Source organism: Capricornis sumatraensis, chromosome 4, assembly GCF_032405125.1.
Source record: "Capricornis sumatraensis isolate serow.1 chromosome 4, serow.2, whole genome shotgun sequence".
In the NCBI taxonomy this organism is placed as follows: Eukaryota; Metazoa; Chordata; class Mammalia; order Artiodactyla; family Bovidae; genus Capricornis; species Capricornis sumatraensis.
In genome coordinates this window covers 150,229,262-150,351,157 of record NC_091072.1, presented here as the reverse complement: position 1 = coordinate 150,351,157, position 121,896 = coordinate 150,229,262, and the positions used below count along the sequence as shown (strand labels likewise).

General features: G+C 50.3%; 1 protein-coding gene across 1 annotated transcript; it reads right to left on the bottom strand.

Moving 5' to 3' along the window:
- Positions 1-6,650: 6,650 nt before the first annotated feature.
- On the bottom strand, positions 6,651-78,350 carry CRACR2A (calcium release activated channel regulator 2A). Its single transcript, XM_068972137.1, has 17 exons — positions 78,135-78,350; positions 69,778-69,889; positions 67,383-67,566; positions 63,048-63,194; positions 51,441-51,531; positions 50,293-50,388; positions 47,527-47,714; positions 42,742-42,813; positions 41,247-41,292; positions 35,723-35,829; positions 31,951-32,269; positions 26,962-27,094; positions 20,836-20,917; positions 20,611-20,725; positions 11,142-11,243; positions 8,455-8,531; positions 6,651-6,735 (listed from the first exon to the last, which is right to left on the bottom strand). The coding sequence occupies exons 1-17, from the start codon at positions 78,348-78,350 to the stop codon at positions 6,651-6,653; spliced, it is 2,172 nt and encodes a 723-aa protein (XP_068828238.1).
- Positions 78,351-121,896: the final 43,546 nt, after the last annotated feature.

Below are 121,896 nucleotides of genomic sequence, written 5' to 3'. Positions count from 1 at the left end.
TCCACACAAGGAAAGAAGAGGGCCAGCAGGGAAGCATCTTTTAATGCTCAGAGGCACGAAGCCCAAGTCAAATTGAGCTGTCGAGCTGCCTGTGGGTCATGGATGACTGCCAGCGGGAGCCGGGGCAGCTCAGGGCAATGAGAGGGACGCTCTGATGGGCCGCACAGAGTCTGAAAGGCAATCATACCTCGGCAGCTGGAACGTTCCTGGACACTTTGTTTTAAAGCTGGAAGCAGCTCCTCATTGGAACCAGCAGGCACACCCTATGGGTCTACCAGGCCACAAGGGTCCAGGCGGCCAGCTGAGTGACCCACCAGGTGCTCGTGATGCTCTGCTCTCAGCTGGGTCTTTAGGCAAACGCTGCTGGCCAGTGTACCCAACATGAGGCCACAGAGATGGATGTTTGTGCCCTCACTCTATAAATAAGCACCACTCAGTAATTTTACAGAGCAGCCTGGCAACCCTCAACCAAATGTCACACCAGCACCCCCATCTTCTGCCCTTGACCTCATGCTACATGTACCCTGTTCCACGGTCACATGATCCAAACTCATTATGAGTCCCCTTGAGTACCACGTTTTAATTCTTTTCGAGTCAAAAGAGATTCCATTCTCTCTGTCCATGTTCTCTGGGCATTTGTGATCAGCAGCGCAGTGTTTTTATGTGTATTATTTACCGTTATAGGTCAGATGGATCCAGTCATAATTCATTATAACAGCACAGGCCTCACTGGCCCTAGGAGTCCTTATACTTTGGGCAGTGGACTTTCCTGGTGTTGTGACAAGAACCTGCAAGGACCACTTCTGAATCAGAGCCAAAGCCCTGATGAAGTCCAGTCCCCTGAGGGGGCCAGTCCTTGACCCTGACGCAGTCCTGCCCAGGGATGATAAGCAGCCCAGCCTATTCTAATGCTGCTCACTTTCCACATTGACTTTAGGTCCTCGGCCGAGCACCATATGGCTTCCCAAACCCCATCACTTCCCGGAGGTTCTTCCTATGTGGGGCACTTAGATTAAGTGGCTGCCCTACATTGTGTGAAGTGTGGAGTTATGATGTTCTTTGTTATTGCCACGGCTGAGGATCAGTATATATATTAATGGAAACATTAATAGGAAGTGGGGAGGTTTAGAAAGCTCCCATATCCTACCAACATCACCATTTCCTCCCCACCGACACATACCCCAGGATGAGGAGGAAGGGAATAGCTCATAACTATGGATTTTGGCTGAGTTGGTTGGAATTTGAAGAGCCACCTTCTGTTCCCCAGACTATGAGACGGCAAGATGGCAGGACACCTGGGGACTGTCAGCAACAGGCCACTTACGTCTTGGGTTTTGTATGCTTATGTACTATGATTTCACGATTTTGAAGTAATTAAACTACTTTTAAAATAAGCTTCTGATGTGCAGTCTTCCCACCCCTGTCCCTTGTGAGTGAAGCTTTGTGGAACGTCTGGATTCCTGGCAGGAAGGGGACAACTATCTGAGAATCCCTGGTCTCTCTTCACTTCCCCAAGGAACTGGACACGTCCTTGAGCAGCTCATGTCCAGCAGGGTAGCCAGAAGCTCCAGGTGGAGGGGAGGGCTTCTCAGATCCAAACAACTTCTGATGTTAAGGTCCTCCTCCAATCCAGAAGAGAAGAAAGACCCTGTGCAGGAGGCTCCGGGTGGGGCTAAGGAATGAGACCAGAGTCCTGGTTATGTTGGGCGAAGTGCAAGGAAGGCAGCAGGAGATGGCAAGCAGAGCTCGATCTGTGCACAGGGCAGATGGCTACCACCGTGAGGTCTTTGAAACTGTAAATCAGCTATCTAAAATATGTTCAAAGACCTACAGGAAACCATGTCTAAATAACTAAAGGGAAGCATGAGAATAATATCTCACCAAATAGAGAGTATCAAGAAAGAGACATAAATTATAAAAGAAGAAGCAAACAGAAATTGTGGAGTTGATGAGGACAATACAAAAAAAATTCACTAAAAGTACAGTGAAAAATTCACTAGAGGGTCCTGATAGCATATCTGAGCAGGCAGAAGAAAGAATTAGTGGGCTTGAAGAAAAGGCAATTGAGATTATCCAGTCCTAGGAACACAACTTTAAAAAAATAAAGAAAAATGAACAGAGCCTCAGAAACCAGTGAGATACCATTAAGCATGCCAATATATGTATAACAGGTCCTAGAAGGAAGGCAGAGGGGTAGAGGGGCAGAAAGACTATTTAAAGAAATAATAACCCCAAACTCCCCAAATTTGCTGAAAGCCATTGATTTCTCCATTCAAGAAACTCAGCCCAACTGCAAGTAGGATAGACTCAAAGGGGTCTATTGCTAGACCCATAAGAATCAAACTATTGAAAGACAAAGAGCTTTGAAAGCAGCAAGGAAGAAGCAACTCATCGCATGCAAATGATCCTTAATAAGATGAACAGCTGGCTTCTCATCAGAAACATGGTGGCCAGGGACAGCGGGATGGTACTGTCAAAGCTCTAGCGGGGAAGAAACCCCACCAGCCGAGCAAAGGTTCTATATCTGGCCAAACCATCTTTTAAAAGTGAAGGATAACTCAGACATTTCTGGATAAACAAAATTGAGAGTGTGTCTCTAGCACACTTGCCCTTTAAGAACTACTACAGAAACAAAGGGCACCAAATAGCAACTTCAATCAACATGAAGAAATAACAAGCCCTGGTGAAGGGAATGACACCGACAAGGATGATATAAACACACTTTTCATTTGCAACTCCTTTTTCCTGACTTAAAAGACAACTGCATGAAACAATAAATAAAAATCCATGTTGATGGGCATACAATGTATAAAGATGTAGTTTATAATAATAACAACAAAAAGGAGGGTGGAATGGAATTATATAGGAATAAATGTTTTATACTATTGGGATTAAGTCATTATTAATCCAAACTGTAACAAACTGAGATATTAATGGTGACCCTCGGGGCAACCACCAAGAAAACAAATGAATTACACAGTGTCAATAAAATTACGAGAGAATTACAGTTGTACACTAGAAAATAACTGACACAAAAGAAGGCATATAGGAACGAAAAAGACACCTGAAATACAGAAACAGCAAAGCGGCTGACGTAAATCATACTTTACCCATCACATTAAATATAAACAGATTAAACACTCCAATTAAAAGGCAGAGATTGGAAGAAGAGAAAACAGGACTCGATCTACATGCTGTCTACGAGAGGCCCACTTTAGATTCAAGGACACAAATAGGTTGAAGGTAAAAGGACAGAGAAGATATGCCATTCAGAAGATGTATCAACCAAAAGGGCCGGAGTGGCCATACTAACATCAGACAAAACAGCCTCTAAGGCAAAAACTGTGACCAAAGACAAAGAAGCACGTTTTATGATGACAGAGGGACAAACCATCAGGAAGACAAAACAACTATAAGCATACAGGAACTTAGAGCCCCAAAGTACCTGAAGCAAACTGTGATCTTTAGGAGGAGTATAGGAGAAGCAGCTCTGTCTTAAATATTTGACCCCATAACCCATTATGGGGCTTAATAGTCTACCACTAGGGATTTACTCCTTTGGGTTAAAGTATGCCTTTCTTAGAGTTCCTTTGTTAAAATACAAATATGGCCCTGAACACCACTGGCATGAACACCTTAGCTGAAACTGGTTTAAGATCCTTTGGAGTAGGGCCTGCTAGTGACAGAAACAAAGGGTTGAGCTGTCTATGATGGAGGTGTGGCCCAGAGCAGACCTGGGCGAGGGGAGGCTGGAGGGGCGTCCAAGATCGGGCAGAGGTATGAACACTGGGGAAAGAGAGTACAGGGCAGAGGAGAGGTGGGAGAGAGCCAGGAGGAACTGAAAAGACCCCAAAGGGGGAATGAGCGCTGGACAAGGAGCAAAGCCACCAGGGTGTTGGTTTGGTGCCAGAGTTCGTGGCCAGAGGCAGCAGCAGACCCGGGAGAGGCCCAAGCAGTCAGAATGGGAGCGGCCAGCATGGGGCCAGGGATGGTGACAAGCACAGGGCATCCCTGGGTAAGCACTGGGAGCACCGTGGCAGGGAGGGAAGGTGGCAGGATGCGGTTTGAGTGGAAAACCAGGAAGCCCACAGGACAAAGATGGGCAGGGCCAGGAGGTCACACCAGACACAAGCTCAGAGTCGAGCAAAGAGCCGGACAAGCAGAAACAAAAGCAAGGTGGTGTCTGGGAGGCGCCCAGTGACGGGAAGACGCTTAGTGTTGGCTGGTGCTGAATCTGAAACTGAAGCGAGGCAAGTGTTCTGGGCAGAAGCTCGACCCTGACAATGGCAATAGCCCCTACTTGTCAGCACCTAAGTGTTCCCGGCACTTCACATGCACTGCCTCCCATGGTACCCAAAGCGTTCCCAGAGGTCCACGTGGAAACCTCCCGTCCACAGACACATAGGAAACCTGCTTAAGTGACTTGCTCAGAGCTATTCCTGCCGCAAGGGGCTAGAGCTGGGAGGCTTTGCTGACGCCCTGTGCTAGGCTCTGGGCCGGGCTGGTGTCTAACAGTGTGGCTTTAAAGGAATAGCAGGGAAGGGGCAACTGAGATCTGGGGGCACGGATATTCTCAGAGTCTCTACAAAGTCCCCGTACATCATGTTTTCTCAGGTGGGCGTGGAGAAGGGAGCTGCAGAGGCCTGACTACCTTCCTGCCCCTCTCTCTGCCTGGATCCTTGAGGACTGGTGAGGATTCACCCCACGGGCTGAAAGGCCAGGCACTAGGGTTGAAACCCGAGCTAGGGACGAGGGGCTGTGGATAAAGGCACATACACAGACACACAGACACACGCACATGCAGACACTGCTGGTGATATCTCACTAGTGAGACACTGGCAGCCCCCTCTGTAAGGCAAGGACCTCCTGTGAGTCCCTCCACACTGGGGCTGGGGCCCAGAGCCCATCAAATGATCAACACAAGCCCTCTGAGCAGGAAGAGGCCCCCCAATCCCTTACATTACTGACGCCACGGGGGCCCAGGAGGGAGCTGGACTGCTCAAGATCCTGGGTGCCTCCTGGCACTCAGTGCTGGCTCTTGTCACCCACCCTCCGCAGGCTCCCAGGTGCCTACAAAGGTGGACGAGGGAGAAAGCCTGGACAAAGGAAGCTGCGCTTGCCTGTGGCCTGTGGTCTCTGACCCTCTGGCCGATCTGGGCAGGAGGCCATAGGCACACCCTTGGGAGCTCTTGGCCGGTGACTGCCCCCTACCCTGCCCAGCTGGCTGTGTGCAGCTTTCTTGAATCGTCTTCTTGGTGGCTTGCAGACTCTCTCTGTCCCCTCCCTTCCTGCATGCCCCAACGGCATGTGGACATCACCCACTTTCCTACGTGGGGCCGGGGTCTAGCCCTAGAACGGTCAGCAGCAGTGATGTTCATGATCTTTGCCTCCAAGCTTCCAGTCAGGGTGAGAGTGCCCTTGCCAGCCTCAGATGCTAGTCAGTGATGCTGGAGCACTGCCAAGGGCTGGGACCTCAGAACCCAGAGGACCGGACCACACGCCAGCCCAGATCAGTGTCCTTCATCCAAGTGCCCTGTCCAGGGGCTGTCACAGGGGTGCCGAAGCTGGCAGCTACCCTTTGCTCACTGCTCAGAACCCCCCAAATGTGAACATCACAGCCACACTTGAAAAAATATAGCTTTCTAGAAAAGTAAAATAAAATGAAGTCAGTAACTACAGACCCGAGTTGGGTCTCCCTGCCTGCCTGTCAATCTACCCCAATAATCGTCAGGTACAATTCATGAAGAGCTATTTTGAGAAACACTCAGAAACTGGCTTTACACGGCTCTATGTACCTTACTGATACCCTCGGACATGGTCGCTCTGTTTAGCAGCAGCTGGTCTTGTTGCCCGGGTTTTCTTTTCATCTCCTCGCCAAAGTTGAGCAGTCGGTCAGCCCACTCCCTGACCCCAGCGTACATTTATCACCCACAGTCCACCCTGTGGAGTCGGGGGAGCAGGTGGGCGGTAGGGAGGAAGGCTGTGGCTTTTGTAAGGCGCAGCTCCAAAGATCCCACAGGGATAAACACAGAGGCCAGGCGGCTGCTGAGAAAGGAGGGGCCCTGAAGCTGGGGAAGGAGCAGGTCCCCTCGGGGTGAGGGTGGAACAGGAAGCAGGTATCTCAGTTTGATGGACTGAGCACCCACGGGCACCTCAAGACCAATGAAGCACATGCCGAGGGTGTCCACTGGCATCCAGAGAACAGGCTCCGAGGCTGGACTGATCGCCCAGCATTGCCCAGTCCCGTATCTTTGACCTACAGGAAGCTGCCAGTCTGCCTGCACAGTTGCCATGGCAACCTCAGTGCCAGGCTCCTAAGGGCAGGGTGGGGAGAAGGGTGGTGGAGAAGGCACGGGGTGGCTTTTCTGGAAGAGCCCATCTGTCCGTTTCCTCAGGAGACCAAGCTGGGGGAGAAAGAAGAATGGAAGCGACACCTGGGTCCTGACAGAGAAGAGAGGGAAAGACCCCGAGTCGTCCAGAGAGCAGCTTTCCTCGGGGTTGCGCTTTCCTTCCACAGTGGTGGGGGGCCCATTGCCGATGGAGACTAAGGTCCAGTGGGTCCTGGTGGGGCATCCGCGCAGGAGCCCCTGTGCAGGAGGCAGGGCGGCCCCGTGGCCTCAGGTCCCGGCGGGAGTCCTGGGAGGCCCGTATCAGCCACAGCAGGCTTTCTTCTTGGCAGGGCGGTCAACCTGAATGGTGTCTTCCCTCACGGTGTCTTCTTGCTCCTTGAGGATCCTGGGGGAGGGGAAGGTGGAGGATCAGCAGCAGAGGAGCTGCTGGGATGGACCCAGCCTCCCAAGAGCATCAGAGACAGTGTTCCAAGTCTCCCCTGGGCCAGGCACAGGTGCACAACTGTGATTTGAAAAGCTAGAGTTGTAATCAGTATGGATCCTTCACAACACCTCCTCCAGGCAGCCTCCCCTGATGCTCTGGGTAATGTAAGTGCCCCTGGTAGCATTTGGGTCCTTCCTCTGTTCCAGTCCCATCACTGCTTCTCAGCAGAGAGTGAGACACTGATGACAGAGATGTATCCTTTGTCTCTGTCTCTGAAGCTTATCATAGTATCCAGCACCCAGCAGAGGCTCAAACATTATATTTATTGGTTATTAACTTTATGGAGGGGCTTCTCATGTGGCCAGCTCCAGATTAACTATAAGAGGTGAAGGATCAAAAACAGTGTCAGGGATCTTATCCTTGCTTTATATTCTCCAAGAACTTTCACCAGAAGCATCTCTACCGATTTTCACATAAGAGCAGAGAAGGTAGGATGGATGTTCCCATGTTGGAGGCAAAACCCTGGGAGGCAGGGCAACTTGCCCTGGGAATCAGTGGCAGAGAAAAGCTAGAGTTTTCCGCATAAACCCCTAGGTCTTCCATAACTCTACAATGCTTCCAGTGCACCGAGTAAGTTGTTCTGTGTTCTCAATTATTTTGGGGTTGGTGCATGGGGATGACCCACTGAGACATTATGGGGAGGGAGGTGGGAGGGGGGTTCATGTTTGGGAACACATGTAAGAACTAAAGATTTTAAAATTAAAAAAAAATAAAATTTAAAAAAAATTAAAAAAAAAATCTTTTAGATGCTGCAGAATGAATGCTCAGCATGACATAAGCACTAATCAGTATCTGCTGGGTGGGTTGATGGATGGGGATGGGTAGATGGACAAATGGATGGATGGAGGGAGGGAGGGAGGGATGGATGGATGGACGGATGGATGGGGGTGGATGGACAAATGGGTGGGTGGATGGAGGGAGGGAGGGAGGGGTGGACGGAGGGAGGGAGGGAGGGAGGGAGGGATGGATGGGTGGGTGGGTAGGTGGATGGATGGATGGATGGACGGGGGGTGGATGGACAGATGGATGGATGGAGGGAGGGATGGAATGAGGGATGAAGGGATGGACAGAGCCATGGATGGATGCCTAGAGAGATGAACGAGTGAATGCCCAAGGATTGAGACTGGGGCCTGTGTGGTCCTTTTCCTTAGCCTTGGTGTAGGTAGAGGCTTCCACCACCAGTCCTTTGAGCGCTCTCTTCTAGGGTACCTCTGTGTCCCGCATCGCAGCCCCTCTCCTTGGCTCCCCTCCCCCTCCAACAGGAGTCCACAGTATAAGCCAGCTGGCCGCCAACTAATCCTTGATAAAACATTAGGCAGCATTGAGGGGCCTCTGATCTGACCTTTCCCAAAGCATTTGCATTTAAAAAGAGGATCTCTGGGAAACGGCAGGCAGCCTTAAGACTCTGAAGACAAAGACTGCAGTGGGGGGGCAGGGGGCGGTGGGGACGGGTGACAGGCAAGGAGGCTCTCTTTTTGTCGCTGTGTTTCAGAGGTCTGTTCCTGACCCTGGGGTCCCACACAAAGGCCTACTAGGGCTCCAGCCCCTCTACCTAGATGGCTCAGACAGACAGAGGGGGTTTAGGCAGACAGAGACACCAGCTGAGTAGCATCTCATTACCTGGCCAGATGGAGCACAGACTCTTCCGTGTTGTGACCAGAATAGGCGCTGCATTCGTAGAAGGTCAGGTTGTGTTCCTGGAATCAGAGGACAGAGGGCGTGAAGGAGAATTGTCGGGGAGGGGGGACGGAGGGAGCCTTGGGTGGGGGGAGAATGCCCGTCTACGCCTGCCACACCGTCACTTCCCCACGTGCCCTCCCTACTCTGTACCAGGCTGAGTTCTGTCCCTCGGGCTCCCTGACGGATGCAGGTTCCGGAACCATCTCCCAGGGGAGCCATAAGAACTATAAAACAACACAACCTACGCTGCTGCCTTAGTGCTTCACGCTTTCTGGAATTGCTGTCTGGGGTGTACGGGCTCCTTTTTCTTCTCACACCAGCCTGCAATGCAGGCCAAGACTCAGACAGAGGCCAGGGTGGGCGACATCCTTCCTGCTTTACAGGCAGGGAAACTGAGGCTCGAGAGGGTACAAATGGTGGGTGAGCCTGTTCAGGTCTCCACTGGGCTCCCAGCAACTCGCTTTCCCACACGGGCACAGTTATTAATAATTCATACACCAGTTAACGAACACTCTGGCTGCCCATGCTATGGGCCCTGGGGTACAGGACTCTGGGGCCACAAGGACAAGTGTCCATCGCCTCACCAGGCAGAGGGTGGACTGTAAGTGCGGCGACAGGGGGCTGGGCCAAGGCTCATCCTATCCCGTTTATCACTCCCATTAACAGGCTTCCTGCTTTGTTCCTGACAACACTAGTGGCATCTGGCAGGAACCCTGGAGGCTGACACCCTGGGGGACAGGCAGCTGGGTGCAGATGCATCCATAGCCATAGGTCAGGAGGCCCCAAGAATGCTGGCCCAGCTCCGTCCTCTGCCTTCGCCTGGTCTGGTCCCTGCACACCTCTGTCCTGACTCCCTTTCAGTCCATGGAAGGATGAAGGCTCCCTGGTGGGGTGGGGGGCACATAGACCTGGAACTGGAGACATGATTTGCCCCTTAGCTTCAAGCCCCGACCCCACCACTGAGGACGGGTGATGACTGAACAGATCACTTAACTTCTCCCAGCCTTCTCTTTTTTGCACTTACAGAAAGAAAGACAGAAAAATAAAGTGGAATATAAAGATACAGATCTGCAGTTCCTTAATCAAAATCCTTGGATCCAGGTGTATTTTGGAACCCAGAATTCTTAAGTTTTAGAAAGATAATAGTGTTAGTTGCTCAGTCGTGTCCGACTGTTTGCGACCCCATGGACGGTAACCTCTGTCCATGGCATTCTCCAGGCAAGAATACTGCAGTGAGTTGCCATTCCTTTCTCCAGGAGATCTTCCAGACCCAGGAATGAAACCTGGGTCTCCCACATTGCAGGCAGATTCTTTACCATCTGAGCCACCAGGAAAGCCCAGAAATAAGGACAAGACAGATAATACTTGTCCATAATATATATTATATAATAGCCTCTGTGGATATACAACAGTACCCTATAATCAAATATATTAATACTTCTTCAGTGAAGCATTTGAGTATTCATTCAAAATGAAGTAAACAAAAACCATAAAAAGCCCCAATTGCAGTCCTGGTCAGGTTCTTCTGACAAATGAAATGCAAAAAAGCCTTTGTGTTCGGAGCTCTTTGGACCTGGAATTGCGGACGTGGCCCAGGGACACGCAGCTGCCCGCTGACCACACAGCTGCCGGACCTTCCTCCTCCTCCTCCCGTGGATCTCACCCCTGTGCCTGCCTGCCCAGCCCCAGAGGCCATAAGTCCCTGTCTCGAGCAAGCACACCAAGACTCATGGAACCCTGGTGCTGCAGAGCGCCAGCTCCACAGACACACGCTTCCTAGAATCTGCTCCGAGGGAAGGCAGGCTGCCAAGAGCCAGCGTGGTTTGTGTTGCTGTCCGATTTCCTTCAAGCCACAGTGGTTCTCTGCTTGGGCGAGGGGGCTGGTGCTTATTTTAATGGTTGGCTTTGCAGGGCCTGCCCGGAGTCTGTCTCAAGCCTGCAGCTTGGAGACTCAGTCTTGGTGGGAAGGAGAAACGCTCTAACAGAAAGAACACACTCCAAGGAAGAGCACACAGCCTGGCAGGGAGTGAGCATGCCATCTGTGAAGGTGACCAAGTCAAGAAACACGGATGGATGGGACTCAAGGATCAGCTGGGAGACTGAAATAAGGAACCTCCTCCTAGTGGAGGGTTTGGGCTTCCCCGATGGCTTGGTAGGTAAAGAATCTGCCTGTGTCTCCCGCATCGCAGGCGGATTCGGAGACGCAGGCAGACTGGGGTTCGATCCCTGGGTCGGGAAGATCCCCTGGAGGAGGAAATGGCAGCTCATTCCAGTGTTCTTGCCTGGAGAATCCCATGGACAGAGAAGCCTGGTGGCTACATGAGAGTCGGACAGGACTGAGTGTGTGCGCAGCCGCAGCCTCTGAGGATTCATAATTCTGAGTTCCACGGAAGAGGATTTGGGAAATTCCCCACACCCAAGGCGAGTCTGTCTTGCAAACTTGGTTCTCTGCAGAAAGTTCCACGTGCACAGCAGCTGGACTGCCCCCTGATGCCAGGACACCATCCGGGCTGCTTGCTTCCTTCCCAGGGGCTTCCCCAAGAAGGATCCCAGCCCAGCTCTGGGCACATGCCCAAGCCCCCTCAGGGTTCCTCCAAGTCCAGAGAGACGGGATGCTCGCCCCTCACCTTGGCCAGCTGCTCTCCCAGGCCCCGCGGCACTTCCCGCTCTTTCTCATTGTCAATTTTGTTGCCCAGCAGAAGAACAGGAATGCGGTCTCCCACAGCTTCCTGTGGAAAAGATAATCCCCAACTGAGAGATACATCTTTAAGGAGAACCTGGAAAGGCAGGAGAAAACACTGGCTGCAAAGACTCAAACTGGCTTGTAAATTCTCTGCTGCCACAGAGGTTGGGTGATAAGACAGTCAGCCCAGAGCAGAGAGGGGACCTCAGTCTCCTAGAGCCTTAGTTTGCTGGGCTTCTGTGAGTGCCTGAGAATGCCTCTGGTGCCTCCCAGTCCTCTGTGCAGGGAACCTCCTTCCAGCCTGCTCCTCAGGTCCTGGCTGGAGAAGGACGAGGGCACAGCTGATGCTGTTAAATAAGGGTCTGTACACAGTCTCCCCGGGCATTCCCAAGTGACCAGATTTGGTCGACATGACCAAATGAACAAGGAGTTACTGTGATGGGCTTAGGAGGTGGTCCAGGGGCTATGCCGCCAGCAGTGGCACCTCTGGGGACTTTGAACTTGGCACAATGCTGCTGAAAGGATGGGTCCAGGTCCGATTCATGGTCCTAAGCCCACAGTGCCCAATACAGGGCTGTCGTGTGCTTCGCTGGAGGTCACCCCACGGGGATCCCTGTCCTGGGTACCCTGGCTCTGAAGAAGTCCCAATCAGGAAGAATGGGGGCCGGAGCACCCACAGTTCATGAGCCAGAAGAACAGGTTAATCCGAGGGCTCAACCCTACTCACTCCTCCAGCAGCTGTGATATATCAACTGGGGACTTGCACCCCAGGATCCCTGCACTCCAGGGTCCCTACACACTGGGGTCCCTGTACTCCAGGGTCCCTGCACCCTGGGGTCCCTGCACCCCTGGTCCCTGCACCCTGGGATCCTTGCACTCCAGGGTCCTTGCTCCCCAGGGCTCTTACACTGCAGGTTCCCTGCAGCCGAGAGTTCCTGCACCCCAAGACACACAGAAACTGAATCAATACGGTAATGTTCACATTCGCTCAGGTTGCTATTTTTGTTTTGTGAGATATTTAATTAGGGGCTTTTAATCATAATTTGGTAACAACTAGTTGTTCACTGCAGCTCTGTGTTTCACCAAGTAGAGAGAGCCGTGGGATGGCAGAAGCCAGCCAGTGGCTACAGTGTCACCAGCAGTTCAGCTGCCTTACCCTAGACCTGGTCAAGCAAACGTCCCTGGTCCCTCCAACAGGACGCCTACAGAGGTTTAAATGTCATCACATTTGAAATGAAGCCTCCCTGATTCCTCAGTCTACACATTCCATTTTATTGCAGTTCAGTAGTGAAAAAAATTCTCATTGATTAAACGAGAACATTAGAGCTCAGAGAATCCAAAATAACTGCTAGTAAAGTCAGTGTTATGAAGACCCATCCTTTAGTATATGGATCACTTTTCTCAAATCCTTGGCTCTAAGTTCTTATTTCCAATGACCCCTGCTACTTTGTTGCTGCTGCTGCTGCTACTGCTAAGTCGTGTCAGTCATGTCCAACTCTGTGTGACTGCATAGACGGCAGCCCACCAGGCTCTGCCATCCCTGGGATTCTCCAGGCAAGAACACTGGAGTGGGTTGCCATTTCCTTCTCCAATGCATGAAAGTGAAAAGTGAAAGTGAAGTCACTCAGTCGTGTCCGACTCTTGGCAACCCCATGGACTGCAGCCCACCAGGCTCCTCTGTCCATGGGATTTTCCAGGCAAGGGTACTGGAGTGGGATGCCATTGCCTTCTCCTATTCAGGAGCAAAGTTGTATCCCACTCTTTGTGACCCCATGGACTGCAGCCTGCCAGGCTCCTCTGTCCATGGGGTTCTCCAAGCAAGAATACTGGAGTGGGTTGCCATTTCTTTCTCCAGGGGAGCTTCCCAACCCAGGGACCAAACCTGGGTCTCCTGCATTGGCAGGCGGGTTCTTTACCGCTGAGCCACCCGAGAAGCCCCTCTGCGATCTACTGTCTCATTAACCAGAACTCTCTAAAGGCAGTATTTCTGTATGTCCATGGTGAGACGAATGGTGACTCAAGGCACTCCCGGATCTTACAGTGTCCTCTGAGACATGGGAAGTAGGTTGACTTGTGCACGTGTTGGGGGATGTGCTGGCTGGGCTCCGCCATATTCCAGGTATCTGTGTGTAGGAAATACTCATGGCTGCATGCACGGTCCACCAGACTCCCTCTTAGCCAGACTTCGAGGACCAGGGATGCCCCACAGTCTCACCTGTTTTGTGCTACAGAAACTCTTGCAAACAGTTTTTCACAGAAAAGGAACAAAAGAGGAAGAAGTAGGAAAATGAGCCAAAAGCCTTGCTGTTTGGAGCACACGCGAGAGATATTTGTAGATGGATGTGTGAGAAATGACTTAAGGCTGGTGGGATTTCTTGATGTGGAAACTCTGTGAAAATAAGAGCATCAGACTTGAAATCAGGGTCTGATATTGTTACTGGAAATGGCTAGTTTTTCTCCCTGGGTCCTGAATGACCAGGGATGAGGTAGAAGCAGGCAGCCTGGCACCTGTATCACGAGCAGCAGAGCTGCCCCTGAAAAAGGAGAGGCGGCCTTCTTTCCTAAAACGATTTCTGGCTAAAAAATAAAAATAAAGATGAAAGAGTTTAGAAGGAGCAGAAAAAAAAAAAAAAAAAGTCCAAGCCCCAGCTGGAGTGGTGGTGTCTGCTCTTTGCAGTGTTCTCCTACACAAACTCTCTGGCCTCTCACTTCTCTTCCGTGGGCCCTGTGATTTAGGAGAACTAGGCCTATCTCCAAAGATGTGGGGAAAAAAAAAAAAAGTCAGAACATACGTAAGGCCACGGCACGTGCTACCCATCACGGGCAGCCAGGTGTCCTCACCCCGCCCTAGATCTGTCTCCAACATGGGAGCAGCCGGGGCTGGGCTGGGGTCTCATGGCCCTCTCTGACTTGAACCTCAACACTTGAGCCCTCTGCCTACACTTTACGTCATTCACCTACCTAACTAGCTATTGGCCTGTCCGTCCACTGCTTGAACAAAGATGCTCTTAATGACCCACCAGATGAAGTGACACCTCCTTTTGAAAGTCCGAGGAGCACCTCCTTCGGTGCCCAAGTCTGCAGCCACTCAATGTCTGTGGACGGCTCTATAGATGTTGGTAAGGTCACATGGGGCTTCCCTAGCAGCTCAGACGGTAAAGAATCTGCCTGCAATGCAGGAGACCCAGGTTTGATCCTTGGGTCGGGAAGATCCCCTGCAAGAGGGCATGGCAACCCACTCCAGTATTGTTGCCTGGTGAATTCTGTGGACAGGGGAGCCTGGTGAGTTGCAATCCATGGGGTTGCAAAGAGTCAGATACAAGTGAGCAACTGTCAATTACACTTTCACAAAGTCATGAGGGCACCCCAGGTTGGAGGGAAGGAGTGACCAGCTGGGCACAGTCTCTGGGCAGGCCCTCCAGGTCCTGTCCAGCTCTGCTGCAGCTCTTATGGGACCTGCCCAGCTCCCTCCTCTCTCCCCTCTCTACTCCCTGAGCTGAGAGGTGGGTTTCAGCGCTGGCGTCTATCCTCCCACTGTCCTCAGAAGCCTCTTTCCACCTTCCACCATTCAGTTATTTTCTCTAAACTTGAACTTCTTGGAAGATAGACTTGTTGAAATTCAAATATTCTCCATCTCTGACTTTAACTTAAAGGAACTGTCAACTCGGAGCAAGCTTAGGACTTGCAGCTGTTGCATTTGGTTGGTAGCTGTGTGTGTGTGTGTGAGAGAGAGAGAGAGAGTGTGTGTGTGTGTATGTGTGTTAATATCTATTGGCTGGGAGGCAATAAAAAGCACTTAGCCAGGCGAGTGCTGTATTTCTCTAGAGGCAGGAAAAAAAACATCTTAACACATTAAAGCACACAGTTATGCTAAGAACAAAAAAATGACTGCAAAATTATATCTTGGGGGTTTCCATATTTATCCAACCCCCTCCCAGAAGATGAGTCAAAACAAGATTTATTTGTGTAGTTCGTTCTAAACTGCCAGCACTTTGAGCTCAACTTGGAACATGGGGGAAAAAAATCAAGCTGCTATTTTTTGCCAAGTGCTATACATTGTCACCGACGACAAAGATCACAGAATGAGAGACAGCTAGTCATCCAGGAGGGGGGCAGAGACCTGCAGAGCTGTTCTGCTTTGAGATGGAAGCCGGAAGGGCCGGAAAGAGATGAGCGTCTATTTCTCAGAAGCAGGTGTAACCGGGGCCATGTGATGAGGGAGGCGCAGAGGGCAGGAGCAGACCTCAGATTCCAGCCCTGGCTGTGCCACCTGACCAGCTGCAGATCCTCTGACAAGTCACTTCTCTCTGCATCCCAGGATTTCTCAGTTATAAGGCAAACAGCCTACGTGACATTAATCTCCACGGTTTTATTCCAGCTCAGATTCATTGGTCTTGCTCGTTCATGTCTTGGTTCAGATGCTATTTTCTTGACGTACAGGCTTAACGGGACAGAGTTCTGGGGGTGACAGAAAGATCCAAACAAGAAGTTAGTATGCCAGGACTGCAGGCACGGGGGACCAGCAATCTGGATTCAGGGGAAATACCAGCCTATCCAGCTTGTGTTGTTTTCAGTCACTAAGTCGTGTCCGGCTCTTTGTAGCACCATGGACTATAGCCCGCCAGGCTTCTCTGTCCATGGGATTCTCCAGGCAAGAATACTGGAGTGAGTTGCCATGCCTTCCTCTAGGGGATTTTCTCCACCCAGGGATCGAACCCACATCTTCTGCATTGGCAGGCGGGTTCTTTACCACTGAGCCACCAGGGAAGCCCCATTGGGCTTGTTGTTGGGTCACTAAGTTGTGTCCGACTCTTTGCGACCCCATGAACTGCAGCACACCAAGCTTCCCTGTTCTTCATGATCTCCCGGAGCTTGCTCAAACCCACATCCATTGAGTTGGTGATGCCATCCAACTATCTCATCCTCTGTCATCCCCTTCTCCTCCTGCCCTCAATCTTTCCCAGCACCAGGGGCTTTTCAAATTAGTCGGCTCTTCACATCAGGTGGCAAAACAACTGGAGCTTCAGCTTCAGCATCAGTCCTTCCAATGTTCAGGGTTGATTAGGATTGACTGGTGTGAACTTCTTACTCAAGAGTTTTCACTGGGCCTGTACCAAATCCTATTTTCTTGACCTGATTCAGGGACAAAGTTTTCAGATGTCCAGGGTGCTTCACAGTCTAAAAACAGGGCCCTTAGATCCTGTCCAGGTTCTCCTCTAGCCCGGACTGGTTAAAGGAGTCCCATGCAGCAGAGATTAGGGTCAGATGGGTCAGGGACGCTGAGGTGGCAGAAGGTCTAAATGGCTGTGATTTCCCGTAGGTGCACAGGAAAGGTAAGGCGGCAGGAGGATCCTCACAGAGTGAGTCTGGGTCCAGCTTTGCAGCAGGCCTGCAGGTCAGGTAAAGGTGGAAGGGGCCTGGCGGTGGGCAAAAGACCTCATAAGGCGGGGCAGAGGTCCCTTTTCTTCACTTAAGGCGTTTGGGTGAGTGAAGATCCTTCCAGCTCAGATCCTTCCTCTGGGCTGGAAGGATCACTGGGGTCCTCTCGTCTATATGCTCCATCCTGGCCTCCCCCTCCCCTCCAAGATAGTCAAGGGCCAGCCCCAGTAGAACGTGAGGGCCAGAGCATCTCATCCACCCCTTCACTGAGTGACTGGCCCACATTGTAGAGCCAGGCGGTGGCTGAGCTGAGATGGTGACCAGGCCCAAGTGGAGTTCAGGGAGCTGCACTCCTCCCCAGCAGCTGCTCCCACCGCAGGCAACCTCGTCCAGGAGCCAGGCTTTGCCGTGTATAATCTCAGACCTTTCCTCCGGTACAGCTTTCAGGTTGAGGGGGGATGGGTGCTGGGAACAGCTGGCCACCATTCACTTAATAATAAAGGCTTCCGAACCCAAAGGCTATTATTAAAGCTTCTGCTCCGGCCTCCCTCCTCCGGGTGGGGGGTGCTGGCTGGCAGAGCGCCATGGAAATTGGAGGTGCGCCACCAACACCAGTGCTGCTTATGTTCCGTCCCTCTCCGATCCGAGTAGGTGTCAACTTTTCATCCATCACCTGACGTCTCTGGTGGCTGGTTGCCAAGGCAGAACAACTTAGCTTTTCAAGAACCTTGAGATCAATTGCATTTCCAGTGCCACCGTTCCACGTCCTCAATACACCCCTGCCTCATGACACAGCCTCTGGCACCTGCCCATGAAATCCAGGGCCACTAAACTGGGTCCTCCAGAGTGCCTGGGACATGCTGAGCACATGGGTCATGCCCCTCAAATTCTTGCTCAAGGAGCACAAACGTCTTTGACAAGGATTTAGAATCTTGCTTCTCAAAGTGGGGTCCCTTGCCCAGCAGCATTGGCTCATTAGAACTTGCTAGAAATGCAGAATCTGGGGCCCCAGCCCACACCTGCTGACCTGGGATCCATATTTTAACCTTGTCTCCAGGAGACTATTTATGTATATTATGGTTTGAGAAGCCACTGGTTTAGGCTAGAAACCATGGTGGCTGAGGATCAAAACCACCTGGGGGAACTTTGCTTTTCTTGTTGCTCAGATTTCCAGGTTCCGGATCATTCTCTTTGGGAGAGAAGGCCCTGGGGTCTGTTTTCGTTGAAAGCTCCATAAGTAATCTTCACGTTCTTTCAGGTTTGGAATCATCTTTTCAAGTTTACCTGTACCTTCTGCTCAAAGCTAAAGCAGGAGAATGCAAACCACAAATGACACAGAGAAGCCCCATCCACACATGGGTAGTTCTGAGTTAGCCACAGATGGATCTGCCATTTCAGCTTTGCTTCCGTGGGTGGCTCTGTTGGGGTGCACGCAGGTGATGCTATCCAGCCTTACCCCAGGCAGGAACAGGCTAATCACACAGTGCTCCACCAGCTTTGTGCAGAATGACTGAACTCAGCCTTCATGCTGCGACAATGTTGCTGTCGTTCAGTCACTAAGTCGTGTCTGACTCTCTGTGACCCCATGGACTGCAGCACGCCAGCCTCCTCTGTCCTTCACTCTCTCCTGGAGTTTGCTCAGATTCATGTCCATTGAGTTAGTGATGCTATCTAACTGTCTCATCACCTGCTGCCTCCCTCTCCTTTTGTCGTCAATCTTCCCCAGCATCAGACCCTCTGACATTTCTTTACCTCCACCACCACCTCCAAATTCAATCTGATGTGCCACTTCCTGGCTAAATCCCAGGCTCTCTGCAAAACAGGGGCCTTAGAAACCCCGGCTCCTACTAATGCAGAGAGCACACTTCTGTAAATTTCTCTCCATCCATCCTTGCTAATTCCAGACTATCTGCATTGCCTCTTCCCAGAACTCACTCTGTAACTGCAAGGAATTGGTGCCAGGACGTCTGAGGGTACCAAAACCCACAGATGCTCAAGTCCTTTACTTAGAAAGGTGTAGTACAGTCAGCCCCCTGCCCGGAATCTGAAAGTTCCACATCCTCCAGTTTGGTGTGTGCAGAAACCCCACTGTATGTTTATCAAAATTTTGATGTGGGGTGCAGTTAAATGTCTGTGGCTGGGGAAAGAATGGGTGACCTTGAAGAGGTCCTGACCTCAATTTCTTCATTTGAGAACCAGATGGCTCTATTACATCTGTGGTTTTCAAAAAGAAACCCTCTTGCCTAACTAAATCATAGTCAAAACTCCAACTCACAAAACTGAAAGACGGGGAATTCCCTGGCAGTCCTGTGGTGCAGACTGAATTTCAAATGCAGGTTCATTCCCCGTTCAGGGAACTAGGATCCTTCATGCTGTGTGGCATGGCCAAAAACTAAAATAAAAATAAATAAAGCAATCAAAAGAAAAAAATTAACAATATAGAAGGGCTCTGAGGTGGGGGTAGAGAGTCCAGACCTGTGACCACCATACTTCCCTGACCATCTCTGGCCATGGGAAAGGTCAGCCTGATTGCCGGGCTCCAAGGAGGAAAGTTTGAAAACCACCAGGTTAGGTAAGCCCTAAAATCTCTCCTGGTGCTTTACCTCTGTGAGGAAGATAAAATCTGCTGGTGCCGTCAAAAATCAGGTTGTAAACCACAAATTTTAAAGAGCATCCACTTCCACATGACTCCACCATCTGCCTCTACCATCAGCTCTGTGTAGGGCCACTCGCTACATTTCAAAACATACATTTTCTCTATCGTGTTTTAGACACAATCATATTGAAAAATAATTTGTATCAAATTTGTATCAGGCAAACTTCTGAGAAGCCCTGGAACCTCGCTTCCATCCCTGTTCCTCATTTTCCTTGGTGACACCAAGGCAGCAGAAGAACAGGAGAGAAAGAAGTGGCCCATCCAAGTTCAAACTCCAAGAGGAACAGATTTTGGGTTCGAGGCAGTATGGGTCTCAGGGCCGAGACATAACGAAATGAACAACCCCAGTATCCTGCCTGCACGGAGACTCAGCATCCACACTTGTGTCCAACATCTGTTGAGCACAGAGGAGCCTCTGCCAAGCCCTGGTCACAAAGGCAAAGATGCGTGGAGGGCGGCAGAGGTCGGGGCTGGCAGCTCCTTCCTGGACAGCAGTGGACAGTCTGATGAGCAGGTTAGGAGCTGAGCAAGGCCTGTGGGCTTGAAGAGAGGGTCGAGCATGAGCCCCGCAAAGAGAGGAAAACTGTCCCTTTTATCTGCTTCGGGAGCCCCCAGGCCCCGGAATAATGCCTGTTAGAATTCAGAACAAATAAACAAAGCATGGGTCCTGCTGGTGAAAGGAGTGGGACCTCCTATTTATATGTGAAAGGACTGGGGAGGGCAGGGCTGTAAAAGAGAATAAGTGACTTGGCACAAGCCCTTGGCCTTGGGACATCTGCATTCAGGTGGCTGAGGACAGCTTGAGGTGGTCGGGAGCACAAAGGCCCACAGAGCAGCATGTTGCAAGGACAACTCGGGAAAGCAGAGTCTTAGAGAGAATCCAGGATTCAAGGAAGAGTCCCATCTCTCGAGGGCCCTGCCCAGGGTGACTCTGGGGACAGCCTGGGACCCTCACATTGCAGATGAGCCTCCCTTTGTGTGAAGGGCTGTGATGAGACCCCCAAACACTGAGCGGACCCGACGCCCCCTGGAGCTGGGAAAATGCAGGCGGTGGGAAGAGGCCCTGGTGACTCTATTTAAACATCCTGGAAGATCGTGCACCCTCGACACTTGGCACTCCCTCCCCAACTCCTAATCCCACTTTTCACAGTCTGTATTTTTCCTGGGTTCCCCTCCCAGCCACCCCCCAACGAAGGCAGAGTCTGATCGCACCTCTCGGGTTCACCTATGGGTCCCCAGTAACCAGCCTGATGCCGGGCACTTGGGTGGACCGACGCATGGATGCCTGAACCGGTTTGTTCCGGGAGAAGGTGGGGTCTGAGTCAGGGGTCCCGAGAGGGCCCAGGAGGAGGGCCCTCCCGGGAGGCCAGCAGCTCACCTCCACGCTGCTCAGCCACTGCCGCACGTCCAGGAAGGACTGTCTGGCTGTGAGGTCGTACATGACCACGACGCCGTCCGCCTTTCGGAAGAACTGCTGGGTGATGCAGCGATACCTGCGCGAAGCTCCTGGTCAGGTGTGCGGCCTCCTGGGCAGCCAGACCCCGCCCCCGCGGGGAGCGGGCAGGCGGGGTTACCCCGGGGCGGGGTGGGCGTGGCTCCTCACCTCTCCTGCCCCGCCGTGTCCCACAGCTGCACGGCCACCCGCGAGTCGTCCACACGCACCGTCTTCACGCGGTAATCGATGCCTGTGGGTGGAGCTGAGCATCACGCCCAATCCCGAAGACACGCCCCCACCTGTCAGCCCTAGGGACGGCCCTCCCCCCTGCAGCTCCTGGCCGGCGATGTGGGCGCGTGGACGGAGCCCTGGGCAACGAGCCCGGGGACCTGGGCTCTGGTCCTGTCTCAGCCACTAACCAGCTGTGGGACCTCGATCCAACCACTGAACCTCTGAACCGCAGTGTCCCTCTTTAGGGATCAGATGAGCGCACATATAGAAAAGCAATCTACTAAGGCGAAAAATTTATCATTCATGAATTGATTCCCTCATTGTCAAGATGAGGAGACAGAAAGACTATCCTCAGACTCCTCCCTCCCCCACTCCCTTCCTCCTTTTCTTCTTTTCCCCTGAAATCCTTTTCAAAATTTCTATAATAAAATTCAGATATCCCTGGGGGGATGGATCACATGTTCAGACTCCCATGAGTGATACAAAGATAGGTGAAGGGAGGGGGAAGCAGAAAGAGGGGAGGGCTTGACAGTGGCGGGGGGTGGGGGGGTGTGGCGAGGGCAGAGAGAATAAGGGGCTGGGGAGGGAATCAGAGGCAACATTCCCCCCAGAGTTGGTCCAGAGTTCCTAATCCCAGCCACCAGTGAAAGTGTTAGTCGCTCAGTTGTGTCCGACTTTTTGCGACCCCATGGACTATAGCCCACCAGGCTCCTCTGTCCATGGGATTCTCCAGGCAAGGATACTGGAGTGGATTGCCATTCCCTTTCTCCAGGGGATCTTCCTGATCCAAGGATCAAACCTCGATCTTCTGCATTGACAGGCAGATTCTTAACTGTCTAAGCCACTAGGGAAGTCCCAATCCCAGCCATCAGGCCCCTTGTAATCATCCCTCTGAGGCTGTGACCGCCGCCCCCACCCTTGGAGTCATTGACCCCAGAAAGAGGCCATGGGGCAGGGAGACACACCATGTGCCCCACAGCAGACTTCAGATAGAGGACCTAAATGCAGGTTCTTTGATAACAAATATTGCTCTGTCCCACATCCTGTAAGGATATTCACAGATGTTCAACCAGTTAAAACACTTTTCCCTCTTAAGTCATCAGTCCTTGAAACCAGTGAGAAACCCCCTTCACCTTCAAAAAGGCCCAGCTTCTGGGGTCCTTACTCTGGAGGGCCCGGGGAGGAACAGTAGCAGCGGCTGGCCAGAGAGAGACAGACAGATGGACAGGCAGATAAGAGGCAGGTGACAGAAAAGGGCATCCCTGCCACAATGTCCAGGCAAAGGGGCATGGGGGGCCAGGCAGGGCAGGAGAGATGGGAGGGCCGTCAGTTTCTAGAATGTCAGCAGGACCGCAGACACCCTGGGTTCCCAGGAGAGGTTCAGAAAGAGGGTGCCCGCATCTGGGTGAGGAACAGAGGGATGGTCCCACAGGTAGAAGGCTTGGCACTCCCAGTTCCCACATGACATCCCTCCGTCCTCACGGAGCTCCCCTGCGACATCCACGTGCGGCTTGCTCTCTGTATACACACACACCCATACATGCACATGCACCCACCCCCATCCCCCCCCACCACCACCACGGAAGGCTGAAGAAGCAGCAGACCCTCTTTGCCTGAGCTGGTCAGCAGCCTCGCTGGGTTGTAAACCCAGTTCTGAGACTCGTTCCCCTCTTCACAGCAGCACCCTGGGCATGGGGCACCCAGTAGCTGCATTTCACCCACAGAGTCCAGGACTCAGCGCTCCCATCAGAACAGGTGGGAACCAGACCCAAGGGGATCTCCATGGCTCAAGCGGATGGGCTTCCCCCATGGGTGCTCTGGGAGACAGAGTAGCTGCCTGGCATCTGATAACAGGTCAGCAGAAAGCTAAGCACAGCCGATACCTCCGGGGCCTGGTCTGAAGCCCCTGAGGACCTGAGGACAAGCCCTGTGTTTGGTGGAAAGGCAGGTGATGGAGGGCCAGCTGGGTCCCTTGACCTCACTGATGACCGCTCCACTGGAGCTGAGGAGCTTGTCTTGTAGGGGGCACAGTGGGCCAGGAGCTTGGGAGTCCCTGCTGGACCACAGGGCACTCCTCCCTGCAGCCTCAGACCTGCAGGCTGGGGAGCAGACGAACAAGCCTGAGGGGAGTGTGGGGCTGGGAGGACATGGGGCATCAGTGTCCAGCAGAAAGGGCCTCACAGGAGGACATGGGACTAGAGGAGTTTCTGAAGCCCCTGCACCAGTTCCAACGGTCCACGAGCCCAGACCCTGTGCTCCTGCCTCCGATCGGCCATGTGACCTTGAGGACTTGACATCACCGCATTTGGGGAACTTCACTTTCCCCATCTGTGAACTGAGGCATGATGGGGGTGTGGGGGAAGTTGGGTGTCCATGACCTTTACGTCCTGCTACAACATTCAGTGAACACTCACAGGTGACCCCCCGCTTGCAACCTAAGTGGTTCCTGAATGAGGACTGGACCCCAGGGCCCCTCACCGTGGAGTGTGCGTGTGATAGGATGTGCAGGTCAGAGCTGGGTGATGGACCCCAGGAAGGGCGGCCTTCACCTTTCTAAGCAGTCAGTCTGAGCACACGGGCTTGGGAGTGTGGAGAGCCAGCGATGGATGTCATGGACACAAGCTCCCAGAATTTCTCTGTGCAGAAGAGGAGATGGATGGAAACCGACTGGTGCCCAGGAGAGGTCAGAGGGCATCCTGCCAGGGAAAGCTTTTGGAAGGAGCACCTTGGGGCATGGCCCATGGTTTAAAGCAGGAGCCTGTGAACCAAGGTGAGGCCTCAGGGAGAGCCCTGGACTCAAGAGTCCTGGGTTCAGAGCCTTTGCCTCCAACAGCCTCTCTTCTCTTTGACAACATGAGTTCCAGAATTCTACAGGAAGCATCATTTGACATTTCCAGGCCACTTACAGGACCCATGCACCCGCTTTTGAAGGGACGTATGGTGGGGAGGCAGGGCACCCCACGACATACCGCTGCATTGTGGAACCCAGATCCTGCACAAGCCGACGGGCAGGGACAAGTCATGTGCTCATGAGGGGCTGGGCGATCAGGAAATCTCTTTGGGGAAAGAGGAGGGCTTGCAAGCACTGCCGTGTCCCTGTAGGTCAATGCTGTTGAGCCTATGGGACTCAGCCTGCTGGAGCCCCCAGGGCCCAGGACTCGATGCCTTGCCTGTATCTTTAAAGGGAGCATCTTCCAGGCAGCTGGCATGACATCGGCTCCCTGACGCATGTGCCAGGGACGCGGATTCCAGCTGATGCTCTGGGTTCCCCTTGCACAGTCAGAGGAAGGGTGTTCTAGATATCTAGTAACTCTGATATTTTTCCCCGTCCTAAATTGTCGGTGTTTCCGTAATTGGCCTCCTGGGAAGTGCAAATTAGTCTGATATTCTCTTTTCCAGAGTTCTCCATCTCGGAGACACTGGTTGGAGGTGTAAGCAGACCCCGATTCACTGATTCTTCCAATAGGAGAGGCAACATGCACATGGTGTGGGGGCTGCCCTGGGGGGTGAAGCATCTCCCCTCTGCTCCCACAGGCTGATGCCCGAGGTGTGACCTCGGGGGTAGTTCTGCAGTCACCCCACGGAATGCTCCAGGGAGGGCCAGTCCAGCTCCAGAGAGGTCACTTCTGGGGTCACCACACTCGGCACACAGGGTCACTCCCAGCCATCCATCTCTAGCTGCACATGGCAGGGTCTTCTGGGTGTCTTCCTATCAGAGTCCCAATTCTTCCCCTTGGGAGGCTCTGAGTCTCCAGGTGGAACGGGGCAGAAGTGGGGCAAGAGGGGCCCCCAGATTTGGAATCTACAAAGGCTCAGCCATAAGAATGGGATGCCTGCAGCCTGCAGGAGAGACCCATCCGTAGGAGGAAAATTGGAAAGAAGGGCCCATTTAGGTTATCCTGGAGGAGACTTTGGAGTCTCCCAAAGCAGATCTCTGGGGCAGGAAAGTTCATCTCGGAGGGCCAGCTTGTAAGACCACCAGGGGTCAAGGGTGATCTGGACAGGGTACTGGGCTTGGAAGCAATCTTGGGTGGCTTCGTTCAAATCTCTCGTTTTTTCCAGGTGAGGAAAACTGGAGCGCAAAGAAGAAATACCTCTGGAGTCATATGGCTGGCCAGTGGCAGAGGTGGGGTAAAGGTCCAGGATTTCTGATGCCCCCCTGGACCTCAGCAGACTGCCTTGCTTATGCCAACCGCCTCCTGTGGCAGAAACTGGCCGCTGAGCACATAACTCCATGTTGTTACAGAGACAGTCCGCTGGAACAGCAAGGGTGAGTGGGGTGGGGGGGCAATGTGAGCACCAACCAGCTGATGAGAATGAGGACAGGCCTCTGGACCTCTCTGGGCCTCAGGGTCCTGGTCCGTGCATTGGGCTGATAGCAGTGCTTGCCTTTTCAGGGTTGTTGGGAAGACAGATGGAAATGGTAACTATTAGGTGGGGATGAAAATTGATGCAGCCACTGTAGAGAACAGGATGGAGGGGCGTTACAAAGCTAAAATAGAACTATCATATGATCTGGCAATTCCACTCCTGGGCAGACACCCTCAGAAAACCATAATGTAAAAAGACCCACGTACCCCAGTGCTCATCGCAGCACTATCTACAATAGCCAGGACATGGAAGCAACCTAGATGTCCATCGACAGATGAATGGACAAAGAATACTCCCCACCATAAAGAGGAATGAAACTGGGTCATTTGTAGAGATGTGGATGGATCTAGAGTCAGTCATATAGAGTGAAGTAAGTCAGAAAGAGAAAACAAATATCATATATTAATACATATATATGGAATCTAGAAAACAGGTACTGATGAACCTATTTTCGGGTCAGGAATGGAGAACAGACGTGTGGGCACAGAAAGGGAAGGGGAGGGTGGGATGAACTGGGAGAGTAGCCTTGACATATAGACATGATTATGTGTAAAACAGACAGCTAGAGGGAAGCTGCTATATAACACAGGGAACTCAGCCCAGTGCTCCGTGATGGCCCACAGAGGCGGGATGGTGGGGGGCGCGGGAGGCTCAGGAGGAAGGGATGTACGTATACACACAGCTGATTCAGTTTGTTGTACAGTGGAAACTAATACAACATTGTTCTTGCCTGGAAAATTCCATGGACAGAGAAGCCTGTTGGGCTACAGTCCATGGGGGTCACAAAGAGTCAGACACAACTGGTCAGCTAACATTTTTCACTTCACCTTCTTATCAGCAAGGTTAAATGGCACATAGAAGAAACTCCATGGATTCATTTAATTTTTTGCTTGAGTGACTGAATTTGGGAGAAACTAAAAGGTCGATACGCCCTTGGCATATCCCAAGGCAAGGAGCAACTCTGGGAAAAGGGGCCAAGGCCTCTCCCTAAATACAGATTTGTGCTCGGTCACTCAGTTGTGTCTGACTCTTTGCGATCCCATGGACTGTAGCCGGCCAGGCTCCTCTGTCCATGGGAATTCCCAGGCAAGGATACTGGAGTAGGTTGACATTTCTTATTCCAGAAGGTCTTCCTGACCCAGAGATCAAACCCGTGCATCTTCTGCCTTGGTAGGTGGATTCTCTACCACGGAGCTACCTGGGCAGCCCACCTAAACACAGAATTACCCAGATAGTGATGGAGCAGACAAAGACCTGATCCGCTAATAGCTGAGCTTAAAGAGCATCCACAGCAGACTCCAGCTGTTGCCACCAGGCCTGGGATGTAGGATGGGGCCATCTGATGGGTAAAAGAAGCCATCAGAGCACTGTCCCCTGCCCATCTACACAGGTGCGTGCACACACACGCATACACAGAAAGTGGGGAAGGCATGATTCAAGAGAGACGGGTTCAGAAAGGCAACACAGGGCCAGCAGTCCGTCTTTGCTAAGTTTAAGTCCCCTTCAGGCCGGGCGTAGGAAGCATTTATGGTTGCACCCTCATGGAGCACTGGGCAGACGTGGTCCTCACCTACCAGCCCAGCCCAGCCCTTGGCCCTTCCCACAGGGCTCCAAGTCCCTCCCTGGGCCCCCTTCTCACAGCCACCCCTTTCCAGAGGTGGGCTGGGGTCCAGCCTCAGGTGGAAAACTCACCCACAGTGGCTGCCGAGCCTGGGGAGAACCTGCCATCGCAGAACCGGCCCAGGAAGGACGTCTTCCCCACGGAGGAGTTGCCCACGAACACGATCCTGAAGAGCCGGTCTGGGGTGGATGGGAAGCCTTCCTCCTGCGGAAGGCAGATAGTTGGGTCAACCACTGGCAGGGTCATCAGTCCCCACGCCTGCCACCCCCAGCCCTCACCCATCCCTGCAGCATCCAGAGAGACAGCAGCAACCAGCAAGGGAGGCTGCTCGGCCTCGGATGCAGGAAGCTTGGGGTTCAGGGCACTGGGGCTCCTTCCAGCACCAGATGCGGGAAGAGAGACATGCCTTCCAGCACCACTGATGCCCGTGTGCTGGGCCGCAGACTCTGTGCTGGGCTGGGTTTGTGGCGGAGGGAAGGAGGCCGTGTGTACAGAGTCACAGCATGATGTTCCACGTGTCCAGGGAGCACGGTCAGGGAGTCAAGGGTCTTGGGGTGCAGGGGGCTTTGGGCTGGGCCTTATGGAGGAGGTGGAGGTTTTCCGTGGGGAGTGATTAGGAAGGACAAGGTGGGGTGCTGGCAGGGAGATGGGGAGATAGAAAAAGAAAGCTTAGGTGTATCTTGGGGGCAGAATCATCCCAGATGGGGGTCAGGCCTCTTATTTCTGCCCCATCACTGGAAGCCTAGGCCGGATGAAGGATGAGCCTACCTTCCTGCACACTACCCTGCCATCCCATCTCACCAGCTTCATCTAGGGCCCCATCTGCCCTCGAAATAAAAGAAGAAAAAAGAAACCCACACTCATTTAAAAAAAAAAAAAGCTTTAAAAATTAAAAGTGATGAATACTCATTTTAAAAATTAGGAAACTTAGTAGAGAGGAAAATAATTATTCATCATTCATCCCACCACCCTGAAATGACCACTGTTTCTATTTTGATGCATTTCTTTCAGTTATTTTTTTTTCTATATAGATGAAGCAATAGGTGATTTTTGAGAGTGATTTGAGATATTATATATAATTTGCTTATATACTATACAAAAATTTAAACTTACATGTAACTTTCTATTTTTAATATATTATTAACTTATGAGTAGTTTTCTGAATCGCCAAAGTGTTTTGAAAGTGTGATTTTAAAAAATTATTTTAGAGTAATTGATTTCTGTCTTGGCTGAGCTGGGTCTTCACTGCCGCGAGGCTCTCCTCTAGTTGCGGCACGCGGGGGTCACTCCGTACTTGTGCTGCGCGGGCTTCTCACTGCAGTGCCTCCTCCTGATGCAGAGCGTGGGCTCCGGGAAGCACAGCTTTGGTGATGGCAGCGCACGGCCTCAGCAGCTGCAGCTCCCAGGCTCTGGAGCACAGGCTCTCGTTGTGGCCCGTGGGCTCAGTTGTCCCACGGCATTTGGCATCTTTCTGGACCAGGGATCAAACCCATGTTTCCTGCACTGGCAGGTGGATTCTTCCTTACTGAGCCACCAGGGAAGTCCTGAAAGTGTGATTTTTAACAGTGCTATTAACATTCTGCTAAATTAATATAGTTTAATTGATGGCCAACAAAGGTCCATCTAATCAAAGCTGTGGTTTTTCCAGTAGTCATGTATGGATGTGAGAGTTGGACTATAAAGAAAGCTGAGCACCAAAGAATTGATGCTTTTTGAACTGTGATGTTGGAGAAGACTGTTGAAAGTCCCTTGGACTGCAAGGAGATCCAACCAGTTCATCCTAAAGAGATCAGTCCTAGGTGTTCTTTGGAAGGACTCATTTGAAAAGACCCTTATGCTGGGAAAGATTGAAGGCAGGAGGAGAAGGGGACGACAGAGGATGAGATGGTTGGATGGCATCACCGACTTGATGGACATGAGTTTGAATAAACTCCAAGAGCTGGCGATGGACAGGGAGGGCTGGCGTGCTGCAGTCCATGGGTCACAAAGAGTCAGACACGACTGAGCAACTGAACTAACTGAATTGAGGTGAATTTATGGCCTTATTGTTTTTATTCAATTGTGGGAAGACAATCTCCATCAGCAGTGTGGCAAATCCTGAGATGCCAGGCTATGGGCAGAACTTTCCAAAACACGGTCACACTGCCCTCTCTCTGCCCAGCAGGGGGAGGGACCTGGAGCTGGCCAGCGTGTTACTCTGCGATGCTCCAGCCAGTAGGAAATGGACTTGCTCCAGGACAAGGGGGATGGGGTGGGAAGCCAAGGGTCATGAAGTCCAGAGAGCCACCGGCTTGCCCAAACCCTGCTCTCAGGCTCTGCCCGGCACTGCTGGCCGAGTGAGCAGGCTCTTTAGAATCCATTTAGAAGTGGATCTGGGGGAATTAGCTCTTCTCATAGACAAATATTGTAATGCAGCCGCAGCCGGTATTAGCAGTTTCAGAGAAAAGCCATTAACAGCCTTTTGGGGAGAAATCAATTCCATGCTGTACTTAGGAGGGAATTCAAGGTCAATTATAGGAATTTGAACTCATCTTTAAAAAAAAGAGAAAAGAAACCCACGCTCAGAAACACTGTCCCGGCCCCATGTTCTTTATTCCTACACAAGCACCATTCTCTGCCAGCCTGGTGTCTCCATGTGGCATTTGTTTGAGACTAAAGCTCAGTGCAGCCATAGGTGCGTCCCCGGCCTGGGACAAGAAGGAACATGAAACCCAGGCTGGAAGGAGATGGTCCAGGCCGCGGAGTGGGGGGCTGACCTTGCTCTGCGCTCTCCCCAGCCCCGCCCCCACCCTAGCAGAGCACTTATTTTGCAGACAGGATACCACCAACATGGTGATGGCTCAGCTGAGGAGGCTACCTCACAGGATGGCTCAGCAGGATCCACCTCACATGAGCAGCGAATCCTCCCAGGGTCCACTATCAGCCCTTAACCTGGGGAACAATCCACCTGCCCATAATAGTGAGACAACCAAATTGTGGGGAAGGGGCTTGAGAAAGGATCTCCCCATGAGCAAGTCAGGGGATCTGTTCTCATTCTCAATGCCACTCTTTTTTAAAAAGCTTTTAAAAAATAAACATATTACAAACTAAGTTTTAAAACCAGGAAACTTAGTTGAGAGAAAAATAATAATTATTCATCATTTATCCCACCACCTTGAAATGGCCACTATTTCTAAATTGATGCATTTCTTCCAGGCGTTTTTCTACATTCCCTTTTCACATTTGATGAATCAATATGTTTTTCTTGAGAGAGGTTGGACAACTTATATATAATTTATTTATACTACTATGTATAAATTTAAATTTATATATAATTTTATATTTTTCCTATATTATTGCATGCATGTTCAGTTGTATCCAACTCTTTGCGACCCCATGAGTCGACTATACCCCACCAGGCTCCTCCGACCATGGGATTCTCCAGGCAAGAATACTGGAGCGGGTTGCCATTTCCTTCTCCAGGGGATCTTCCCAACCCAAGGATCATATATTATTAGATTATGAACAGTTTTCTGAGTCACTAAAGCTTTTTTGAAAATGCGATTCTTCAATGCACCATAACATTCTATTAAATGACTATAGTCTAATTTGTGTCCCTAGTGTTGTTTTTTTCCATTGTTTGCTCTTATCCACTTATATTCTTCAATGAAATTTCTGTCTGACTTTAATTATTTCCTTAGGAATGGTCACTAGAGGTAGAAATGCTGGTTACAGATGGGGCCATTTAAAGTTCTCGATTCCCATTCTCAAACTACTTTCCAGAAAGCTGGTTCCAACCAAGGGCTCAGCGGCCTTGGAGGGGACCCTCTGCTGAGGCTGCTGTGTGACTTCCAGGGGATATATTTCCTCTTGGCAGCAGCTTCTGCCCCAGCTAAAGGGCAGCACATGTGTGCAGCCAGCAGGCTGGGGGTGGTGCCGGGGAAGGCAGAGTGGCGGGTGAGGGGCTGGGCTCCTGTCACTGCAGGGGGTGGGGGGTGCAGCCTCGCGCTCTCTGCTCTACTTCCCCACACTCCCAAGGGGGCATCAGGTCTCTGACGCCCCTTGCTGGACAACTGTGAGGATCACATGCCACCGCAGACAGGATGCTTCATCTCTTCCTCCACCCTGTCTCCCGTGGACCTCGTAACACTTCTTCCACCACCATCATGGGGTATTTAAAGCCCCATTTTGTGCCCACTGCCAGCCAGTGTGGCCTGTGCACTTTGGGGGATGTGGAAGGGAGTGTAGGAGGGAGGGCTCCGCCCACCAATCTCTCTGGGTCCCATGACCCAGGGTCCTTTACAAGCAGGGGTTTGTAGGCATGAGTGTTAATCCAGGCCCAAGAATGATAACCGAAGCCAAGAAGTCCCTGTGCAGGGCCGGGAGAGGGCTGGCTGGCACATAGGCCAACGCACTGCTGGACCGTTCAGCTCTGAAGGTTGCCATGAGGCACGTGAGCTGTTCTAGAGGGTCCAGTGGTGGGCGCAGGGCTGAGGAGCTGATCCCAGTCACAAACAGGGTGAGGGGTTTCCTTAGTGATCCAGAAGAGGACGGTCTATGTGCCTCCTTCTCCCGAGAACTCAGCAGGGAGAGCTGGCAGGGGGCACAGCCGTGGGACCGGGGTGGTGGAGGGTCACACTGGCGGGAGGAGCAGGAGGTGAGCTCATTAGGAGCTGAGAGGAGAGGGGTGGGGTGCAGACCTCCCCAGCAGGGATGCGCCTGCAGGGAGCGGTCGCAGAATGGACCAGAAGAGGGACCGTGTTTAAAGTGCGTGCTATCTGATGTTCACAGCCCAGCAGAGGTTCCATCCTACTCCATGAAGGCTTTTAAATCTGACTCAGAAAAGAGCACATCAGGTACGGAGTGGGGCCAGCAACAGAAGTTGTCAGGGGAGCATCCCCAGGCCCCCAAGGCTTCGCCATGATTCTCATGATCGAGGGGGATGGTGGTACCCAATGGACACAAACTCGGCACGTGGTCAGGCTTGCTGCATCTGACCCTCGAGCTGCCCTGGGCTCTTGGGCTTCGATGGAGGGACAAGGCACAGGATGACCTACAAGCCAGCGTGGGAACACCTGTACCTCAGACAGGGCTTCTTTTCCGACGGGCTGCCCTCGGGGAGACGTGGGTGTGAGTTCCAGAGGTCGGGCAGGTCCGCTTTGTCTATCCACCCCCTGGCCGGAGGCCTCCTCTTCTTCCAAGCATTTGCTCAGTGGCTGCTGAAAGCCGCCCCCCAGCAGCTGGGGCAGCGGGTCCTCTTCGATGGAGATGATCCTGCGGAGCGGCCGGGTGAGTGTTCCTCCGGGCCCTGGCTCCTCTTCCGGAAGGGGGCACCCACTCAGGCCCAGGGAGCTTCTCCGCCTCTGGAGGCCAAATACATCCTCCTCCTCCTCCGACTGGCTGTTTTGCGGGGGGACAAAGAGTGGAGACAGTATCATAACATGTATCTGAGTGGAGGCTAGGGGATGCCTGACAGCTTCTGTGACGGACAGTTGAGGAAGCACATGCTTTGGGGGCAGAGAGGAGCTAGGAACGGGAAAAGCAGACCCCGCATTCTCTAGCTCGTTCACTGAATGTCTTTACAATGGAGGTGAGATGAAGGTGATGGTAAAGGTGACGGTGATGGAGGCAGTGAGGGTGATGAAGAAAGAGATGGAGATGGTAAAGCTGAAGGTGATGATGAAAGAGACGGAGATGGTAAAGCTGAAGGTGATGATGAAAGAGACGGAGATGGTAAAGCTGAAGGTGATGAAGAAAGAGACGGAGATGGTAAAGCTGAAGGTGATGAAGAAAGAGATGGAGATGGTAAAGCTGAAGGTGATGAAGAAAGAGATGGAGATGGTAAAGCTGAAGGTGATGAAGAAAGAGATGGAGATGGTAAAGCTGAAGGTGATGAAGAAAGAGATGGAGATGGTAAAGCTGAAGGTGATGGTGAAAGAGATGGAGATGGTAAAGCTGAAGGTGATGGCGGCTCCAGGCATTAAGCTAATGACACGGTCCTTGTTCTCAAGGAGCACTTGGCTCAGGAGTCTAGAGCCATCCTGACACACTCACTACCCTGGTCCAGTTTGTGGCAGGTGCTGCGAAGGAAAAGGGAAGCTGTGAAGAAGGAGCCTAACAGATGCGGAAACAAAACCTCCTGGGTCAACAGTTGGCGGCCTTCGCCCAGATCAGACAGCAGCCCTTCTCAGCCGCATGTCCCCAAGTCAGACAACAGCTCTCCAGGCCGGTTTCCCTGCCCGGCTGCCCTGCCCATCTCCCTGATAAGCTGGTGCACAAACCCGACCCGTTAGGGAAGCGGCCCTCAGGGAGGCAGGCGAGGGGGTCGCTGCTCTGGGGAGGGGGCCCCAGCACAGCAGGCATCCACCGGCTTGGGGCTGGCAAGGAAGCCAGGCAGGGCCTTCCACCCGCTTCTTCTCCCTTTCTCCTGAGAGTCTGGAGTGAGCGGCCTCAGATGGTCTGAGCATCCAGAGGCAGGAGAAGCAGGAGGTGGAGGATTCGGGCGCTGGACGTGAGGTCTGTGCGTGGGCTGTGTCCTCGACGCTTGAGAGCAAAGGCCTCCCGGGGCCACTGTGAACAAGTCAACCTGAGGACGGTTTTATGGGAAGGGACTTGAGTCCCAAATCGAAACACACATACGAGGGTTAGAAGAGAGAAGGGAGCAGGGAGCAGTGGTGAGGCGACAGGATACGCCGAGCAGAGAAGCCCCCTCACTTTGCTCCCCGGCTTCCAGCATTTCTGGCTCCTAAGGACCGACAGCAGAAAGAAAAAGAAGAAAGCATGTATGTATCACTGTTCTGAAGTTGGAGGATTCTGAAAGAGAAACGGGGATGCAGCACTTGCTCACAAAAGTGCTGACTTAGTTTGGTCCCCTGGTATAAAAAAAGGATTTGTAGGAAGTCAGGGATGCTTAGATTTACTGATAAAATTAGTTTTTCACAGAAAGTGACTGTCATCTTTTCAACAAATTTCTCCTACATTCTAATGAGCCTACTAAGTGCTCACCCACTTCGGCATACAATTAGTGTTCCCATCTGCTTTGTCTCTGCCTGCACACAGGTGTACATGTGTGAGCATATGTGAGCAACATGCATGCACACACATGTATTCACCCACCCACACACACACTCACACCCACTCACACACACATTCACCTACTCACACCCACTCACACACACACTCACCCACTCACACATACATACTCTTGCTCTCTCTCTCTCTCACACACACACAGGCAGAGCATGGCTTTTTAAAGTCCCTGCAACCAGGAAAGAAATCACCACTGAAGTGACCCTAAAATGAAATGACCCTAAAACGAATTGTTTCTTGGCAAAAGCTTCTCCCTGGGGAATTTTCAAGCACTGTTACACTCTGGAGTACCATCAGTATAGCGTGACTAAGTTCCTCTTTGGTTTTGCCATCAAACGCTATGTGTGAGCAGCGGAGAACAGGCACCTCTGCCAAAGTCTATGGGAATTCAGAGTTCTTGATATTGATTATTTGTCAGTTAATGTCTGTTTCCTCCTCTCAACTGTAGGTTCCTTGAAAGCAGAAATGGGGTCTATTTTGTTGACCCTTGTACCCCAGCACACAGCCTTGTGTCCTGCACACAGCAGGTATTCAATAACGGATATTAAGGGCAGGACTCATGCCTAATCGATCTTTGGAGGCTTCCTAGAACTCAAAGAATGTCTGGTATGCAGTAGGCAACCAGGCAGTGCTTGTTGAGAGCATATATTCGGTTCCAGGGAACCAAGAGAACAATTACGGCAGGAATTTGGCTCCCACGTTGCACCTCATAGTTCAGCTGTTTAGGAAAGGAACTGATGATGATCAAGTTCAAGATTTTGACAGATCAGTGGACTGACATCCCCAGGTCACCTCCACTTTGCATATCTTTTTATTTCATGCTTGCTGTCCTCAGCTCTTCCAGATGAGCGAGTTCACACAATCACTCCTGGGCTTGGCACCTGGGGATCTGACTGTCTCTGCCTCTCTGTGGCCATCATGGGCATGGAGTACATGACCTATAGAAAAGAGGGTGGGAGACTAGCTTGCCTCTCTCCAGGAGCAATGGGCCACTCCTCTGGGGACTCAAGTGCTGTCCAAAAGCAACCAAGCACCTTATCTCTGAGTTAATTAACTATGAATTATTGAAAGGAGTCTCTGAATTACAAACACCATGCTCATCTGCACAGGAATTAACGGTTGGAGACTCCATGAAGTAAGTGAAGTGTTAGTAGCTCAGTCTTATCTGACTCTTTGTGACCTTGTGAACTATAGCCTGGCAGGCTCCTCTGTCCATGGAATTCTCTAGGCAGTAATACTGGGCTGGGTAGGGATTCACTTCTCCAGGCAATCTTCCTGACCCAGGGATCAAACCCAGGCCTCCTGCATTGAAGGCAGATTCTTTACCATCTGAAACATCAGGGAAGCCCACGGAGGTTCCATACTCCATTATAATTACCCTTCAGACACACAGTCCGGTGCCTGGAAGACAGGAGCATCCTTCCGCCTGACAGACCGCAGAGCCCTGCCTGGCATTCCTGCCCTTCCCGTTGCTGATGCCTCATCCTCCCACCCTGTCTGTCTCTGGGCTGATTTGCAGCCGCTCTTCAGTGTCCCCTGCAGGAACACTGCAGGCTGGGGCAGCCCAGGACCTGTCCTGGGACTCACCCTGCACCTTGACATCAGAGCAAGAAGGCACATGTCCTTCAAGATTCAACATGCGTGCACGTGGCTGACCCCAGGCTTCCCGCCAGGGCCAACTGCAATCAGCACGTGCTCAGAGCCTACTCCCAATCCTGCAAGGCCAAGGAACAGATAACAGGTAAACACAGTGGGATGGCTTACCTTCTGAGCATCCCTGTGCCGTCCACGTATTTGCCGATCACAGAGCCAGATCTCTGCTTCCGGCTTGGCTTGGAAGCAGCTGTGTTTGCCCTGGCCGCCTTGTCTTTCTGGAGAAACACAGAATGCTCTCAGATCCTCACCCACTGATTCGTCCCAGTGTTTGAGCAGAAAAGGGCTCAATTTCCCCACCTCATAGATCAGGCTTGAAATAAAACCCTAAAGGAAGAAAGTGATGGCCTGGCTCCTTGCTAGCCTTTACCCACTTTCCTTTCACTGTCATCTCTTAACAGAATTCCTTCACCTCCTGTCTAATAATCTAATCAAAGGAACCAGTTTAGAGCCCCAGGGTCTGGGAGGTTACCCTTCACAGGAGTAGTGATCATTTGCAAGAGGATAAATCAGTTCAGTTCAGTTGCTCAGTCATGTCCAACTGTTTGCAACCCCGTGGACTGCAGCATGCCAGGCTTCCCTGTCCATCACCAACTCCTGGAGTGTGTTCAAACCCATGTCTTTCGAGTCAGTGATGCCATCCAACCATCTCATCCTCTATTGTCCCCTTCTCCTCCTGCCTTCTATCTTTCGCAGCATCAGGGTCTTTACCAGTGGGTCAGTTCTTCACATCAGGTGGCCGAAGTATTGGATTTTCAGCTTCAGCATCAGTCCTTCCAATGAATATTCAGGACTAATTTCCTTTAGGATGGACTGCTTGGATCTCCTTGCAGTCCAAGGGACTCTCAAGAGTCTTCTGCAACATCACAGTTCAAAAGCATCAATTTTTCAGTGCTCAGCTTCCTTTGCAGTCCAACTATCAAATCCACACATGACTACGGGAAAAACCATAGCTTTGACTAGATGGACCTTTGCTAGTAAAGTAATATCTCTGCTTTTTAATATGCTGTCTAGGTTGGTCATAGCTTTTCTTCCAAGGAGCAACTGTCTTTTAATTTCATGGCTGCAGTCACCATCTGCAGTGATTTTTGGAACCCCTCAAAAAAAGTCTGTCAGTGTTTCCATTGTTTCCCCATCTATTTGCCGTGAAGTGACGGGACCGATGCCATGATCTTTGTTTTCTGAATGTTGAGTTTTAAGCCAACTTTTTCACTCTCCTCTTTCACTTTCATCAAGAGGCTCTATAGTTCTTCTTCATTTTCTGCCATAAGGTTAGTGTAATCTGCGTATCTGAGGTTATTGATATTTCTCCCGGCAATCTTGATTCCAGCTTGTGCTTCATCCAGCCCAGCATTTTGCATGATATACTCTGCATTTAAGTTAATTAAGCAGGGTGACAATATACAACCTTGACGTACTCCTTTTCCCATGGAAACAGTCTGTTGTTCCATGTCTGGTTCTAACTGTTGCTTCTTGACCTGATTACAAATTTCTCAGGAGGCAGGTCAGGTGGTCTGGTATTCCCATCTCTTGAAGAATTTTCCATAGTTTGTTGTGATCCACACAGTCAAAGTCTTTGGCATAGTCAATAAAGTAGAAGTAGATGTTTTTCTGGAACTCTCTTGCTTTTTTGATGATCCAGTGGATGTTAGCAATTTGATCTCTGGTTCCTCTGCCTTTTCTAAATCCAGCTTGAACATCTGGAAGTTCATGGTTCACATACTGTTGAAGCCAGGCTTGGAGAATTTTGAGCATAACTTTACTAGCATGTGAGATGAGTGCAATTGTGCAGTAGTTTGAACATTCTTTGGCATTGCCTTTCTTTGGGATTGAAATGAAAACTCACCTTTTTCAGTCCTGTGGCTGCTGCTGAGTTTTCCAAATTTGCTGGCATATTGAGTGCAGCACTTTCACAGCATCATCTTTTAGGATTTGAAAGAGCTCAACTGGAATTCCATCACCTCCACTAGCTTTGTTCATAGTGATGCTTCCTAAGGCCCACTTGACTTCGCATTCCAGGATGTCTGGCTCTAGGTGAGTGATCACACCATCGTGGTTATCTGGGTCATGAAGAGCTAAATGTAGGATGCACAGAAAACACTCTGTGCATCTTTTAGTCACACACACTCTTCAGTGGAGCTTCAGACCCTCTTAATTTTCAAAGCCCCAGATGCTGCTGTTGTTCAGTTGCTCAACTGTGTCTCTTTGTGACCCCATAGACTGCAGCATAATAGGCCTCCCTGTCCTTCACTGCTGCCTGAAGTTTGCTCAAACTCATGCTCATTGAGTCGGTGATGCTATTCAACCATCTCATCCTCTGTCGTCCCTTTCTCCTTCTGCCCTCAATCTTCCCCAGCTTCAGGGTCTTTTCCAGTGAGTCAGCTCTTCACATCAGGTGGAGCTTCAGCTTCAGCATCAGTCCTTCCAGTGCATTTTCAGGGTTGATTTTCTTTAGAATTGACTGGTTTGATCTCTTTGCTGTCCAAGGGACTCCCAAGACTGTTCTCCAGCACCACAATTTGAAAGCATCAGTTCTTCAGTGCTCAGCCTTCCTTATGGACCAGCTTGCACATTGGTACATGACTACTGGAAAAACCATGTGAGGTGAAAATCACTCAGTCACGTCCCTCTTTGCAACCCCATGGCCTCTACAGTCCATGGAATTCTCCAGGCCGGAATACTGGAGTGGGTAGCCGTTCTCTCCTCCAGGGGATCTTCCCAACCCAGGGATCAAACCCAGGTCTCTTGCATTGCAGACAGATTCTTTACCAGCTGAGCCACCAGGGAAGCCCTGGAAAAACCATAGCTTTGACTATATGGACCTTTGTCGGCAAAGTGGTGTCTCTGCTTTTTAATATGCCATCTAAGTCTGTCGTAGATTTCCTTCCAGACAGGAGGATCAATTAGCCCAGTGCCCTGCCCACAGCTACGAAGCTAGAACAGAGTATTTCAGATCTTTTGTGGAAGCAGGCTAGGTGAGATAATTCCTCTTGTGTCCTCAGTGAAGAGCTTGGTGGAGTTGGGGGCTTGCACCCCCCTTCTCCAGGGCTCCCTAACAGATGTCTTCCGGATGAGAGGGACTCAGATCACAGAAGAGTCTTTCATTAACCAGCCAGTCCCATGGTTCCGAGTGATCTTTAATCAGAGAAGGAGGGGTGGCCATGCTCCCAGGGCCCCAGAAGGTATGGCTGTGATTTCAAATTAATCTTTAACTATTATTTGGCATGAACTTGATTTTATCCTCTTTTTTCTATTCCCCATGGAGGTTCTCAATTCCATTCCCTACTCGAAACAGAATGAGTTTGCCAGGGGGAGGGAAGCAAGGTCAAGGGATTAGGGTGACATTTGGCAAGAAGTTTTAAAATAAAACCATTGTTACTTCTAAAACAATCATAACCATTATCACCATTGAACAAACATGTGTAGGCTTAAGCCTTGCTCTGACAGTACACATAGGTGGGCGGCAGAGACGTGTTGCTGCCAGCTGGGAATAGAAGAGAGACGGTTATGTGCAAGGTCCCTAAGGGGTTTGCAGCTACAAACCAGCTTCGACCAAATGAGGGGCAAGCTAGCCTGCATTTAGGGAATTAACAGCTGAGGGGCTAGCACAAGACCTCCTTTTCCAAGAGGTTTTCACACACACACACACAAAAATCCCTATATACTACTATGTGTAAAATAGCTAGTGGTGTTGGTGGTATTTAGTCACTTAGTCGTGTCCGACTCTTTGCGACCCCACAGACTGTAGCAGGGCAGGCTTCTCTGTCCATGAGATTTCCCAGGGAGGAATACTGGAGTGAGTTGCCATTTCCTTCTCCAGGGGATCTTCCCAACCTGGGGATCAAGCCCATGTCTCCTGCACTGGCAGGCGCGCTCTTTACCACTGAGCCACGAGGGAAGTCCAAAATAGCTAGTATATGCTGCTATATGACCCAAGGAGCCCAGCCTGGCGCTCTGTGACCACCTAGAGGAATGGGATGGGGGGATGGGAGGGAGGCTCATGAGGGAGGGAATATACATGTAGTTATGGCTGATTTGCATTGCTTACGGCAGAAACCAACACAACATTATATCCTCCAACTAAATAAAAAAAAACAAAAACCCCTACCAAATGGAAAAAAGGATAAGAATTCCCTTTCCTCCTGTGATCACTGAGGTTGCTGTCCAAGGAGGCTAACAATTTACCCAAGATCACACATGAAATTTACGATGCATAATCCTGATAAAATGTGACATGGATCCATCCTGTCCCCCTTTTTCTTTCCTTCAGAGCATCCAATAGCTACTGTCTAAAGGGGAGGATGATAGGAGACCCTGAAAGCCTAGATTCTGCTTAGTGCATTCGCAAATGAAAATCTTCATGTAAATAATGGATTTTTGTGTTATTTGGGAAAGTATGTAGGTTTAGAGAAGCAGCGGTCCCCACAGGATTAAAAAATTGTATATAAAATCAACTATGTAAATGGCAGAAAGTGAAGAGGAGCTAAAAAGCCTCTTGATGAAAGTGAAAGAGGAGAGTGAAAAAGTTGGCTTAAAGCTCAACATTCAGAAGACGAAGATCATGGCATCTGGTCCCATCACTTCATGAGAAATAGATGGGAAACAGTAGAAACAGTGTCAGACTTTATTTTTGGGGGCTCCAAAATCACTGTAGATGGTGAGTGCAGCCATGAAATTAAAAGACGCTTACTCCTTGGATGAAAAGTTATGACCAACCTAGATAGTATATTCAAAAGCAGAGACATTGCCGACTAAGGTCCGTCTAGTCAAGGCTATGGTTTTTCCTGTGGTCATGTATGGATGTGAGAGTTGGACTGTGAAGAAGGCTGAGAGCCAAAGAATTGATGCTTTTGAACAGTGGTGTTGGAGAAGACTCTTGAGGGTCCCTTGGACTGCAAGGAGATCCAACCAGTCCATTCTGAAGGAGATCAACCCTGGGATTTCTTTGGAAGGAATGATGCTAAAGCTGAAGCTCCAGTACTTTGGCCACTTCATGCGAAGAGTTGACTCATTGGAAAAGACTCTAATGCTGGGAGAGATTGGGGGCAGGAGGAGAAGGGGACGACAGAGGATGAGATGGCTGGATGGCATCACGGACTCGATGGACATGAGTCTGAGTGAACTCCAGGAGATGGTGATGGACAGGGAGGCCTGGCGTGCTGCGATTCATGGGGTCGCAAAGAGTCAGACACGACTGAGCGACTGAACTGAACTGAAAATGATGAAATACACATTTTAATTCTCTCTATGACAGTCTAAAATGTAAAATTTTCATCAAGACATCAAAATCTTAATGAAGAAAAAAACAGAACATTTTGGTTTAAAAGTGATGGCAACATTTCAACTCATCGTTTCTATGTTCAAAAAGTGAGGGACGCTCCCAAGTATTCCAGTCTTGTGACGCCAAAAGAAAAGTGTGTCATTTCACAGAAAATTAACATACTGTGACCCTATAGGTCACCTTGCACCTTTACTACTTTTGAAAAATCTTATGCCACCATCCTGCCCACATGAAGGTACAGCCAGACCCCCAAGCCACGGGACCTTCTTGGGCCAGGCCCAGCACAGCCTGGCTGCCTCTGGACCCCAGTCCTTGTCTTCCCCCTGCCACGCAGAGGGGGCACCGGCCGCTTACCTGGAAACGTATGTCCTGTTCATCCCGGAGATGCTTATTCCTTTCCCTGCAGATGGAGAGGGGAATCTGTTCAAACACGGGGCCTGCAGTCGACAGGTCCATAGCACTGGTTTGACAGTCAGATGGGTGCAGAGGACCGCTGTGTGTGGAAGGCCCGGGGCAGGGGGTGGGGGGGGGGAGCGGGGGGGGGGGGGACTGCTTTCCTTAGGGATGGTGGCTGAGGGCAGAGGGTGATTGTGTCTAAGTCAGGTCAGAGGCAGGGGGACAGAGTGGCCTTAGAGCCAGCTGGGTGGGGGGTGGGGTGGGGGGCAGGTGAGGCACAGAGAGGCTCCAGGCTGGGACTCTGAACAGACACTGGTGGTGATTTAGTCACTAAGTCATGTCCGATTCTTGCAACCCCATGGACTGTAGCCCACCAGGCTCCCCTGATCATGAGATTCTCCAGGCAAGAATACTGGAGTGGGTTGCCATTTCCTTCTCCAGGGGATCTTCCCAACCCTGGAATCGAACCCGGGTCTCCTGTACTGCAGGCAGATTCTTTCCCAACTGAGCCACCAGGGAAGCCCTAGGCTCCATTAAAAAGACCCACAGATGTTGGCAGAGCAGTGCCTTGCCAGCCTCCCCTGCTCACTCACACTGTATCTGCCCTTGTATTTTTTCAAAGTACAAATAGCAAAAAGGGAAAAAGCCCAACCAAGCGCATTCCTGTGCATCTTGTTCTCTGCCTTCACTAAATCCTTCCTGAGAATCCAGACCTCCTCTCACACCCATGAGAACTTGGCCACCTCAGAAAATCTCTTCCATCTTCCCGGACTTTTGAATCACATCTTAAGTCAAGAAATCTGAGATACATTCTCTTTGAAGAATTTTTCTATTTGGTGGCATCAAAGATGCCAGACACAGTGATCTTACCTCGCTTTCAAATTAATAAAAAAAACAACAAAGCTAAACTAAAAACCTTAATAAGGTAGCCGATTCAAACCTGCTTGCAATTTAAAAACTTAGAACCCAAATTTCATCACCATTTCCCAAGAGGTGTTTTGTGGGCAGCAGGTTAAGTAACTTAGAAACCTCAGAGGCAAAATTGAAAATTCCATCTTTCCCCACACCTGGTTGAGTTTGGTCATTTGGGGGGAGTTTTTTGAGAGTATTCCAAACCAAATCAAACCAGTGAGCTTTGAATTTACAGTAAGCTTGATAGGCTGAGAAAACTCCTATCTTGCTGCCCTGTTTGTGATGCTCAATCAGTTCCATTCTCTCCTACCTGAGCAAGTACCATGCCAGGCACACAGAAGAATGGGGCAACGCCCATCTGCAGAGGTACAAACTGGAGAGGGGGGTGGGCACCTGTGTAAATGGACCAAACAGAGCGGAGAGGTGGTGTTCAGCTGCCCAACAGGATGTTTGGGACCAAGGGAATGAGGGTGCTCTCTCAGCAGACAGGCGAGACTCTGGAGACGGGGGCGCCCTTCTGGGCTCTGGGATGAGCTCGCACCTCAGGAAATCCAACTGCTTCAGGAGCCCCGACTTCTCCCGCTGCAGACTCTCGGTGACGCGGTACACTTCCCTGAGGGGGCACAAGAGGGCAGTGATGAGTGACCGCACCAGGTGGGGCACTACCAGGGCTCAAGGCAGTGATGAAGTCAGACCCTGGAGATGGTACCCGGGCTGGTCCTCCACTGGAGAGCAGGGCCTCGTGCAGGGGTTTATACCAGGAATCAGCGAGTCATCTCAGGCACCTATTTGGAAGGCGAACTTATCCCCCTTTTACAAACATGGATCACAAGACAGGTTCACTAACTTTCCCAAGACAACCCAGGACTGAGCCAGGGTCCTAATCCAGAACCCCTGGGGCCAAGGATACTGCTTCATGATGACTGTACCGTCTTCTCGGGCTCCCAGTGGCCCTGCCCTGCCCAGAGTTCAGGAAATCAGAATCAACTGTCTTCTCCAGCCCAGTCTCGGAGGGTGAGAGCGGAGCTAGGGCTTCCCCACCGCCCCCCCCACCCCCCCACCGCCGCCACCTCCACCACGCTGGTTTAGTTTATTTTCACGAGCTACTGAAGAACCACTGTCCTGTCTCCACCTTCCCCCAACAGTCTCCAATCTGTTCCTGCAGATCTGGGATTTCCATGGTTGCGCATTCGTTCCTTTGGCTAAAATTTCCATCTGTAGCTACAAAGCAGAGACTTAATGGATCAGTCGTAATCCATTGTTTACATCACAGTGTGAGCGTGTCAATAGAGGATCTGGGGGAAGGAAAGAGAGAGGCTGAAAGACACACTCGGGGTGGCTGGAGGGCAACTTAGGCTGCGAGGTGGGGCCATGTGTGCTGCGTTAGCCTCTGTGTTCTCACTGCAGTGTCTGGCTCCAAAGCCAAGCCGCAGTTAGCAAACAGCGATGGGAACAAAGGAGAGAGGGCAAAAGGAGGGGCGGGAGGCAGGAGGGCAGGGAAGGAGGGAGGAAGAGAGATGGAAGGGAGGAGGGAGCAGTGGCAAGGAATTCAGCCTCTCTCAGAAAGGGGAAAAACAGAGAACGGGGTGATGCTGGAAAATAAACCTTGCTTAACTGTGCAAGTCTGCCTCCATCCTTCCCTCTCTCTGCCCCGCGGTTCAGAGATTTTGAATCTTCCCCAGGCTTACGGCAAAGGGTCCAAGGGTCCACATTTTCAAGCCACAGCCTAGTTTTAGAGCAGGAAGCACCCTGAGCCCGATACTGCGCTGGGCAAGGACTGTCCCCCGACCACCCCGCCCATGTCACTACTGAGCTCGCTGGGGCCATAGGACGCGCCCGCCAAGCTCGCGATCTCCTGATTCCTTCAGCAGTATCTGTGGGTTTTTCCCCTTTATAGAATAATTAGAAAGTCAATTTGCAACAGTAACAAACTGTCTCAAATTCTAAGTTCACCTCAGACAATCCTAATTCAGCAACAGAACTTCTCTGGCTCCTGCAGAGCTGCAAACTCCCAACACTTTATTACCAATTATATTTAATTTCGACTTGAGGGAAAACAACGTCTCTCCCATCATCCACGCTGGGTCCCTAAGCCCCAGCCTGGGACTCTGCTCCGACCAACCGGCACTACGTGGGCACACCTGCCAGCTTGCTCCTTGGTTCCCTGGGAGCCAAGGTTGCCTCCGGCTGGCTTTGGGGCTCCCCAGCCCCCACCCCACGTCCTGCTTCTTCCTGGGAGCAGATGGCTTTCCCCGCTGAGGACAGTCACTCAGTGGAGACCTGAGGGCTGGGGTCTCACAGTGATTGTGCAAGTGTGACTGCCTGTGTGCTGTTGTGTCAGACGCTGTGCAACCCCATGGACTGTAGCCCACCAGGTTCCTCTGTCCGTGGAATTCTCCAGACAAGAATACTGGAGTGAGCCGCCATGCCCTCCCCTAGGGGGATCTTCCCGACCCAGGGATAGGACCTGTGTCTCCTGTGTCTCCTGCATTGGCAGGAGGGCTCTTTACCGCTGAGCCACCTGGGAAACTCCACAGTATTTGATGGAGGGGTCAAGTCCTCCACAATGAAGAGGACCTCATTCCAGCCCTCCTCTGGCCCTGCTGGCACAGCACCAGGGGACCCTAGCACCGTGACCGCACACACATATACACACCCGTACATGGTACGTATCGGTGCACACATGTGGCTGTCCAGCAGACATTCAGATATCCACCTATCTAAACATGCACGCATACACACACATATTCAGATAGATTTTGGGGGTCTTAACAAAAAGAAGAGCATTTCTGAAAAAAAAAAAAAGATACTTAGATATATAACAAAGTGCCCCGAACGTCCTTTTGACCTAGGCGTTCGACAAGTTTGTGTCTGGCTGACGGGCGAAGGGTAAAGCACAGAGCTTGCCATTTCATGGATGCGGCCGGGGAGAGGTTTACCGCCGCCCGGAGGGAAGGGCTGTCGGCCTGGTTTTTATCAGAAAGAAATATGGAGCATTCTCCAAGGGATCTGTCAAGTGAAAAAGGCAGGCTGATGTAGAGCAGTGCACTGCCGCTGCGTGTGTGTGTGTGTGTGTGAGCTCAGTGTGACCCCATGGACTGTAGCCCACCAGGCTCGTCTGTCCATGGGATTCTCCAGGCAAGAATACTGCCATGCCCTCCTCCAGGGGGTCTTCCCCACCCAGGGACTGAACCTGCATCTCTTACGTCTCCTGCATTGGCAGGTGGGTTCTCCACCACCAGCGCTGCCTGGAAGCGCCTGTGTGTGTGTGCGCATACACCCTGGAAGGATCCACAAGAAGCCACGACTGGTGGCCTCCTACTCACAGGAGGCCAGGGGTGGGGGGGTGGGGGTGCACACCACTTTGAATTTTGTGCCTTGTCATAAACCACCTGCCCCAGATACAAAATGATTAACAAAATAGACAGCAACGCTGCACTTCAGTTGACCTTCATCTCTCCTCTGACTCTTCTTCTTCATCTGTTTTTAAACCTAGTTCTCCTTCCTTGGGGATCTTCAGAGAACAGGAAGACTTATTTTCCCATCCTAAGATCCAGTTGACACATGATGGGGCCTGATGATCTAGAGGCCAGCTCTCCCCGCTCCCCGCTGCTCTGGGGAATCACCCGGCAGTCAGACATCTCTGGGGATGCACAAGTTGGGAGGATGAGACTCTGACCTTGCTTTCTGGCACTGTGTAGCTGTGTGACTGCAGGTTCCCGCTACCCCTCTCTGAGCTTCCATTTTCCTTTTGTGAAATGGAGAGGTGGCTTCCAGCACACAGGTCCTGTCCATACTGCTGATCAGGGTTCCTGCTCTATGGAGGGCACGCTAAGCCTCTCCCCGCCCTTCTCTCCCATCTCCCTAGACAAGACACTCTCTCCTGGGCTCCAGCAGGCTCTCCGGCTGCACAAGCCACTGCAAGCTTCTTCAAAACAAGCCATGAAGGTTCTGCACTCATTTATCTCTCCCTCCTAGCCCCTCCTTCCCTCTTTTTCAATTCCCGGCCTCCAGAGATTGTGTCTCTGGCTTGCTTGATGAAGATAAGGCTTCAGACAGATTTTAATCCTCACGCTGTGATTGGCTACCCCAGCCCTGGTGCTTAGCTCTGGTGCTTACTTCCACCTGCAGGCCTCACGCCTGTGCTTTCAGATGTTTGCTGCTTTTAGGCCTTGATTGAATTTTAAGAGGCTGAATCCTTAATTCTGTTTATAAAGTTAAGCACCTTGTTGACCTGCTCTCAATGGGGAGGAACTGATTTTGCTTGTTTCCAATGAAATACACCGTTCCTCCACCCGGCATCCAAGCCTTGGAATGGAAGGGCTGGTTTCGCTTTAAGCCAGCAGCTAGGGAAGACAACTATTTTTCAACTGGAGGGATCTTCCTAGGGTAAAAATCTCCAAATCTAAACACACATCCTGCCTCTCACTCTGGATCAGTCCCAGATCATACAAGACACTACATAACAGCCAGACGGCAGAACAATTTGATTTAGGCTAATGGCTTCTCAGGTGGCAGCATGTTAAAGAATCTGCCTGCCAATATAGGAGACGCAAGAGAGTGGGTTTGATCCCAGGATCAGGAAGATCTCCTGGAGGAGGGTATGAACCACTCCAGTATTCTTGCCTGGAGAATCCCTGATCTAGGAGGATCTCACATGCTGTGGGGCAAGTAAGCCCATGCATCACAACTACTGAGCCTGGCGGGCTACAGTCCAAAGGGCTGCAAAGAGTCAGACATGACTGAGCACACGCACTTCCTGCAACGGACCAAGGTTTTGCCAGCAGTCAGAGAGTGGCAGGGCTTTATCAGCAAACCATGCCCAGAGACGTGGGGCTGCCCCCACAGGGCCCACACAGAGGAAGGCTGGTGGGAAAAAAACGGGCCGAGCTGGGATGCTGCTTCCAGGCCCGTCACACGCCCTGTGACACTCTGCACACGCATGGCACACTGACCTGGGAAGATTCCCCGGCCCGCCGTGGCCTCCAGGGTCAATGTCTGGCCACTCCCCTCACTCAGCATCTTTCCCCAGACTTCCTGCTACATGGTTGGATAACATCATCCTGATCGTTTAATACATTTTCTGAGAACAAGGCTGCATGTTTCTTGTCAATCCTAGGTAATGCCTGACACAGAGCTAGTCTGCTTCATACCTCAGGATTCTAGAAGAAGGTTAGAAGAGGGACTGAGGAGCCCCGTCCCCATGTCATGAGCATGGAGAAGGGTCTGGGGTGGGGGTGGGGGCGGGGGGGGGCAGCACTCATAGGCTCAGAGCAGGGGACCAGTGTGGAGGGCAGCATCCGGGCGGCGCAAGGGTCACACTCACATCTCCTTCTCCTGGTGGAGCTTGTGGGCCTCTTGCCGGAGGCTCTCCAGCTGCTGCTGGGCGTCCTGGAGCTCCCGGGATGTCCGTTCCAGCTCCTGTGCCAGCTCCTGGTTGGTGAGTCTCAGCTTGGTGTTCTCAGCCTTAGTCTTGTGCTTGTCATTGTGCAGGGCAGTGCACTGGCCTTCCAGCTGGAAAGGCAGAAGGGGGCGTGCAGGGGGAGTGATGAGGGACCAGCTCCGTCAGGCTGCCTCTCCCGGCCCCACCTGGCTTCCTCCATGTGGCGGGCAGCAGCCCTTGCTATTGCCCCTCACCACCCTCCAGCTTCAGTCAGCTTCGTCCTGCCCCTCAATTCACACACACACACACACACACACACACACACTTCCAGGGGCAGGAAGGAGCTTCCAGAGCACTCCTGTCTCTCCCCTGTCTCCACGGGGCTACTAAACAGTCTGGGCAGGACTTCACTGGTGGTCTAGTCGTTGAGAATCCACCTGCCAGTGCAGGAGAAGAGGGTTTGATCCCTGGTCCGAGAAGCTTCCACAGGCTGAGGCACAACTAAGCTACAATATTGAGCCCACGCTCTGGAGCCCAGGAGCTGCAACCACTGTGCCTGTGTCCTAGAGTCCGCGGTCCGCAAGAGAAACCACCACAGTGAGAAGCCCTCCCGCCGTGACAGAAAGTGACCCTGACTCACCCAACTAGAGAAAGGCCCATGTGCAGCAACGAGAACCCAGCAGAGCCAAAATGAAATCCAGTTTTTAAAGCAACATTTTTTTTTTTAAACAGTCCTGGGAGGGGGCTGCACCATTCAGAAAGACCATCATCTGCCCCTCTATCCCAGTGCTGATGACCATCGTCTCACCAGTGGTCTCATCAATGTCTTAGGCGCTCATGAAACCCCTCGTGTCCTCCACACTAGCTGCTTCCCCTTGGTCCTTGATGGAGGTGGAAACTGCTAAGTGTCGTTCTTCACACAGCCACCTTCCCCGGTCATGAATCCTGAATATCAATCTATTTATTCCCTTTTCCTCTCTCAGTTAAACAAGTCCGAGTCCTTTCATCTAGACAAGTTTGCTATTTCCTAAGGGTTTGCAGGGTTTGCAGCCACAAACCCTGCAAACCCTTAGGAAATAGCTCAAACCGGTCCAACCAAACATGGACCTTTTCTCATGTCCCTAAAGCAACTAAACACCTTAAGGTTTTTCTGGCTGGTGATTAGTCTGTACAGAGCTTCTAACCCTCTCACCAGAGAAAGACGCAAAGCAAGGCACACAGATCATAATGGATTTAGTTGAATGAATGTGGCCAATAAGAGGAAAAGGAAGCAAAAACAAGAACGTCTGTGCCAATCTCAAGAGGCCCCTGAGTAATCAGGCAAGCATGCAGTAATTAAGTCGAGTGGCAATCATTCATTGAAGGGATAAATCTATTCGGGAAGAACTTAATACGGAACAGTAAGGAGGAGAAGCCAGGTATGACTGTGCGGGGGGATGGGGAGGCAGCTGGCAGTTCCGCGCATTGAGAGCATCTCGCTGCAGGAGAAAAACCAAAATCTACGGGTTGGGGATTCGCAGGAGTGGACCTGTCTTCCAGCCTTAGCACAGGGTGTCTTCAAGCGTATTTTAATGTGCTGCTAAAAATATCCCTCTCTTTTCAAATGGAAGCAGTGCGTCTGGGTCTGTCCAGGGCTGGATTCCTTCCAGCTCCAAACAAAGCAAAACAGAGGCCAAGTGGCAACGGTCGTCTCTCTACCTATGGGCCCCTCGCTTTGGAGAGGAGGCTTGCCTAGGTTTCCCTGGTGGCTCAGATGGTAAAGAATCCGCCTGCAATGCAGGAGACCCAGGTTCCATCCCTGGGTCAGGAAGATCCCCTGGAGAAGGGAACGGCAATCCACTGCAGTAATTTTGTCTGAAGAATTCTATGGACAGAGGAGCCTGGCAGGCTACAGTCCATGGGGTCACAGAGAGTCAGGCGAGCCTGAGTACGCACGTGCTATAGAATAGAAAACCTCAGAGCTTGTCACATGTTAGGAGAGTGAGCATGTTTCATGGAACTTTGGTTTCAGTTACTCACACACGCAAGTGTGTGCGAGCTCCAAAGTCATTGATTTTTCACTTGCCTAGAGAGTCCATCTCTCTGGGGTCCTGGGCCAGGGTCTCCCAGACAGGGTGGATGCACACAGGGATACTGCCTAGCCTGCCTCTGGGGACTCAGGTGCATCAAGGGAGCATCTGGTGTCGGCATTGATCCTGCGGAGTGATGGGAGCAGTCGCAAAGGGGCTGATGCGCATTTTCTGGGTGCATGGGAAGAGACGGAACAGACAAATGGACCTTTGAGGAGCCTCTTCCAACTGGACGCATCCCCAGCCATTCCGGCAGGAAGACATCACAGTCTGTAGCCCCCTCCCCCCAAATCAGTGACTGTCCCCATGTCTCAGCATTTCCCTCCGCTCTCACACAGGATGCAGGAAACAAACTAGCGTTTCGGCTTTCTGGTGGCTCCCAGGCATAATTATACCTCCATGTCTGCAGATACCTCGACCGTCGGCAATTTTTCCAAGTTAAACACCAGGCATGGGAGAGTATAAAGTTTTATCTTGGGATCACCTGTGATTTCAAATGCTCTCTTTTGTACCACTAAATGGTTCTTCTCAGATTGGAAAAAAATTAAGTCCTTAAGTGAAGGGCAGGGAAAGTGGGTAAGAAAAGAGGGGAGGATAGAGTAGAGAGTCGGGTCCTCTGAGGATGCGGAGGAAAGCTTACCCGCTTCTGCTTCTGGACCAGCTGTTCCAGCTCCTGCTCCTTTGAGAGCAGCTTCCGCTCTAGCTCCTGACTGCGGGCCCGGAACCTCTCCGTGTCCTGCCAGACCAGGAAGAGGGACACGTGAGGCCCAAAGGCACCTGGATGGAGACTGCTTTCATCACCTTGAACCTGCTTAACAGCAGGATCCACTCAGCCTTTGGACTTCCAGTAGTCTTGTACAGATGTGAGAGGTGGACCATAAAGAATGCTGAGTGCTGAAGAACTGATGCTTTCAAATTGTGGTGCTAAGACGACTCTTGACAGTCCCTTGGACAGCAAGAAGATCAAACCAGTCAATCCTAGAGGAAATCAACCCTGAATATTCACTGGAAGGACTGATGCTGAAGCTGAAGCTCCAATACTTTGGCCACCTGATGTGAAAGCCAACTCACTGGGGAAAAAAAAAAAAAAAACCCTGATGCTGGGAGAGATTGAGGGCAGGAGGGGAAGGGGACAATAGAGGATGCGGTGGTTGGATGGCGTCATCCACTCAATGGACATGAGTTTGAGCAAACTCTGGGAGATAGTGAAGGACAGAGAAGCCTGGTATGCAGCAGTCCATGGGGTTGCAAAGAGTTGGACACGGCTTAGCCACTGAACAGCAACAACAAACGACATCCCAGAGCTTCAGTGACCCCCCTGTCCACGTGGACAGGGAGCATGCACACTAGCTCCCTCCAGGAATGACCAAAATCAAGCCCAGCCTTCAGGAAGCTTTCAGTGGTGAACCCCTCAATCCCTCTGTAATCCTCGTTCGCTCATTGACCCAACAGACACTTGTGGATTGCCTGCCTCCTCTGCTCCAGGCACAGTGGGGATGCCAAGGGCACATCAGCCCATAAAAGAGGACGACCCCTGCTCTCTGGGGCCAACAACTTAATGGGACGTGACAGACCACAATCGATCAAAATGAACCAGTAAATTACATGCCAAATTTGAAGGTGACAACGACCTTGAAAAAAAAAAAAAGCCAAGAAATGGGAAATCAATAATGCCGTGGGGATACTGCAATCTTAGGTCCAGGAGGCGGAAGGCGGTCAGAGCAGGTGCTATTTCACTATTTCAGCCCGGCCAGCACAGCCAAGCCCCGGACTTGAATGGACTCTCACCTTTAGGAGAAACTGCTCCTTCTCAGTTTTGATTTGCTGTTCCATCTCCTCGTAGAGGTGCTGGATTTCTTCATCATAGGCAGCGATTTTCCTGCACAGGTGACAAGAGGAGAGTCTGATGAGATGCCTCTATTCCCCAGTGGAGCTCTGGGTGGTGGGGGGACCACGTGGGTTGGTCAGCCAAGACTGCAGGGTCAGCTCCTCAGGATCAGCAGACCACGGAGGGCCAGCAGGACCCTCTCGTCCTCCTGTCTCCCGCCCGTCCCTCCCAGATGACCCACACACTTGCTGGTGAGGAGGGGAGCATCCCGGCTCCATCTTCTTGCGCGATGCTTTACGCCAGCATCAACCCACCCAGCCTCGGGCACTCATCATCGCATTGCCCACCGATCCCTATGCTTGTCCACAGCATAAAAGTGTGGGCGCTTTCTCTGCTTGGTTTCTTGGTTTATCTCTTTTCCATGTTGGATGCTTTCTTTCCACCTGGCTCCATCAGCACTGCCTGAGCTGTACTCTCCTAGTGTGCTGAACTTTGGGTGACCTTCGTTTTTCACAGGCTCTCAAAAGGTTCCATGGTGATGACCACCACCTCCATCGCAACACCCCCCTACAGAGGGAGGGGCCGCTCCTGTCCAAGGACTCAGACCATCTCAGCACAGGGCCTTGGGGAGGGTGAAACTCAAAGTGTTAGTCTCTCAGTCATGTCCAGCTCTTTGCAAACCTATGGGCTGTAGCCCACCAGGCTCCTCTATGCACGGAGCTCTCCAGGCAAGAATACTGGAGTGGGTTGCCATTCCTTTCTCCAGGGGATCTTCCTGACCCAGGGATCGAACTCAAGTCTCCCGCACCACAGCCCATGGGCTGGTCTTTCCTCACTCGCTGTCTGCTAGGGGAACCTGGCATCCCTTGCACAGGCCACACTTTTGATTGGCGTCCTTTCAGTTCTACAGGAACCACACAGCCACCCCAGAACGCACGGTCAAGGTTACTCACTGATCTGAGTTCACCTTCCTGGTTGTACCTCCAAGACCGTGAACCTGACTTGGAGTGAGTACCGCATTGGCCCAGGGTTGTGCCCAGAGAGAAGGGCACAGCTCCCCAAGACTCTTCTGAGCTGAGGCTCTCTGTTCACCACTGGACCTCCCATTTTGGGAGTAACAGGCACCTTTTTGGCAAAGAAGGAGAACCCTTTTCTCAGTAAATGACAAATGGTTGGATTGCTGCTTTGATTCTTAGCTACCCCACAACAATTACAAGAAAATCTTGGTGAGAAACAAGGGACTGAGACACCTGCGGTTGTACAGGGACCCCCTGGAGACAGAAATGGACACAGTGGATGGGAAATTTCAGAGATAAAGATAGTCTTCTCCTGGTGCCTGGAACTGTCTTCCTGTGATGGACGAACTTCAAATGCTACATGGCAAATGGTATTCAGGAAAACTACAGACAGTGATTCCAACTATACAAGCACCAGAGAACTGATAAAGTGAGATGAGAAAAACTTCGAAATGGATTTGGCGCTGCTCAAGTCATACTAATTACAATCATTCATATAAGCTATGTACCATGTAAGCCTAATAACCATGCAGGGCATTAATTCTACATTATAATTAAACCTGTTATATTAACTTGAAGTTTTATTGGATTAAATTAATAAACTTTATGCTTTTCATGCTCACATGTCAGTTTGTTAGTCGTGAAGTAAGTAATTTTATAAACACAGATGTGAGAATTGGACTATAAAGAAGGCTGAGCACTGAAGAATTGATGCTTTTGAACTGTGGTACTGGAGAAGACTCTTCAGAGTCCCTTGGACAGCAAGGAGATCCAACCAATCCATCCTAAAGGAAATCAGTCCTGAATATTCATTGGAAGGACTGATGCTAAAGCTGAAACTCCAATACTCTGGCGAAGAGCTGACTCATTGGAAAAGACCCTGACACTGGGAAAGATTGAAGGCAGGAGGAGAAGGGGATGACAGAGGATGAGATGGTTGGATGGCATCATGAGTTTGAGCAATGTTCAGGAGATGGTGTAGGACAGGGAAGTCCATGGGATCTTGAAGAGTTGCACACAACTTAGCGTCTGAACCTCAAGGACAACAGCAAAACAAATGGAGGGAAGAGAGATGCAGCCTCTGAATGGCACCTACCCCAGCCCTCATCACGGAGGAGGGACCCACCACAAAGAAGCCCTGGGATACAGGTGGGCATCAGTGGTCCTGGGCCCATATGGGCTCCCACACGGAACTCATACTTTGGAAATGCTTTTGAACAAACCTGGTCTCCTTGGGGGTTGCTGAGGCGTGAAGGACTTCAGAGGTTGAGCCGTGACCCAGGGCTGGACACACAAGCTCGAGAATGAGAATATTAAGGTGCTGTGTATACCACAGGCATCACTAACCCAGCTCAGGGGGTGCAGACGGCCAGGGTTATGATCCCGGAACCAGCTCATTTCCTCTGTGTGACCTTGGGTAAATGCTTCGACATCCTTTGATCCCAGGATAACAGCTGCTCCCCATTCCTCCCAGCATCGTCACAGTGAACGAGCAGGTAAAGTGTTTGGAACTGCAAAGTCCTAGACAGATATAAGGGATTATTTATCATCCTAATTATTATCACGGGCTCCAGAGAGCAAGGGCCAGTGCTCCGCAAGGGGTGGAGGGTCTTTGTTTTAAGGAAAAAAGGGCTGCTGGGTTTGGAAAGGGTTAGAAGCAATCAGAAAGGTGAAGAAGAGAAAGCTTAGTCAATAAAACCTCCTGTCGGAGTGATCCATTAGAGACGCAAGCTGTGTGTGAGCAGGGGCTGCAGAGAAATTACTTCTCTGGGAGAAACAGTGGCAAGAGGCGCTCTCAAAAGATGTGGGCATATGGCATGTGGTGCCCCAGCCAAGCTCACCACATTCTGCCATCAGAGGAAAGAGGCAACTGACTGTGTTTGCTTTTTACACACCCCTTTGTTGCCACAGTTTCTGGAACCACTCAGATTGCCTGATGCACAAACACAGGCTCTGAAGTCTTCTCCATGAGGATTACTCCATCTGTTCCAATTTCCTGACCCCCTTCCCTGACCTCAGAGAACACCGCATGTCTTTATCTGAAGCTTTCAAAATCCTGAATGACTCTTTGCTTTGGGTTTATGCAGTCTCCACCAGGTTATGGACACTCAGACACTGATGTCACCCACAGGGGCTGTGCTCAAAGTGTTAACACTGAAAACCTGTAAGAAATAAATATAAGACTTTGGATACCAGACTCAGAAGTCCATGGGTGGACCACATGGGGTGGCAGGGAAATGCCAGATTCCAGGGGAATCGAAGAATTTGGGGGTTGAAAGGCTTGTCTGATCCAACCATGTTTCCAGTGTTAGAGTCCTTGCCATAATATCTCCACCAAGTATGTACCCAAAGTGGTTTAGAACAGCTCCAGTGAGAGAGAATGCTGTTTCTAACCAGCCCTTTTAGAGCGAATGACCTACCGAAAGCCAGGGTAAAAGGTCTAACCAACCTCAAAGAGAAATGCCACCCTGGGTGTCTGACTACAGTGGACTCCCTCTCTTGCAAGGATGACTTGTGTGTGTGTGTGTGTGTGTGTGTGTGTGTGTGTGTGGTGTGTGCATGTGCACAGTATCAGGCGTATTGGAGATCTAAGGATGGGACGTGTGTGGGAAGCAAGGAGGGCTGGAGATAGCGATGCTCCCCATCAGTACAAGGCTTAGGTTCAGAGAGAATTCTCAGGGAGCAAGACCTTTCCCTGCCAGCCTCTGACAGGCACCGTGGAAATTAATTAACCTTCACCAACCGCACATGGAGAGTCAAGGTGCCAGGCGTGAGCAGAGTATTTTAATCCTCAGCACCCTGGGGCCCCAGCTAACGGCACACGGGCGAGGCCTTCCCGCTGTCAACTATTAATTGGTCAAAATATTTTTTCCCCCAGTTTGCTCTCTCCTTTTCCTTTCCTTAGGAACAAAGGGTCTCAGAAAATCACCAGGTCCAGTGTCTAGGTTCTAGGCAGGATGTGCTGAAATTACTCCAGGAAACAATGCCATGTCTTCCTTCCCTAAATGGAGGTGTAGTTTTGAGCTTGGACAGGACAAGCAGCATTTGTCTGCATTTTAGATACATTTCAGAAACTTGAACTCAAAGGACAGCTTAAGCAATGGCCACAGGCCTTGGAGAGGGGTCGTTCTGATTTCATGTGTGTGCCTGTGGACTCTGGTTTGCAGAGCCTGGAGAGAGGCAGATGCAGAGAGAGGAAGAGCCCCTCCCATCACAGACACGTGTCCTGTGTGTCCACAGGAAGGCAAATGAGGGTCGAGGCAGGGAGGGGGGCAGTCTGTGGTCACCCGGTTCCTGGGGCCAGAGCGGCGGGAGAACCCAGGCTTCAACTCCCAGCCCATGCCCTCCAGCCTGTCCTCGCAGCATATGATATCACATACGTGGGCTCTAAAGAAAATGGTACAAATAAACTTATTTACAACACAGAAATAGAGGCACAGACGCAGAAAACTTACGGTAAACTTAAGCGGTAAGTTTACACGGTAGACTTACGGTTACTGGGGAGGAAAATGGGGCTGGGGGCATAAATTGGGAGATTGGGATTGACATGTGCGCACTGCTATATACAAAACAGACAAGTAATAAGGACCTACTGTATACCACAGGGAACTCTACTCAGTACTCTGTAATGACCTACATGAGAAAAGAATTTTAAAAAGATATATTATATATCACATATACATATATATGGGTTCCCCAGTGGGTCAGCTGTAAGGAATCCTCCTGCAATGCAGGATACCTGGGTTCGATCCCTGGGTCAGGAAGATTACCTGAAGAAGAGAGTGGCTACCCACTCCAGTATTCGTGCCAGGAGAATCCCATGGACAGAGGAGCCTGGTGGGCTACAGTCCAAGGGATCTCAGAGTTGGACTGACTGAAGCGACTTAGCATGCGCGTGTGCACACACACACACATGCACACACATGCACACACACATGTAGATATATGGGTTTCCCTGGTGGCTCAGATGGTAAAGAATCCACCTGCAATGTGGGAGGCTTGGGTTTGATCCTCGGGTTGGGAAGATCCCCTGGAGGAGGTCTTGGCAAGCTACTCCAGCATTCCTGCCTGGAGAAACCCCATGGACAGAGGAGCCTGGTGGGCTACAGTCCACGGGGTCAGAAAGAGTCAGATGCAACTAAGCACAGCACAGCATATATGTATGTAGAGCTGATTCACTTTGCTGTATAGCAGAAACTAATATAACATGTAAATCAACGATACACCAATAAAAATTTTTAAAAAGAAAGCTGACGATTCCACATCTCTGTGTTCTGGATTGTCAGCATCCAAACTGCATCTGGTGTCTGTCAATTGTGGAGTGAGAGAGCACGGGGGCGAGGAGCGGGGCTGAATGTCTGGGGGCTGCCCCCTTCCCGTCTCCCCGACCCCTGCCCCTCATGCTCTGTTCACAGAATGGAGACCCTGGGCCAGAAGCATCTCAGTGAGTCTGCTTTTTGCCAGAGAAGAAAATGGAAGCGCATTCCGCCTCCGCCAACTTCGTGGTTGGGACGCAGACTCGCCACCGCTCCCTGCTGCCTTTTCCTTGCAACTGCGGTCTCCAGAGGCAAAGGGAGGCTCTTACTAGAAAAATTCACTAGGGTTCTCTTGCTCCCCTGAAAGCAGTCTCTCTCAGTCTCTCTGTCGTCTGTCTCCCTCTCTCTCTCTCTCTCTCACACACACACACACACACAGGATTAGAGTATCACTGAATGAAAGGCAAACATACGAGTTTGTCGAAAATTCTGCGAAGGCTGTAAAATCGCCAATTGGATTTTCAAGATGGATGGTTTCTCCCTAATCAGATTCTGCTGCCTTGTATAAACCAACTTTGCAGCTTTATCCCAGCCTATAAAACAAACCATTCTTCATTAGTCAGGTGTACAAATCATGCTCCCAGTAACCATAGAGCACAATCATCCTCACTGTTCCTTCTGCTCTCAGGGCAAAGTTAACAATGTGCTTCTGCCTCCGATGATAGGATACCAATTTAAAAAACACAGGCGTGACTAAGCCGTGGCCTCATGGCCGAGGGCCCACCCCGAGAACTTCCCTCTACTCAGAGAACAGGAGAGGAGTTACAGACTGGAAGAGCCAGGGTGTGCCTGTTGCAGCCTGGTACCTTCCGGAAGTTTTTTCAGTCGTGTCCGACTCTTTGGGACCCCGTGGACTGTAGCCCACCAGTCTGCCTCCTCTGTCCATGGAATTCTCCAGGCAAGAACACTAGAGTGGGTTGCCATTCCCTTCCCCAGGGGATCTTCCAGACCCAGGGATCGAACCTGAGTCTCCTGCATTGCAGGTGAATTCCTTACCATCTAAGCCACCAAGGAAGCCCCTGAGTGACTAACACACACACCTTCTAGAAGCTAGACAGCATTTCTCAGTGAGGTCTGGGGTCTACCTGTTTCAGAACCCACCCCCAGGACATACTGATTTAGACCCTCTGGGGTAGGAACCTAAGGATCTACCTTTTAACCCAGAGCCCCTGGTCATTCTGAAACAATCTAACTTGCCAGAACCACACAGCTAAGATTCATCACAAGGACTACTGGTCATACACACAATGCTTTAATTGCCATCAGTGGTCCCCGACCTTTTTGGCACCAGGGACCATTTTCATGGAAGATAATTCCCTCCTGCCCAGGGTGATGGTTGGGGGGGATTGTTTTCCGGATGATTCAAGTTGCATTACAGTAACTGTGCCCTTTATTTCTATTATTATTCCATGAGCTCACCTCAGATCAGCAGGCATTAGATCCCGGAGGTTGGGGACCCCTGCCCTATCTGGTGGCAAGGTCAAAGAAACAGTGATTCCCCCCCCCCGCCCCCATCACAGAACACCAGCTCTCAGGCTTGTCTCAGGTACCAGGTATCCCAGTTGGGCTGCCTGTCAGGTTGTGAGACACCCTCCCTCCTGGTCGGGACACCTTCTCGGGGCTGAGGGAAGTGAGTCTGCACAGACAGCAGCGGGACAGTGGCTGGGAGGGTGGAGTTGCAAGTGCAGCCCACTCCCGCCAACCTCCATGCTCCTGAGAAACTGCCCAAGGCCTGAACATCTGGACCAGGAAACACTGTGCAGATGAGGGACCGATGCCAACGAGGGTGTGGGCTAAGCTCGCCAAGGCCAAAGGTGGTCCACCCAGGATGCAGAAAGGGCAGCCTGGGGGTGTTTCCAGGCTCCAAGCTGCAGAAGATGGAGCCGAGGCTGCCTTTGATCTCGAAAGCACTTCTATTCAAAGAGCTCAAAGCACTCCCCAGATACAGCCTAATCCATCTTCTCCCCCATCCTCGGGGTTAGATCCTGGTAAGGAACTCAACCCAGCAACTCCTCCAGCAGATTCCAGCTCTGGTCCAAAGTCAGGAGAGTTTATACATGTGGACTTGGAGCCCCCACTCCAGACCAAGCCAATGGGGTCCTCCTGGGGTGTGGTTCCAGAATCCCTACCGTTGCTGCTGCCTCCGGGCAGCCCCATTCTACATCTGGAAAGCCCAAGCTTTTTTTTTTCTGAATCACCATAAATGGCAAGATGCTTTCTACAGTGGAAGAGTTCATCACTCTGATGGCCAGAAGTCCTTTCTCATGTTAAACTACTCATACGTCTCCTAAGGTAAAGTATAAGTTTCTCCAAGTCTCTGCATGGTGCATGCAGAGAAGAGTGGCTTGGTTGCGACCTGATCTCCCTTTTCCTCAGAGGGAAGTGGAGGCGCTGGAGGGCACGCACCTACCTCTGGAGGCGCAGCAGAGGAGCTGGGCATTAGCCCAAGGTCCCTGCATTCGACCTGCCCCTGCCTCACCCCACTGGGTCATGGCTGCTTGCCTGTGGACATGCAGCAGCACCAAACACCGAACCCAGATTCTAGCCCAAATCTGAGGGTTTCTCAACCCCTGTTCTAAGGGACAGGGTGGGGGGAGGTGGAAGGCTCCCAGACTTGCCTCCTTCCCCTGCTCCTGAGGTGCAGAGTCAGAAAATGAAGCCGCCAGCAGGGAGGAAAGGCCCCGCACTGTTTCTGACACTATCTCAATCCTCGAGTCTCCAGACATCAAGATGCCACCCCCAAGCATCCCACCTGCTGCATCCTCCTCCCTCCCAGAGCCTGGAGGTGACCCTGGAAGATGCTGGGGGCCCTTCCTCACTCACTGCAGCAAAACTAACCACGAGGGGCACAGCCAGCGTGGGAGCTGGGGCCAGGAGTGCCCCCAGGTTAGTCACATTTCTCTGGGCCCCTTGGGAGAGAGAACCGAGGTGTGTGGTTCAGAAAAGGAGGGGGAAGCCGAGGCTACTGCTGCTGCCAATGGCAACGCTGTCGAGTGTTTCAACAGCCCAGGGATTTTCTGGTCGGCTCTGCAGCACAATTTTTACGGCTCTGCCTCCTGGGCGTGATTGTAAACTCCTCAGAGATGGGGACTCTGTGTTCTGTTTGCCCAGTTCAGCCTGGCACAGAGCAAATGCCCGCTATGCATGCATGCTAAGTTGCTTTAGTTGTGTTTGACTCTTTTGCAACCCCATGGACTGTAGCCCACCAGGCTCCTGTGTCCACGGGATTCTCCAGATGAGAATACTGGAGTGGGTAGCCATTTCCTTCTTCAGGGGATCTTCCCGACCCAGGGATCAAACCCACATCTCTCACATGCCAGGTACTAGTCACATGCGGCCGTGCCCTGGTGCCCAGCCCCAGGAGGCCCACAGCAGTCAAGCCTTGTCACCCTCTCTGGGTGACGCACATGTCCCAGATAGACTGACGAGTTAGACCTTGGACTGAACAGTCGGCTCAAGGGGGAGCCTGGGAGATGCTCTGACAGTCGTCAAGGTTCCCCGACTCTAGCCCAGGGGACTTTGCTGGGGTCCAATGGCTAAGACTCTGTGCTCCCAATACAGGGACCCCAGGTTCGATCCCTGGTCAGGGAATCAGATCCCACATGCCATAACTAAAGATCCTGTGTGCCACAACTAAGATCCAGGACAGCCAAATAAATACATTTTTTAAAAATTCTCCATACCTCCTTTTCTCGCTAACCAGAGTGTGTCTCTCCCTCAAACAAGCCCAAACTCCCAAACTCGCCTCCTAGATGTCCCAGCATCACTTGGCCTCACCTGAGCTATTTGTAAAGCCTCCCATTTAACTATTCCGTATCCTTCTGTTGCTACTGCTGCTAAGTCGCTTCCGTTGTGTCCGACTCTGTGCGACCCTATGGACAGCAGCCCACCAGGCTCCTCTGTCCACAGGATTCTCTAGGCAAGAATACTGGAGTGGGTTGCCATTTCCTTCTCCAGTATCCTTCTGTATCCTTGGAAGAAAAGTTATGACCAACCTAGACAGCATATTAAAAAGCAGAGACATTACTTTGCCAACAAAGGTCTGTCTAGTCAGAGCTATGGTCTTTCCAATAGTTATGTATGGATGTGAGAGTTGAACTATAAAGAAAGCTCAGCAGTGAAGAATTGATGCTTTTGAACTGTAGTGTTGGAGAAGACTCTTGAGAGTCCCTTGGACTGCAAGGAGATCCAACCAGTCAAGCCTAAAGGAAATCAGTCTTGAGTGTTCATTGGAAGGACTGATGCTAAAGCTGAAACTCCAATATTTTGGCCACCTGATGTGAAGAGCTGACTCATTGGAAAAGACTCTGATGCTGGGGAATATTGAAGGTGGGAGGAGAAGGGGACAACAGAGGATGAGACGGTTAGATGGCATCACTGACTCAATGGACATAAGTTTGAGCAAGCTCTGGGAGTTGGTGAAGGACAGAGAAGCCTGGCGTGCTGCAGTCCATGGGGTCGTAGAGTCGGACACAATTGAGCAACTGAACTGATCCTTCTGGGGTTTCAGTTTCTTGTTTGCCTTGAGCTACAAGGACCTCCAGGGATCACCTGGTTCAGGTAGAACCAGGAAGCAGGATATAATGAGTGCTTTTTCTTTCTTTAAGGGAAGAAAAGAGAATGCAGAGACTCCAATGGGACCTACTGCGTATTTCTTATTGCTGGGCTTCCTAGGTAAATAACTCATCTGCCAATGCAGGAAACACAAGAGACACAGTTCAATCCCTAGGTCAGGAGGATCCCCTGGAGGAGGAGATGGCAACCCATTCCTGTATTCTTGCTTGGGAAATCCCATGGACAGAGGAGCCTGGTGGGCTACAGTCCATGGGGTCACAAAGAGTCAGACATGACTGAGTATGCACGTGCTATAAAATAGAAAACCTCAGAGTTCGTCACATGTAAGGAGAGCGAGCATGTTTCATGAAACTTTGGTTTCAGTTACTCAGACATGCAAGCGTGTGTGAGCTCCAAAGTCAAGTGCATTTCTTCTGATGAGTCTCCATCAGAAAGTTTAAACAGCACCAATCCTGTTCTCTAAGGCTGCCAGTAAGGAAACAGGAGCACAGAGAGGTAAAGCACATTGCCTGAGGTCACACAGCTGGTCGGTGGCAGGGCCCGGGCGGGAGCTCAGGGTGCTCCTGTGCCCATTTCAGTGCTCTGCTTGCTACAGGCCTCTGGGAAATCGACTGCCAGACAGTTCAGTGACCCCCACCCCAGCCGAGGGTGGACTCCATCAGCTGACCCAGGGTAGGGGTAGCTGGCCGGGATGTGGACACAGAGGGCTGGAACTCCTGGCTGAACTAACTTCTCCCACACAGCCGACAGTGAACTTGACTTTCAGCTCATGAACTTTATAACCATCATTAAACTGGGACAAAAGCACGAATGGAAGCCACTTACAGATGGATGTGAGGACTGAAAGGCTCTGAAGTAAGTCTCTCCCTGTGGGGGTGCAGGCCACAGAGGGCCCCCCTGCAGGGAAGATTCTAAGCCCTGAGCTGGGTCACTGTGGCCACTCAGGCCCCCGCCTCCCTAGGGAACAAGGGGGTGTCACCTGACTTTCCTGTGGCTCCTTGGGGGTGATCAAGGCTGGGGTCAGAGATGGAGTGATGAGGGGCAGGAAATAATCCAACCCCTCATTTTACAGGTGAGAAAAACCGAAGCTCAGAGAGGTCAAGAGAGCAGAGCAAGGTCACAGAGCTAGCTGGCTGGAGAGCCACACATGGCTCAGACCCAGAGCTCCTGATTTCCTGGTTCTACTTCTAACATCCACAGAGGAGGCGCTGGGACCTACTTTTATTCAGTGAGACAGGGACTCCTCCCAGCCTAAGGTCCCAAAATGCTGGGGCCTTACTGCCCAGAGGCGGGTAAGGTGGTTTCTAATGGGTCTTGGGTACCAGCCTATCTGGCTTAACGGAATACATACTGCCTCTTACGTGCTGTGAATTCTGGGGATGTGTTACTTACCCTTCCACTGCCTCAATTTCCCTATCTGTAAAATGTGGATGATGATAAATATCCGAATGAGTTGTGCACACAAGATAGCACAGTGCTGAGCGCAGCTGAGGGCCTAGTACACATGAGCCAGGGCTTAGAAACATACACACAGTGTCAGCTCAAGCCCAGGCCCAGCTCGGGTGGATGGCCGAAAGGCGGCATCGCTGGATATAAGACAGAAAGGGTGTTCCTGGTTTGCACGTGTCTGTGCAGAGGGCAGGCTGACACGGGTACCCACTTTTTCAGGGCGCACTCCAGCTCATTCTTCTCCTCGTGGGCTTCTAGGAGCTGCGAGAAGATTCTGGTCAGGAAATCCTCAAAGTTGGACAGTAAGTGAGGCTCATCCTTCTTGAGCTGCAGCCAGAGCTGCTTGACATCAGCTTCACTGCAAGAGAAAAAGGAGCATTGAGGCAAGAGTGTGGGCACGAGGCTTCCTGGGACACCCTGAGGCTCCAGGGGTGACAGGGGCAACCAGAGCATCATCACTGTGGTCGGGACAGTGACATCAGGGGCTGGCATTTATTGAGTGCTTGCTGCATGCCGGCTGCTTTATGAATGTTTGTTCATTTGGTCCTACAGCCACCTGTGAGGCAGGTGCTGCTAACACCCCCGCTTAAGGGTGAGGAGACAGACGGAGAGGGGTGAATGAGACATCTCAGGTCACTCAGCTGTGAAGCGATGGAGCCAGGAGGCAAGCTCAGGCCTGTCTGAGGATGCAGGAGGACAGGAGCCCAGGGCTTGTGAGGACAGACATCGTGGAGCTGAAGGAGAAGGCCTGTCGCCCCAGGAAGGACGATCCTCACGGCTGAGAGGGAAAGACGTGCCAGCTGACGGGTGGCTGAAAACAACTGTCACTGCAGGGAATGGAAGGGAAGACACTGCGCCCCACTGGGGCCCAGAGGCAGCAGCATGACTGATAGGTGAGAGGAAGGGAAGGAGCAAGTCTGAGAGATGCGAGTGTGCACACGGGGAGACAGTGGAGAGTGAGCAGGACGGAGCAGGCAGAGAGACAGACGCAGAGTGATGAGCCCAGTACTGCGCCACCCCCGCCCCAGCCAGCACCCTGGGCTCTTGTGCGTGCACTTAACAGAGACATACAGGGCCATGGTGATTAGGGAGGGGAGGGGTGGGAGGGGGCACGCCTCAGCCCCCGCTCTCCCTCTGGAGAGGTTCAACAGTCTACAGCCAGTGATCAAACAGACAGCCAGAGAGCAATCTGATTTGCAGTCCATTAAATTCCAAAGCCACTGTGATCCGAAGGTAGCTACAACCAGGGGCCCTCAGGATAAAGAATAAAATCCCTTGTGCTTGTATAACAAGCACGATATCCGAGAAATTGTATTCAAAAGTAATACTTGATGGTGCCATGTTAGCAATGTGCCTGGGGCATAGATATTACTCTCTGCACCAAGCAGAGAGGAGGCTCACCAAGAAGTGAGGCTGGCTCTGGTCAGTTATCTGATCATCTATCCAATTGTCTCTCCCTCTCTCTTTCCTTTCCTCGCTCCATTCTATCCAAACATCCACCAACTCACCTAGACCAATCATCCACCCATCTATCCATCCATCCAAACATCCATCCACCCACCCTCCCACCCATCCATCCATCCATCCATCTATGCATCCACCCATCCATCCATCTATGCATCCATCCATCCATCCATCCTTGCATCCATACATCCACCCACACACCCACCCACCCATCCATCCATCCATCTATCCATCTATGCATCCACTCATCCACCATCCAACAAGCATCTACTACTTGCTGAAAATGTAGCACTGAATTGGATGACATGAGAGATTTTAGAAGTGAGAGAAAGGGAGGTAAGGAGCCTCCCTGTTCTCCAGAATGAGTTCCATTTCCCCGCCACCCCCCACCACAGAACATGTCATCTGCTCTACTGTACTGTAGATACAGTGGAGATGGCACAGAGGGTTCTGAGATGAAAGGTCTCAGAGTGATACCACAGTGACCCTCCATCACTGAGGCAGGCTGCCCCTCATGAAGTAAATGCCTGATAAACTCAAGATGCACCTCACTGGCCAAGGCTTGTCTGCTTGCATCCCTCAGGTTCTTATTGGAACCTGGCAGTGAGCCATTGGGGCTCGAGCCTCCTCTGAAATTAGCAGACCTTGTGGTGCTCTTCAAAGCTCTTTGAACCACCTAGTTGTGGTTACACTTTTTTTTTCTTTTTCTTTTTTTTTTGCGTATTGGGCAGTTACTCAGTTATGTCCAACTCTTTGTGCCCTTATGAGCTGTAGCCTCCCAGGCTCCTCTGTCCATGGGATTTTTCAGGCAAGAATACTGGAATGGGTTGCCATTTCCTTCTCCAGAGGATCATCCCAACCCAGACATTGAACCCATGTCTCTCGCTTCTTCTGAATTGGCAGGCAGATTCTTTACCACTGTGTCACCTGGGAAGCCCCAAATTTCTGGAAAAGGAACAAATCTCTGAACCTTGGATGAAGATAAGCCAAGGCTGACCAGCTGCCAAATCACTCAGCCAGCCGGAGCACTGAGAAAAGCTGGGAGTCCGGGTGTTCTGCCTGCCACATCTGGACCAGGCCAGGATCACTCTCTTGGAAGGATGTAGGGGTAGCGGGTAAGAAGGGGTTCTGGGTGGTCAGTCCATCCATCTCCCTGCTTCTGGAACAACACACGAACCAACAAGATGTCATCTTGATTGGTGAGATCTTTAAAGACCTCTGAAATTTTCCCAGCCTCTTCTGCTTCCTCATCTGGGGTCCTGCGGTCTGGATGGTCCCCCTCATGTTTCATGTTACAGTGTTTAACTTTAATGAAAACTGCAATGCCCGGGCACCATCTTAATTTATATATATATATAATTTTATTCATTTATCTTCAGCTGTGCTGGGTCTTCACTGCCACGCACAGGCTTTCTCTGGTTTAGGAAAGCAGGGTTACTCTTTGTTGTGATACGCGATCTCCTTGCGGAGGCTTCCCCTGTTGTGCAGCACGGGCTCTAGGGCACACAGGCTCAATGGTTGCAGTACAGGGGCTCTGGGGCCTGCTGGTTTCAGTAGCTGCAGCTCTTGGGCCCTTACAGCACGGAGGCGTCAGTAGTCTCAGCATGCAGGCTCAGTAGTTGCGGCTCACCGGTTCCAGAGCTCAGGCTTAGTTGCTCCAAGGCATGTGGGATCTTCCAGACCAGGGTCGAACCCACGTCTCCTGCATTGGCAGGCAGATTCCTATCCACTGGGCCACCAGGGAAGTCCCCAGGCCTCCTACTGTGTGTTGGTTTTGTCCGCTGTTCGACCCTTCCCTGGAACCTTCTCTTCTGCAGGAGCCATCATGCAGGCTCAGCCCTGCCTGGGGCCCTTGACAGAGGTCCTCTGCGCAGCCTCTGTAAGGTGGCTGGCCTGGAAGTGATGAGTGGACAGAGACGCACCTGGCTTTCATGACAGTCCCTTGGCCCCCACACGGCCCTCTCCTGCCCCCTCCTCCAGGACAAGGCTTCACAGGGTCATGGGTATGGTCACTGGGCTCTGGCCTCTTGTCCTTGTAGAGGTGGGGTCTGGTGTCCCCTCTGACCTGCCCATACTCTTGCCAGCCTGTCTCAACTCTGCCACAACCTAGAAGATGCTTTGAGTTACACATGCTGTCTTGGCCCACACGTTGTGTGAAGACCACTCTCTTCTTCCTCTTCATCCTTTTCCTCCATAATCTTCCTCTTTCCAAGCTCCAGACACAGCAGCTCCAATCATCAGGACATTCCCGCCCCTCATGAAACTCACTCCCAACCCAGGACCCAGAGACCCCAACACGAAGAGGCAAAAGGTGATGATGGGAACGGGGGCAGAAGTCATTCCACGTTTCTCAGGCCTCTGTCTAGTTTCCACCTGTTACGACATCCTTTGATATCATTTCACTGAAAATGCCTGGGCTTACATTTATGTGTCTCTTTCTTACAAAATACTTTGTGCCAAAAAGGAAAAAAATGGGAGTATTATGTTTGGTTTGAAGTGGCAACCATCTAAAATTTTCAGCTGAGTTACTGATCGCCCAAGTGATGAGCTGGTGAAAACGGGTCCACCTCCCACCTTCGCTTCCAGAGCAGGTTTGGTTCGGCTCAGGGATCGGACATGCAGTCCCGTCCACATAAGGTGCCTTTGGCAGAAGCACAAGGGATGCACTGCAGACCCAGGGACCCGGCGGAGGTGGAGATGCAGGTGAGCAGGCAGTGACAGGAAGCCTCAGGTGCGACTCATTGAAAACCCTCAAAGCCTGGCACTACCCTCCGGTGGGTGAGCACCCCTAAAGTGAAGGAGACTAAGCCAAGGACCGTGCTGAGTATAAACAGCAGAGAGTGAGAGATCAGGGGATCAGGGTGTTTCCCGTGAAAATAATGCAAAAAGCAAGGTCCGAGCCCTAAATCCTAGCACCCAGCCAGGTCATGGCTAAGGGCAGGCTGCCCTGGGTCACTGGTCTAGCTGGAAGCAGAGACCCGGGACCTGGCTGAGGGTTTCATGAGCATTAAGGTGGAAGGGGGCAGATGGAGAGGCTGTCCCTGGGCTGGGCCCCCTCCCCCAGGTCGATGTCACCACTTACTCTTCCAGAACCTTTTGGGCTCCAAGTCTGTCCATAAGGGTCTGGAACTGGGCTTCTTCATCTTTGTCCATGTCGCCCAGGTCCTCGTCCCCTCTGCTCTGATACACCTTCTCCTCCTGGAGCTGGGCCAGCTGCATACCTGCATCTTCCTGACTTGGGTTATTCTGGCTGAAGAAGAAGTGACCTGGGAGACACATGGGCACAAGGGTCTGAATTAGGCAATGCTCACCAAGGAAGACCTTCACTTTCTCAGTGGCCAGGAATCACTTGAGGTTCAGCCGAGAGACAGAAAAGGGAGGTCAGACCTTCAGAGCAAAGATCTTTGGATGACATGCTCTGGATTCTGTGTCTTTCCTACTTGGATGGGATTCTGCTAGGGATGCTAGAACCTGGGAAAGGCAGAGTGCATGGCAGGTACGATGGCATCTTGTAGTTCTCAAAAGTTTAAAGGCTGGCTTCAGGTGATCTCTTCCTGGATTCCTTCTCTAAGGCCTTCCCCCCATCACACTCCAGCAGCCCGGCTCCCTGTGCTTCATGTTATCACCCAGTCCTCCTGGCCACCAGCATCACTGTGCTTCACATTACAAGTCAGTTATCAATTTCTGAAGGTCAGGAAAGGCATCAGAGATGTCTAAGCGAATACAAGGTTCCTGGAAGGAGGCAGATGTATGGTGATTTACCTGACCTGTATTTGTTCTAATAGATGGGGAAACAGTAGAAACAGTGTCAGACTTTATTTTTTGGGCTCCAAAATCACTGCAGATGGTGACTGCAGCCATGAAATTAAAAGACACTTACTCCTTGGAAGAAAAGTTATGACCAATCTAGATAGTATATTCAAAAGCAGAGACATTACTTTGCCGACTAAGGTCCGTCTAGTCAAGGCTATGGTTTTTCCTGTGGTCATGTATGGATGTGAGAGTTGGACTGTGAAGAAGGCTGAGCACCGAAGAATTGATGCTTTTGAACTGTGGTGTTGGAGAAGACTCTTGAGAGTCCCTTGGACTGCAAGGAGATCCAACCAGTCCATTCTGAAGGAGATCAACCCTGGGATTTCTTTGGAAGGAATGATGCTATAGCTGAAGCTCCAGTACTTTGGCCACCTCATGCGAAGAGTTGACTCATTGGAAAAGACTCTGATGCTGGGAGGGATTGGGGGCAGGAGGAGAAGGGGACGACCCAGGATGAGATGGCTGGATGACATCACAGACTCGATGGACGTGAGTCTGAGTGAACTCTGGGAGTTGGTGATGGACAGGGAGGCCTGGTGTGCTGCGATTCATGGGGTTGCAAAGAGTCGGACACGACTGAGCGACTGAACTGAATGGAACTGAACTGATCAGTATCAGATCTGATGGTGTATCTGTTTGTTTGTTTATTTTTTAATTTTTATTTTTTTAATTTTTTAAATTTTTTTAGTTTTTTATTTTTTTAATTTTAAAATCTTTAATTCTTACATGTGTTCCCAAACATGAACCCCCCTCCCACCTCCCTCCCCATAACATCTCTGTGGGTCATCCCCATGCATCAGCCCCAAGCATGCTGTATCCTGCATCAGACATAGACTGGCGACTCAATTCTTACATGATAGTATGCATGTTAGAATGCCATTCTCCCAAATCATCCCACCCTCTCCCTCTCCCTCTGAGTCCAAAAGTCCGTTATACACATCTGTGTCTTTTTTCCTGTCTTGCATACAGGGTTGTCATTGTTTATTTTTTTTAATCTCATTCATGGATCTCAGTTCTTTCCCTCCTGGTCACTTTGAGAACAACTGGTCTATTCAAACCCCTTACAAATTCCTGTGAAAGTGGGTGCCCCTCAGCCTGAAAGACTCAGCCAGCCAGGTTGCAATGAGCCATGTAAGCGTCCCTCTCTGTGGTCCCAGACAGGCTGGAAACCCCACCTCAGCTCCCCTCTTACGCCGAGCCTCCCCTCAGAGCTCCTCTGCTCGCTCCTTGCCATTCTCCAGGGGGTGGGCACCAAGGGGGCAGTGGTGTGAGCAGGGATGGAGGGTACATGAAAAGAGAACAAATGACCCACAATCTGGAAGCTTCGAGAGGCAGGAAAGGGTGTACAACACGCTGCCTCAGAGACGATGGAGCAGAGCTGCTCCTTATGGGCTCTGTGCTCAGACGCTCAGTGTCCGAGTCTCTGCGATCCCCTGGACTGTCCCCCGCCAGGCTCCTCTGTCCATGGGGTTCTCCAGGCAAGAATACTGGAGTGGGTTGCCATTTCCTCCTCCAGAGGACCTTCCTGACGCAGGGATCCAACCCGCGTCTCTTACGTCTCCTGATTGGCAGGCGGTTTCTACGCCGCTAGCACCGCCTGGGAAACCCTTATATGGCTTTAGGCCGACCCGTACCCTGGGGCTCCAGCACCCATCAGAACTTACTAAATCCAGTGGTGAACTCCTCTGGGGTCAGAAAGCCGTTGCCATCAGCATCCAGGGCGTCAAATACATCCTCCAGGTCCTCCAAGCTGAGGGGCAGCTCCTTATGGAGTCTCTGGAAAGAATGCAGACTGCCGCGGTTAACACTGCTCATCACAGAGGGCTGCCTGGGGGCGGCAGAGCCTTCCATCCCCGGCCGATGAAAGCCAGAAGCTGGATTCTGAAGCTTCACCTTCCTTCTCCTCTGAATATTAGGGCTCCACCATCTCTTGGGTACCTGCTCATCTGTTTGGCAACTTGCTGGGTGATTTATAAGTAAATATGTGCATATTTCTTACTATATTTATATATAACTTAATATATATAGGATTTCCCAGGTGGGCCCTCAACTACTCCTGAAAAAACATGAACTGCCACTGGCTTAAGGTCTGAACAAGAGTATTTGTGTTGTAAAGAGAAACTGGCCCAGTGGGGTGCAAGGTCACTGGACCTGGTCCTGGGCTGCCCCAATCACCCAGGGAGGGAAGGGCAGACACGGACAGATGAAGAATAAAGCTGAGCTTCCCCTTGGCCTCTGCCTGATGCGCAGTGGCCCCAGGCTAGGGTTTATTTGCACCCTTGAAGCAAGCACCCTCTTGCACCCTAATAATCAAAACTTCCCAGTGGTGACTCCCCAAGGGAGTTCATTAGAACCCAGCTGTCCCTCTCCCTTCCTCCTGTTCCCCTGGGGACAGCTGCACAGATTTTCTTACTGTGGAAGTGACAGACAGCTGAAGACAATGCACGGAGCCGCATGAGGGAAGGCACACGCCCATCTGAACAGTCAGAAAGAGCTGCCAGCTGTGAGCGCCCATGACATAACTTGAGAGACACTCAGCTTGATCCTCTGCAGTCTTCTCGCTGATAAGCCATAAAGATTAATTTGGCAGGTACGTGCATTACGGAAGACGGTGATGGATCACAATGTGGAGAGGCAGGATGGTGTGGGAGCTGTTTAGAATCATTGAATTAAATATGAATGGGTTTTTTTTTTTTTTAAAGGAAGGGGAGTGAGACTGTGTGTGCAGGTTCTGGAAGTGCATCTGCCCAGCAAAGAGCAAAATCTCTAGCTTATCAACAATCCATAAACCAGCTGTTCCAAAGCCAAAGGCAGAGGATACGGGGCGAGGAGGGGGGTCAATCTGGCAAGTGGGAAGTCCATTAACTTCTTCTGAAGCTAAAGGCATCCCACTGGAGGATGAAAACCAAGATTCCAGTCCTTTCCTTGTGATAATCTACCTCTCTCCCACTCTCAGCCTGAATGTGATATCTAAAGTGTGGTCTCGGGCTTCCCTGGTGGTCCGGTGGTTAAAAATCCATCTGCCAATGCAGGGGACATGGGTTCGATCCCTAGTCCAGGAGGATCTCACGTGCTGTGGGGCAAGTAAGCCTGTGTATCACAACTACTGAGCCCTCACTTTAGAGCCCACGTGCCCTAGAGCCCAAGCTCCGCAACAAGAGAGGCCAGCAAAATGAGAAGGCCACACACCGCAGCTAGAGAGTAGCCCCTACTCGCCGCAACTAGAGGTAGCCTGCTCACAGCAACGAAGACCACCACAGCCACAAATAAATAAAAATGCAAAAGATAATAAAATGTGGTCTCCGTGCTGGACCCAGAAATGGGCTGGAAGGAATTTCAGAGTCAGTGGGACCCTCCAATTGCCTCTAACCACCGACAGGTGGGTACCCTTGCTCTTGTTAGCATCACCCAAGAAAAGCTAGGCTGCACCCCATCTCTGTTACCACTTCTGAATCCAACAGCACTTCTGAGCACAAGTCCTTCCCATGACAGAACCCCACACCTTGTCTCCATCTCAATCCAGCTTCCTCCTCCTGCTGTCACTGGAACAGAGGGGCGGGAGGACGACAATCTTAACACGCTCCGAGTCATCCTCAGTCTTCACATCCCGGCAGAGTGACACCAAGGGCTTCTCCAGCCTCCTCGGCAAACTGCCTACACTAGGTCTCTTCACCCCTCTTCATGGGCCCTACTTGCAAAATCCTTTAGTCTTAATAACCATAATTACCTCTTATTTATCTTTTGTCTCCGGGCCTGCAGAGCTGTGTAAAACCAACTTATTCTGCTCTTGTCCCCTGGGTACCTAGCGCTGTCTGCATTTTTAACTAAGGGAGCCCAGCCAAATGAAGAGGGACGCGATGATTCATTCCATGGTGCTGATAACCTGTGAAGCTCGGAGATTTGCCTGAAGTCACAGTGGAGGCCAGCCTGGGATAAAAATATGATTTCTCCTTCAGGGGCTCTGCTGTGGGCTACTGGTTCTCTGGGAACCCCTTCCTTAATTCCCTTGTCTCATTTCTATCCCACCCCTGCCACCAAAATCTGCCCAGCCAGTACTGCCCATACCAGCCTTCCAGAATCTTGCTTCATGGGTGGGGCCTGTGTCCCTTCAGCTCCACCTGGACGGGCAGGCAGAGGATGGAGGGAGTTGGGGAGGAGGCAGGGTCACCCTCCTTACTCAGCCCACAGCCCAACCAGCTCTTCACAAGTCCACGCCCCCCAAACCCTGGCCTCCCTCCACCGCCTCCCAGTTAACCCTCAATCCCTGCCTCTTGGCATCACTTCCCCAGGAAGGCTTGGCAGCCCCCAGCTTAGGAGAGACCCAGACTCCCTGAAGCACGTTGCACTCATTCACAAGTCTCACCTCACTTTGCACTTCACATCCTGATGGAAGTGATTAGTGGGTAAATGTCTGCTCCTCTGGCCTGGAAGCTCTGGGAAGAGGGGCCCCACTCATGTTTGCTCACTACTGTGCCCCCAGGATCTGGCCCAATGTTGACAACCCAGGGATATGCACCTTGTTCACTTATTGAATCAGCGAATCAATAAACAAGTGACTACGAGTGATCTCAGGCGGTCCTGAACTCCTATTCACGAGCTCTGGTCGACACCCCACCCACTCCAGATCCTGGCCAGCCCCCCGGGAATGCTCAGCAAGGTCTTATAAACTAGGCCCTAGAACACGAGCCTAGGCCCTAGAACAGCCGTGCTGAGGGGGCAGGCTCCCAGAGCCAGGGACAAATGCTGTCTCCTGCTGCAGCCCAGCAGGACAGAGCCTCTGTCTCCCAGGCCGCCAGCCCCTAACGTGTCTCTTGCAGTGTAAAACTAAGGTTTGCATAGCTTCAAACGCACATAAGGGAAACACTCACTAAAGAAAAGACCAACAAAATGAAGTCAACTTTGCAAAGAGAATAACAATCGCACATGAACAATGTTCTGTGATCTCATTTTAAAAGAATAAAACTTGAGTGTATGTGCACAGAAATAAAAAAAAAAAGTTTCAGAAGGACACATACCAGCCCTGCTCACTGGTTTTTCCCCAGAGGGTGGCACTTGGAGGGAGGGGTGGAAATCGTACCTTTATTTTCCTCTTGTCTATAATGTGCTTCTTAAAATGATGAAGTGAGTTTTACTTTCATAAAAAAGGATAAAACCACAAGGGATCCACCTTTACAGCCAGACTGAAGTCTTCCTCTTCTCCCACAGTCTCCTGTTCAGACTCCTGTCCCTATGGTTGAGCCCAGCCACAGCCAATGTCTTCAGAACAGGACTGTGAGGTCTGGAGGTGGGCTCTACCTTGATTCTGCCTGGTGCTTTGAGGTGCTTGGTCCAGGCTGACGACTGGCTTTAGACAGGTGTCTCAACCTCTGCACTACTGACATTTCAGGATGGAGAATTCTTTGTTGGGGAGAGAGCTGCTCTGGGTCTTACAGGACACTCAGCAGCATCCTTGGACAATGCTTTGTAGACGCCAGCAGCATCTCCCTCTCCAGTCACTCCGGTCAAGAATGTCCCCAGGGCTTCCTTGCTGGCTCAGTGGTGAAGAATCTGCCTGCCCATGCAGGAGACGTGGGTTTGATCCCTGATCCTAGACGATTCCACGTGCTCAGGAGCAACTAAGCCCCTGTGCCATGACTGCTGAGCATGTGCTCTAGAGCCTTGGAGCTGCCACTGCTGAGCCTGAGTGTGCAACCCCTGTAGCCCACACACCCTGGAACCGGTGAACAGCAACAAGAGACGTCACCGCAATGAGAAGCCTGCACACCGGAACTAGAGAGAAGCCCCCACTTGCCACAACTGGAGAAAAGCCCACTCAGCAACAAAGACCCGGCACGGCCAAACATAAATAAACTAATAAACAGAATTAAAAAAAAAAAGAACGTCCCTAGACGTGGCCAAAATTCTTCTAAGAAGCATAACCGCGTTTGCTCCCACAGACTGGACACAAGCGAGATCAATGCCTGTTGGAGATGACCAGAGGGGACACTCTCCAGCAGAAATGTCCCTTCTTGACCTAGGAGGCAGAACAGATGACACTCACCTGACCTCCCAGTGTGACAGTGCAGCCACTGTGGAAACAGGCTAGGGCTCCTCCAAACACCACACATAGAATCACCTGAGATCCAGCAATCCTGCTTTGGGGTACACACCCCAAAGAACTGAGAGCAAGGCCGCCAAGTGTATTTGTACATCCCTGATCACAGCAGCACGGTTCACAGGCAAGGGTGTGAAGCAACAGAAGTGCCCATTGATGGTCAAATGGATAAACAAAATATGATAAATAGGTACAATGGAATCTTATACAGCCCTGAAAAGAGAGGAGATTCTGATAAGTGCTGCCACGTGGCATCTTGAAGACATTCTGCTCAGTGAAATACAGCAGTCAGACCAGGATAGACACTATATGACTCCGCTTACATGAGGTCCCCAGAGGAGCCGTATCCATAGAGACATAAGGCGGGATAGTCCTGGGGGCCAGGTGAGGGGGATGAGGAGCTAGGCTTTAATGGGGACAGTTCCTATTTTGCAAAATAAGAAGAGTTCTGGAGCTGAGTGGGAGTGATGATTACACAACAACCTGAATGTATTGAAAAGCACTGAAATAGCCACTTAGAAATGGTTCAGAGACTTTTAGTGGATTTATCAGCTGGCGCTAGTGGTAAAGAACCCACCGGCCAGTGCAGGAGTGTAAGAGTCAAGGGTTCGATCCCTGAGTCAGGAAGAGCCCCTGGAGGAGGACGTGGCAACCCAGTCCAGTGTTCTTGCCTGGAGAATCCCATGGACAGAGGAGCCTGGTGGGCTACAGTCCATGGGGTCACACAGAGTCGGACACAACTCAAGTGAGTTAGCAGGCACACACCAGCACACACAATTTTAAAGCATCACAACGTGGAGGACACTAGGGATTAAGAATCAGGGTATAAATAAGTTTCCCACCACCACAAACACACACACACACACACACACACACACACACACACACACACACACAGTGAGCATTAATAGGGAGATTTCAGGTCCCAGCTTGGGGCTAAGTGCTCTGCATGAACACGGGTGTCTGACTCTCTTCTAGCACCGGGTGGGGGGGTAGTTATAAATAATTCACACATGAGCAACTACAGCTTATAGGGGTTAAGAGACTCACACAAATGCACACTGCCAGTAAGCTGCAGATCCAGGATTAAAAGTGGTCAATTTTCCGTAAAATTCTTTAAGAGTCTCCTTGCTACCCTAATTGAGGAGTCATCCAGCTTCTCCTGTAAGAGTTGGATGGTGCCTCTTTGAGGCTTTGTGCACCTCTGTGACAGCTTCTAAAAGTCTGAGCTGTAACTTGGAATCTGCTGCGGAGGGTATGCAAAGAGCCAGCAGGGGTCCAGTAACACTGCGCTCACAGAAATGGGGAGCGGCCGGGTTTGGCTGGTTGGCCGGCTCCTGGGTAGTTCTTTATAGCTTGGCTAACCCAGGAACCGCAGGGGATGTCAGGAGGCGTGCACTTGGCACTGGTGACGTCATCACACCGCTCTCGGGTGCTCAGTCTCTCAGCCTGCCCGGCTGTGCGACCCCAGGGACTGCAGCCCTCCAGGCTTCTCTGTCCATGGGATTCTCCAGACAAGAACACTTGAGTGGGTTGCCATGCCCTCCTCCAGGGGATCTTCCCAACCCAGGGACTGAACCCGCATCGCCTGTGACTCCTACACTGGCAGGCAGTTTCTTTACTACAAGTGCCACCTGAGAAGCCCACAGACTTCTCTAAAAAAACAGGGAAACGGGGTTTATGAGGCTGCAGACTGCCCATCCAGTTCCAGCTCTCTCTCCCAGCTGGAGAGGTCCTTTCAACCCCTTCTCCAGCCTGGCCCTTCGGTGTCCCTCAGCCTCTCACTCGGGACCCTCCAGCCCACGACTCTGCTTCCGTAAGGGACCCCTCCCTGCAAAGCAGTCTTCACCCCAGCTGTCTCAGGAATGATCCCCAAGGGACACACAGTGGGGCTCCTTGTGGAGGAGGGTGTGAGGTGTGGCGGGGACACGGGCAGGGCTGAAGACCCTCACATCCCTGCCAAAACCCTGTGCACCCATGCAGATCAGGGTCCAGTAGCAGAATGTCTGCCCCTGGAGCCTGAGCTCCGGGCAACCAGCCACCCCCGAGACCGGCTCCTTTCTACCTGTTGTCCTGCCCTGCTGGGCCAGCTGGCTGCCCACCGCTGCTCTGAGCACCTGTCAGACATCTGGAGCCCGTCTCACCTGCTGCAAGTGGACTTCCTGTCATTACTCAGGAGAAAGAACAGGAGCAGTGGGGCAGCAGCCTACCACAGCATCGGCTGTACCCCAGTACAAAATAAAAAGACGGGGGAAAAAAAGAAAACCTGCCCATCTTGGGTCGTCATCCCCTTAACACCGCTGTATGTCCCCCACCTAAAATGCACTTGACAGATAAGTGAGGGCTGGTAGGGGTGGGGGAGATGCTGTCAGAGTTCCAGCAGAACCTATGCTTCCTCTAGTCTTGTGCGGGTGAAACCACGACTGCAGCATGAGAGACTGCAGGAAGACGCTCGGAAGAACTTTTACATTAGCGGCAGGAAGGCTCCAGACGAGGGGTGGGCAAACCATGCCCCCGCCCTGTAAGTGGGACCCAGCGCCTGTTTTCCTATGGCCAGTGAGCTAAGAATGACTTTTACATTTTTAATGGTTGAAAACAACATCAAAAGGATAATATTTAGTGACACATAAAAATGACATACAATATTCATTTCAGTATTGGTAAGTAGGCCCATCTGGGGGTGGGCCACAATATCTGTGGCTGCTGGTGCTGATGTAAGCAAGCAGGACCATCTGGGGCCTTCCCAGGACAGACCCCTCCCCAGCATCCTCTGCTTTAGATCCTCTCTGAAGGCTACCCACTCCAGTATTCTTACCTGGAAAATCCCACAGACAAGGAGCCTGGCGGGCTACAGACCATGGGGTCGCAGAGTCAGACATGACTGAAGTGACTTAGCACGAAAGACCTAGATAATTGTATCTGAAGCACATTGCCTGAGTTGTTCTACAGATGATAAAAACCACCACCAAATGAAGATGTCATATACCTGATGATCATGAGTACATAGTCCCCGGGCTTCCTGGAGCCCGAGGATTGATCACCTGAACCCCTGTGATAGTGCTCTGATCTCTCATCATCAGCCAATCAAGAATTGTGCACAGACTGATCACAGACCCTGGAACTCTCCCTCCCAAACCTGGCCTTTAAAGATGCTTTGCTGAAACCCCTCAGGGAGCTTGAAGGTCCTGGGCTCCTTGCCTGACCCAGTAATAAATGCTACATTTCCTTTCCCACAACCCAGCATGGATAGATAGCTTTATGGTGCATGGGACAGTGGATCCGAGTTTGGTTTAGTAACCCGGCCACAGAGCTGAGAGTCACAGCACCTCGTGGGAGTGGCTCGAGCACAACTCAGAGCTGTGCTGCAAGGCAACAAGTCAGTGCCTTTCCACCTGTGTTCCAGAAGGTTCTTCTACATGTCTTCAAGAAACTTATATTGCAATCACTATTTTCCACAATCCTAGGGAGTTACTGAGTCAGAGAAAACAGCTCCCAAGTCAGACAGCAAGTATAGACCAGAAAAAGAGAGCACCCAGGAGATCTGGCTCCCAGAAGAGTCTGGGTCGATGTCTCCTTCCAGGACAGAGTTAACGGCATCTTTTCTGTTAAAGGGCTTCCCTGGTGGCTGAGACAGTAAAGAATCTACCTGCAATTCAGGAGACCTGGGATTGATCCTTGGGTTGGGAAGATCCCCTGGAGAAGGAAATGGCAACCCACTCCAGTATTTTTGCCTGGGAAATTCCATGGACAGAGGAGCCCGGCGGGCTACAGTCCAAGGGGTGGCAAAGAGTCAGACATGACTGAGCAACTAATGCTTTCACTTTCTGTTAAAGACGTCACATCCCAAGAGACAGGTCTCAACCCAAGAGAGGAAGACCCAGGCCCTTGGCATTCCTGGTGAGCAGGCCCAGCCCAGGGCCCCCTTACCTGCATATCTGCCCTGGCGATGAAACCCTTGCCCTCAGTGTCACAGGTCTGAAAGAATTCCTGTGCCCTCCTCAGCATGGCCAGCCGAGCTGGTGCCAGCTCCTGAGTCCCCTCGCACGGCAGGTCATCCAGGGAGCCCAGGCAGGCCCTGCTCCCCTGGTGCCCCTGGCCAGATCCCTGGGGTCTGGAGACCATTCTCCCATCAATGGTGGCCATCCGGATCTGTCAGTTTCTTCGAGCCTCTTCAGAACCTGAAGATGGAAGATGAGAGAGAGGCATGGTGAGGATGGAAGGAGGCTAGAGAAGGATGTGGGGGTTGGTGAGAGGGAAGCAGAGAACCAATTACCAGTGTGCCTGTATCTCTAATTATCATGAGCTCAGAACAAGGGAAATGCACCATGATCACTAACAGATCAGCCGGCCCATCCAAGTAAGCAGAGAAGATTGGTGGGGAGGTGGCGGGGGATAGATGTTTCCAGATTGAAAGGAGGCGGCCAGAGAATTGAATCAACAAATGTTGTTGATGTAAATCAACAACAAAAGTGCGGATCCTGATAGATCAGTTATCATTTCTGCAGTGTTCCTCTGGAGGCAGGCACCACACCAAGATCCCTCTACACATTTCCCCACCCTCGAATGGAGGGATTTCAGTCATGGTGACCAGCAGTAGAGGAAGATATCTGGGGTTGGGTCTTCCCTGGTAGCTCAGATGGTAAAGAATCTGCCTGCAATGCAGGAGACCTGGGTTCAATCCCTGGGCTGGGAAGATCCCCTAGAGGAGGGCATGACAACCCACTCCAGTATTCTTGCCTGGAAAATCCTATCAGTTCTATCAGTTTTTGTTCTATGCTTTTGGCATCTGTTATTAGGTACGTTTGTGTTTAGATTACTTTATTCTATTGATGAATCTTGCCTGGAGGATCCCACGGACAGAGGAGCCTGGCGGGCTATCATCCATGGGTTGCAGAGTCGGACACGACTGAAGCCACGTAGCATGCATGCATTGCTGAAAGAATTTTCAGTTCATGGCACAAGAAGAAGAAACCTAGGTGGAGCCTGGAAACCCAGTTATGTGTGTGTTCAGTTGCTCAGTCGTGTCCGACTCTTTGCGACCCCATGGATGATAGCCCGCCAGGCTCCTCTGTCCATTGGATTCTCCAGGCAAGATTCATCAATAGGATAAAGTAATCTAAACACAAATGTACCTAACAACAGATGCCAAAAGCAAATGCACAGAATAAGAATGGGTAGAAATTCAAAGAGAACTAGACAAATCCACAACCACATTCAGATTTCAATATCCCTCTGTCGTTAATGAGAAAAACAAGGAGACAGAAATCAGAAAGGATACAGAAGACTTGAACCAAACTGTCAACTATTTTGACCTAATTGACATTAATAGGAAAATCTACCCACCAAAATCTGAATACACTTTTAAGTGTAACATGGAACATTTACCAAGACAGTCCATATTCCAGTCCACAAAACAAGATTCAACAAATTTAAAAGGATTCAGTCAAACACAGTATGTACTCTGACCACACTGGAATTACATTAGAACAGCAACAGAAAGACCTCTAGAAAATTGCCAAATATGTGGAAACTACATAATGTTCTTCTGAAACCCATGGCTCAAAGGAGAAATGTAAAGGGGATTTAAGAAGCATTTTGAACTAAATGAAACTGCTGCTGCTGCTAAGTTGCTTCAGTTGTGTCCGACTCTGTGCGACCCCATAGACGGCAGCCCACCAGGCTCCCCCGTCCCTGGGATTCTCCAGGCAAGAACGCTGGAGTGGGTTGCCATTTCCTTCTCCAATGCATGAAAGCTCAATATATCAAATTTTGTAGGATATTGCTAAAGCAGTACTCAGGGAAAGATTTATAGCACGAAACACATATAAAAGCAAAGAAGAAAGGTCTTGGTCCAGCAGCCTCACCTTCTACCACTAGAAACTAGAAAAAGAAGAGCAAATTAAACCCCAAGGAAGGAGAAGAAATAACAATCAGAGCAGAAATCAATGAAATAGAAAAGCAATAGAGAAAAACAACGGAGAAAAATCAATGACACTAAAAGCTAGTACTTTAAGAAGGTCAATAAAGAGAGAAGATACTATTTCACAGTATCAGGAATTCGTGATGACACCATCACACAGTCTACAGACATTAAAAGCATAATAGGGGAGAATTATGAGCAAGTTTGTGCCAATAAGTTTATCAATTTAGATGAGATGGAGAAGTTCCTTGAAATATCACACTAAATATCAAAGCTCACTCAAGGAACAATAGGTAACACGAATAATACTTTATCTATTTAAAAAATTGAACTGTCAGTTTAAAATCTTCCTATAGGAAAACTCTAGGCCTAGGTGGCTATGCTGATGAAGTCTACGAAATACTGAAAGAGAAGTTAATAGCAATTCTATTCAAACTCTTATGGAAGATTAAAGGATAAGAAATACTTTCTAACATATTCTATGAGGCAAGGATCACCCTGACACTCAAACTAGATAAAAACATTAAAAGAAAAGAAAAACAGGCCAAAAACCTTCATGAACATAGATGGAAGAATTCTTTAGGAAATTAGAGCAGATTGAACCCAACACTGTATAAAAAGAATGATACATTCTGATTAAGTGGGGTTTTATCCCAGGAGTACAAGAATGGCTTAACACTTGAAAATTAACATCATAATTCACCACATTAACAAATTTAAAAAGACAAACTGTATGATCATCTCAATAGATGCAGAACAAGCATTTGACAAACTCTAACACCAACTTCTTGCAAAAACTCTCAGCAAACTAGAAATAGGAAGGAGTTTTCCCAATCTAAAAATGGGTATCTACAAAAAAAAAAAGTGACAGTTAAAATTATACTTGGTGTAAAACCAAATACTTTTGCCCTATGATCAAGAAAAAGACAAGAATGTTGTCTTACCACTTCTATCCAACATTGTTGTTAGCATCTCGCCAGTTTGATGAGACAAGAAAAGAAATAAAAAGCACCCAGATTGGAAAGCAGGAAGTAAAATTATCTTTATTCCCAGACAGCTTGAGTGTCTAGTAGGAAATCTGATGAAATTCACAAAAAGCTGCTAGAACTAACATGTGACTTTGACAAGTTTAAAGGATACACACTCTCTATACGAAAATCAATTGTGCTTCTGTATGTCAGCAACAAAAAGCTGAGATTGAAATAAAAAATATCATTTACAGTAGCATCAAACATATGAAATGCTTATGGATATATCTGAGAAAAAATATGTAATACTCATAGATAGAGAGCTACAAAATATTGGTGAGAGAATTTAAAGAAGACCAAAATCAGTGGAAAGAGTTGAATGCTCATGAACTGAAAGACTCAGTCCTGTTAAGATGTTATGTCTCCCCTAAATTCATCCATAGATTCATCTCAATCCCAATCAAAATCCCAGCGGGGTTTGTAGAAACTGACAACCTGATCTAAAATTCATGTGAAAATGCAAAGGACCTAGAAGAGCCAAAACAACTTCAAAAAAAAAAAGAAAACAAAGTTGCAAGAACACTACTGGATTTCAAGACATTCTGAGCCTGCAGTCATGAAGACAGTGTAATATTGGGATAAAGACAGAAAAGTAAATAGATAGATGAAACAGAACAGAAGAGCCAGAAATAGACCTGTATATAGAACTAATTTTTTTGCAAAAGCAGTTCAGCAGAGGAAGTATAATCCTTTTAGCAAATGGTACTGGAATAATCGGATATCCATTTGCAAAAAGGAATTTCAGTTCATACCTTATCCCATATACTAAGATTTACTCAAAACGGATCATAGAACTAAATGGAAAATCTAAAAATATTAAACTTCAAGAAGAAAACATCTTTGTGACCTTGGCTTAAAGTCAAATATTTCTTAGGTACAGTAGCAATAGCATAATCCATTTAAAAGAAACCCTGATAAATTGGACTTTATAAAAATTTCAAATTTCTGCTCTTTGAAAGATACCATTTAAGCTCCACAGAAAAAAATACTTGCAAATCACATATCTGATAGAGAATTTTTATCCAGAATATATAAAGAACCCTCAGAACTTATTAATCAGAAAATAAACAACTCAATTTTTGAATGGACAAACATTTGAACAGGCGCTTCATCAAATAAGATATATTGATATCAAATAATTGCAGAAAAATGTTCAACATTATTAGCCACAAGGGAAATACAATTTAACACCACAATAAAAGGCCACTATACACTTACTAGAATGTCTGAAACGAAAAAGATTGACCAAGTCTTGGTACAGACATGGGGTGATCAGATGGAATACTCAAATGCTGCTGGTGAAAATGTACACAAATGTACAACTCCTTTGGAAGACATTCTGGTTTCCTAAAAAAGTCAAACAAACTTCTACCATCCTAAATATTTACTAACAGAATAAAAGCATATGTCTGTACAAAGACTTGTCCATGAAGGTTCATAGAAGCTTTATTTGTAGCAGCCAAAAACAGTCAAAACGTTCATCGGCATGTAAGTGGGTAAAACTGTAATATAAACCCACAATGGGATGCTACTCAGCTTTGAAAGGAGAGGACTGTTGTTCCAAGGAACAAACTGCATTGAATTTCAATCACATGAGTGAAAGAAGTTGGACAAAAATAGTGCACCCTATTTGATTCCATTTATATAAAATTATGAAAAAGGATGACTAATCTAAGTGATAGGAAAGAGATAAGGGAGGGTGGGAGAAGGTGAAAAGCTGGAATGGCAAATGGGCAAGAGGAACCTTCCGGCAGTGTAGATGTGTTCGAAATCTTACTTGCTGTGGTGGTTTCCTGGAGACACACATATACATACAGACACTCGTGCACATATATACATACATGTATATACAAACATGGGCTTCCCTGGTGGCTCCGTGGTAAAGAACCTGCCTGCAATGCAGGAGACATGGGTTCAGTTCCTAGGTCTGGAAGATCCCCTGGAAGAGGAAATGGCAAACCACTCTAGTATTCTTGCCTGGAGAATCCCACGGACAGAGGAGCTTGGTGGGCTACAGTCCATGTGGTCCCAAAGAGTCGGACACAGCTGAGTGACAGACAATTGTATGTCAATAGTTCAATAGATCTACTTAAAAAATATATATAGGCCACCCAGCCCCTTCTCATGCTTCCCAGAACTTGCAAATCTTGCACCACCTGCTGTGTTTATTCCCAGGATCCTGACTCCTCCTTTGACCTTCAACTCTGGCAAGCTGGAAATGCCTGAAAATTCAGCAGTTTCCCTGTGAAAACCCTCTGTCATATAGTATGGGAGCTAAATGAACATGGGAAGGAGAGGAGTAAGGCAGGGTTCCTTCTGCAGACTCTTGCCCCAGTCGGATGCATGAGCTCACCTCCTTTCTCCTCTGACCTGGCCAGCAGTCTTCCCATAGTACCTGTGGGGTTCCCAAGGGGAAGAGAAGACAAAGCCACAGAAAAGCTTCTGCTTTCATTTCCAAATAGAATGGAAGCCCTGCGCTGGGCTGGGCCATCTCACATTTGGAGGAAGCCTGGTGATGCTCTGGCCCGGGACTGAACACAGCTTTCTGCCTCCAAGATGCTTCAGGCCACCAGACAGTAACTCCGTAAGAGGGAAGAGGTATGTGAGTTAGTTGCTCAGTCCTGTCCAACTCTACGTGACCCCATGGACCATAGCCCTCCGGGCCCTTCTGTCCCTGGGGTTTTCTAGGCAAGAATATTGGAGTAGGTTACATTCCCTTCTCCAGAAGATTTTCCTGACCCAGGGATCAAACCTGGGGCTCCCCCACTACAGGCAGAGTCTTAACTATCTGAGACACCAGAGAAGCCTCCGTAAGAGGGAAAGTGGTGGGATATGGCCCAAAGGCAGTGGACAAAGGGTGTCACCATCACAAAGGGAAGAGAGAGCCTGCTCTTATCTGCCTTTTTCCGTCAGAGCTGGCAGACGGCCATTCTTCCTCCAGAATGGCTCCATAAAAGCCTTCATACACGGATGGAAATTATCCAGCCCTCTTATATTTCCAGAAGCATCTCCCAGACTTCCAAAGTGATTCACAGCTCAGTAATGGCTATAATCAGAACATTCACAGACAAAGCCTAAATCCTCTCTGAAGGCTCCGAGCCCCTTCCCTGTTACTCTGGGCTCCTCAGAAATGGAGCAGGCTGGTACCCCCTCTCCACCATGCCAGAGGCAGACTTCAGAGTCACTCTGACCTTCCTTGAAGCTCTCCTGCCGCAGGTAGGACTAAGAGTCCCACAGCATCGTCAGTATCTGATCAGATCCTATTAATCACCCCAGGCTCCAGTGGAGGAATATTCTGTATGCAGCACTGATCCAGTACTCTTGCCTGGAGAATCCCATGGACAGTGGAGCCTGGCTGGCTACAGTCCACGGCATCTCAGGGGTCAGGCACGAATTAGTGACTAAACCTCCACTGCCACCGCCCACTTGTCAATGACTAACTAACTTCATGTTGCCAGCATCACAGGAAGGCAGATGGGCCAGTCGTGTCAAGCTGTGGGGGTGCCGGAGGGCTGCTGAGCAAAAGGCAGCTGCAGCCAGAGAGGCTGTGAAAAGCTCAGGGGGCCTGGTTCTTACCCGCCCCTGGGAGGGAGCAAGTGAAGGAATAATTAAGGAGGCATCAGACGGGAGGTGTGTCAGTTTCCTAGGGCCATTTTGCAAGAGAGGATCCAAAACTGAGTGGCTTAAACAACAGGGACATATTCTCTTATGTTCTGAGGGCCAATCCTGAGGCTAGAAGCCCAAATCCTGAGTGTCTCAGAGTGGGCTGTGCTCCCTTTTGATAGAGACAAAGCTGGTGATGAAACAATTAATCTCACTAGGGGATTGTAAGCAGAAAAAAATAGGAGCAACCCCTGTAAGTTAATGATCTCTCAAGAAAGCAGGTTTGCTTAACCACAAAACCAAGCAGGCTTGCTTAGCAACAAAACCACGCGGCAGAAGACATGCCTCCAAACAATAAAACAATGGCGGCACGAGCCCCACGTCCTGCCCAGTGAGCTCAGTAAGTTAATAACCCCTAGGACATGCTCTCTGCACACATTTGGTGGAAAGTCACTCATTGTACAGAGACCTGGAACAATATTTTTCAAGTCCTGGCTTGACCACGTCAGGACAAGAAAATTCCCCTTCCCAACCTAGAGGAGGAGTTGATGGAAGTGTGATGGCTACTCAAGAATGAGGAATAAAGTGGCCTTTTCCCCCCTCCCTATTTTTCCTTTGATTATAAAACTGTAGCTCACTAAGTTCTTGGGTGCGGTACTCTCCCACCCGTCCACTTGTAAGCTGCACAAGTGTTCTGTTCTAGTAAGTCCCTTCTCATCTATCAATTTACTTCTTGCTGAATTCTTTCCACCTAGAGACATGTACAGCTGTGAGAGCTGGACCATAAAGAAGGTGGGGTGCTGAAGAATTGATTCTTCAAACTGTGATGCTAGTGAAGACTCTTGAGAGTCCCTTGGACAGCAAGGAGATCAAACCAGTCCATCCTAAAGGAGATCAGTCCTGAATATTCATTGGAAGGAATGATGCTAGAGCTGAAGCTCCAATACTCTGACCACCAGATACGAAGAGCTGACTCATTGGAAAAGACCCTGATGCTGGGAAAGATTGAGGGCAAGAGGAGAAGGGGGCAGCAGAGGATGAGATGATTGGATGGCATCATTGATTCAATGGACATGAGTCTGATTAAACTCCAGGAAATAGTGAAGGACAGGGAAGCCTGGTGTGCTGCAGTCCATGGGGTCCCAAAGAGTCAGACATGACTTATCGACTGAACAAGAGACATAAAGGACCAGAGTTCTTCAGAGCACCCCGAAATACCACCTAGCGGTTTCACTCTGAGACTCCAGGCAAGACTTTCCTGCCTCTTCCCAGCTGGCGGCCAGCCTGGAGCCCTTGTCTCTCAGCTGTATCTCTCCTCTGATCTCTGCCCCCATCACCACGAGGCCTCTCCTTCCACATCTGCTCCTATCATCCTTCTATCTTACATAACCAGTCATGCTGATTAAGGGCCCGCCCTAATGACTTCATTTCAACTTCGCTAATTGCCCTTACAATCAACCTACTTCCAAATGACTCAGCAGTTTAAAAAAAAAAAATATATATATATATATATATATATATATATATGTATATGTCTGCAGTGAAGGAGATACAGCTTCAATCCCTGAGTTAGAAAGATCCCCTGGAGGAAGATATGGCAACCCACTCCAGTGTTCTTGACTGGGAAACCCCATGGATAGAGGAGTCTGGTGGGCTACAGTCCATGGGGCCACACAAAGAGTCAGACATGACTGAGCGACTTAACACACACACAGGCTACTTTGAAATCAGGTCACAGTCCAGGGTCCTGGGGGTTAAGACTTCAATGTGTCTTTTGAGGATACTCGAGTCCTAAGAGGTGGTGTCTTAGAAATCCTGAGACAGGGATGTGGGTGAAAGGGGCTAGTTTGTGATGGATGGAGTAGAAAGGGAGGGCAGCCTGTGAGAGGCGCTTCTCCAGCCAACTATGGGTGGGGGGGGGGGATGCCAAGGGCTACTGGAGCCTCCCAGGAACTTGGGGATAGACCACAGGTCTCAGTGATCCAACCCCAGGCCAAGGAAATGGATTCCTTGTACGTCAACCCCTCTCAATCATGGGGAGCTGCCCCTGAGGATGTCAGCCGCCAGCACTCCAGGGGCCATGTGTGGTGGCTCTAGAGAAAACCCCCCAGACAAAGGGGCAGCTAGAAGTGGCCAGAGGACTTGGAAATGATCAGCACTATGCCTTCCATGAAGTGGGCAGGGCACCAACAACATCTGAAACTTAGAACATGGGGGAAGGGGAGTCTCCAGGCCACCCACCTGCAATTCAGACGGGTCCAACCTCAGTTTCCCTATCTGTAAGACACAGGTGACAGTACTTACTTCCCATGAGTTCCAGGCAACGTAAAAACATGCAAAACACTTGGGAATGATGATGGGCACACAGCAAGTGGTTGGTAAGTGTGAATGAACTCTTGCGATCATTTCTAGAGCATTTTCAGCATTATTCTTTCTAGTTCGAAAATCTGAGTGAGATGACTCCTTGGAAGGTGATACGGTAATCCAAGATGTATAAACTCCTAATGATGCTAATTATCCTTTTCAGTTGCAAAAGAACTTTCCCTTCCACCATCCATCTCCATCATGTGAAGCTGTCAGAACTGGCTGTCCTTTCCCCCTTTCATTAATGAGCATCTCAGTCTCCGAGAGATGGCCTGCATGACCTGTCTGGGGCCATCAAGCCAAGCTGAAACTCAAACTTACCACCCCTGAGAGTAAGAGAAGGCCACACCAGCAACCTGGGGCTCTGTTTGTTTTCTAGGACTCAGCAAAGGGCAGTTTTCAGTTCTTTCTCCCTCCCGTGAGAATCCTTCACAGTCTGCTCCAGCTCTCAGCATTGGACATGGCTCCAGGGCCCAATTCTAATTCCTCCTCCTCTGAGAAGTCTTCCCTGACCACCTGGTCTGGATTGCCTTGGCCTCTGGATTGCCTTACTCTTTCTTACTCTTTTTTAGAACACACTGCTTGGTCCAGTTGGCTAGATTTTCAAGTGTACATAATATGTCTAATTTCTTCCACAAAGACAAACGCCCTATTAATAAATCTTAGTAGGTATGCAATTGACATATGATCATTAAATGAACACATGCCCAGCCTGGTACTTTGCATATGACAGGTGTTCAATAATTGTGTGTTGGCTTCCTAACTGGCCCTGGAGAGTGAGGGCTGAGAAGGATAAGTATTGGTAGTGTGTGTGTGTGTGTGTGTGTGTGTGTGTGTGTGTGTGTGCGTGTATTCAGTTGCTAAGTCGTGTCTGACTCTTTGCGACCCCATGGACTGTAGCCCACCAGGCTATAGTACTCTTGCCTGGGAAATCCACCATGGGATGGATTACTGGAGTGGGAATACTGGAGTGGGTTGCCATTTCCTTCTCCAGGGGATCTTCCCAACGCAGGGATCAGACCCTTATCTCTTGCATTGGCAGGCAGGTTCTTTACCACTGAGCCACCAGGGAGGCCCAAGTATTGGTGGTACAAGGAGAAATATCTATCTGGTCTTTGTGCCTGGTTTCTGGTGCAGAGCTCCTAAAACCCTTAGAATTTCCTGCGCAAAAGAAGAGTCTTTTGTTATTTATGATGAGCCCCTTTCAACCACACCTTAGTTCAAGCTAGGGAGTGACTTTAGGTGGGTGGCTTTGGGTGGGTTTCAGGATGGGGACTGGTGGCCAGATGAACCAACCATGTGATTAGAAGTGTCAACTGGAAAAAAAAAAAAAATGCATGGCCTAAAAGTTGAGAACTATATTTTATACAAGGAGACTGCTAAAGAATCCAGCCCTGGAAAACAGCCTCTCAGATCACTCTGTCTCAAAGGGGCAAGGGAGGACTCAGGGTACACAGGAGTTCTTACTGAAAAAATAAAACTTACAGTCAAAGATTAAAAGATTACTGCTAATCACACACACACACACAAACCCCAGACATTTTAAGTTAATGAATTTAGCCCTTTTCTACTGCCTAAGATGCAAGAGATGGGCTCATTGAAATTATCCCTTTGATATGCCTCTTAACTATCTAGGGCCAGTATCCTGGTTTTTCTCCATCCTGAATCCCCTCAGGGTGCACCACAGGGAGCCGCTGCTGTGGCTGATGACTTGAGGGTTGCAATATGGTTGTTAACTGAAATGGCAGGTGACATATTTTATTCACAGTGGGTTGGAATCTCAACCCCATCCCACACCTCCAGGAAGGAGAGAGAGGCTGGAGCTTGACGTAGTCACTCGTGGCTAATGATTTAATCAATTCTGCCAACATAAAGAAGCCCCAACAGATGGGGTTCGGGGGGACCTGGAGGATCCTAGGATCTTTCCCTTACCCTGGGCATCTCTTCCATCTGACTGCTCCCCAGTTGTATCCTTTGTAACAAAGGGTGATAAGTAAGGCACTTCCTGAATTCTGTGCGCCCTTTCTTGAATTCTGTGTGCCCTTCTAGAGAGTTAATGAACTTGAGGAGGGGACTTGAAAATTTGTGGTGGGTCAGACATATGGGGGTGTATGCTCAGGCCCCCCACAGTGGCCACTCTCTTGCTCTCTGTACATCCCCTTCTCAACCAGCCCCTGGTTGAGACTGAGTCCTCACTGTAACTGAGACTGGTCACAGCCATACCGACTCACTGGACTGACCTTCCCTCTTGCTGTCGCTGTCGTTCAGTCGTTAATTTCTGTCTGATTCTATGTGACCCTAGGGACTGCAGCATGCCAGCCTCCCATCCTTCACTATTCCCAGAATCTGCTCAAACTCATGTCCATTGAGTCGGTGGTGCTACCTAACCATCTCATCCTCTGCCGCCCCTTCTCCTTTGCCTTCAGTCTTTCCCGGTGCCGGGGTCTTTTCCATTACTAATTGCCCCCTGCACTTCTCCAGTAGCATACTGGACACCTTTCAACTCAGGCGGCTCATCTTCTGGTGTCATGTATTTTTGCCTTTTCATACTCTTCATGGGGTTCTCACGGCAAGAATACGGGACTGGTTTGCCGTTCCCGCCTCTAGTGGACCGTCTTTTGTCAGAACTCTCCACTATGATCCATCTGTCTTGAGTGGGGCTTCATTGTCAATTCAATTCTGAGACTAACGCAGACCCCACAGGGTAAGGGCTCACAAGCCCTCAGAATTGAATTGACAATCCAAGGACACACATTTGGTGTTGGAAATAAGTGTTAGAAAAAAAGATACCATAATATTTCACAGCTGGTTCTCTGGGGAGGGTGGGGGAGAGCCTCAATTTGCAGCTTCTGCTTGTTGCTATGGTGTCAATCTTCCCACCACGGGTGATGTCAACCCACCAACCATCAGCTCTCACAAAGAAGGGAAAATGGTGAGGCTACTGTTTCTGCCCAGGGTCTCCTGAGAGAGTGATCTGTGAGTCCCCACTGTCTACCCAGGTGACAATGGCTGATGACTCTGTAGACTGTATTCCCAACCTGAGACTTAAAGGTCAGGGTATGTTTAAGATCCCCCTTCAGTTCTGTCCCTCCGTCATCTCCGACTCTTTGCAACCCCGTGGACTGCAGCACACCAGGCTTCCCTGTCCACCACCAACTCCTGGAGCTTGCTCAAACTCATGTCCATTGAGTTGGTGATGCCATCCAACCATCTCATCCTCTGTCGTCCACTTCTCCTCCCACCTTCAATCTTTCCCAGCATCAGGCTCTTTTCAAATGAGTCAGCTCTTCACATCAGGTGCCCAAAATATTGGAGTTTCAGCTTCAGCATCAGTCCTTCCAAAGAATATTCAGGACTGATTTCCTTTAGGATGGACTCTCAAGAGTCTTCTCCAACACCACAGTTCAAAAGCATCAATTCTTCGGTGCTCAGCTTTCTTTATAGTCCAACTCTCACATCGTACATGACTACTGGAAAAACCATAGCTTTGACTAGATGGACCTTTGTTGGCAAAGTAATGTCTCTGGTTTTGAATATGCTGTCTAGGTTGGTCCTAACTTTTCTTCCAAGGAGCAAGCGTCTTTTCACTTCATGGCTGCAATCACCATCTGCAGTGATTTTGGAGCCCCCAAAATAAAGTCTGTTACTGTTTCCATTGTTTCCCCATCTGTTTGCCATGAAGTGATGGGACCAGATGTCAGGTCCCATTAGTTTTCTGAATGTTGGGTTTTAAGCCAACTTTTCCACTCTCCTCTTTCACCTTCATCAAGAGGCTCTTTAGGTCTTCTTCACTTTCTGCCATAAGGATGGTGTCATCTGCATATCTGAGGTTATTGATATTTCTCCCGGCAATCTTGATTCCAGCTTGGGCTTCACCCAGTCCAGCATTTCTCATGATGTACTCTGCATATAAGTTAAATCCACCTTAGCACCTGGGAAAATGTGTTTTTCCCAAGCTTCAGAGTCTCACAGGTGGCCTGCCCATCATTTATGCCTGTGCCCCCTCCTTGCCCCACAGCCCCGGGCAGACCCTCTGGCGGGACCAGAACACAGATGAACAAAGATGACGCCTCCTCACCACCCACTGCTCAAGATTAAAATATTTAGCTCAGGAGACAGGCTAGTCTGGAAAGGAGAGTTTCCCTGTTGCATATCAGATTATCCTTTACTTCTTCAACACACAGTATCAGGGAGCTTCAGACAGTCACCCCACCTTCTACAGTAGGCTCTTACTGCAGAGGTAAGAATGCCAGGTCCAAGGCCACAAACAGGTTACCCAGCCTCTCTGAGTCCCTCTGTCCTCAGCTGTACAATGAGGGCACGAGCAGCACCTATGGGTGTCAGCTCCTGTTATTCTTATCACTCTGTTGTCGTTTAGTTGCTCCGTCGTGTCTGACTCTTGTGACCCCATGGACTGTAGCCCACCAGGCTCCTCTGTCCATTGGATTCCCAGGCAAGAATACTGCAGTGGGTTGCCATTTCCTTCTCCAGGGGATCTTCCTGGCCCAGGGATCGAACCCACGTCTCCTGCACTGGCAGGCTGATTCTTTACCACTGTGCCACCAGGGAAGCCCGTTCTTATCATGATGAAACCCAAATTGGCTCCCTCCACCCCTGATACAATTCTAACAAATAAACTCATAGACAAAACAACAACAACAACAACAACAAACAACAAAACCCTCTCAGAAAAGACACAGTCAAGAAGCGCAGAAGTCTACCACTGAAGGCCCAGCGGGAGAGGACCTTATGACGTGATCTCACCCTCCCAGGCCACTGGGAAGGACACCTGCCCTACCAGCCCGTTTACAGGGGCAGGTTTACGGGAACACCTTTGAGAGGGCGACTCACCACTCTGGCTGCTCTGCCTCATGCAACTGCTACACCGCACCTCCTCTTCCCTCGAATTAGGTCCAACTTCCTTTTCCACCTCAAGGGAGACAGGGAACAGCTGTCTCTACCATTGTAAAACAACTCTCCCAAGTCTGGACAGCTAATGTTCAACAGCCCCACTCACACTTGTCTTGCTCTATTATAAGACACATTAAAGGCCTTGATAATGGTTTGGGGTCTCCACGAGATGGCTGCTGTTCACCCTCATTCTTCTCATAATTAGTGGTTGTAAACCACTTTGAAGATAAAAGGTGTTTTATAGGAGCTAAGTCCTGTTATGATTAGTCTCCCAATATTTCCTTGCTGATGAGCACATCAAAGCCAACCACAGGCTCAGCATGAGATCTGGTGGTTAATTAGATGTATTTCAAGGCGGCTGGTATATGTTAAAGACATCGCTGCAAAATGTATCAACATTAAAAAAAAGAAAAAAGTGCCTGCTTTCTTCCCAACAGAACAAGCTCTCTCCAAAGGCTGTCAGTGCTGATGCCGGCCAGACAGGCAAAGACTACGAGCTAATATATCCTCTGATCCTGAGAGAGAATGACTGGATAATGGCACCTGGCTTTGTGTAATGTCTCTATTGTTGTCAAGAAGGTTCTGGGCCCCCGACTTCTCTCACTTTGTTTTCACAATCATCCTGTGATAATGGGCAAGTTAACAGGATCCCCATTTGGCCGATGAGGAAGCTTCAAAGTGGTTTTAGAGACAGAGGCATCAGTGTGGTACAGCTGAACACGGTTATGGATGCAGTTACCCAGGCAACACTACAGATGCTCCACCCACATCCCTTCCAACATTTGTGCACTACCCAACCCCCTCCACTGCCCCCACATTTGCCCTAGCTCCCTGCACCTGGGACTCTTAGAAGGCCAACCGTTGGGCTTCTGGAGTTACTTTCTCTTATGGGCAGAGCCAGGAGTGCCTGAAGTTTCCCAGTCACCCCTAAATAGCCCTCAGCTGATGCCTGCCTGTGCAGAAGTGGGGAAGCCCATTTCCCGGTCTCCAGCTGGCATGACTCTGAGTTGGGTTTACACTCTTATGGAACCAGGCTGAGGCTGGACCTCCATCCCACATCAAACCTTTGACTTCCTCCTCTCTCCTGTCCTGTGAATCACTCCTTCACTAGGTCTTCCTGGAGCATTTCCTTAATATATCATTTGCCTGAGCATAAACAAGCAAATCACTCTTTCGGGGCCTGCTTCTGGGCAACTCAGCCTAAGACAGCTCTCTCAACTCAGCATGAATGAGAATGTTCTGCATGTTTTCTGTTAAATACGTGCTCCCAGATCCCCTTAGTTCCAGTCCTTCCCTGCAAAGTTTCAAAAGCAGGTGGAACATGATGATCAAAGGGAAAATAGGGACTTAGAGTAAAGAGCTAAGAGCTTGGGGCATCAGGGTGGACACAGGACTGTTTTCCACCTGTCCCATGGAGGAGGGTCAGATGCGACACTGACTATGAAAGTGAGCAGTGATGTTGTACACAAAGGTAGACATGCCCTCATCATTGCTATGGGAGACGGAGGAGATTAGAGGAAAGAGGATGGAGAGATGGGTCATGCTCCATGGGGAGGTGACTTCTATCAGTAACAAGTGCCTAGGCAGCAGCGTCCCGTGGAGAGGAGCCGGCAAAGGTTCCAGGCCCTTCTGCCCACATGTAACTACAAGGCAAGAAGATTTAGGAAAAGTGACAAGCTTTCTCATCCAGAGGCCTCCTTTAGACAAACTTAGGTGATATTTTACTTGTTTCACCAACTTCCCCAACGGGCTGGGACAGATCTCTGTCATTTGATGTTTAAGCAACTGTGTTGTCATCATATCCTTGATGAAAATAGACATTCTCAACAGAATACTAGCAAACCAAAAGCAACAGTACCGCTGCAAAGATCATGCACCATAATCAGGCGGGATGCACGCCTGGGTTATAAAGTGAAAAGTGAAAAGTGAAGTCACGTCCGACTCTTTGTGACCCCATGGACTACAGCCGACCAGGCTCCTCTGTCCGTGGGATTTATAAGGATAGTTCAAATTATACAAATCAATAATGTGACTCACCACATGAATAGAATGAAAGATAGCTCTTATAGGGTCGTCACAAGAGATGCACAGAAGGTACTGGACAAAATTCAACATCCATTCATGATTAAAAAAAAAACTCTCAACAAATCGGGCACGGATGGAACATACCTCAACATAAGGATTGCCATACAGGACGAGCGACAGTTAACTTTACACTCAGTGGTCAAAAGTTGAAAGCCCTTCCTCTAAGATCAGGAACAAGATGCGGGTGTCGACTCTCACCACTCCTACTCAACACAGCACTAGCAGTCCTAGCTGGAGAAAGCAGGCAAGAAGAAGTAAAAGGCAGACAAATCAGAAGGGAAGACGTAAACGTGTGTGTGTTGATGGCAAAACTTTATGTATAGAAAATCTTCTTTAGATTTCACCTAAAACTTGTTGTGGGTGTCAGTTGCTCAATCATGTCCAACTCTTTGTGACGCCACGGACTGTAGCCCGCCAGGCTCCTCTGTCCATGGGATTCTCCAGGCAAGAGTACTGGAGTGAGCTGCCATTTCCTTCTTCAGGGCATCTTCCTAACTCAGGGATTGAACCCAGGTCTCCCACATTGCATGTAGATCCTTTAGCATCTGAACCGCCAGGGAAGCCCTAAAACCTGTTAGATTTAACCAATAAATTCAGAAAAGTTGTAGGAGTCAAAGTCAGCATGCAGAAATCAGTGGCATTTCCATATACTAACTGTGAATTATCTGGAAAAGAAATGAAGCAAACAACCTCAATTATGGTAGCATCGAAAAGCAATAAACTACTTAGGAATAAATTCAACCAAGGAGGTGAAACATCTGCGCACTGAAAATTATGACATTAATGAAAAATTATAAGACATTAAGAAGACACACATAAATGGAAAGATAGCTCATGTTCAGGGATCAGAAGAATTAGCATTGTTAAAATGTCCTTGCTACCTAAAGCCAACTGTAGAGTTAATGTATTCCCTATCAAGTTTCCAATGTAATTTCTTGCAGAAAAAAAAAAGTCCTAAAACTTGTTTGGAACCATAAAGAAGAGGAAATGGCAACCCTCTCCAGTAGTCTTGTCTGGAGAATCCCATCTGACAGAGGAGCCTGGTGGGCTATAGTCCACAGGGTCACAAAGAGAGGATAGGACTGAATTGACTTAGCACACACACACGTAACTCTAAGTTTGTTTTCTGTGCCTATGAGTCAGTTTCTATTTTGCAAATAAGTTTGTGTCACATATTAGATTCCACATATAAGTGATGTCATATGGTATTTGTCTTTCTCTGTCTGACTTACTTCAGTTGGTACGATAACCTCTAGGTCCATCCATGTTGCCGCAAATGGAATTACTTTATTCTTCTTTAAGGCTGAGTAATATTTCACCATGTATATATATTGTGTATACATATATATATATATACACACTATATCTTCTTTATCAGTTTGTCTGTCGATGGATATTCAGGTTGCTTCCATGTCCTGACTAGTGTAAATAGTGCTGCTATGAACATTGGAATGCCTGTGTCTTTTTGAATTATAGTTTTCTCTGGATGTATGCCCAGGAGTGGGATTGCTGGATCATATGGTAGCTCTATTTTTAGTTTTTTAGGGAAACTCCATCCTGTTCTCCATAGTGACTGCACCAACTTACACTCCCACCAAAGGGTAGGAGGGTTCCCTTTTCTCCACACCTTCTCCAGCATTTGTTATTTGTAGACTTTTTGCCGATGGCCATTCTGACCAGTGTGAGGTGGTACCTCACTGAATTTTCTAATATATTTGTCATAACAATGTCTTATTTTGCAATAAAGGAAAAAAACATTTCTTAAAAAGATGAGAGAACTGGCCTAGCTAAATCAAATTAATAAGAAATACATTTGGGCAGGGAGGCATGGATAACATCCTACTGGGGTCGCAAAGAGTCAGACATGACTAAGTGACTGAACTGAATTGAACTGAAGCCACTTTTTGGTTGATAAAGCAATTTCACAATAAACACCACCCTTGACCTTCACAACACTTTCTCAAGGTTACAAAGAAAATAAACTTCAGGACAAGAACATGTCTGATGCTCAGGGTCCTGATTGCAAGGCCAATGTGTTCTCTTTATCCTTCCTGCCCTTCCATAGTTAACCTTGCTTCTCTTTACAGAAGGCCCCCAAAAGCCGCTGAGCACCCCAGCTCCAGCCCCCCTCCCTGCCACCATCTGAGCCTCTCCTGCTGCGCCCAGGCTGCTGAACTCATCAGTGCATTTATTAAACCATAGTCTTTCCAATTCTCTTCTGGGTTCTAGGCATCACATTGAACTGGGTCTTGGGATAGAGTGAGGAGCCAAAAAGGTCTCCCAGTGCAGGAAGGCGCTTTTACCAAATTAGTGAATATACACAAGTCAAGATCATGGCAGTGAAGGAAAAGCGAAGGATGTTGTGCAAACGACTAGCACCAGAGGGAGCTATTTGGACCAGGTGATCCTTTCTCCTTACAGAGTCACTGTCACTGAGCCCCAAGGTCAGCCAGGCAGACATCCTAGCTGGAGGCCAAGATCACAAGATCCCGGTTCTCAAAGGGTATTCCTTCTGGATGCACAGGCAGTGCATGAAGCCAGATGAAAACTTAATGACGGCAGCAGGGCATTCGCAGGGATGAAACAGCCCTGGAACCCTCTCTGGGACAAAGCGGAATTCACCAACCAGGTCACCAGGGCTGTCACAAGTCAATCTGTGATTGTCACTGGGAGAAGCCACAGAAAGAAAGGGCACAGCCATACAGAACACGTGTAGTTAACAATGCAAGATGGGAGCTTTGGTGTCTAAGAGAGGGCCGAGTCCTTCAGCACTGCAGGATGTCTGAGAGATGGGACAGGTCCGGGCCGTGCTGACACGAGGAAAGGCTTTGGGGAGGAGGTAGTAGTTAAAGTGGCCCTCAGAGAGTGAATGGGATCTAGAAGGTCTTCAAGGTGATCCCCTTCGGCAAGACCATAAGGGCGCCTGGCAAACCCACAGCAGTCACTTGGTTGTGTCCGATTCTTTGCGACCCCCTAGACTGTAGCCCACCAGGCTCCTCTGTCCATGGGATTCTCCAGGCAAGAATACTTCAGTGGGTAGCCATTCCCTTCTCCAGGGGATCTTCCTGACCCAGCGATCAAATCTGGATCCCCTGTATTGCAGGCACATTCCTTACCGTCTGAGTCACCAGGGAAGCCCAAAGTACGTATAAAAGCTTGCTGCTGTTATTTTGTGGTTAGTGTCATTGTTGGGGTTGAGTTGATGGTGTCCTTTCCTCCTTGGACACCCGTGGTTGGCTTCCCAGCCCTCCATCATGTCTGAGGGCTTCCCAGTGTCTCTGCAGCTCTGCTCTGAATATTCAGGCATGCTGCTGGCCACCCCAAGCTGGATGTAATGATGATTTCAGCACAGGGCGAGCTGGCAAAGGCTGAGAACACCTGGCTAATTAGGTCACCTGCCCAGTGAGTTCTATTGTGATAACATCCATGAGAGAAGTGTCAACCTGCCAGGTGCTGGGCCCCTCCAGGAGCGGACGATGCAGGTCACATCAGTTACTGTTTGACACTACCGGCACCACTGCAGCGGCCCGGGCTGCAGTGAGCTCTCCGGCCACACCATCAGCTCAACTCTGACAATGATTCTAACCACACAACAACAACAGCAAGCTCTCGTATGGTACTTGGGGCTTCCCTGGTGGCTCAATCGGTAAAGTATCTGCCTTTAATGCAGGTGACTCGGGTTCGATCCCTGGGTGGGGACGATCCCCTGGAGAAGGAAATGACAAACCACTCCAGTATTCTTGCCTGGAGGATCCCATGGACAGAAGAACCTGGTGGGCTACAGTCCATGGGGTTGCAAAGAGTTGGACATGACTTAGCGACTGAACAACAGAAGCAACAGCATGATATTATATCATGCTGAAATGATATCCTTGGGGGAATATTACGTTAAAGGAAAATGTTAATGAAGTTAATTCTGCCTGCTTCCTTTCCTTCTTCTGTGTTGGCAACCAGAACAATTGGAAAGCTCCCGTGCTCAGATATTCATCTGCTACATAGCCCTGATCTAGCACATGAGCCCCATGAAGCCAAGGTTTTATGGCTCGGGTTCCCTGCTGGTGTCCAGGCCCCACCCCCTGGGACAGGCCCTGAACTCACGAGCACAAGGAGGAGGGAGCCTGCCGGGTCAGAAGTTATGGAGGTCACAATTGAGGAGGTTGGGTTAGTTTGGGAGTCATGTAGTTGCTGTTTAGCCGTTCAGTGGTGTCCAGCTCTTTGCGACCCCCACCAGGCTCCTCTGTCTATGAGATTTCCCAGGCAAGAATACTGGAATGGGCAGCCATTTATTCTCTTCTCCAGCGGATCTTCCCAACCCAGGGATCGAACCCATGTCTCCTGCACTGGCAGGCAGTTTCTTTACCACTGAGACACCAGGGAAGCCCTTGGGATTCCAGGAGCAAACTGAGTCTGGGGAAATATTAGAAACTTGCCACCAATAATAAGAGTCCAACCAAGTAGTTCCCAACCACATATTCTTTCTACTAAGTCCCTTTACCTCCCATAGCAATGCGGAGTTGAGAAAGAAAATTAGATTTGGGATTTTCTTAAAACAGACATCTCCCTTACCCCCATCACCACCAACATCCCAGCTTCAGCCTCCTTGGGCATAGGGCTCCCAAGCTTGCCCTTGGCACTATGTCAACCACCAAAACCCTTGCATTTCCTGTCTGATCCTGGCGTGCTGGGAGAGGCCAAGCCCTGAATATTTCCACGTTCTCCTCTCCCGGTTTTGGTCCCCAGAGAGCCTCCCCAGCTGAGCTTTCTTCCCAACACCCGCATCAATAATGTGTTAGCTTAAGGTTCCCTTTGATTTCACTTGGTTTCAGATGCTTTTCATCCGAAGCCAAAACTTTGCAGACTTTTCCCTTGATCTTGTCATGAAATTCCCTCGGAGGTATTTAATTCTAGAAATAGCTTCTGCTCTGCCACATATTTTTAAAGAAAAAGGATGTCTAAATAACAAACCTCCTGCTGTAGTCAAGCACACATCTCAGAAGACACATGGGCCTGTCACCCTCTGTCTGCTCCCTTGGTGCGGTTGCCATCTATACCGATGACGTGTCTACATTTCATTCCCCGAAAGGAAGGTACTCGATACACCGCCAGCCTCTCATGTTCCCCATTTATGCCGTGAAGGGATTCTGATGGTCAGTGAACATTTTCTGCTGCCTTTCTTCCCGTGAAACCCTCTCAAGTGCTCTGATCTGCTTTCCCCTGCAGTCCCCTCCCTGACTTGTTCCCACCCACCTCCACCAAATACCACGCTTTTTTGGAAAAGAGTCTGTCATTTCCACTTCCAACTTCAGCTCAAGAACCTCTTGAATTTTCAACTAAGCAAGAGTATTTTAGAGCCAAAGCTGATGTCTCAGAGAAGGAAAAAACTCCCCCCTCTCTAGGTATAACGCTGACACTATTTTTGATCCAAAAGAAAAAAGAAAGATTGGCCAGAATCAAGTGTGTCATTCTAGTGAAGAAAAGGGCCTCTGTGAACTAGCAAGGATAGAGCTGCTTTCGAATCGGCCTGATGTGGGATGTAGAATGCACTGACTCATCCAGCCGTGTCCCAGCCGCTGGTGGAATCATTGTGGCTTCTGATCCACTTCCCCAGCCACCCAGCAGAGCGCCTGATGGGCCAGCAGCAGCTGGTGCTGGAGGGCTGCATGTGGGTTTTAAATCATCAGCAAGTGCCAGGACTGCACGTTCACCTCCTCTAATTCATGATCTGCATCCTGAGGCCAGACCAATTCACCCAGCGGTTCTCCTGGGCTCACACTGACAGAGGCCCAGGTGGCGCCAGCGGTAAAGAATCCACCTGCCAGTGCAGGAGATGCAAGAGACGAGGGTTGGATCCCTGGGTCGGGAAGATCCCCTGGAGGAGGGCATGGCAACCCACTCCAGTATTCTTGCCTGGAGAATCCCATGGACAGAGGAGCCTGGCAGGCTGCAGTCCATGGGGTCGCAGAGAGGCAGACACAACTGAAGCAGCTTAGCACCCACAGTAATGCAAGATGCTATGTTAGGGAACAGAGATAAAACATGAGTGACACAGCGTCAGGGTTCCCACAGAGCTCAGCACTGAATGGAGTCAGATGCATGTGAGCAACGAAAATGTAAGGTAGAAAGGGAATAAGCATGTGTGTGTGGGTGTGTGTGTGCACGTTCGTGAGTGTATGTGTGAGTGTGTACTGAATAAAAAGATGGGAAGGAAATATACCCCAATGTTACCAGCAACTCTCTCTGTTTATTGGGTTTACGGGTGATTTTTTTTCTCTTCTTTACCATTTGCTATATTCTCAGCTCTTTCCTTTTAGGACAAACATATATTGCTTATATGATAAAGGACGTTTTTCAAGAAAACTTCAGCACATGATAAAGAACTATGATTTGGGTGAGAAGTTATGACTTGATGGAGGATGGGGTAGGTATGTGGGCCCTACATGGTACAGAGAACTGGGCGGGAAGGAAAGGAGCAAAGGAGACTCCAGGCAAAGGGACAGCACGAGGGGCTTCCACGGTGACCCAGTGGCCAAGACTCCATACTCCCGATTCAGGGGGTCTGGGGTCTGGAGGTTGGGATGTGGGTCCCATCACAGCCCTCTCAGTTCATGACAGTTATCTGGAGATGCTTTTAGACTCCAGATCCCTGGCCCTCACTGCAGAGACTCATCTGATCTTGAATGGGGTCAAGGTATGAGGTGTGTGCGCGGGCTGGGGAGGTATTAGGTGAGGTTTTGTTTTTGTTTTGTGTTTCAGAGTTTCCTAGCTTCTGAAGTCCAGCCTAGGGAGAGCCAGTGCTTTTTTGTTCACCTTCATCAATTCATGTTTTGCATCTTATTGATGGATTTTCCTTTTTTTTTTTTAACAACATTACATTGCAGAGAGCAAAGGTCATACACAGTTCTGACTGACATCAAACAGTGAATACTTTCAAATGGAACTGCATTTGGTCTCTCAGAATATATGTATTGACCACTGGAAAAGATATGACAAACCTAGAGAGCATATTAAAAAGCAGAGACATCACTTTGTCAACAAAGGTCCGTCTAGTGAAAGCTATAGTTTTTCCAGTAGTCATGTATGGTTGTGAGAGATGGACCATAAAGAAAGCTGAGCACCGAAGAATTGATGCTTTTGAACTGTGGTGTTGGAGAAGACTCTTGAAAATCCCTTGGACAGCAAGGAGATCAATCAATCCTAAAGGTAATCAGCCCTGAATATTCATTGGAAGGACTGATGCTGAAGCTGAAGCTCTAATACTTTGGCCACATTATGCAAAGGGCCAACTCATTTGAAAAGACCCTGATGCTGAGAAAGACTGAGAACAGGAGAAGAGGTTGGTAGAAGGTGAGATGGTTGGATGACATCACTCACTCAATGGACATCTGAGCAAACCCTGAGAGACAGAGAAGGACAGGGAAGCCTGGAGTGTTGCAGTCCATGGGGTCACAAAGAGTTGGACATGACTTAGTGACTGAACAACAACTGACCATGTGCTGGGCATCGTGGGAGGCATTGGGAAGGCAGTCAGTGCCTTGAGTCTCAAGGACTCCCAGCCTCCCATCCAGGCAGCATTAGGAGCGACACTACCTTTCACCCATGGGATGATTCTCAGTTTCCTCACTAGTCGCACTGTCTGTGGTCTCCTGGTTTTTCAATGTTGCAGAAGAAGATCAGAGACCTCAGAGATCATTCCACCCAGTGATACCCCACCCTCTCCAATCAACACCCCATCTTTATAACAAATATCTGGAAATGCCCTCTTCGCTGCCAGAGATGGAATTCCTCGATAAGTCAGTTGACCTACATGCACCATTGAGCTATAATTGTGATATAAAAGAGAAAAGGGAAAGCCTCTTATAACAAAATCATGACTATTTCAGGAAGGAAGCATTCGCGCATGACTGCCCTAGAACATTTAATGGGGTAGGCAATGCTCACACCTACTCTTGATGGATAAGGTTAGGCTAAACCACCCATATAAACAGCAGGAGGAGATAAAAGAGCACAGAACAACAGAATAAAAAATGTGAGGACATTTACCTGTCTGCATCTGATAACAGGAAGGAAATAACCTCACTGCCAAATTAAATTACGGTGTGGAAACGGAGAACACAAGGAAACAAGGAAGAATGCTCTTCTTGTGAACAAGCTAAGCCTTATATACAAGTATATTGTAATACACTTGGCCATGCTGAGACCTGGAACAAAATTTCATGGAGAACAAGTGTCCATCCGGGAAACTCCACTCACGGAGGGAGGCGGGCACACATTCAGTCTTTAGCATTAAAAACCCTTGGAAAAACCCTTTTTCTTTAGGTGGTAGATCACTAATGAGAACATCAGAGTCAGAATGAAACACACAGGCAGCCCCAAAGGAAATCATTGTAACATGTAACTTTTGCAAGAGATTTCTTATTATTAAACTGCATATATATACACACACACACATATATGGGTTTTCCAGGTGGCTCAGTGGTAGAGAATCCATCTACCAGTGCAGGAGATACAGAAGACACGGGTTTGATCCCTGGGTCGAGAAGATTCTCTGGAGAAGGACACGGCAATCCAGTCCAACATTCATATTGGGAAGAGCCCACGGACAGAGGAGTTTGGTGGGCTACAGTCCATAGAGTCGCAAAGAGCTGGACACGACTGAGCGACTCACACTTCCACTTTTCTCATGTATATATCCATGTTCTTTTTTTAAAAGATCCTTTTCCAGGATAGTTTATTATGAGATATTTAATATAGTTCTCTGTGCTCTACAGTGAAGCCTTGTTATTTATCTCCTCTTCTTGCCACCAGGTTCCTCAAGGACAAGAAAGACAGGGGACTTTTCTCTTGAATGTCCCCCCAGCGGCCAGTCCACCCAGCTGTGGCCTTAGCAATGCCAGTGGTCTGTATCCCTCAGGACTCCAAATTCTTCTTTTTTAACCAGAAAGCGACTCGTCCCCTTGACTCATCTGTAGATACAGAGGCCACATCCTCCCGAAGCCCTGGGGTGGGTTCGCCACCTTTGTCTTGTCAATTTCACCACCAGCTCTGACTGCACCCAGGACCACAGGGCTTGAAGAGTCACTGGCTCCCTCCCTCCTCCCCCCTGCAGCCTTTGTGGTTAGTGTTACACTCAAGAAAGAATAAATAGAAAGCAACCCTCTTGTTCTAAGATAACCACAGAGATGACAGATGCATGCAGACTTGGGGGAGATGGAAGATAGAGTGAAACAATTAAAAAAAAAAAAAGGCAAGAAAGGCATGTTTCTGATGAGAAGCCCTGGCCTGCAGATGCTTTTGCTGGGGTGTGACTTCAAAAGGCCAACACAGGGACCTATGAAGGTGCCCTCCTGCCCCATCCTGGCCCCCAAGCTTCACTGGGGAAGAGGGTAAATACCCCAGAGGGAGGCAGCGTGGCTCAGCCACTCAAATGAATGACCAGAAATGAGAAATGCTGAGCTGGGGGTGGAAAGGGGAAAGGAGGCTTCCTTCTGGCTGCCTCTAGACCCTGCCAGGTCCAGGGTCAAGAAGCCCATGGTCTCAGGAGCCCAGGACTGTCAGCCTCCCCCCGGGTAGCGGGCAAGTGATGGCTCAACACCTTAACTCAGAGCCTCCACTTCCGGTCCCCACTTCCTTCCTTCATCAGCAATGGTGGGCCCAAGACAGGAAACCACTCAACTCCTTACTCCACAGTGAATTTGTTTCTTTTGTCAAATAATTCAGGACCCAGGCTGACACATCCCTGTACCAGGTTTGGTCAATGGGTCGTCCCTTGGCCCCTGGGACCCGGATGTGGCTCATTCGTCTCTTCGCTCACCCCTGGCACAGAGTCGGGCATGCAGAAGTTGCTCCATTGATATGTGGGCACAGGGGGTGATGAAGTCAATTCCTCTCTACAATGTGACAGCCCACAAAGGAGGAGCCATCGCCTTTGTCAGGAGAACAAAACAGCATCCTCTTTGTGTACCTTCTTCGGGGTACGTCATCATTTCACCCATTTTCAGAGACGTTCTCTTTATCATGACGGTTATTGCTGTGCCACCACTGACAACAATCACAAAGGTGAGAGGTGTAACCATAAGCCACACACTTTTTTTTTTCTCCAGAGGCAGCATAATATATTGAATAAAACAGGAGTTTCTAAAGACAGAAATTATTGGGTTCAGGTCTTAGGTCTGCCATGAACAAGTTATGAATCCTGGCCAAGGGACTTTGTTACTGTTTTCTTGTCTATAAAACAGGAATAGGAACAGTGTGTCCCCGTGGGGCTCTGGTGAGATGATGCATGTCACCCGTCTCTTCCACCTGGACCAAGAGACAAAGTTAAGTATTCACCCCAGCCCCACCCATATCCTAATCTTGTCACTGAAATGAGCTCACTTAGTGTTGAATTTTGATCTCCAAGAAAAGGCACAATGAAGTCCTTACCCCCAGGACTTCAGAAGGTACCCCGATATGACCGGTGTCCTCAGAAAAAGACAGCCACCTTAAGATAGATACACACGAAGACAAACCATGTTACAATGCAGGCAAGAGCTTTGTTACTGCAAGCTGAGAAACATCAAATTGCCTACCAACCTCCAGATCTAGGAGGAGGCCAGGAAGGATCGCCCTACAGGCCGGAGGGGGAGCAGGGCCCTGCGGCTCCTTGAACCTGAACTTCCTTCTTCCAGAGCAATTGAGACAACACATTTCTGTTGCTTGAAATCACCCAGTGTGCAGTACTTGTTAGGTGGCGCAGTGGTAAAGAATCCACCCGCCAATGCAGGGGACACAGGGTTGATCCCTGGTTCGGGAAGACTCCACATGCTTTGGGGCAACTAAGCCCATGCACCACAACTACTGAGCCTGTGCTCTCGAGCCAGGAGCTGCAACTACTGAGCTCACGCGCTGCAACTACCGAAGCCCTTGCACGCTGGAGTCCACGCTCTGCGACAAGAGAAGCTCGTGCCCTGCAACTAGAGAGCAGTCCACGCTCACTGCAACTAGAAAAAGCCTGAGTGTCGCAACAAAGACCCAGCACAGCCAAAAACCATTGATTGATGATTGACTTTTTAAAAGAGGGGCTACGAAGGTCAGAGCTACTGTTTCCTGCAGCATCACTCGGAACCTCTGCTCATGTGGCCCAGCCTTCCTGCAGGTGGCTGCTCCCACCATATCTACCTCTAGGACCTCTGATTCTCACCATAAGAAGCCTTGTGTCCAGCTCCACACCTGGGGTTGGAGAGGGAGTTCACCTTGCCTGGGCTTTCCTGGGGTTTCCCCTAGACCCCCGGCTCTGGGCTCTGGCTGTCCAGTGCCCCTCCTGCAGCCCTCTTCATGGGAAGAGCCGTGGCTGCGCTGATCACAAGGGAGAGAAGCAGACTTGCTGCCCACCCTTGACAAGCGGCCCAGTGGCCCAACTGTGGGTCAGCCTCCTGAAGGACAGATGTGGTCAGGGCAGGACCTGCAGGCGGAGCAGACTGCAAGAAAGTGTCCTCAGCTTGGCTTCAAGTAACTCATGATAGAGCTCAAGGCAGAGACCATGCTGAGAATCACTTAATTTTCCTCCTGGGGCTTCTGAAATCAACTGCTAGCTTGAGGCCGGGTCAGGTTTTGAAGCAGATCCTGGTTACCTGCCTAATATCATCCATTCTCCCTTCCTCCTTTCCAACAAGATTCCGATTTTGTTGATTACTCAGAATAAGCGAGTTTATGCTCAGCTCAGGGCCCCATCAAATCAAGCACAAGCCTTTTCCAGAGGGTGGTGGGGGGTGGGCTTCTGACCCACCTCTGGTTACTGAGACAGGAAAGGGGCTTTGCGGACTGTCCCTGGAAATGCTTTCCTGGCTCTTAAGGGAGATGCAGGACGGCCTCCCTCTGGTATCGCAGAAGTGGTGGGATGAAGCTTTATTCTTTGGGATGAGATCTCTGGCCCAAACGCTGGGAATGGAGGTTGAGCAGGGGGGTAAATAGACCAGGAGGATGTAAGGTGATGGTTCAGACAAGCCACAGCATATACACATATACACATTACATACATACACATTAGAGATATACACATTATACAGGTATATTATATGTTGGTATATGTGTCAATTCATGTCAATTACAATTTTGATATGTATGTATATATATGCACATGTATGGGATAGATAGGTAGACAGCTGTTGTATATATTACAGTAAAAGCAAAGGACATAAAATTTTTTGAGGGAGTCTCAAGTCTTGTTTCTCATATATTGAGAGGTGAGGTAGATAGGATCGTTGTTTCATAATTATTATTATGTGATTAAATAAGCTAGATGGATATTTGTTCTCCAGGTGAGCAACACCCGTGGCGGGCCGGGCGTTGTGGTCTGTGTCTCTGACACAGTGAAGAACAGACGTCCGTGAGCCCAGCCCTCATCAGGTGGTGGGGAACGCAGGCAATGAACAGAAACTGCAAGTCAGTGATGGGGTCACAACTGAGGTACCTGCTCTGCTGAAGACACGGAGAGATGCAGATGCTTGCTGGAGGGAGCGTGGAGCGGCAAGGCTGACAAAGACAGAGGATGCGGGAAAGAAAGGGACATTCACATTGGGTCCTGTAGGATGCGTAGGAGTGAGCCAGGAAAGGGGACGGAGAGCGTTCTAGGGAGAGGGGACGGCAGGTGCCAACACCCTCAGGGAGAAGAGCTTTAATGTGCTCAGAACAGGAAGGAAACCAAGACGGCCAGAACAGTGGTAAGCTGACAAAGACGGCCAGAGATGAGGCTGAAGAGTGAGGCTTCGAGGGGCAGGCTAGGGACGGGGGCTTCACCCATGCAGCCGTGGGAATCACTGAAGTGACACCTCAAAGCTGCAAGAGACAGGGTCTGATTTGCATTTTTAAAAGGTGACCTGGGCTTCTTGTGGGAATGATTTTAGGAGGAGGAGCTGGGGAAGTGGATACACTGAGACCAGTTAGGGGAATATTACAGTCCAGACAGGACTGTATAAAGTCCAGGGCTTCCCTGGTGGCTCAGCTGGTAAAAAAATCCACCTGCCATGCAGGAGACCTGGGTTCGATCCCTGGGTTGGGAAGATCCCCTGGAGAAGGGAATGGCTACCTACTCCAGTATTCTGGCCTGGAGAATCCCATAGACTGTAGAGGCCATGGGGTCGCAAAGAGCTGGACATGACTGAGCGACTTTCACTTTCACAGTCCAGACAAGCAGTGGTGTGTCCTGAACGGGTTGTGGCAGGGACAGACGAATGGGTGCTTGGGCTGTTTAGATACTGGATCAAGAGGATGGAGGGGTTGGATGTGGCAAAGGCAGAGACAGAGAGGTGGAGGCCGGCTCGGACTTAGTGGTTCCCTCTACATCTATCTGGGAAACTCTCAGAAATAAAATGACTCTTCAGAGAGGAAGTCTCTGCAAATCTCCTCTTGTTTGCTCCCTGCTACTTCCAGCATCACGTCCTCCGGGGGTGGGGTGCTGAGCAGAACAATCTCTGCTGGGTAAGCCACACCTCCCCCCTGAGACATCTCACTAGCCGGTCAGATCGCTCACAAAATCCAATCAGTACAGGGCGGGCTTCTAGGTCCAGAAGGCCGACCTCCACTGAATTAACTTACCACTTGCACAATTCGGCCCATGCTAAATGGAATTCTCAGATGACACTTTCTTTTAGCATGAGGAAGATGAAAAAAGAATACCTTCTGCATGCTGAAAGAAAGTGTCATCTCACAATTCTAGGCTTAAAGAAAATGTCATTTAAGAATAAGGGAAATGAAGACATTATCTGATAAAACTCTAGTTTGCCACAAGCAGACCCTTTAATAAAAGACATTTTTAAAGGGGTATTTCAGACAGTAAGAAAGATTCCATATGGAAGATCTGAGATTAAGAAGGAGTGAAAAACAAAGAAAATGAAAATAGATTTCTCGGTCTATTATTGAAGAAACAGCAATTGGGAGTCAGACATATTTATCTCCATATCAAGTTGCCATTTCTTACTGTCTGGGAAATTTGGATCAAGTTCATCTCTCATAGTCTTGATAGCCTCATCTTCAAAATTCATAAGCGAGGTCTTTGTAAGGAATAAATGAGCGACCACATATGAATGTTTCCAGCATAGCTTCTGCATCTAGAAGGCGTGAAATAAATGTTTACTCCTTATCGTTTTAAAAATTAATAAACAAGCAAGTAAATAAGATGTTGTTAGCCACACAGAATTCCTCCCTCTGCTTCAAGTGTGAGATAGAAGTCTGGCACTCCTTCCTGTCGTACGAGGCTACACTGCAGAGCTGATGCTTTAAAGCTAGCCTTTTCATCTTTGCAGTAGCAAGCCTAAGATCTTTCTAACAAAATATTTATGATTTCTTTATTTTATAAATACTGCATGTGAACACACAAGCCCCAGGGGTGGACCCTGGATTCCAGCTTCGCTCACAATTTTAACATAATTCGCGTTCACAGTTTTACGAGAATGAAGGAAATGAAGGCAATATCTGATAAACGAAATTCTAGTTTGCCACAGAGACCCTTAATAAAGGACAGTTTTTAAAGGTGTATGTCAGACAGGAGGAAAGATGAGATGATTGGATAGAATCACTGACTCAATGGACATGAATCTGAGCAAGTTCTGGGAGACAGCAAAGTGGGAAGCCTGGCGTGCTACAGTCCATGGGGTTGAAAAGAGTCAGACACGACTTAGTGACCAAACAGCAACAGTTTTTTGAGATCATAAAACACCTGCTGGTCCGTCTGTGGGGCAAAATGACCAGTCCTGCCCACCCCTTTCCAGGGCTCTTCCGCCAACTAGAAAGCAGCGGCACACAAAGGACCCCTCTGTGCAGCGTCTGCATTCTAACCCCCCATGCTGGCAGCCACGGTCCCCAATTCCATCCTCAACTTCAACCCCATTCCCTTTAGGACAAGGAAGCCAAGCTAAGAAAAGCTAGCTTAGTCTTCCTTGGAATCTCTGCCTAATTTTCATCTGGCACCAATTTGGTGGGGTTTCCACCACCAAATTGGTGGTGATGGACAAGGGAGAGAGAAACCTAAAAGCAGTCTCCCCTGATGACTTAAGGAGGCAAATAACACCAGAGGTTCTAGGACCTGGGCTAGCATCCTTACTCTGCCCTTTGTCCCCTGTGTGTCCCCAGGCAAACCCCTTCACCTCTCTGATTTTATCTTCCTCTCACCTGTAAGTTGGAGTCAACAATTATACCATATTTGTAGAGGATCTTACAATTTCCCGAGTGTTTCCACAGTCGTAATTTCATTTACTATGCACGGTCAGCTGTGTAACAGCCAGCAGAATGGTCGCCTTGCTGCTGCAAACATCTGAAAGCAGAGCATGCACTACTGTGTACATGGCAAAGAGCTGCATCCACACGAGGGACCATCACCAGGGCCCCACGACTGACACTCCTAAGAGCAGGGCTTTGCTGCCTGAGTGCCGAATTTGAACTGATTCTACCCCAACCGGCTATGGGACCTTGAGCCTCTCAGCTCCTTGCTTCTAAATGAAGGGTGATAACAATAGCCCCGTCTCGCAGCCCAGGGCTTCGTACATGGGAGACGCTCAGGGAACGAGAGATAATGGAATCAACGCAAGTTAAGTCCACGGGAGTCTGACCACGCACATTCACACTCCCTGACCCCCATCATCTTCCACTCCTTATCCACGGTTACACCTGATCTCCATAGCCCTGGACAAATACTGGCAAAGGGAGGCTGGAAGCTCTGAACAGCAGGGCGCACTGTGGACTGTTTCTTCAAGATGATCAAGCCTCAGAGTCCCACTAGATCTGGGGGTGTCTCCAGCTTGCTCTGGACGGAAGCAGAGTCCCACTGCCATCTGAGGGTCTTGCTTCAGTGGCTGGGAAGTTCTGGAATATAGGACGCTGGCCAAGCCTCAGTCCCCTAACTAGACTGTGTGGCCACCTTGTCGACAAAAAGCCCTGAGTTTGGGAAAGATTGAAGACAAAAAGAGATGAGGCGGAAGAGGATGAGATGGTTAGATAGCATCACCAACTCAATGAACATGAATCTGAGCAAACTCTGGGAGATGGGGAAGGACAGGGAAGCCTGAGGTTCTGCCATCCAGGGGGTCACAGAGTCAGACACAACTTAGCAACTGAACAACAACCGAGGCCTATGCCAACATCACATGGAGCTGTTGTGATGACCTAGGAAGCAAATGTTAATTGAGCCCAATCTGATGAATGGATGGAAACCACTGGACTATAAAAAATATAAGCTTATTGTTGTTCATTCACTAAGTCATGTCTGACTCTTTGTGCTCCCATGGACCACAGCACACCAGGCTCCTCTGTCCATGGAATTCTCCAGGCAAGAATACTGGAGTCGGCTGCCATTTCCTTCTCCAGGGGCTCTTCCCAACCCAGGGATCGAACCTAGGTCTCCCAAATTACAGGCAGATTCTTCACCATCTGAGCCACCAGGGAAGCCACGTGGCTTCTCCTCTCTGACTTCTGTTTTGTCTGGCTTTCCTGGTGGATAACGTGGTATGAAAAGTGCAAGTCTCTGAGGGTGGGTCTGCCTGCTTCCCTTACAGCCCCACAGCACCTTCTTCGGGGTTCTGAACACTGCCTCCTTCTAACGGAGCCTGGCCATATGACGCACACCTACACCCACACGTGTTCTAGAAACGCCCAGAGCAGACACTCGTGTGTCCAGGCAGGGCAAGCTGTGCTTGATTCCCTATGACCCCTGTATCTATAGGAAAGATGAGGGTTCAGAGGATCTAGAACAGCCTCCTGGCTCCTCACAGCTTTATATGCTGAGCCGAGTCAGCAGAGGCCAGCCGGCAGAAGAGGTCAGCCATAGAAATACAGGGAGGGTCAAGGCACATCTTATAGTCCAGCCAGGACCTCATTGGTTCAATTTCTATGCAGTCTGGTCCTCAGACACTGCCTACTAAGAGGGACTGAAAGACTCTCATGGAACATCCTTCCAGAACCCTGCCATCCCCACCTGCTGAATTCTGCCATCCTTTCAAGCCCAGCTCTGTTCTCGGCTACCTAGTTAAGCTTTCTGCAAAGGCCCTTTCCTTCTAGAGAACACAGAGTCTGACCTACTCCCTTGACAGGGTCACTTATCCTGCCAGAAGAAGTCCTATGGGCTTTGTTCTCTCTCCCAGTACAAAGCGCTGGACATAGTAGGTGTTCAAGCATTCTGCTTTTGTGTTCTGGAGGATTTTTGAGGGTTTGGCATTAGCATTTCACAAAACCACACTGATTTAGTCCCTACCATGTCAGGAGATTCAGATGTGGTGTGTGGAATAACCTGATTGCTATTCAGTACAAATTAGAGCTTTTTATTCTATTTCTAATCCCAGTAAATGGGGCTTGTGCGTTAAAAAAAAATATTTTTAGTTTGCAATGTGTGATTACATAATGGAGGCCGAGTCATTTTTTTTTTTTTCATTAACATTCATCTCCCTTAGCAGTTCCTTTCTGGGTCTTTGTTTTTGACTCGAGCTGCGGTTCAATGTATTAAAACTGCATTCCTCATAAAAGAGTTCCATAGTAGATGTTTTAACTGGCCCTCCCCACGCCTGTATTTCCAGCTGGCCTGCGCCTGGGGCAACCCACCTGGTGGGGAGTCAGGGGATCCTGCACCCATTCTACAAGTCTGTTAACTAATCTCTGGAATCCAGCAGGGCCCCCCACCCACCAACGCAGCTATTTGCAGGGAGCCCATGTCTGGTGGAAGGAGCATGGTGTGGAAGTGTCCCTGGGGGAGGTGTCTGTACCAGAACTAGGTGCATGAACTCAGATGACCTATTTAACTTCTAGGAGCCTCAGTTTCCTCATCTGTAAAATGGGGATGCTAAGTCCTAGAAAAAGTGCCTGACATACAGTGGGCATTTAATACCTTGCCTTATTTGTAGACTCCCTGTGGGAGTCTATTCCTTGCTGTTTTCTCCAGCTGTCGTCATCCTCAGAGTTATATCACATCTACCGAAGCCAGAACCCTGAGCCCCAAGCAAAAATGAACCTCCAAAATCTGAGTATAGGGCAACACAGCATGGACTAGTGTAGCTCATGGAGAAGGTAATGACAAGCAACAAGAAACATGCCAGAGACCAGGGCACGTGTCCACAGAAAACCACAATCCAAAAAGATACACACACCCCTATGCTGACAGCAGCACTATTCACAATAGCCGAGACCTCGAGGCAACCTAAATGCCCGCTGACAGTGAACAGATAAAAAAAAGATGCGGTGTATGTATATACATATTCTTTACCGACTGAGCTACCAGGGTAGCACACATGGTCCATAATTAAGCTATTTCCAAACCAATCCTTTTTGGCTAAAGGCTCCAGTTGAGAATCCTAATGGAAGACCCAAACCCGTGCAGGTTCTAAAAGCCCTCTAAAGCAGATGCTGATGTAGGAGTTGGGGTTGGCTGGGCTTGGTTCTACACGACGACAGTGGAGGAAGAGCAGAGGGTCCAGAATCGAATCCTGGCTCTGAAATCCTGTGCCTTCGGTGTGTCACCTCTGACACTGCTTCCTCATCTTTGAAAAGGGTGATAATGATAATGATCCCCTGCAGGATGGCTGGGAGAAACACAGAAGACAGTGAAAGAAAAGAAAATGAAGTTGCTCAGTCGTGTCCGACTCTTGTGACCCTACCACGCTCCTCCAGCCATAGGATTTTCCAGGCAAGAGTACTGGAGTGGGTTGCCATTTCCTTCAGAGGATCTTCCCAACCCAGGGATCAAACCCGGGTCTCCTGCACTGTAGGCAGACACTTTACCATCTGAGCCACTGGGGACGTGCTTAACACAGAACCTAGCCCCAAGAAGGGCGGTCTCACAGGAGCCCATTGGCTGAAGCAGAGAATTAAAGAACCAGAAAGTGACAGGAATCAGCAGCAGAAAGATTGCCCAAGTGCAGAGGGCATCGGATGGCAAGGGGGCTGTGCGGAGGGAGGCTGAGACAATGAGACTGGGGAGGCTGAGACACAGTGAGACTGGGGCCTCCCTTGAGTCAAGGTCAAGATCAAACCCGAGCAGCTGGGCAGATGAAGAAGTTCCTGGGATGGTGTCCGTGGGGGTGGTTATGTAGCACTGTGAATGTCCTGATGCTACTGAGCTGTACCCTGAGGAAGGGTTAAAAGTGTAAATGTTATGTCAAGCATATTTTACTCTGATGAAAAAAGACGGAGTTACCAAAAAAAATAATAAACAAGACAATACCCTAAAACCCAACAGTCAGCCCACTGAAGACACTAAAACAAAAGCAGCACAGAGATCAGGGTCCCCTCGGTCCATGGGATGTTGCAGGGGCACCAGACCCCTGCACCCAAGGCCCAGCAAGTCTAGACCTCCATGGCATGGAGCTGATCTTTCCCCAGAATGCCCACAGAACCCAAGCTCCCGAACGCTTGAAAACCCAAGAGAGGCCACGGCAGCAGAGCAAGATCACGAGGTTCATGTGCAGAGCAGTGTCTCTCTTGATGGTTCCTCCCCAGTCATTTCTGACATGATTCAGATGAAACGGAATGAAACATCCAAGGACCCCTCCTCCTCCCTGTGCCCTCATCTGGGGACGGCGGTGTTTCTCTCTTTTTCAGAGAACCCTTGCCCTCAGGAAGAAAGGCTCAAACTTTCCATCCTGCTCAGGTCATAGAAAGAAGACCTTCAGCAAACCACCACTTCCTTCCCTCCCCAGAGAGAAACAAACCCCGGCTGGAGAAGTCTCTCTGGCCAGTGTCTTGAACACCCTTGGCCATGACTTCACTCTTGTCCCCAGACGGCATGGCAGGCTGGTGCCACCAAAGGTCTGTCTCCATACCCCCAGGGACCTATGACTGCAAAAGCCCCCAGCCTGGGACTGACAGGCTAGGGCCCAAGGGGGTTACCCAGCTGCCTATTTCTGGGCTCCCAGTCATTAGCAGCCCCAGGGGCAGCTCCTTGGTAGAAGGTTCTGCTGGAAAATGAACAGAATGAGTCGGTGACGCAGACCTCTCCCTAAGGGATCCCACCGACCAGCATGCCTCTGTCCACTATGCTCAGTCCGATCACAGACCCCTACGCTGCCCACTGTCCTCTCTGCCCAAGTCCAGCCCTCCTCCAGGCCCACCTCCATCACACTTCCTCTGCTTCCCTGCAGGTGCTCATAGCATCACTCATCACTGAAGATCATCGTTCCCCAGGATGCTGGCTGGCTGTGGTCTCTCTTCTTAAACCAGATCCCTGGGGACCCTTGGGCTTCCAAGTCACACTAGCGGTAAAGAACCCATCTGCCAATGCAGGAGACATAAGGTTCGAGGGTTCAGTCCCTGGATTGGGAAGAGCCCCTGGAGGAGGGGATGGTAACCCACTCCAGTAGTCCTGCCTGGAGAATCTCTTGGACACAGGTACCTGGAGTTCTAGGGTTGCAAAGAGTTGGACACAACTGAAGCGACTTAGCATGCATGCACAGGGACCCTTAGCTGGCACAGCCAGGGCTCAATAAGTATAGATGCCAATTAAGTGAGCAGTTCTATCCCTTCCCTTTGGGGAATTTCAGTCCAACACTGGCACCCTGGTAGGGACCCTCTAGACAGCAGGACTCAAGAACACACTCAGGGGGCAAAGCCACCAGCACCAGCAGGGGACGTGAGCGGTGGCCACAGAGCCTCTCACAGCCTGAACTCACCTGGGATGGACTAGCTGGCGATCATTCCTATCTCACTGAAGAGGGAAGGAGCTCGAGCTTAGAGGCTGAATTCCCAGGACATGCGACTGATTAGAGTCAGAACTGTTTCTGGCACTCAGCATCTCTAGGGGCAGGGCGGGGTTGAGCCAATGGCCCCGGGGCCAGCCTGCCTGGGTTCAAACCCCAGCTCAGCTTTTTGGGAGCTGTGTGATCTTGGGCAAGTTACACCAGCTCTCAGAGCCTTGAGTTTCTCATCTGTAATGCGGCGTGTGTGTTAGTTGCTCAGTTGTCTCTGACTCTTTGCAACCCCATGCCTGCCTGGCTCCTCTGTCCATGGGATTTCCCAGGCAAGAAAACTGGAGTGGGTTGCCATTTTCTTCTCCAGGGGATCTTCCCAGCCCAGGGATCAAACCCGGGTCTCCTGTATTGCAGGTAGACACTTTACCATCTGAGCCACCAGGGACAGGACCAAATGTGGAGCCGAGCTCTCAACCATGCCTCATGCATTTCTGTGCATCCAGCCTCAAGGGGCAGTGGGAAGGGGTTCCTGACACTCTGCATTGGATCAGGGTGGGGCTGCAGGAAGCCAGTCTACGTCCCCACCCCTCCCTCAGCACCCATGCCACCTTCCAAGCCAGCAGGCAAGGGTGTATGTTTCTGCAGCTTCCACGTGGCAATGCTCCATCCATCCATCAGATCCCGGAGCTCAACACAGAACGGCCTCTTAAGTAAATAAAGAGAAAACCAGCCAATTGCCCAGGTAATAGGAGATTTTCCTCCTGTCTGCGCTGGTAATTGAGCCATTGGAGCCAGCCCCCAACCTCCACTGGCGCTGCTGTGAGTTGGAAAGGGAGTTTAGGAGGCTGCCTGGCCAAAGACACACGTGCAGGTCCAGAAGGTGGGTGTCCACCACACTGGAACCTGGATCTGGAAGGCGGGTGTCCACCGCGCTGGCCCCTGGGTCTGGTAGGGCTCAATACACCCAGTGTGTGCACTAAGTCTCGCCCACCTTACCTGTCCCCTTGGCCCAGCAGGACATGGAGCTGCCCAGACCCAGGGGCCCCAGGAACAGGGGATCAGGCAACGCCAACCAGCCACAAGGCTGCTCTATAATGCGAACAAGGGGCCTTCAGCACAGGCTCTGTGGGTTCAGAGGCCCCTGGAATCTGAGCCCCGTGGGACACCCGTCCGCTCCTGCCTCCCTGCAGCCTCCATGCTGGAGGGTCTGACTCCAGGACCCTCACCACCCCGAGACTGCCACACCCCTGCCTCGGCCTTGCCAGCCCGACCAGGGTGTGTAAACAAACGGGCGGAGGAGAAAGAACTGCTGGCGTTTCTGAGAAACCAGGGCTGGGAGCCAAAACAAACTGACAAAGGGAAGGCAACTTCTCCTGAAGAAAGTGTCGCAAAAGAAAAACTTATATCCCTCAAGCTGAGAGACGCCTCTGAAGGTCATTTTGTTGCCCCAGACAGAGTGGGTTTTGGAACCCATCCCCTACACTGGCCTACAAGAGGGTCTTCCCGCGTCTGACCCAGTGCATCCATCCCGATGACCTTGTCTGAACGGACAGAGCAGTTACAGTCCAACAAACACGAAGGAGGGAGATCAGCCTGAAGCAGGTGCAGAGGCCCCTGAGGACAGACCCTGCAGGTCTCCCGCCCCATCACGCGACGCATCCACGGGTGAAATCACGTGAAGTCAACCTTTGAAGGGAGGGGCAAGATAGGGGCAGGGGACTAAGAGGGACAAACTACTACGTATAAAGTAAATATGCCACAAGGATATATTGCACAGCACAGGGAATATAGCCAATATTTTATAATAACTTTACATGGAGTATGCTCCATAAAAATTTGAATCATTAGAGTGGACACCTGAAACTACTACTGTAAATCAACTATACTTCAAGGTTTTTTAATGTTCTGTATCTTGATTGTGCTGGCAGTTATGAGTGTGTACGTGTGTCAAAGGTCATTAAACCAAACGTTTACATAAATAAGCTGGTTCACTTCATTGTACAGCAGAAACTAGCACGATATTGTAAAGCAATTATATGTGTGTGCTCAGTCGCTAAGCTGTGTCCAGCTCATTGCAACCTCATGGACTGTAGACCGTCAGGGCTGTCCATGGGCCAGACAAGAATACTGAAGTGGGTTGCCATTTCCTTCTGCAGGGGATCTTCCCGACCCAGGCATCAAACCCGCATCTCCTGCAATGGCAGGTGGATTCTTTACCACTTGAGCCACCTGGGAAGCTCCCAAAGCAATTATACGCCAATGAAATAAATAAATAAACCTAAGCACCGTCTAGCAAATCCCCCCAAAAAATAAATGAATAAATCCGACTTTGAGAACAGCAGGGAAGGGCAGACCAGGACTGAAACGTCACGTCTGCTGATGCTGCTGGTGTGTCCGTCCCTGGCCACAGCGCCCACTGCGCTTTCCCTGGTGGTCCCCAGGCACATCCCTCTCCCCAACTCTACCGTGATGTCCCTCCCCTCAAATGCACTGACCCAGCTTCCTCCTCAAGGCGCAGCGAAGTGCTCCCTCCAGGGAGCCACCCAATCCACTCCTTACAGAGGTGACCCCTCCTGCCAGCTTCCCAAGACTTGGGCATTCATCACCCTTTCCAGTCAGTACCAAGCAGCAAGGGGACCTCAGAGGGCAGACACAAGTTCTCCTTCACCCCTCAAACCTATGGGCAGAGCAGCTCTGATGGGCAGACACCACCTGACCCTGGATGCTAATGCCACCCAGAGCGGGGCACAAACCCTGGACCCTCAAACCATAATTTCAGTTCTGTACAGAATACACTGCCCCAGTTTCATGTCCCTCAGCCCACAACCTTGATGAAAAGATTCGTGGATAACTGCTGGTTTCTTCCAGAGACAGGGAACTCACCACCTCATGAGTTAGGCTCTTCTCCCGTGCTCTGATCTCCCCAGGGACTCCCACCCCTAGGCCCTTCCTGCCCTCTGGAGCCACGAATTCATCCAGGGTTCTTCCAGGATTGGCTCCCAACAAGGTCACTTGTTGACCAGGGACAGACGTATGGAGCAGAGGGCTTTCCCACCTGCTGGAGTGTATGTATGCACACACACATGGACACACACCTAAGCCAGAGGATTTTCGCACCTGCTGGAGTAGGCTTCCCAGGTGGAGTTAGTCACCTGCCAATGCAGGAGACAAAGACACTGGTTCGATCCCTGGGTGGGGAAGATCCCCTGGAAGAGGGCACAGCAACCCACTCCAGTATTCTTGCCTGAAGAACCCCATGGGCAGAGGAGCCTGGCGGGTTACAGTCCATGGGGTCCCAAAGAGTCTGACACGACTGAAGCGACTTAGCAAACACGCAGTGTGGAGTGTATATATGCACACACACACATGTACCCATGTATACACATGTGCACACGCATGGCATACACATGCCCACACAGACACACATGTGCACACACAGGCACACACACCTAGGGTGAAGGCAGCAAGTCTGGCTGAGTCACGCGGCCAGACCACAGCTCAAGCGCGGCCAGGGAGGAAGTGACGCCCCGTTTCCTGACCGTCCTCTGCTCTGAGAGGTTCTCTTCTGTCTCTTTGTCTTTCTGACTCCGTCCCTCCCAGGGCTTTGCTTCTACTCAGGACAACAGCCTGCTGCATCCTGGCCCCGCGGCATGGGCTCCCGGCAGCCCTGAGCCCCAGGTGAGGACTTAGGGGTTCTAGACCTGCCGTCCTGGACAAGGCAGCTCACGGCTCTGAACCTCGGTCTCCTCATCCTGGAAACGAAGAGGCTGGGTGTGGCGACAGGGCCCTTGAGGTCCCTTCTGATCCCAGCCCCGCGGCTTCTGGCCCTCCTCCAGTCCCCACGGGGTTCAGAGCGTTGTGGGGGGGAGCAGGATCAGGCCTGGGGACAGGGCTGGGGAGCCCAGCGGCTTCCTGGGCTCACGCCTCCCTAGGAACTCCACGTGCTGCACACATTCCCTGCGCTCCTCGGCGGGGCACCCAGCAGGAAGCACCACCACCCGGCAGACGGCCAGGCAGAGGGGCCTGGAGCACCCACCTGCGCCGCACCTCCCTCTCCCCTCCCCTTGCCCTCCTCCGCCTCTCTTCCCCCCTCTCTGCCCCCTCCCTCCCTCCTCCAGACCTGCCTTGCACCTGCAGCGACCTCCTCTCTCAGTCTCCAAGCAACACCACTGCAGGCCCACAGCTTTCAGGCTCTGCCTGACCCCCCTGGCCCCAGCAGCTGGATTGGCCCCCAGCGGCAGAGGTGGGAGTGGTGCCAGGAGCCGCTGCCTTCTGGGAGCCCTCCAGGATCTGCCTGCGCGTGTGAGGCTGGCAGGCAGCAACCTCTGACTGCCCGGCAGGGGAGCCTGGGTGGCGAGGGCGGGGCTGACGTGGCCTGCCTGACTGGTCGGGCTTCCTGGGGCCCCTCTGTTCCGGAATCCTAGAGGCCTGCTGTCCCATTCCAGGATGTTTCCAGGACTTTCTGTAGAGGTGGACATCCGTCCCGGGCCTTGCCCTCAGACTGGAAGATGCAGACTAGCGGTGTGTGTGTGTGTGTGTGTGTGTGCTCAGTCGCTCAGTCATGTCCCACTCTTTTGCGACCCCATGGACTGCAGCCCGCCAGGCTCCTCTGTCCATGGAACTCTTCAGGCAAGAATACTGGAGTGGGGGTTGCCATGCCGTCCCCCAGGGGATCTTCCCCACCCAGGGATCCAACCTGCGTCTCCTGCATGTCTCCCTGAAAACCTGCACCATCCAGGCTCCCCCCCAGCTGGTATCTCTGGGGGCTTTGTCCTTCTTTATAGTGATACTTCTCTACCTCTCTGTATACTCTACTGTGGACATGAGTGCTTGTGTAACAGAAAGCATCCAATTAATAAAGCATTAAATATTAATAAACCTTCAAAGGCCTCCCGAGGCAGTGGGGTTGAAGGATGACCCTGACCCTGCGCACGAGACCGTCCACGCACACGAGCTAACTTCCCAGCCTCACGGCCTCTCCGAAAACACCCACATGCAGCCCCACTCTGCACACTGGCTGCTGCCACTGGCCAGCTCTGGCACTCTTGCTTTGCCTGGAGTGCACGTTCCCATCCCTGTCTGCTTGCAAAATCCTACTCAGCCATGCTGACCCCACCGAAATGCTCCCTTCCCAGGGAATCCGTCCCCAGACACTGGCTCCAGCAGAACTCCCAGTCCCTTCCTGGTGAACCCCTTCCTGGTTCCCTTGCTGGTTTGTAGATAAGCATCCTCCATCTCTCCCCATTTCTGCTCTCCTCCCCTCCACACTCAGCCCTGTTCCAGGAGGGACGGAAGTAAACACTTACTGAGATGCTGTCATAAACTGCTATGTGCTGTACTTACTCTGGGACTTCACAGGTAGCTCATCGGTAAAGAACCCACCTGCCAATGCAGGAGACGTGAGTTCGATCCCTGGGTCAGGAAGATCCCCTGGAGGAGGAGATGGCAGCCCACTCCAGTAGTCTTGCCTGGGAAGTCTCATGGACAGAGGAGCCTGGTGGGCTACAGTCCATGGGTCACAGCATTGGACACGACTGAGTGACTGAACACCCACACATGTGTTGCTTTTCTGTGAAACCTGGATACCACGACTCACAGCCTCCCCCACCCCACCTCGCTCCCAAGCAGCAGGGTTGCACCAAAGCCCTGGCCACCAGAGGTTCAGAGGGTGGTCAGGCCTCCCTTGCCCTCCTTCTGATGCCCTCGCCCGTCACAGGGCTTCTGCATCCCTATTACATGGCATGGCTGCTTGCATCAGCCCCAAGGTCAAAGACAGCTGTGTCCATCTCTGAGTCTCGGTGCCACTCCAGCACACAGATTGAGGGCTGGTAGTTCAGAGAGCAGAGCCAGCTGCACGAGTGGCCTGCCCTCCTCCCAGTCCCTTATCATCAGCATCTGAGGATTGGAAGGGCTCTTGCAGATCACATGATGTGAAATCTACCCATCCCCATTTTATAGAGGAGAAAACTGAGGCCAAAGAGTCGGGAGCATCAGAGGGAGCAAGGTGTGGGAGGAAGGTGGGCGGGGCTCCTGGGACACCAACCCTGCTTTCTCGGTGATGCAGGAAAGCAGGGAAAGCCTGGAGAGGTGGGGGGACCCTGCTGGGGTGGGGGCACTTAGACCTGAGTACTGTGGGTGGGGAGAGCAGTCAGTGGGCTTGCAGGGCACATTTCCAGGGAGGGGTGCTCCCTCTTCCTGAGCGCCCCCCTCTGATCCTCACACCCTTCTGGCGTCTGTGTTCTCTTGCCCATAGGTTGCCCTCAACTGTAATGAGAGGCCAGTTCTTCGGGCGTGGCACCCAGGGGCACAGTGTAGAGACATTCCCTGTCCCAGTGCAGGAATTTCCTGCTGGCCTTTCTTCCTTATTATGAGCGGCTATGATTACAGTTTCCAACAGGTGGAGGCCAACAAAACAAACAGACCTTTCAATATTGACTCTCCTGGGCTCCACAGAAGGCTATCGTCTGTCCTGCCTCCCAGAGCCTCACCAGCAAAGGCTAAACCAAACAAAAGGGTCAGAGAGTAAGAGAGCTGGGCACACTGCCATGAAGCAGACTCCAGAAGCAATGGCCCTGGGTTTCCACACTCCCCATCTTTCTCCTCCTGGATCAGCTGGACTTGGGGGGAAAGGAGACATTTCTCTAAGATTGCAGGGCCCAATTCAGGTTGCATGCTCACCGCTGGGCTTATAAAAGAAAAGAAGGTAGGGAAAGAAAGGCTCCTTGGGGATGCCTCTGAAAGCCACATGCTTCCTCTAGAGAATTCACAAACCTAGAGTCCTTTAGAGCAGGACAGGTAAGGTTTCACTTCCTTGTGAGCCATGACTTTTTACTCTCCCCAGCAGCAAGAATAGACTTCCCCACTCAGACGGTGTCATGGCTAAAGAGCTGGGAGAGAGCTAAAAGCAGTGCCAGCCCCATGATCGCAGATGATGTAGCTACGGTCCAGGATGACTTGACCAAAGATGTGGGGACGGGATTCCTCGTGGGCTCCACTGCAGGACTGTGTCTGGTCCCCAGTTCTTGAAAGTAGCCTCTGAGGGATTTCCCTGGTGGCCCAATGGCTGAGACACTACACTCTCAAGGCACGGGGCCTGGGTTCGATCCCTGGTCAGGGAAGTATGAATAGATCCCACATAC

What these genes read in the sequence shown, in the direction of transcription:
- CRACR2A (XM_068972137.1), bottom strand. Translation starts at nt 78,350, where the DNA reads ATGGCCACCATTGATGGGAGAATGGTCTCCAGACCCCAGGGATCTGGC. An exon ending in CTGGAGTGCGCCCTGAAAAA is followed by an intron (nt 51,532 to 63,047) that starts GTGGGTACCCGT and finishes TCACCTGTGCAG; the next exon opens with GAAAATCGCTGCCTATGATG. An exon ending in AGGAGCAGTTTCTCCTAAAG is followed by an intron (nt 50,389 to 51,440) that starts GTGAGAGTCCAT and finishes CTGGTCTGGCAG; the next exon opens with GACACGGAGAGGTTCCGGGC.